General features: G+C 38.3%; 5 protein-coding genes across 5 annotated transcripts in view; 2 read left to right on the plus strand and 3 right to left on the minus strand.

The window, feature by feature from the left end:
• Positions 1-15,919, minus strand: part of pitpnab (phosphatidylinositol transfer protein, alpha b) — a 25,018-nt gene extending 9,099 nt beyond the window's left edge. Inside the window, exons 1-3 of the mRNA XM_084730300.1 lie at positions 15,701-15,919; positions 6,688-6,718; positions 351-496 (exon numbers count right to left, since the gene is read on the minus strand). Coding sequence (XP_084586426.1) covers positions 351-496; positions 6,688-6,718; positions 15,701-15,717 — 194 coding nt within the window. The 5' untranslated portion in view covers positions 15,718-15,919. The remainder of the gene's footprint in view (positions 1-350; positions 497-6,687; positions 6,719-15,700) is intronic.
• A 9,202-nt stretch (positions 15,920-25,121) lies between these two features.
• Positions 25,122-41,441, minus strand: slc43a2b (solute carrier family 43 member 2b). The gene is made up of 14 exons (XM_084731242.1): positions 41,391-41,441; positions 39,245-39,529; positions 34,551-34,845; positions 34,337-34,392; positions 34,171-34,247; positions 31,278-31,370; positions 30,324-30,457; positions 29,517-29,713; positions 29,255-29,398; positions 27,880-28,012; positions 27,569-27,701; positions 26,395-26,468; positions 26,093-26,216; positions 25,122-26,000 (listed from the first exon to the last, which is right to left on the minus strand). The coding sequence occupies exons 2-14, from the start codon at positions 39,405-39,407 to the stop codon at positions 25,839-25,841; spliced, it is 1,785 nt and encodes a 594-aa protein (XP_084587368.1). The 5' UTR covers positions 39,408-39,529; positions 41,391-41,441; the 3' UTR covers positions 25,122-25,838.
• A 3,826-nt stretch (positions 41,442-45,267) lies between these two features.
• On the minus strand, positions 45,268-74,739 carry hephl1b (hephaestin-like 1b). The gene is made up of 19 exons (XM_084731243.1): positions 74,383-74,739; positions 69,719-69,963; positions 66,760-66,972; positions 65,932-66,123; positions 64,830-65,084; positions 63,445-63,613; positions 60,820-60,959; positions 60,552-60,683; positions 59,070-59,275; positions 58,592-58,736; positions 57,021-57,233; positions 54,101-54,320; positions 53,844-53,983; positions 52,989-53,114; positions 52,772-52,878; positions 52,451-52,682; positions 49,832-49,971; positions 49,359-49,524; positions 45,268-45,682 (listed from the first exon to the last, which is right to left on the minus strand). Exons 1-19 carry the CDS (start codon positions 74,553-74,555, stop codon positions 45,597-45,599), a joined length of 3,300 nt encoding a protein of 1,099 aa, XP_084587369.1. The 5' UTR covers positions 74,556-74,739; the 3' UTR covers positions 45,268-45,596.
• Positions 74,740-79,571: 4,832 nt separating this feature from the next.
• On the plus strand, positions 79,572-88,068 carry tmem135 (transmembrane protein 135). The gene is made up of 15 exons (XM_084731244.1): positions 79,572-79,760; positions 81,139-81,266; positions 81,856-81,948; positions 82,143-82,176; positions 82,273-82,338; positions 83,170-83,216; positions 83,353-83,394; positions 83,488-83,664; positions 83,748-83,817; positions 83,925-84,092; positions 85,021-85,084; positions 85,214-85,290; positions 85,609-85,707; positions 85,818-85,885; positions 87,040-88,068. The coding sequence occupies exons 1-15, from the start codon at positions 79,623-79,625 to the stop codon at positions 87,173-87,175; spliced, it is 1,407 nt and encodes a 468-aa protein (XP_084587370.1). The 5' UTR covers positions 79,572-79,622; the 3' UTR covers positions 87,176-88,068.
• Positions 88,069-94,451: 6,383 nt separating this feature from the next.
• On the plus strand, positions 94,452-121,522 carry ltn1 (listerin E3 ubiquitin protein ligase 1). The gene is made up of 32 exons (XM_084731245.1): positions 94,452-94,611; positions 95,081-95,287; positions 97,092-97,190; positions 97,396-97,626; positions 97,707-97,759; positions 97,861-98,041; positions 99,615-99,788; positions 99,959-100,149; positions 101,703-101,853; positions 101,934-102,188; positions 102,363-102,674; positions 103,854-104,069; positions 106,230-106,271; positions 106,381-106,570; positions 106,691-106,930; positions 107,010-107,163; positions 107,305-107,455; positions 107,684-107,885; positions 108,005-108,161; positions 109,608-109,721; positions 109,832-109,959; positions 110,503-110,638; positions 111,915-112,059; positions 112,681-112,894; positions 114,002-114,239; positions 114,358-114,435; positions 114,590-114,776; positions 117,155-117,320; positions 118,360-118,580; positions 119,843-120,037; positions 120,237-120,404; positions 121,195-121,522. The coding sequence occupies exons 1-32, from the start codon at positions 94,570-94,572 to the stop codon at positions 121,255-121,257; spliced, it is 5,301 nt and encodes a 1,766-aa protein (XP_084587371.1). The 5' UTR covers positions 94,452-94,569; the 3' UTR covers positions 121,258-121,522.
• Positions 121,523-128,654: the final 7,132 nt, after the last annotated feature.

Below are 128,654 nucleotides of genomic sequence, written 5' to 3' on the forward strand. Positions count from 1 at the left end.
GCATGGCTTAGTCTTGTTTAAACTTTGGACAGAGGCAGGTTTCTCCCTGCTTCCAGTCTTTAAGCTGAGCTAAGCTAAGCTAGCTGCTGGTGGTAGCTTCATATTTGCTGTAAACATGAGAGTGGCATGGTACGTAAGCAAATAAGCTCATTTTCTAAAATGCTGAACTACTCCTTAAAAAGTTGTTTTCAGCTTACTCGGCTGCACGGGGTGAATCAGGAAGACGAGTTTGAAGTGATGAGATAACAGAGTGAAGCAGAGAAGTAAATGAATGGATGGGAGCCTGGCGATGTGGCCTCGGGGGAGATATGCATGAAAAAGTCTTCCTGAGTGAATGGACAACTGCTTACCTCTGCAAATGGTAAATTTTGTGTGTGTATTGTCCCTTCTCTCCTTCTTTCTCGTAGGGCTCGTTTTTAAGCACCTCCACTCCTTCTCCTCCACCCGTCTCATTCTTACTGGCTTCAGCCACAGAGTACAGCTGGCCCACCTGGTACTGGAAAACAGAGGAGACACAAACAGGTTGGACTAAGGTGGAAAGTGTGTCTAAAGGGAGAAATAAGGAGCAACCTTTATGTCAAAGTCACCATGTAGATTCTTTTGTTTGCATGTGTATTTCATCTGTTCATCTATTTCGGTCTTAAGTGGTGGATTAACTTTTTCATCTGATCCTTCTCCTGATCACTACCTTCTCCTGTCCTCTGGGTTCTTGTAATCTCACCCCTACACTCATATTTGTCTTCTTCTTGTCCCGTCAGCTTTTGTTGTTGCACCCCGTTTGTTTCCTCTTTCACAAACTGTACATTGTTTCATCCCTCTCTTCGTCTCTTTCCCCTGCTGTTGTGATCCTGAGTGTGCATGTGAGTGTTTAAACACAGGACAATGGCTCCTTTCATTTCTTAATCACCTCTAATCCACCATATAACCTCTGCACAAAGCTGCACCACAGCGCAGACACACTTACAACAACATCACGAAGACTGAACAAGTCCGTGTAGACAGAATTATTAGATTAGAGAAATTACAGTTCTTATTTCTATTCTATTATTCATGTAAAACAATATTCTGTGAAATCAAATTGTGAGAATATTAGAGGTTACATGTTTACACACATAACAAAGCAACACCATGTCCTGTGGGCAACCTGTACGCTTCATTTTTTACAAAGAAAGCCCACAATCAAGAACCAGAATGGTTTTGACATTAAAAAGTTTGTATTATTGAAAGTCTTGAAGTTTTACTTATTCATATATATATATATGTTATATATATACATATATATATACATATATATAAAAATCTAACTATTTATCTGTGCTGGTGTTTTCAAGCACAAAAGTACAAATGATGATTGGAACATTTTAAAAACATTACAAGTCGTGTGGATTTAATGATTTATGGACACTTAAAGCTGCTGTCTGTGATGAAATTTTGACTTTGCTTTTTCCTTTATCTTGTACAATGGATTGACAGAGTGTTGATGCAATGAAACAGAAAAGTGTTTTGTCTCTGATAAAAAAAACAACAAAAAAAACCCCTTAACATTAATGTTTTGGATCTCTGAAATGTTTCCTATTTCTGTTTTTTCTATGTCTGTTCTCTTTTCATATCAACAACTTTGCTCCAATCGGGTCCAGTAATGCAACTGAGCCTACTGGGGATTCTTCACCTGAAAATCACATTAACTACATGTAAATAGTAATATTACATTTGTCATTCAGCCAGTTGAAAATGTAGCTGCAGTTTTTTACTTTTTTACAGTCAGAGGTGGGTAATCTGATGATTTTAGATCAAGATTGTGATCTAAGGCTTCTACAATCTATTATTTAGGCAAGTCATAAAGATTGCAGTATTTAATGTCCTGTCACTCCTGTTTCCAAACATCACAGAACTCACTGACTAGTGGATCCAAACACAAACCAATACAGACCCACAGGTGGGTCACAGGGGAATTTATTTGGACAATAAAATAAATTTTTGTACATTTAAGATTTATATCTGCACCAATCTTTTTGTAAGGCATTTAAAATGTGTATGCATTGTGTAATGTGTATGTTACTGATGAGAAGAAAAAACTAGAATGTGTTAATTCTGCCTATGTGCCCTTGTTTTATCTCATATATGAAGCAGGCTAAAATGTCCTTTATGACTTTCCTGATGAGAGGAAATAAAAAGGATGAGATGGCCTCTTAACTCAGTGCAAAGTATTTAATGTGTATGTTTTCAATAACATGTGCAAATAATGATTATTTCCACTGCAGATTAATCTGTAGATTATTCTCTTGATTAACTGATTGAAGTTATTTGTTCTATAAAACGGTGGAAATCGTGACAAATATTGATTAGTGTTTCCCAGAGTCCAAGATAATGTCCTCAAATGTCTTGTTTTGTCCGCAAATCCAAAGATATTCAGTTTACTGTCAAAGCAGAGTAAAGAAACCAGAAAATATTCGCATTTGAGGAGCTGAGATGAGAAAACAGGGACATTTATTCTTAGACTCCATGAAAGTCTCAAAAAGATTAACTTATCTTCAGTAGTTGGTAATTAATGATTAATAGTTAATAGATTAGACAACTAATCGATTAATCAACTTCAAATTAATACCAGATTTTAATCAGCATTTGAATACAAATGGTGCAAACTGAGAAATTCATAGGCTATTATAAACCTGGCTATAGCCTGCAGGGCATTTCAAAATTAAGAAAAAATATTATAACATTTTACTCAATAAAGTTGTGAAAATTATATATATAATATTTTTTGGGCAGATTTCCCACCCGTTAGCAATATAATTTTTTTTTTTTTTTTTTTTATTTAACTGTTAACTAGATTTTAGATTTTCCTCCATGGGGAACCTTAAGTTCCTCCGTTATCAATTAATGTGACTGTCTGGAGGAAACGTTTGAGCACAGATTTCACTGACCAGTAAGAGCCTTTAGGCCAGAACTGATTGGACTTTAGAAGTAATTCCAGATAATTCATATATCATTATGGAAACAACTATGAAATTAACAGGGAGAGTAAATTGAGGCCAAATCCTAGATATATTTGCAACAGGACCACATGATTAAACCTTGATCAGTACTCATAGATCCTTTATTTAATGGCAACCACACACTGTTTTCTGTGCAAAAATGTTAGTCAGTCATCTTAACAACATTTGGATGTTGGGAGGGAGACTAAAAAAATATCATCAGTGAACAGAAAAGTGACTACACAGAGACTGCTCCTTTTATCCATGACCTTTTGACCTTTTGTGTGCATTTTAAAGGTCACTCCTCCACAGCAGCAGCTGTGAGAGACACTGAGACAAAGACAACCCGTGCCAAGCAGATCTAAAGAGACCGTTCACTCAAATCATCTGCAGACGCCACAGCTGCCAACTAAATAAATGGGATGCAGCAACAGCAAAGCCTCCTGGGTAACAGTGTTGGACAAATATAATTCAACCTTACTTTGTAGGGTGAGGCGGGTTATACCAGAACTTCTCTCTCTCACAACAATACAACACTGACAACCCTTTAGGTTCTCCAGAGAAGAAGTTAACAGACATGCAACTCGGTTCATTAAATTCTCCAGATGTTTCAACAGCTGGCACAGTCTCATTCAATTTATACTCTTCAAAACAAAACATCAGTTTCAAAGAGATTAACAAATAGTTGCCGTGGTGAAGAAAGGTCTTTTTGAAACAATCAAACTGTGGGCAAAATGGGAAAAGGATGGAAATAAAATCAAATTGATGATGAAGTGAAAACCTTCATAGCTGCACATATTTGGAGGCAAATAAGTTAAGACTGCTGCTTCAGAGAGTCAGGATGTAGAGAGAGAAAGACAGAGGAGATGAAGCTCTGGAGGGATGTGATTCACTGACATGTAGTTTCAGAGACAGGGGACATTACTCAACTGTATTCAGGCTCTGTGGATCATATTTTAGTCAAATCCGTCACTTTTAGTATTTTTCCAGCGTCTGATCGTGACACAGCATTGCTGACTGCTTCAGAGGAAACCTGCCTCATTATGCAGAGATACAAACACACACAGCTCATGAGAAGCAACATGTTGTGGATCTAAAGCCTCCATAAGCCAGAGAAGACACTCTGAAAAGAAATCAGTGGGATGTGTTGCTCTGTCATCCACTGGCTTATGGCTTTGAGTTGAAATGAAAATGAAAATATACATATAAGTATAAGCACATATTTGAGCAATCAAAAGATATTTTTAAATCTAAGCTTTGGTTTCTGTCCTACACTGTTGCTTGGTCGTGTCTGAATGGGGTTCCATCCATCTGATGACAAGGGGGAGTCTGGGGGCAGTTGTAACATTTACAAGACTATTTACATACCAGTCATCTTTTGATATATTTGATATATTGTCACTAATAAGGACAGTGGGTGCAGTTGTCACAGTGGTTAGAGGCAACTGTAACACTGAAAAGTAAGTCATATGTCACATTTATCCTCAGATAAAATCACAGCTCAAAGTAATCACATTACTGCTATAGTAGAAAGTTTTTTTTTGTATAGGGTGCAATTTCTTTAAATGTCAGACATCAAATGCGTTCAAAGCAAAAGTTTATTCTTGTTTTTTGCAGAAAACTTGACAACTATTCCAGTGGTGTTTTAACTATCTTGATTTAAAAGTAAGTTTATATTTAAATTTAGTGAAATATGTTCATTTCCTAACAGAAAAGTGTATCAGCACAGAGAAACAAGGTGCATTCATAGGAGCATGTGTTAAGGTGGCAATTGCAACACAGTGTAAGCATTGTTACCTGTCTTGCAGCCATGATATGCATGATAGTATAGTCTGTTCATGTCCATCTTTAACCAGTAACACATGCAGAGTAAGTGTCATCACACTAGCTTGTTTCTGATTGGTGAAATGGAGTGTTACAATTGACCCAGTCTCCCCTATTCTATAATGTGGAATGAGTGAATGAATCAATCCTCCACTGACTGGAGCCACAACAACTCAAGACATCCAACGCATGTGAGCAGATGAAGCAAATTTATTTCTTGTCTCTCAAACTTGTTGAATACTAAATACATCATTCAAAATGTTAATAAAAACAACATTTTGCTCCATATTATTCTTCTGTAGAGTTTCTTGGCTGTTGGCATCCATAAGTACTGCTATTACCGCCATCCACTGCACTGCCCCTTGTCCAGTCTATTCTGGCATTGCCATCATGGACATATATACATTAACGCCACAATGACCACTTCAGCCCGTTGCAGCAAGAACTCAACGTCACCACCATATTGCACCGGGCAAGACTAACCTGCAAACGAATACAAAAAAATGGGAGAGCTGCTGTTTTTCTGGATAAAAAGCACTTTAACATTTACATATCTCAACTTGTTTCAATCAGTCATGTTATATTCAAGGACATATGATCTACATGGAAAAGGGAAAAAAAAGCATTATAGTGCTTTTTTATCCAGAACGCAGCTCCCCCATCTACTTGTCTTTGTTCACAGCCCAGTCTTGCCCTGTCCAACATGGCGGCAATATAGACGTATAATCCAAAAGCCAATACAGCATCTATATATAAATGTCTGTGATTGCCATGGCATGTGTGAAAAAGCGCAATATGAAAATGTTTCTAATTGTAGCTACATGTGTGAATAGTGAAAATCACTGGTTGCGCCTGAAAGGTTCTCCCAGTAATTTATTGGGAACTTTGTGTGAATGAGGCTTTGGAGTAACTGATTATCTGTTTGACTTTCTTTAGTAATGCCCGTCACAGCAGAGACACTAATGGTTAAACAGATGATGGATTGTAAGGTTTTTAAAAGAGGCTACAAGTATGAGGAATATGTTGCAATGTTTTCCCGTATACATCTGACAAATACATGAGTATATACAGAATAAATAAAGAGGATGTGTTATTCTAATCTCGTTTGCTAACCGGCCGTCATGTCTTTGAGCCCTCACTGCTGCTTCAAACTCTTTATACTGTGTAAGAGCAGATTAAGTGCTTGTTGGCTACAGTTGTCAACAAATATTTATTTATGAGTCACATGTGTCAACCAAAACTAGATTACTCTCATGTCAGGGCGCATAATGCATAAATATGAGGCTGTCGGTTGATGGAGGGCAGGGTGAGGGGGACTACAGACAGAGGGAGACATGGAAGTAGTTTCAGGTGACTCATTTACAATGCAGGCCTGAATACAGGAGCAAACTGCAATGGAAATGAGGCTAGCAGGGGACAGAGGGACAGAGAGAGGGACACAGAGAAAAGAGGATGAGGATAGTGAAAGACGGCGCTGCTGACGGCGTTGATTCAACGGTCTGATCAGAACCATTTTGGAACGTCAGAGCTCTGACATATCAAGATAACAACAGTTTTATTTTGAGTTTTTTCTCACAAGGTGATCACTGCAGCATATTTTTCCATGCACAGAATGGATATGTGACAAAAAAAATCACAAAAATCAACTCAAATATATACTTGTATGAAAATCCAAGGGTTACCCAAAAAAGAGCTGCTTATAATGATGGCGGGCACTTGTGCTTCACTTTTCCAAGTACAGTGAACCAAAGAATCAGATAACAAAAGCTGAGCCCTGAGCCATTTTAGCACACACACACACACACACACACACACACACACACACACACACACACACACACACACACACACACACACACACACAGAAATATACTGGAATGAAACTTACCTCTTCCACAGAGATAGGAAGAATCACTCGACTGGAAGAGAAGAAAAGAGGAGGGAAGTTACTGAAATTGGAAAGCAACAATCAAACCAAAACTTCTAACCCTACTCCATCTGAACTGTTGTGTTAGTTTGTGCATTGAAGCTATAAAGGCTTGATTTTATAAAGTTAAAGGCTGCTGACACTGGTGGTCTTAAAGCAGGGGTAGGCAAGTTCCATAATAACCTTTAAAGGTGCGATATGCACAATTCAGCCTCACTAGATTTCAGCAAACAGCAAGAAAATGAAGTCACGTTCCCTGTGTAACGTTGTTATCCAAGCTTCTCTGTTTATCCAGGATGTTCGTGCATGAGTCCCTCTCTGTCTTCCCCACATCTATTTCAGCATGGCAGCCTGGTGAGTAACTTCTTCACACCTAAAGAGTATGCTAAAACATGTTTCAACATTGTAATTGATCCATATTTGATCAACAGTGCCTAGTTTGACAGTTTGATCTCAGTTTTGGGAGCATCTGTCGGAAACCAGATCCAAAATGGCAGCCACCCGGTTACAATGTATCTCATATTACAGCGTACTAAAACTTTTCTGAAAACCTTTTAGGTGACAAAATGGGTAATGCAATAACAGAATCTTGATCCATATTTGATCAGCACTGCCTAGTTTGATCTTAGTTTAGGGAGTCTCTGTTGTAAACATGAGCCAAAATGGCATCAGCCTTGGAACAATATATCTTGCATTAAACAGTACACTACAAATATTTCTGACAACATTTTAAGCAAGAAATTATTAATGTAGTAACATAAGCCACGTTGAAAAATGGAACTTGTGAACTCTGAATTATGACACGGAGCATCGTCAACTCGAAAACAGCATCTCATAACCATGGCAAACACAACCCCATTTAAACACACCAATAATCTTGAGCCATCTTTGATCAACACTGCCTAGTTTCACAGTTTTTTCAAGATTATTTTGCCTTTATTTTCCATAATTACAGCTGAAGATATGACAGGAAAGGGGGGTAGAGAGAGAGAGGGGCTGACACGCAGCAAATGGGCCGTAGGCAGGATGCAACATAACTGCCTAGTTTGACAGTTTAATCCGAGTTTTGAGAGTCTCCGTTGGAAACCATAGCTGAACAGCACACAGTTTGATCTGAGTTTTATGAGCAGTGTGTGTGCAGATGGCACTTTCTTTCACAACTTTATTGAGTAAACAAAGCATGCATTTGTCTTGGTCTGAGACGCTGGTGGTCTACTGCAACCTGTAGAGAAAGTAAATGTCGTATAAACTCATTGATTGTTGAGTCTCATTCCCAAAGCTTCTGTAATTTGACAATCCAGTATGTTTCTCCAGCATTGGTTACTGCACCGTTAACATATTGAAAAACAGGTTCATGCATTAACTCATTAAATGGGACATCAAGAGCCTTTTAGAAAAGTTTGCCTTTAGATTGACGCCTATTTTAATCATCTCAAACTCAAAATATCTTTTCTCCCCTGTGAAAAATCATGTTATGTGTTTGTTGCATGGCTGTAAAAATCTACAGGCATTATTGTATGACATTCATCATTCTTTAATGTTACAATAATTAACTTAGTCTGTTAACTGGATTAGCAAAGAGAAATCCTGTGAGTGACGCTGACAACATGAACCGACATCTTAAACCCGTCAACTCAGTACAGATCAGGACACCACGAATTATCTGACAAACACGTGTCTTTCCCATGATGCTGTCTCAGAGGACAGTTTAGCTGAGCTGGAGGACGCCAACGGGGATTTGTAGTGGGGAACTACGTATATGAGCATTACGAGCAGTACATGACAAACAAATAGTTATGGTCCTGACTTCCCTCATCTCTAATCAGTATCCCAGAAGGAATTGCACCTCTTACAAAACAAAGGGTTGACGGCCCTCAGTGTTTTTGCTGTTCTGTGGCATGACACGTCATCTTTTATTAACAGTAATTACAGAATAATATAATCTGACATGGATTCCAAACTGAACAAAAACCAGACTATATTAAGTATGAAATTCACATATTTCACTTTGACACTGTGACACTGTGAGTCATCAGGAGAGAATAAATGATCTATTCTTTGCTGTTCTGAGGAGAAGATGACAGTATGCTTCACTGGAGCAGAAAAACAGCTAGATCAAATGCAAAACTGAGATGTGAAACCTGAGTGGTTCTTCTAAAAAGGTTTATAACAGTTTTCACCAGAAGATACACTTTAAATGAGGAGAACACGCTGATTTTTAATAGGCTATCATTTTCATTATTTTATAGAATCAAGACAAAGACAAAGACATTACATCAAAACATGTTTGCAGCTGCTGCCTTTAGTGAAGATGTATTACAAGATAACTCTAGCATGAGCAAGCTGTGCACTGTCTGTGTGCTGCTCTGTCCTTGCAGTTAAGTTCCACATTTTTGTTCAAGAAAATCAGAAAATCGTTTTTTGATATTTGTGAATTGATGCACAATCTGCATAGTCATGCATCTAAGAACAGATTTTCCCCCTACCTCTTCATTATTCTTATTGATTATCCATCTATTTGGATGTTTCGTAGACATGAAACTGAACCCTGCGCTCATTATATTCTAAATTTTCCTGAAATTTTTCATATTTTATAGTTTTTATAGTTTTATAGTGAACACCAGCACCCTCTAGTGGAAGAAACTAAACACACATGTGACCAACAGGAGTTGTACTAGGCCTAAAATGGTGTTAAGTATGCTGGTTTTGAAAAAGCATATAGACAAAGTCTATTTCTCCTGGCTAAATAAAGCTTAACAAGAGATTATTCATATACAAAAAGCATTTTGTGTCGCATGTGTTCCGACTGTTTTGTCCTTTGCCACATTTTGTTTGTGTCAAACATTTTCCACCACTATGTTTACAAAAGAGCGCTGGGAAATGGAGCCGGCTGACGAATGGCCACACAAGTCGCACACCACCAACAAAGTGATGACATCCATGCCAGCTCTCTTTCAGAATGAGCCAAGAACAAATTTGCTTTTGTGCACAGCGACTGGATGGCAGCCGGCCCAGTGAAACTAAAATAACATACTGCATACAGCATGTTGGACAATGCAAACAATGCAAATACAGGACAGATAAGTGAAAAGTGACTCAGTAATCCATTACCAGTGCAGTTATCAATATAATGCATAGGGAAACAACTCCTACTGATGTTTGATTCTCTTTAAAGGACCAGTGTGTAGGATTTAGTGGCATCTAGCGGTGAACACCTCATCTCACCCTCCCATTTCAAGTGTGTAGGAGGATCTACGGTGGCTGCAAAACTTGTGGAAAAGAGCCTGTGTTTGGTTTGTCCATTCTGGGCTGCAGTAGAAACTAAGGCAGCGACTAGCAGTTATTTTCATGATCAACTAATGTATTGATCATTTTCTCAATTAATAAATTAGTTGTTTGGCCCATAAACTTTCAGGAAATTGTGAACAATTTTGATCATTCTTTTCCAAAGCTGGTGACACTCTCAAATTTCTTGTTTTGTCCGCAACCCAAAGAGGAGTAAAGAAACCAGAAAATATTCACGTTTAAGAAGCTGAAGTCAGAAAATGTTGGCTTAAAAAAATTAATAGTTGGCAACTAATCAATTAATCGACTATTCATAGAAGTTCTTGTAGAAACATGGCATACCAACATGGCAATCTCCATGAGAGAGGACACACTCCCTCTGTAGATATAAGCAGCTCTTTTTAAGGTAGCAATAAGACAACAATTATTATTTTCAGGTGATTATACACTGATAGAAATGCTGAATATTGTACTGCATTTCTGACACATTATGCCAAAATATCCTTGTACACTGGACCTTTAAATTACATGTATGTAAAGACTTTTTGTTGCACTATTTAATAGCCATTATCTGCAGTATTTCACTAAGAAATCTATTAGACATGTTTACCATTATGATCTAATGATCACTGTTTAAAAGGGGTTAATGCGTTGATCCAGTCAGCACTAATATTCCCACTGATACTTGCCTGAGACTCCTGTGAGTGCAGTAATCTAATATGTAATCTAATGTAATGTAATAAACCCTGCCTTGCAGCTTGGTATGAATTACAAGCAGTGAGGAAAATAAAAATAATAAAATTATACACTTCAGCTTGGTAAAATGTAGAATCTAATCACAATTTGACAAATCTAGTTTATGGAAAAAGAACCATTTACAAGATAATGATGTCAGAGAGGACTCTAAATCAGTTAAAAGGACGCAATGGTGCAAATTTATGGGTGCTTTAGAAATTATGTGGTTTTATTGTTTGGTGATGCAGCCTCACTACATTCTACAGATCAGCCAACACACACACACACACACACAGTATTAACATGTAAAGAAAGGCTCATTTTATACTATTTGTGCTCTTTTTTTATGATACAGATGGGAGCAGCAGCCGGCACAGCCCCTTCCTTTCTCTGACACTTGTGCACGTGTACAGTACGCAGCTTTGTTGATTGTTTTGTAACTGTGCGATGTATGCCTAAATTCAGATAATCCTGCATCCCCCTCGCCCGCACTGAATGTAATCTGGGTCTGAGTCCCAGCCAGACAGTGGATAGATGGGAGAGCAGATGCTACAAGGAAGACAGAGAAAGACAGCAAAAAATTATCTGTGACATCAAATGACAAAATTAAAACAAGACTGAACTTACATTATCGTCTAATTTTCTTTACAATGAAGTGTTCCAATTATTTATGTCAGTCAGACAGATAAAATATTTATTTCACACCTTTTTTTATAATGTTTAAATCTTCTAACAGGAGCCTCTTGTGTAGCTTAATATGAGATAAATATAAAAGTAGGGATGTAACAATTCCAAAAACTCAATAATACCATGACAAAAAGTCCACAAAACAATATTTATCATGCTTTCATAAAATGTCCTTTATTAAATGGGGGTGTAAGAAAATAGTGATTACTTGAGAATCACAATATTATGTTTTGTGATGCTGTATCGCTTCTAAAAAACGCTGTATTGAGATATTATGATACATGAAAAGATTCATGATGGTGATTTATTTTGTGTTGTGCTGTTATATATCAGTAATGCTACTGATTGCATACAAAAGTAAACTTTTTACTCATTTTACGCATATGACCGTTTTCCTAAAATTAGATTAGAAAATATTAATATATCACCATGCTTATGGTATTGTACTATATTGAATCATAACCGCTGTATCATGTTATGTATCGTATCACCAGATTATTGCCAGTACACATCCCTGCATTAGAGTGAAGTAACTTTCTGAACTTACCAGACTGTTCTAGCTGTTCTATTAATTGTGATGATGTTATATTGTTGAAAACATTGCACTTAGTCACTGATCCACACGATGTATCTTGTGTTTTCCTGGAAGTTATAGCAAATCGCAACTAGCTAGCAATAGCAGGAAACACAACGTTACCTTGAATAAATTCCAATACAATGCATTTGAGCATTGTTGGAAACATTTGGGATAATGTAAGTACACAACTCAACAAAATACATGACATATGTCCTGTGTTTTCATACATACATACGTTACATTTGATTTATCCAACGTATCCCATATTTTCCTGGAAGTTATAGCAACAGCAAACATACTGTTACCTTGAATACACTATGGATTTCTCTGCATTACACAATTGTTTGGGACATTTGGATAACGCATGTATACAGCTAAACAAAACATATAACATATATCTGGCATTTGAAGAAGTTTAAATGCAGAAATGCTACATATTTGAGCTTTAACTCACTTTACATTGAAGTGTTGCATTTTTTTATGTCTGTCAGATAGATAAAACATTTATTTTTCACCTCTTTTATAATGCTCAAATCTCCCAAAATGAGCTTTTTGTGTAGCTTAATATGACGTAAATGTTAAAAAAGAGCAAAATTTAATACTTGGTGGAATCTGGGCTTTAGTTAAACAAAGATTAAAGTCACCTTAATGCTCTGTGTGTCTCTATGTCTCTGTCTGCAAGTCTCCTTGGTCTAAAGGTCTCCACAGGAAGATCAGGTGTCTCTCTGTTGCTTCAGAAAACAAACACCTCTCTCCTTCCTCTCTTGCATTGCACATCCTTTCTGTCTCCTCATTTTATCCCCTTTTTTTAGTCTATCCCTCTCTGTCATTGCTTCTATTCCAGTCTCCTCACCACACAGTGCATTTTAAGTGGCTCTTGTGCTGCTGTACACCTGCCAAAGCTGGTGGAAGTGGAGAAAAAGTGGACCAGGAGTGATTTAGGTCAGTGGTTCAGGTGAGCAGTACAGGGTCTGTACTACAGCAGGACATGGATCAATTCACCGCCTCTTGACCCCCCATGATGGTATCTTGGTGTATGTGTGTGTGTGTGTGTGTATGCATGTCCAAGCCTCTTGGTGTGTCCGTGTGTTGACAGTGTGTATAAGTGCATTCAGCATTTAATCGTGACCGATTTAATTAATTTCCAGGCAGACTGCTGAGACCCAGACTCTCCCTAATCACTTCAGATCTTTAGCCATGCCATCACTCTCATCCTGGGCTTTTTGTGGCCGACCATTAATTGATTAAATGCATGTGGCAGAGAAATCAAGACAATAACGAATGTTGATAAATGTGTGCCTGTTTAAGCCACACTCATGATCAATATAGATTCTTTCAAGATCATATATCGTTATTTTTAGGCTGAAACTGCAAATAGCTGAAATTTGTGCTAAATTATAGCAGTGTAACCCTGACCTTGCCATTGAGTTGCAATAAAAACAAAGAAAATCATTAAAATCAAACATAATTGTTGAAAAATAGGAAGAAAAGGGTTGCATAATATGGTAAAAAAAATATATATATATCATATTGCAATTATTTTGACAGATATTGTGATATGATTAGTGGGATTTTTGCATCACAATTTTCATTTCACTGAGTAAAAACTATTAAATCATGATGACGTGACATTTGTTGAGTTACCAAACATGTTTTCTTACATCAGAAAAACACCTGCAGCAACACAATACTTATTATAATACTTAATTTATCACACAACCTTTTATCATAAAATTGCAGCTGAGATATTGGATACTGCACTTACTATTTTGATAATATTTCTATTAATTGTGCAGCCCTACTGCAAGTCTAATTTTAGGACTAAGCTGAACTGAGGTTTTGAATGAGCACTTAGTTTTTTCTCTACTTTCAATACTAAAATGAATGGCTATTGTATCATTTTGAACTACAACTAACAATTTTTTTCATTATCAATCAATCTGTTGATTATTTTCTTGATTAATCGATTAGTTGTTTGGTCTATAAGATGTTAGAAAATGGTAAAAATGTTTGCCCAAAGCCCAGGACGACGTCCTCAAACGTCTTGTTGTGTCCAGAACCCTGAGATATTCAGTTTACTGTCAAAGAGTAGTAAAGAAACCAGAAAATATTTGTATCTGAGAAGCTGTAATCAAAAGACTCAAGACTCAAAACAAGTAATTGAGCATCAAAATAATTAGTGATTAACTTAATAGTTGATAACTAGTTGCTTAATTGTTGTGGCTCTGACCCTAACTCTGACCAGTATAGATCTTTCAAGAGCAGATAGTGTTGATTTTAGGCTTTAGGAGGGCAGGGCAAAATGTCTTATAAATATCTTAATATTTTTAGCCTATGCCATGACATATGATATACAGTATATATAAATATACACATTTTCTGTAACATAACATGCTGTAGATCCTCAAACAATATTGATCTTATAGAATGTAATGCATTGATGTAGATTAAACTAGGCTAGTTCTAAACTGAAGCTGCCAATATCTGTGCCAAATTACGATAATGTAGCTCTGACCTTGCCATAAAATTGCAATAAAAGAATGGAAACAGGGAGAAGACAAGACATACTTTAATTATTTCATAGAAGAGATCCGAAACTCCACTGTAACACTAACTAACACAGCGGTGGAAACCAGACTGATGACTTTTTTACAGGTGGGTCAGGAGCTCCTTCAGGCAAAAGGAGTCTGGTGCGCACTGACACCAGTTAAGCACATGAAACCAACCATGACTAATATTTGATTTTTTTTTAATATATATATAATTTGAAGGCCAATACCATCCCAATCCATGTGCAACTCATCCATCGGCTTTATTCTAGCCACCAGCTGACTGTGGGTAGGCCTCAGACACTTGTCCTTACAGCACACTGAGGCCTGCAGAGGCAATGTGTTGAAGCAACGTGTTAAAAACCCTCAAATCTTCCCGTTCTGCACGCACGATGCCACTTCACATGCCATCCCGTCCCTTCGGCCCCAGCTGTCACATCCTCACAAATGTCTGACTGACTGGTGCGTCAAAACCTCGCCATTTGCCTTTTCTGTTTTTTGACCAAAGCCTTGCATTTGCAACCACCTCCCCTACAGCTACACCTGCCCGCTCCCACCACCCCTTCTCCCACCCTTGAGCATCTCTCCTCTCCACCGCTCCTGTCTCCATTCCTCCAGAGGTAAATGCAGGAATGCTCCCATCAGGCGTTTCACCTTCACCGCGCATCAATAACATGGCCACAGCGGCTTTAACAGGGATGGACGCTGCTGGCGCTGCGCGGCCATCTCTCCATCAGCACCACCACCACCACCTCTCCTGTCGAGCATCCGTCATTTTTATCATCAAAGCAAAGGACATTTTATTATCCGCCGCCGATTTCAACTTGAAGGCTTGTGATGCAGAAATGTGAAGGGCACAGCCATGCCTGCGCCGGCTGCTGATGCAACTACAGCTTTATTATGAATCTATCTGTCGGTTTATTTGGTGGATGCGTTAGAGGTGATGGAGTGTTGGAGGCTATGCCTGAAAAATGATGACGGACATGGAGTCAAGCAGATACGGGATGTCGACATCACCCTGGCCGCACTCTTGTAATTCCACTCCCGGGCGAGTGGCCACAATGTCAGCGCTGCAAAACCAGACGGATAAACGCGCACACATCACACACACACATACACACACTCACACGCAGCTACTTACAATTCCTTTATAAGCATTTTTGGCGGTGCAGTATATATCCCAGAGGGGAGCAGCTCAATACAGGTCCAGAAACAGGGTCGATCCCTCCCTCCGATAGTCTCTTCTTCTTTCTCCGCTCGTTTCTCTCCCACCTCTCCCCCTCTATGTCATTCTACCTCCACAGTCGCTTATTTTCTTCAAATTCACTTCCTGATCGGGGCCGCGGCGCGGCGTTGCTGTTGCGCGCAGATACAGTGTGAGGCCTGTGCAGAGAGTACACACTGAAAGGGATGGTTCACCCTGCAGGGGGTGGTCTGTGGTGGTGGGTCCATGCAGTCCAGAAGCCCAGACATAATCACCGACATATATATATATATATATATATATATATATATATATATTTATATTAAACTTTAAACATTTTTTAACATTGAAAATGGGAATGATTAGAGAGCTGTCCAATCCTGCTGATTTTGGAACAGCTCATCCTGAACCTTTCTATCCCACCAAAACGCCAGACCTCAGCAGCAAAAAATAAAATAAAATACAAGTTTTATTTGTCATTCAAAATGAAGACTAATACAGCTAATACTGGAGACGTAACAATATATTGAATATCATGATAAGGCAATTAAAAAAAAATCTTATGTGTCATTTTTCTTTGTTTTTTGATGTTGCAATAATCACTGTATCACAGGCTTTTTACTGTGGTATCATGATACCTTGCGTTTTTGGAATCATGACATCCCTAGTTAATACTAAAGCGTCTGTTGGAATGGGTGAGAGCCTGATATATAGAGAGCCTGTAAGTCACACACTTTCTTTACGTCAATGGGACCTGAATTTGGAAAAAATATGAACAGTATTTTAAGGCGAGAGACAAATTCTTATTTGCCATGAATTACGCATATACTCTCTGTCAATTTAAAACATCATTTTTACAAGTCAAGAAAGTCTGAATTTATCATTGTTTAGTTTTATGCGAAACCACTCAGTGAACTACATCTCTTGTCCTGCACAATGTCAATCTTGCTGACCCTTGTAACGTTATTTTACCTGTAGTGTTGATTCCATCAACTCCTGGTCCTTTTACCAGCCGTGACAAGAAAGGATGCATAAGACCTGCTATTGTGTGACTACAGTGTAAAAATACACAGGTGTCTTAGCTTCAGCAGCTAACGTTAGCTTTTGGAGTGAGAAAGTCATGACATCACAAACACAACTTCTGAGTGTGTCTAATGTAGTCCAATGATGCATCTTCACAGTCTGATACTTCCACAGTTTTATGACAAATGTAGACCTTCTTGACTTGGAAAATTATCTTTTATATTGGCAAACATCGAAAGTGTGATTCATGGCACAATTTAATATACTTCAGATTTCATCAGAAAAGGACTTGGGGCCATATTACAGAAAGTTTCTAATTGCAATCTATTCTGTTTGGTAACTAATTAGCAATGTTCATCTTCTTGTCAATGTAGAAAAGGTGTATTAAACAAATATCTTAACTTCCCAAAATCTTAACTTAACTCTCCTAACTTTAGCATATGGTTTATCTGTCCTAACTTTCACTTTTCCACCTGCAGTTGTTGCTTCTAAGTAGCTACAGGTAGTTTATGTTAACAGTAGCTAACGGTAGTGTTAGCTAAAAGGAGCTAACTGTAGTGTTCACTAACAGTAGCTAGCAATAGTGTTAGCTGTTTAACCCGTATGGCTGCTCTTTTATTGAATTTACAGTGAATCTGTGGCTCTGGCTGAAATTCCATACTAACATCTTATTTAATATGTTAAAAAGTATGTGAGATTTTTTTTAGTATGTCTGAAACCAATTAAATCAATATGAAATCAATAGTATGCAAGAGTCTACACGCTACTCTGGGGAAATATTATAGTATGCAAACATTGGACATTATACTGGCATAAATACCTCATGATGCAATATCAACCAGCAAGGATACGCTCAGGAAGTGACGTTATTGTGCCATTTTTGGTGTGTAGCTAGTGCATATGTGATTTCAGATGCAGCATGTGTCTGCTGTTAACCCACTCCCTTTTATCTCCTGAGTTAGCATTATTGTAAATTTCTTGAGAATATCTTTAAATCTCTTCACAGATTTAACTGTCTTGAATGTCCATTGTTGGTTTGGCTCAATTTTTGTATGTTTCAGTATATTTCAATGTTCAATGTATATTTTATTCAATGTTCAGCTCAGCCAGATGACAAAATTAGTGTTGGTTGCTTGATAGTAGACACATAAGTTGGTAAACCATGTTGGATTGAGTATTTAGGATAACCTAACCTAAGATAAGAAAGGATGCATAAATTACGATCAAGCTAGTTATGATTTTCTTCTGCAATACCAAATTGGGAAAAATCCCTCCTATCTTATTTTAAGACTTTGGATGTGAAGATTCTGCAATATATTCCCTACTGAAAATAAAAGTAGACCACAAAGGACTGGCTAAGACAGCAGATTACAAAATATATGGCAAGGCAGAGTCATAATGAAGCGAATATAATCAATAATCACAAATCACATAGGACCAGGGGAATGTAAAATCAATGTAGACTGATATAACAGCAATAAACATAACATAACAAGGAATAGGCCTATAGATGTATAAAAACTGAATCCCAATAGATTAAAATAGAATTAAAAAACAACACAACATCAGACAAACCACCATAAATAAATGGCCTAAATGCTACAGGCTAAATTATTATTTTTTCTGTACCGTTTTTCTTGAGAGTGTGCTACATCCTTTGCGTCATCGCCGTCACGGTGACGTAGAAGCGTGGTTATTCACCATCAGAGGATATATGGGCATGACACGGGGACCACCACCGCTGGCACAGACGCACGGTGCGTCAGCCCTCTAAGCCTTTTAAACAAAGTCCCCGAATCTAATGTGATTATCTGCCTCCAGAAATTCAAAAAACTCATTCCTGTCCACCACATCTCTGCCCCACTGATGGCTGACATTGGTTTTACATCACAAGCGCGTGTACTTCCGATCACACATGAATTATAGGATGAAATCGTGGCGGTAAACTTGTAGCCACCCAGACAAATCTAGGAATCACAGACTGATCTGTAATTCTGTCCACGGCGGACGGTGCTTTGGTCCACCACCCACGGGTCTATAGGATGGTGTTGACGCCTGATGCGATGACAAGGCATCACAGGTCCCTAATCCAGTCCCACGTCCCGGAGATCGCGGGATGAGAGTGCGTGTGTGAGTCTAAAATTATGTAACAGCGCACTGCTGCTGTATTTATAGCGCATCTGTATCCGTCTGCCAACATCCGCTTATCAGTCCTCTGTCTCCTCATCTGTAGGACCGCTTCCACTTCTGTACTGCAATACAAATATCTATCTATCTATCTATCTATCTATCTATCTATCTATCTATCTATCTATCTATCTATCTAATCCTTTACCTAAATAAAAGTACTCTACTACCATATGGACCTGTGGAGTTTTTATATTTTACTTAGGTATTTATTTTTCTGACATTTCTATTTTTACTTTCCATCCTTGTGTACCACCTTCCCAACTTCTAGAGCAATTTCAGCCCAAATGGATGGGACAATAACACACACGCAGAAAAGATGATTCCTTGGTGTATCCATCAGTGCATATTACGAACGACACACATAATGAGATAAAAACAATGTAAACAACATAACAAGATGAAAAGTTGTAGCAAAACAAAAAAAGACCTAACAGGACAAAAACTACCTAAAAGACATAACAAAACAAAAATGACTTTTTCACTTTTATTTGAGAAAAGAAGTTGAATCAGTACTTCTATTTTCACTAGAGTTTTTTTTTAAACTAGTATCTGTACATCTAAAGAGTGTGTGTACTTTTGCCACTTCGTTAGATTACAGTATTATAATGCATTAATATATGATTTGACTGTTGTAGCTGGTTGAGATGGAACTCATTTCAAACTTTTTTGTATAGGACTGTAGCTAATGGTCACTTTCATTATTGATTAATCAGCTGATTCATATGACATAAGAAAATGATCAAAATAGTTGGCAATACATTTTCTGTCAATCAGTTAAATGACTTATCCTTTTATTTATCCTGTAATTGTACTTGTACTTGCAGATAAGACATTTAGAGGGACTATATAGAATCCCAGTCAAAAGTTTGGACACATCTTCTCATTTAAGTTTTTTTTTCTTTATTTATTTTCATTATTTTTTATTATAGATTAATACAGGAGATATCAAAACTATGAAATATGGAATTGTATAGAATGCAAAAAATGGAAAAACAAAGAAAAATAGGTTTTATATTGTAGATTCTTATAAAGTATGTAAGACTTGCCCTGTCTTCTGCACTTGACATCAAATATTTAATTAAATCGTTTTAAAATTTTTGATTGCAAGTGCAGAAGACAGTGTGCAAGAGTCTTTTTGCTTTTTGCTGTCAACCCTTGGTCTTTTCCTATGCACCTGTCGACCTACGAGTGTGCAAAAGATTTTTGCTCTTTGACATTTTAGATTTGTCCTAGTAGCCACCTTTTGCACACTATTGGTTTAATCTAAAGCATTTCTTATAAAAATAAAGAAAAAACACTGAAGGATAAGTGTGTCCAAACTTTTGACTGGTATTCTACTATGTCAGTATGAAGTTGTCTGGGTATAATTCAATAACTTTTAAAGCATATGAGTATATATACCTGTTAGGACGACCATTAGTGGCTGACGTTTGCGGTAAAGATGACAGAACGGAGGTCAAGGACACCAAGCATCTGGTGTTTATTCACAAAACCAACAGTATCACTAACAGCATAGCAACACAGATAGCTGGGAACTGGCGCCTTATATACTGTGTCCCTGGTAGACCTGATTGGAAGATACCATCAACAGGTACTATCCAAATGTCTTCGCTGTTCAAATGCACCTAAACCATAGTAAACAGTGTCGAAACCAAAATATATACAAAATTCCACTAAATGCTGTTAACCCCATTAATAAACACCCAAGCATAATTAATATCAATAAATATTTACAAATACAATAAACTTCCAAACCCCCCTCCCCTTATCTCCCTACTTGGTTCCCTCCCGGAACGTTTAATATGCCACCTGTAGGCGCGGGGACTCCTTTGGCCGTGCACCCTGGAGCGGACACAAGGAAGACAGGTAAGTAACAAACAATGCAAACAATATTTAAACTTATACACTAGTGCACACACTTGGTCCCAATATTTAGCACAGCTATATTGCTGCACAGAACTCCAAAATATAATTTACATCATTGTTCATCAACCATGAACAAATCGATGCACGATACTGTCGGAGCCAAATATCACTCTGCTCTTTCAGGCAACGCCGCCTATCGATCGCCGCATCTGCCAGAAGACACAGCAATCATTCATGGTTCAAACCGACACCTGCTATCAATAAATAGAGCAATAAATGTGCTACGAAACGTGCAAAATATGCAAAGTGCAAATTATTCTGTGCCAATTCCGCTAATATAGTGCAAATATCGCTGACAAAGTGCCAAGTGCCATTATAACTATGCATAGTTCAATTGTTTGTTAGAAAGTGCAATTAATTCTGACCCACATTGTGCAATATTCCCAAGACCAAAGTCATCCGTCCACAGTCCCTTCGTTACAATACCTATTTCATTCATTGAGTCATGTGATCTCTTTAATATTTAACTTTTATTTTATACTAGGAAATTCCATTTAGATTCCAAATCTCAGTGCAAAAGAGACCTGGCCAAGGTAGCAGCCATGCAAATCACAACATGACAAAATCAAGGACATCTCCATCACCACACTCTTTCTGATGCCCTTGAATTCATCAGTGGACATAAATGTGTCTAATTAGAGATCTTTTTGTAGATTATTCCATGTCCAAGGTGCATAGTTTTCTCCAGATCTGTCGAAACCTGGGGTTCTTTTAAAAGCAGCCACTTGGAGCAGCATAGCTGGTAATTTCCACAGCTGAGGAAAAAAGAAACCCAGATATTTACCCATTTTTATAAATAAAAATATAGCACTGTGCTGCAGTCTGTGAGTGGTCACTGATGTCCAACCCACCAAATAATAAAAATGTTTCTTTTTTAATTTCATTCTTGTGTTAATCGCACATCTGCCAAGCACATACAGCACACCTGTATGTCCTTATGTGTATGTGTTGGGGTCCTTGTATCTTTATTCTGAGCATTTAAAACCATTGTCAAACCCAGGACAGCAGACATTTATATGATCGGATAGAACACTACAGAGAAAATGCACTTTTTGCTCATAATTTACAAGGGAAAAATTTTAATTGTTCATTAGAACCTGATGTGAAAGACCCTCTACCTGCTCTACAGTGACTTTATGAAGCAGTGGTCTCATGTTGCTTCTTTGAACTGTGTGCCTGAACAAACCACGGGGGGGTGGGCCGGCCAACAAACCGCAGCAGCTCCAGGAGCCACTGTCCCTGATGTGAGTGACGTCCTCAGATCTATTCTCAGGTGACGAGAGGGGCTGAGGTGTCAAGTGATAACCATCTGCTGTAGTGTAGTATCAGGTGGCAGAGTGCAGTGCTAACAGACACTCTGCTAAAAGCCAAATATGTAGTGAGAGTGTGCAGAGAACATCTGGTGGAAAACAACTATGTTCAGAATTAGTCTCACAGTAATCTCACTCTGAACAAGCTTCCTGTCGGACATGGAGTCGAGACAGACCCTACTGTTAAACACTGTTGTTAAAGCAGATTGGTATTTTTCACAGGATACTCCAGAAATCAGTCGAGATGGAGATCAGAAAGTGTCTGGTTTAGATTTTCTGTTCTTTGTCAGTGTCTTGCAAATCCTGACGCCTCATTGATAAAAATGCTCTCATGATCATTCCTGACACTGTACTTCTGTTCAATTCAGGAAAGATACTGAGCATAAAAAACACTTTGATTGTGCAGGTTCTAAGAAGCCCATTTGTAACTTATGTACTTGTGATCTATAAATCTCAAATTAACTTAAAATTAAAGACAGCAACCTTACAATCAGTGATTTCCCCTTATGTAATAAAGCACGAATTAGGCTTTGGTCAGGAATAGCCATGGACCAAAAGGGAGAGAGTCACAGAGAATCTGACTCACTGGCCTCCATTATAAAGTTATAAACATGTAAACTATAAAGAAATAGTCAGTCTTCTCTCTGACGGCATTTTAAGTCTGTTTTATAATAGAGGTCCCTAGTGTTTGTGAATCAAAAATTCAGCTAATTTAACTGCAGGTCAGTTGCAGTGAGGACAGAGTTCCCTGTTTCTATATCCAGGTTGTCAATATAGGCTGCTATTGTAACACTGTCCTCTGCTGGTGGGTTGCACAGCAACAACTCCGTCAACTGCAAATTTGTTCCATATATTTTTACACCTTTCCTGATAATGTCCCTAATTTTCTTATAAATATAAACACAAGCTCTAAATACGAGAATGAACTGTAAAATTTAACAATCTCAGAGGGATATTGATTTAATCTCTAAATTTTAAACCAAAAGTAAGTGACAGTGAAACACTTTATCCATCAGCTTACATGTTCATTTTGTGTTTAAAATTTCAAATAAGAGACCATTACAAAAATTGGGGGGGGGGGGGGGGGGGATCTGAAAAACTGCAATAGCAATCACACTGATAGTTCTGCAGAGTAAGAACACTTTCAGTATTCAGTAAAACCCTCATGTATCCATGTTCCTACATATAAACAACAAGCAAGCCAGTATTAAAGGACTGGGTTAAGATCTTCTCTGTTATAAAGCCGCCACAGTCAGAGGTGAGTGTTAAATAGCCGCAGTTTCTGCAACCAGGTAAGAATTACACAGATACAGTTACACAGAGACATATGTCGCCCAGTGAGCAGTGAAAAAACAAACAAACAAACAAGAGTTTAAAGAAATCATCTCATCTTTATTATCCCACACAAATTCTTCTTCCATATCTAAACAGGAATGCCTGCACGACAAAACATCTCTACATTAACTTCAATTACAGAAGAAAGAGAGTTTTCTGTGAACAACAGACACACGAGTAGTTGCCAGCACAGCACGTTTAAATATATCATGAAATTTATGATGCAAAGTGAGTTTACAATAAAATAAATACACATATGAAGGAAGAAGTTCAAAATTAAAGTGGGACTAATTCTCTAGAGAGGGATCGGGAGAGAAGTGCTGAAATGAGCTGGTGTGTGTGAAATTTAAATTGTTTAAACAGGTATAAAGTGCTGAATTTCTCTGGAATACTGACTTTAAGATAAGGCATCTGAATACACTTAATGGGGAATATTAAGTGTATCTAAATGGTTAAAAACAAAAACCTGGATGTATAAATGGTATTACCATGTCTATGGACTTTGAGACTTTAAAGCAATTTAATTTCTAGTACTGTTTTTTTCAGTTAAATTATGTATCTGATTTTTTTGTTTCTGTATTCAAGTCTAGGTTTCAATAACTAACTTTCATTTTTTATTTTTCAGTGTTCACAAAATGCACAACCAAAAGTTCAAATAATATTAAAATTTTGCAAGAGCAAGCTATATTTGTTAGAATTGTGTTAAACTTTAAGTTCTGATTCTGAATTTGTGAACACTGAAAAACAGAAGTGAAAATTAGTTAATTTAAAATTTGAAGAGTTGAATTCAAAGGCAAAAATAAAATAAGTGCTAGAAATTCGATTACTTTTAAATGTCAAAATCTGATGAGACATATTTGTTTCCACACATGTAATGCAGAAAGGAGAAATATGAGATATGTGTGAAAAGTTCAATAGACATGCTGCCTAATAAACACATATTCTCTTTTACATGAAAAGTATATTCAAAAGGCACCTGTGGTAAACTTAAAGTATAAAAAGAAAACTAAAGAAAGAGAGAAATAAAATAAATACTCTCTTAACATACATGAACATTTTGCTTTTAGCAAAACTCACATTTGACGTCCCTCTTGCAGAGTACAGCCCCCCAAAAACCTGATATTCACCCAGTACTATTCAAATATTCACCCAGCATATTCAAAGCTACAGTAGCTTTATACACTTAAAAAAAACGTTGAAAAAACACAATTTCAAGGCAACTGACTTCACTAAACTTTTGAGTTTTGAATCAAACTCAAACACTTAAATTTTGAAATAAACTTTGTAAATCTACAACATTTTTGTTGAGATAATGTCATTTTCTCCCTCTTAGAAAAAACTTTAATCTTTGAGTTTTAGAAATAAAGTGAAAATTTACAATAGTTAATAATAATAAATCAGGTACACAGCTCACTGCGAACAGTTCTTGAAATACCTGGGGGTTTCTGAAACTCAAATGTTCAAGTTTATTTATTAAATTTCCCTCAACAATACATTATTCGTCAGCAACACTCTTTAAAAGTTTACTTCAAAACTCAAGACTTTTAGCCTAACTCAAAACTCAAATTCTGTGAACAGTTACCTTGTCAACATTTTTTACAGTGTACTATAAAAACAAATATTCATCATCAGTAATAAGGCCCTTCTCTCCTCCCTGTCACTCATTAATGCCATTTAGTCCACACTTACCTTACACCACCAAAAAATCCAGCTGATGAGGAGACAGGTAGCACCATGTGATGGGATTTACAATCAGGGTGATTTAAAGTCAACACGTTAAACAAATAAGAAAACTCATAATAGTGGAATCGCTCACTTATAATGGTGAGGTTGGTCGTGAAGGTGTCGTCATGGCACTAAACCAGCTCTCTTTTTCCTTTTTTTCTGCTCACGTAGGTAATATTAAAGCAGTCTTATGAGAGGAGGGAATAAAAAGAGAAGTCAGAGGATTTTGGGGGGAATGCAGAGGACTGACGCCTCTTTCCTTTCACAGTCTTTCCTCTCTCTTGTTCTTCTTCTTCTACCCTCCACATTTCACTTTCCTCCTCAGCGACCATCCAACGGACTCGTTTCCGAAACAATTGCAGCATCACTTCATCTTGGTGGGATTTTGTAAAATGGATGTGGCAGTCTGTTTGTGTTTGTATGGAAACCCATGACAATTATACAGTTTACTGTAAATGTGATACTCTAAATAGTAAAGATTTCAATTGTCCTTTTATGTGTCTGCACGTATAACTGGATTGCCAATGTCTCTCAGTAAAAAATCTCTCTTCTTCGTCTACTTTTCTCTACACGTAGGCCTCAGGGATGTCAGTGCCGTTGATTCGGATGAAGATCTTGGCGTTTTCCTCCTTCTCCTGTTGCTCTCTGTAGAGCGTCCGTCTGTAGTAGATCAGGTACAGAGGCAGCAGGAAACCCAACATACTGAGAGCAAGGAGTCCGATATTGACCTGCAGGACAACACCAGAATTAGCCACGCCCGGAGGATTAATTTTTGCATGTGTGTTTTTAAATGTGTGTGTGTGTGAGTGTGCATTCATACCCAGAATGGATCTCCCCCCAGGGGTCCCATCATCGCCAGAAACAGGGGCTGCTGCAGCAGAGCAAACACAGCGCTGACCAGAGACTGCATGCCTGTTAGACTGCCAAACTGAGAGGACGGATACCTGGAGAGACGGTAGTGGTAAATTTAGTTTCACAGTTTGAAAGTGCATCCATATGCAGAATCTGAAGATGATGATGAGTGTCAGTGTGTGTGTGTGTGTGTGTGTGTGTGTGTGTGTGTGTGTGTGTGTGTGTGTGTCTCTGTGTGTGTGTGTGTGTGTGTGGTGCACTGAGACTTACACAGCAGCGTAGAGGCCACCTACAGCAGAGTGAATGAATCCTCTGACCACAGTGTGTAAGACAAATGACACAATCTGAAAGATGAAAGTAGAACAAATCAATATTAATAGAGTTTGATGAGACGATCGATAGCACTCTCACGTGTGTCTGTTAAATATGAAGCAGCCAATTAGCTTAGCTTAGCATAAAGACTGGAAAAAGCTAGCCTGGCTCTGTCCAAAGGTAACAAAATCCTTCAAGCACCTCTAATGATAACTAATTATCTTACTGACCCTTGCTAAATCCTGCCTCTTTTTGCTCTCTGCTCCAGTTGAGCAAGCTACCTGGTGGAACCTCAGTCAATATTCTCCTTTCCGGTTTCCTGTACTCAGATATGCTGTTTGCTAGGCTCATCTGTGTTCAAAAGAAAACCACTATTTGAAGATGGTTAAAGTTGTTGCTGGGGGACCAGTAAGGCCTGGATGACTGAGAATCTTCACAGACACACAGTCACATCTTTAAGTAGCTAATGTTAGCAAAACATCTGATAGTTTATGTTAGCGAATCTCTGGCAAACTAGCTAGCTAACAATTAATGTAGATTAGTTAGCTAGCTACGGGCAATTTAGAGCCACCAATTAACCTAGCATGCATGTCTTTGGACTGTGGGAGGAAGCCAGAGAGAACCCACACAGAAACGAGGAGAACATGTAACCTCTGCACAAAAAGGCCCTGCCCCAGCCAGCTGGGGGATTTGAACTCAGGACCTTCTTGCTGTGAGGCAGCAGTGCTAACCATTGCACCACTGTGCCGCCCTCAGGTGGTACCAATGATACTAATTAAAGTTGGAGGTAAAGGTCATTTCAGGTCAGGGTGCTGCTGCTGTGCATGTTGGAACTGAACCTCAATTTGAATCTTTGCTGACACCTGTGTTTAACCTACTGTTTCATATCAATATGGCTGTCATGATAAAGGTGTATTGGGTTCTATAATCACACACAGAGATGATATTAACCATGTTGACTTTTACATAACTGTCTCTGCTTTTAACAACCTGTAAAAAAAAAAAAAGCTTATCAGGAACATTTTTAGAGATAAATTCTAAAGGCCATAAAGAGACACTGATAACTTTGCTGTATCCCTGCAGTGCTGTGAAGGCCTGCGTCCGTCTCTGATAACTGAAGTGGTTCACTCACCTGAAGGGGCAGATTGGGGATGAGGCAGGTGATTCCAAATCCCACTAAAAGCACGTTTGTGAGGATGAATGCTCGCAGGGCATTGGTCACCTTCTGGGTCTTTTTGTCTCTACGCTTTTTCTTAATCTCCCCCCTAGTGGTGAAAATCAGACGGAAGAAACGGGTAAGGTTATCAGGAATTGATAACGCAACTCAAAGGTTCATTTCTTTGTTTTATTCATCACACAGGCAAAGAAACATCAGAGTAATGCCTGGGCCTATAAATGGAAAGAGGTTAAAGCAGTCTAAGGAGCAACTCAAACTTGACTCACTTGCTGCAGGGGTCCTTTTCCTCCTCTCCATCGTCACAGTCCTTCAGCTTCCAGTCCATGATCTGACCAATCACAGGCGTGGTCATCAGGCAAAGCAGCTGCAGCATGCCAAAGATGGAGGAGTACAGACTCACTGAGGGATGAAAAGGTTGTTAAAAAAAAGTACAATGAATATTAGAAATTGAGGGAAAAAAAATAAAGAGGAAGTATATGAGTGAGGGATACAAAGATAACAAAATGGAGGGTTCATGACCTTTTTCTATGTGGTTAATGACTATGGTGGTAAAGTTAATTATTAGTCCTGAGCAGCAGAGCCACATTAACTGAGACAACAGAGAAAGCGGCTACTCAAACGTCAATCTGATGCTATTGTTAGGGATTTGGGGTTAGGGGAATGATGGTAAATAACAAGTACGGCATGTGAAACTGCTCATATGAGTAGGTGCTGAGGGGCAAAGTTAGTTAATGAGTACAACAAATGGCACCTGGTGGTTTCAGGTTGAAGCTGAAGGACTGGATTATTGACAACAGCCAAGGTCAAATAATGAAATAACAACACTAGCTACAGCAAAAGCCACAGAGTAGTGGGAGTGGATTTTCTGGAGCCCCATCTCTATCAGTGAAAGAACAGAAAAATCCCCATGGCAAGTCATAATTATGAGATATAACGTCCAGATTATAAGACAAAAATTCTGAGATAAAGTCATAATTATGAGATATTAAATCAGGATTATGAGACAAAAAATGAAATTATGAGATAAAGTCATAATTATGAGATAATAATTGACTTTATTTTTTAAAATCTCAGTATGATTTTACATCTCACGATCATGCCTTTTTTGTCAGAATTTAAACTTTTTGTCTTGTAATTTTGACGGTTTATCTCATAATTTTGACTTTTATCTCATAATTATAACTTTTTAACTCATAACTATGACTTTTTATTTAATAATTATGACTTTTTTTATTTAATAATATGACTTTTTGTCTCATAATTTTGACTTTTCTCATCATTTCATTTTTTTTGTTTCACACTTTTGCCCTTTTTTCTTTAAAATTTCGACTTTTTGTCTCATAATTTTAACTAACTGTAGATTTCTCTTTACTAGTGGACATGGGCTTCCATAAGATCTGCACAGGATTGGGACGGCAAAGTTAAATTCTAATTGTTGCCTAGTGTGTCAGTAATCTACTGATAAAACTATGAGATTCTAGTCTTACCAACTTCCATTTTCTCCACTGAAAATTCAATTAAAAGCAAAGTAAGTCCAGCTGCTTTTAAGTCATGAATCAAAGTTACTGAGCAGAGGAAAAACAGCAAGAAACAACTTGACATACACAAAAATATACTAAAACATAATGTAGAGGGGCCGACCTTTGTCAAGGTCTCCATCACTGAGTGCCTCCAGGACGCTGTTCATGGCCCCCATGTAGAACAAGAGGCGGAGCTGAGTGACAGACATGGTCACCAGACTGAGCAGGAACGTCATTGTAGTGATGGTTTTCAAGAAGGACGGGGCTTCAGAGGAGAAACAGAAACAAAATGGAGGTAAATGACAGGCGTCAAGAGTGAGGACACAGAAATAGGGGGTCAGCTTTTACTGACATCATAACTACTCATTCTGCATTTTTCTTACATTCTTCCTGTGACTTGCAGTCCATTTCCAGGTCCATGGTGGACAGGCAGAGCTTGTGTCCATCCTTGGTGGCCAGCTCCTTCTGCTTCAGGCTGTTGCCCACACTGAGACGACGGCCCACTGTGGTCACTTGGCGGTAAAACTGCTTCCCTGTGATTTTATGGTCAAAGCCCAGCCAGCTGAACTTGATCTTCACACTGAGAAAGAAACAGATACATTTAAAATAATAAAAAGCAAATATCACAACTAGAAAATGGTGACATGTTACATTCATGATGTTACATTTGCCTTTGATGCTAAAAAGAACGCGGCTTCCTGTGGAGGTAAGCCTGGAAGTTCTGCAGGAATCACTCGGTTTTGCTGAACACGCAGGTCAAATGTGTGCTTTTAATGAACACGGATTTGCCACAGGGATGAGTTTAGTTGAGGAGTGTGACGCTCAGCAGATAGACTTTAACCTGGCAGCATTACACTGCACATTATTGCACATATTACATAAGTGTCAGTGGTGATAACTACTCCATATACTCTGTAACATATATGAGACTGCTATTGCTTCATGAGTCTAACTAGTTTTGTTTCTGAAACATTTGAAGGTCAAAAACTTATTTTTAGTATTTTAACTTATCAGAGCAATTCATTCTGTTACATTAGTATGTGTGGGAAAGGCTTCCTGAGATTGAGACAAAATGATAAAATGTTGCATGTCCTCTTGTTGACAAGTGAGCCTATACTGTATTTGTGCGTGCAGGACTTTTACTGTCAGCGGTATCCATGTGCCACTGAGTGTATTTCTGTGGTACTCACGTGTAGTCCATGTCCTCTGGTCCTGGGAACGGTTCCAGTGGCCAGTTGAAGAAGCAGTTTAAGAAGACCAGACCAGCACAGGCAGCCCACACCACCAGAATGGTGATGAAAGGAATGCCGAGGTCATAGATCACCTGTGAAAATCAAAACATGAGAAATAAATTCAAAAAACAAACACCACAGATCAGAACACTATCAAAAGAGTGTATACTTGACTGCATAATCCTCTGGATCCATATCTGCCTTAAAAATACACAGGGGTAGCCTCAATATTTATTTATCTTTATACTAGATGACTTGTGCAAAATTTGAAGTTACTCAGTGATGGCAAATAGGGATGGGTATCGAGAAGTGGTACTAAGGGCAAAATGTTCAAAAGTGTGGTTCAGTTTACTAAATTTGAAAATGCAGCTAAATACAAGAACTTATGGGGACAATTTTACTTGTTATTTCTGCATATAAGTAATAAAATAATTTTAGCACAAACAGTACAATAAGAGTATTGCTAAGTATTGATATTATATGTATGGGGGAAAAGACTACAAAATTTTGCAGGATTGTGAAGCTAAACGTACACAAACTAGTTGTTCATGTTAACTATTTTCTGCTACTTCATGCTTCAACTCCACTACATTTTGCAAGTGGTGTACTTTTGCTCCACTAGGCTACATTTATTTGACAAATTTAATTAGTTACTTTGCAGATTTAGATTATTAAATGAACTATTATAAACAATTGTTATACATTATTATTGATTAAGCGACCCAGCTTCATAAAGTAGCCTAATTTGTCAGAGTGAAGGCGACTTCTCACAGCCAAAATAGTCAATTTTTCAATTAATTTATTTAATCAGCAGTCAGATAAAAAAAATAATTTCAATAATTACAGAAATGCTGAATGTTGAATTCAAATGATCAGTAGATCCTTGGAGTAGAATGATTCTGTATTTGTTACCTTGACACCAGGGAAGGTGACAGCGGAAGAGGCATAGGAGCCGATCATCAGGGCGATGAAGGTGGAGCGGAGGTCTCCAAACATGTTAGGGAGCTTAAGAGAAGGAGACAGAGATGAAAAGAGACAGCCTTCAAATTATCACATCATTAAATTTATATCAAACTCTAACAACCTCTTCCTGTTGTAGTTTTGTGCAAACTTGCAAGTGAAATGAAATGCAGTATCCTATTGTGTATGTAAGGATTAAGGTTAAACCCTCTGCTGCTCAGATCATAGTGATCTCAGCTGCAATGTAGCTGCTCTGAGCTTGAGGCCGGGGACAGATTGGGGACACTGTGAGAATGGTGCCTACTGACACCAGGGTCAGAGTGGACAGTGGGAACCAATTAGCAAGCAGACATGGCCCTACAGAGAGAACATCAGAGAACATAAAACACAGCCGAGTGACACGGAGCACCAGCAGAACAGCATCACGTAACACACACACAGCTGTCCAACACGCGACGCAAACGCGGCACTGCTGACGAATTCTATACAGCTGAAACAATCCGAAGGGGCGACTGAGGTGAGGTGACATTTCTCTGTCTTGACTCCCGTTTGAGGACAGAGAGAAAAAACAGACAAGACAGGAGACAGTGGGCGGCAAAACATGCAAATACAAAGGCATTCACAAGCTGTTCTGTTTTCAAGAGACTGAACAACAACAAGCACATTCAATTACATAAGAGCGGGGAAGCTGAGGAAGTGGTGTGTGTGTAGTGTGTGTGTGTGTGTGTGTACTAAACTGCACAAGCTGCACTACCCAAGTTACAGTGTTTCCCAGTAAAATTATCATGAGGACTTGGAAAAGTGTCTCAACTGGCTTTGACATTGGCAGGGAGACAGAGGTGACCGGAGTATTACCCAATACCCCTCAGCTGAGAATGAATGCCCGCAAGGTCTGAGGTGGAGTTGTGATCACGGAGTCAAGGATCAGCAGAGAGTCTAATGATTAACCCACCACTGAGACTTTCATGTAGTGTATATCAGGCGGTCAGGGAGATGGAGTGGCAGGTGGTGTAAGGGGAAAACATGGTTTTATGCACAGACGCTGGGGCAACCATGACCTGAGGTCTACAGGACAGTAGCAAACAAAACTCTAAATTATATTTTTACTACATCACTGACATTCAGGCCAGTGGTGGAAACTAATGAATGGGATTTAGGTATGTGGTGGTATAGAAAAGAGGCATTTTATTGGGAGATTTACTGGAGCAGAGCCCCTTTCTTGTGAGCCACATCACCATGGTACAGCCCCAGGACTCCTGTGTGAGCCGCCATAGGCTGAACTGATGGTGAGGGGAGGGAAGAGGAGGATGAAGAACAGCAGAGAAAGAATGCAAAGGAATGGAGTTGACCCTGTGAACTCTGTGAAAGAGCACCAGTTGTTTTTCTGTGCCTTAAAGGGAAACCACACTGATTTTACACATTAGAGTCTGTGTAGAGATCCTGGGGAGCAGTACTGCATATATTAAAAAAAAGGTTGTTCAAACGCTTTTGTGGCCGCAAAGGAAGCTGCAGAACGTCTGGAAAATCTCTCATGTATGTTCTAACTGATATCTCTGGTTATGTTGTAAAAAATGTAAAAAGAAAAGTTGAGTGTAAATGTGTTTGTGGCTCCAGAGAAAGCTTCTGGTTGAAAGAAGTTAGCATACCAGACCATTGTAGCCTGCTCATCTCTGCCTGAGGCTAGTGGCTAAAGGCTACATTGGCTGCTACTAGCATTTTTCCCTAAATCTAACTGAAAAGGGCTTTTTGGCAGAAAGCCTTGAAAGATACCTTCTCCGAGCAGCTGACACAGGCACCAGAAAATGGTTTGGGTTGAAATAACATTTTTGCAGAAAGGGCTACCACCAGTAGCCCGGTCATCTCTGCTTGAGGCAAACAGCTCAAGGTTACATTAGCCACTATTAACATAATACGCCTGATTATCTGACTGTATGGTTGGGGCTTGAGTTACATTTTGGGTAATGCAGGGAACATGGAAGAAGTTTCTGGCAGACATTTTGCTATTTTAACTTAAACCATGATTTCTGTTCTGGGACAAGTTTGCCTTCAAGGCTTTCTACTGGGGAGAAAAATCATGGTTTGGGTTAAATAGCAAGATTTCTGCCAGAAAGGGCTCTCTAGCTTAAATGATGAAGGCTAACTTATTCACAAGGAAGAAGAATGTATGGGATAAGAAGGTTGGCAGCTCTGGTTCTGCTTTATCAATTTTGATACTTTACTACATTTGAACTGTTCAAATGTCTGACAAAGTTATAGGAGTGCAAATACTCTTTTAACTTCTCTGTAAACACAAAACGAACCCTAAAGGGATGAGAGTTTGAATCTGATCTCTTTGCTATACAATGTGAAACTGTAAATTAGAGCTGCTGTGCAGCCTCATTATGTCCTTTTGAGAGTCATGTTGCATTGCTAGAATACATCGGCTTCCAAATATTAATTTAAATGATTAGTGTCTTTTGTGCATGTACATTAAATGCACGTTTGTGTAAAAGAGACAGACAGGAAGATGAGCTACTCAAAAGCCCAACAGTTGCTATGATGATCTTGCTGAAGCACAATAATAGATGCAGTGAAAAGTGATAATGAACCATTAGGTTCACCCTCCTTCCTTCTATCAAAAGCTCAGCCTGGTTGTCTGCAGGAACACAGAGTGCAGTGTAAGAAGCCAAAAAAAACCCCAAAACAGATTGCCAGACAAGAGGGGAGGGAGAGGGTGGGCAGGCAGGGAGCCAGCAAACTAATATAAGAGAGCAATAAAAGCAACATAGACAATATACATCTGGACAAATATTATAAATCAAGTGCAAAAGCTCTGGAGCAGGAGGATTACATAGCACACACTTACTGTGAGAGAGGTGAAGGTCATGCACATGCCCCCAAAACCATTGAAAGTGAGGGCAATGAAGATAAGGACAGAGAGTTCTGCAAATGACACAAATGTTAGCTCAAGAACGACACTTCTGTACATTATTTCAAATACAACAGAAACGGACTCGCCGGCAGACCCTTACCATTTGGTTGGTAGGCTCCATAAGCGATCATTAGACAGGACAATCCAAAACATGTGCTGAAAACAGACAATCACATCAAACACTTCTGATGACAATTTAGTTTAGCTCTCTTCTTTAAGGGTTATGCATATTCCAGTGCAGTAGAAGAACTGAAAAATACATTTAATCTTTCTAGAAACAACATCATGGATAATTCCATCTCCTGTTCGCTCACCTGCCCAGCAGTCGCAGCTTGCGAGGCCCATATTTATCCATGACGATCCCCAGTGGCAGCGTAATGGCTGAGAGCAGGAAGGAGCCCACTGTGAACGCCAGGTTCAGCATCTCATCCTGTTCTTTACAGATCAGCCAGCCGTTCATCCTCAGGGGCCCATCCATAGGGACCAGGGGCCTCATCTCCACTCCGTCTCCCAGACCAACCACTGCGCCCTCGTTTTCATAATATTCAACGTACTCATCGGGTGGCGGCGTTGCTAGGGGTTGGGACAGATTGTAGCTGGAGCTGTTACCTGAAGAACATGCAAGTGGAAAGTACACTGTCAGTTGAAATGGAAGTCATAATCTGGTCTTATTGATACAAAATCTAGTCATCCATAAATGTTTGGAGGTACGAATAATCCTACTGGAATCATGATCAGGTTTATTTTATAGGTGTGTTTTTACATATAAGGTATTTGCCTTGGTGCATAACAATAAACATAGTAGAAAATATAAAGAATGATGAAAAGCAAGTACTGCAAGTCAAGAAGCATTAAAATTGACATGGAAACATATTATAAAAATAGATTCAATATGTTTTCTAAATGAAAGAGCTGTACAGATTTTGTGCAGGAATGTGCAAAATATTCACCAGACTGTGACCGACGTGTGAAGTTGAGTTCTGCCTACAGATGGTTTAGTGTATAGTGAGCTGTGGCTTCTTGTCATACAGATGAAATTTCAAGATGGCACTTCTGCTTATTCACAGGATCCTGATACATCCACACATATTGGCCACATGTGCGTTGAGCACGTGCAGAGTCAGGTGTGTGTGTGGAAAAACCCAAACTAGAGAGCCACATATAAAATCATATCTAGGGTTGGGTAGTAACAGATTACATGTAATTGGGTTATACAATCAGATTACAAAAAACAAATAACTAAAATCAGCCCAGATAAATTTCACTGCTGCACGCTGGTCACCCTTTATGCCTGTCTGTGGATTTTTATGAACATTCAACTAATGCAAAGTATTAAAAGAGCTTGAATGAAGCCCCATACATATGGAAAAAGACAGTCTTCAGAGCTTTCTGTCAGACAGCCAACCTTGATCATATCAGGAGCAGGGCGTGTACAGTTTAGAAATATTCAGATCTGCCAATCTGTCTTTACTGAGGCGGTATTATGATTTTATCAGTACGTTAAAATGCCAAGGATAAAAAGTGATAAGCTGACACTGGCAATAAACTTCACATTATCATCAGAACTTGCGAGGAGATAATGTGAGACAGGTGCAGTGCAAAGTCCAAGCGAGGAGGACAGGGTAGCAGCAGTTATTGGTCGTGTATGAGCTGATGTTTTCTGGATCATATTCCCTCACACCTCTATGGTATCAGTCAGCCAACGTCTTTGTAGTCACGTGAGGAAAGTATACAGTATGTGTGGCATCCTTGTGTGAAACACCGTGACGCATTTCATGACAAAGTGCCAAAGTCTTATTCAGGACACCAGATCATGCACTCAGCAGCGAAGCTGAAGGGAGCAGCTGGTTGTCACAGTCTGAGTGTGGCATGTGTTGCAAGATGATTTTATCAGACAGGATGCCGCAAAGTCAACAGCTTGTGAGATTTGGCCTGTTAGATTTATGAAAATTCTGATTAATATATTCCAGCAAGTAAGTGTTTTGTGTCCAAAAATAACTGAAAATCTCACACAAGGAAGGGTGGATATTTCATGCCATGGTTGGTTGGGACATGTCCCCATAAGCATAGAAAAAAGCTAGCAGCTCCTGCCTGAGGAACATGATGCGAGGAGAGATGGAGAGGTGCTGTGCTGCTGCCAGAGGAGTGCTAACTGAGATTATAGCATCATGGGGACAAATTATAAAGTAAGAGATCTGTGTATATTTCTCACTTTCCCCCAATGGTCTGAATAATACACTAGATTTGTTGCTTTATTTATATCAAACATTCTGGCAATAAAAATAGATCTATGGCTATAGATAGGTAGTGGACCAAACCACTGTGAGGCATGATGAGGAGGAGACACAATCTTTGAAAACATAAAAATGCATTGTTCTGTGACAACAATGCATTATTATGATACAAGACTGGATTTCACAACCTAACATAGACACTGACAGAAAACAGTGGTTATATTTTAAAGTTTTGATCAAAATTACTGCATTCAGTAACCACGCCATTCAGTAACCCCGGGATATTGGAAGGGACACTACAGTCCCTGCACAATTTTACATCAGTCCATTATTTTATCGATTAATCAATAATTCGTTTGAGTTATAAAATATCAGAAAATGCTGAAAAATGTTGATCGGTGTCTTCCAACGCCCAAGATCATGTCTTAAAGTGTCTTGTTTTGTCCACAATTCAAGGATATTCAGTTTACAGTCATAGGATCAAACCCATCAATTGATCAATCCAAAATACTGGTGATTAATTCAACAGTTGAACTTAATTGTGCAGTTCTATTTGAAACATATAGCCTGTTAGATGTATGAAAATTCTGATTAATATAAATTCCAGGGAACGTGTGCTTTGTTTAACTGTGTTTAACTAAAAACTCTCACACGTGTAAGAATTCAAAACAAATAATTTGGACTTTGACCAATTTATCTAAACTAATCCAAGGTCTGAAGCAGCATTATGGGAAATCAGGCTAAGACACATGGTTCCCCTTCTATGGTGACTCATATCTGCTGACCTAATCAGATAAAACAGGTTTTGACCATTCCTCCAATGCCTCTGCTGCATGTGCACAAAAGCCTAATCTACACTGCATCATCATCTTTTTTTTAACCACCATTTTGTTTTTACTGTCCGGTTTCTACTGTTCATCACTTTGCTATCAGTCTTCTCTCCCTCCCTGCCCTCTAACAGTGGACTTTAAACTTGCATATTACCAGTAATAAAACCATGGATGTCCCTGTCCTTCTATCACATGTCGTGTCAGGCATGAAAAGAGCTGAGCTGGTGCTGCTGTCCGCTCCCTCTTATGTCATCAGAACAAGATAAGACAGACGTCTGTGGCAGTGCTCCAGGAACAGGCGTGGATGTTCAATTGTCACTTCAGTCAGTTTCACAGCTGAAACAGTTTAAATACTCTTAAGTGGTGTACCTTTGACATTATAAGAATTAGCCTTGCGTAACAGACCTTTTTCATAGCAGCTATATTGATATGAAATAGTAACGTAAACAGGTGTTATCAGTGATACTGATTAAGGTCCTGTTACAGGCGATGTAGCATTAGCCTTTCCAGTAAGACAATGTGCACAGCAGCAGCACCCCAAAACCTTAATTATCATTAGCAACACTTGGGTTCACGCTACTATTTAATGTCAAAATGCAGCTTAATTATCAGAAACTATAGTAATCACCATTTGTTACTAACTATGTAACAGGTGCACACTTGTTTTTGTCATTTATAAGGACATATGTTGACTTAAACCTCCATGGGTGCAGCACAAAAAGCTTAAAGCAATAAAATATCACTTCATGGTTAACATGTTAGCAAATTAGCTAACTGGCTACATGCAGTACACATGGAGATACATTAGCAATAATCTGGAGACCAGACTAACTAATCCACTTAACTTTTAGCTGTTTGTTCTTTAGCTAGCTGTTAATTTTGTTTGTCTGTTGTTTGGTGCTGGGCAGGTAGCATATTGCCAGTGTTTAGAGATAGTTAGCTGAACACAGCTGCCTGAGGAGGCTGGAAAATAAACTGAATGGTGAGAGTGAACCAAATTTGCAAGAATATTCTGTACTCTACTATTTCATGTCAAAATGGCTGCCATGAACAAGGTCTATTACCAGCTTTTATCAGAAACTACAATGGGCCCATTCACCATTGGTTATTGGTTATTGGTTACATGGTTGAATTTTAAATGTTCCTAGTAGAGTTGTTACAATACCAGAATGTAAAGCTTCAGTTTTGTCAATGGTATTAAAATCAATACCCGACACTTCTTTCAATAAAACGGCAAAATGAAACAAAGTATTATAGGCACACAAAATAGAAAAGTTGAGGTCCAAAGGATAAGGCTGGCCTGTATAATCTACATTACTTTTTTGCTTACTACTCTCTGACTGGTCACTGGATTATCAGTCTGCTGTCATGTCATAACTTTAGTTGAAGACACTGGAGCTTTTTACTCTCTAACTTTTGGACAACTTTGCCAAAGTAAAGCAACCTGGTGTCACTTTGACTGATCAGGTTTAATCTCCCGAGTCCCTAACACAGCTCCCAGAAAACACTTATTCTTCCTTGAGAGTGAAAGAGGCAAAAAAAAAAAAGCAGCAGTGTTAAGTTACACTGTGTTAAACTGAATTAAACATTGTTCCCTCCTTCAGCTTCACTCATGGTGACACTAACCCACCCCTCATCCCAGATTACGTCCCAAACTCTACGAGGTATGTGCCATAACCTCCTGAAGGTAGATGCTGTTTGCTATTTGCTTCACCATCAAGCAAAATTGAGTAAACTAACATTACTGTGGAAAACTGAAATAATCCCTTTATCAAAACAGAACCATAAAAAAACTCAAGAGACACTCTCTTTTAAAACAATTAAAATGCTTTTACTGTACTTATGTGTCCCTATCTAAAGAGTACCTCAAACAAACTAATTTTGAGATCAGGAAGTGCTACTATCTAAATATTTTTTGACTGAAATACAACAGTTTTGACTGACCTTCCTCCTCGTTGCAAAGGTACGAGTAGAAGCCCTCTGACTTGAGCATGATGAGGAGCGAGCCCCATCCCAGCAGCACAGCAGAGAACAGCAGATTCTCAATGATGGCAGTCACTGCCATCCACCAGCGCCTGGCAAACGCTGAGGCCAGGGTCGGAGGCATGGTGGAGGGAAATTAGAGGCCGAACCACAGGAGAGAAATATAGACAGTAGAGAGGGGGAGACGACCGGAGAGGACAGAAGCAGAGAGAGACAGCCTCCCTGACTGAAAGAAGGATCACTTATCTGTGAAGAGAAAGAGGCACAAGAGGAGAGAGGGGGAGGTTTTATACTTAGCCGACTGATCACCAACGTCACTGAAGGACAGGGAGGTTCAGCTTTAAATGATCACAAGATAAAACCACTTAACTTTGAACCCAGCTGAAGATAAATGGCTGCACTGCATGAAATTAAGTGAAAATGAAGCTGAGATATCATGCTTTTTGTTTCATAACTTTTTGATTTATTTAAAGTCCCTTGTACTGTGATTAGACACATAGGAGAGGTAATGTCAGCTGCTGTACTCTAAAGAGCTAAACTAACTAACAGACATGTCTGATGGGAACTTATTAACTCTCCTGCTAGTGCAAAGATTGTTACATCTCAATGCAAACAAACTATTTTTACTTTAAAAAGTTTGGTTGGTTTCAAGGATTGATTTCTAATCCTGATTAAAACACAATTTAACTTTAAATTGTGATGCACCACAGTTTTAAACTAGCTTAAAAAACCTTTCTTTAAATTCCAGTTTAGGTTTTACACTAACCCTAGATTGAATATAATGCTGCTCCAAAACTTTAAACTCCAATTTTAAACTTTTAAAACGACTGCCTTTTTGAGATGGATTGAGCAAAATAATCAAATTCCTTTAAGAAAGTTAGGAACAGACTCAAGCCAACTGAGTTTTTGAAGTCTCTTCATTATTTCACACGTGATCATTTTTTTCTCAAAGAAGGGGAAATTAGAGCTTCTCTGCTGAGCTATAATGAGTAGGCTAACTAGATCGACTAACTTTTTAAGCCAACTTTTTAAACCTTTTAGCTAGCTAGCAAACAAAGCAAAAGTTTGGTAACTTTTTAGCTATTTTACTTTTTCATTTTATGTTTTAGCTAGCAAACAAAGCAACTTTTTGCAAACAATCTAATTAAAAAGAAGTTTTTAGCTAGCTAGCAAACAATGTACATTTTATAAAGGAATACAGAGCAGCTGAAAGTTAACAGTTTTTACTCTTTTATATTCGGTAAGTAGGCTCCAGCTGCGCTCAAATTTCTTTCTTTCTTTTTTAAAATTCATTTATCTCAATATTCACTCAACTTTTTAAAATTTTGGTTTAAATCTGTAAACTTGGATTTACTAAACTAAGATTCATTTTAATTGCTGCTGATCATGTTTCTTTAGAAACTTCATTTCATGAGTTGATTGAACTGTAAGCAGTACATTCACTCAACACATCATTTCAAACTGATAAAACTTAGGTTAAGCTAATGAGAAACTATTTGTTAATTCCACTAAATTCTAGCATGACTGTTTTACAGTGCAGTCTTGCATCACATTATGGGCACTAATAACCATGGCTGCATTACAGAGTTTTTGCTGTTTGATGGAGAAGGCAAACTGGTCTAAACTGGATAAAAAATGGGGCTCTCTCATTCTCAACCCCATGGCCCCTCTGTCTCACTGTCTTTCTCTCTCCCCTTCTGTTCAACACAACCCCTAAATGTCCTCTCAGGACCATCCAACCGCGACTGTCCTCTGCAATTACTGTGGTGCATCCAAAACATAAAGGGGCTGCCAGACAAACAATAAACAAATCAGCTCACACAGCCAACCTCTCTCTAATAAACACACACACACACACACACAAACACACTACTGTACATGCACCCACACACAATCTGTTCAACCAATAAGATAAACATGAAATTAGTTTTAAGAGCTGATGGAAATTAAGAAATAAGCAAGTGAACATTATAATCAGGGATAACCTGTTTCTGTGTCTGTTGTCTCATCTGATCGACAGAACTTACAAAAAAACAAATATTTTCCCATTTTTCATTTATCTTTCTATAATGCACAGTAAATCACAGGTATGTGAGCTGTCCATTACCTCTGTAAGCTCTCCAGCAGTATCCAGCCTCAAACTTCTTGCTTTCCTCTGCAGTGACCACTTATCTGTGAAGAGGTTTTTATACTCAGGCAGGCTTCACATGGCGCCCCCTATTGGACATTATCCATCTCATATCTGCTGATCATTGTATACAAACCAAGCACTTTCGGATTTGCCTGACAGTAGAGACTTCTTGCAGCTGTGGAGTCAGTTTGCACGCCTGCAGAGAAATGTTTTTGGCTTGCAGAGAGCATATCTGCTTTAATGGTACTGCTGAAAATTGAATTTAAAAAAAGACTGTATTTAAAAGAAAGAATTAGCTGCCTTTTTAACAGCATTGATGAGTCTGTTTTAAATTAATCTGCGATGCACAACGTGAGCACTTTTACTTACTTCAGTTTCTTTTTTTTTTTAAGCAAAAGTTCTTAGAATTCACAGTTTGGTTTATTTTATTTTATTTTATTTTTATTTATTTATCTTACTGTAGTTAAAATGTGAACAATGTGTATAAATAATAACCGTAATAAATAATAATGTTTTTTTCTTTTAAAGAATGACACATTTTATTTAATCAAAGTCGTTGTGCAATGGGAGGTTTTGAAGCACTTTAACTGGCTGAGTGGAAAGGATTAATCAAGCCAAACAAAGTCTTGTGGAAAACATAATGGACTTGTGCAGATAAGGGTGTTTTTTGTCTGGATCAATAACAGGTATTGATAGAGAGCAGGGGGCTGACTGAGGTGATGACTCCTCCGTTTCAGTTGTTGCATAAACTGTTTATTGTTTACTGACGTTTACTGTGTTACTTTGAATGTTTACCGGTGATGAGGTGGAAGTGTGTACTCACACTGAGGGAAGCAGTTGGGTGATAGAGCTCCTCCAGTCTGGATGTTAAACCAGCTGCGGCCATAAATGCTTGAAGCGGGTAATTAATGGTTATTAATGTGACACGGCATTATTATTTAGTATACGTGATCAATAAAAGAAGCAGTATGCCTGTTTAGTCCCCTATTCTATACTAATCATCAATAATCAATCAGTCACGTTAACCCACTTTCCTCCACAGCATCCATCCCCACAACAATTCCTCTGTTTGTCCTCTTTGTACCTGATCATCAGCACTTCAAAACCAAGAATGTTATAAGGAAAAGAAAAGAAAACCAAGAAGCGCATTAACATGCTTTATATTCCTCATTCATTTACATCACATTTTTTAAAAAGCAATTAAAACATGAAACAAAAAAAGGTTCATGCTGACTGCAGTATTTGGTTTGGTGGATGTGGCCCAAAATAATGCAGAAGTAGGAACTGTTATCTAAGTTCAGTTTATAGTTCTTCTTTTCACCAGCAAACTGACCGTCAAAGCCTGTTTTCCAGCTTGGAGATCACCAGGTTGCCCACTCTTGCAGAGTGCTAAGCTGAAACTGTAGCCTAATCAATATGCAAATCAATCACTGAGTGACCAACAGTGAGCCTATCTAAACAAACACTGATATGGTAATTTGTGCTGTTACTGTGATCAATAGGCCTATCTCAGATTAAAGGTAAAAAAAACAATCAGTTTGAAATTCAGATGTTTTTTTTTTTTAAATCTGGACACATATAAAACCATTCATGTTGATGGGACATTTTGATGTATCGATCCTGTAGGTTAACCAATCAGGATCTTTGAATATCTGCTATTAACTGATCAGTTGATCTCACACTGTCCACACACTATCAAATACAATTAATCACAACTGTAGTGTTTTATTTCCTGTACCTTATCAAAAGCATATTGATCTGATCAGCTACCTTACATCACGTAGGATACCTCCGATTTTCAATACAGGATCCAGATATCTGAGAGGAGTGATGTACAGTGCTGGGAAGCTACTTTGAAAGCATGTCACACTGGAACAAGTTGAACCACAGAAAATGCTAATCTAGTTTCACTTTAAATCTGTTCTTATTGGGGAAGCAGTAAAAAAATCATTCAGAATTACATATTTGTCCTCTCTTTAGCGGCAGAGATAAAGCAAACAAATAAACAAACTAGAAGAGGTCATTCAATATAGTGCAGATCTCCACCAGGCAACCTGAAAAGGATGTAAACTCTTTGTTATAACCAACATTTTAATAAGTAACTGTCATGTAATTAGGTACTTTTTGTTTTGGCATGTTTTGGCCACCAAAATCTAATCATTCATTCTTGAGTCCAAGTGTGCCAAGTTTAAAGAAAATCCCTCAAGATGTTTTTGAGATCACTTTTATAAGAGTGGGATGACACACAGAGGTGGACAAAGTACACAATTTTTTTTTATGAAGCAGAAGTACAGATAAAAGCAGAAGTATTGATTCATTTTTTTTCTTTACCATATATAAGTAAAAAGTTGGCTTTTGTACGAAGCCAACTGAACCTCACCTTCTCTCTCTCTCTGTTTTGTCTTGTTACATCATTTTAGGTCTTGTCATGTCGTTTATGGGATTTTCTGTCTAGCTATGTCTTTTTATGATTTTCATCGTTACATCTTTAACGTAACTTTTGTTTTGTTTGATATTTTTTGTCTTGTTGCGCCTTTTTTGTCTTTTTCTTTTTGTCACATTTGTCATGTCTGATCTGATTTGATGAGTACACCAAGGAATCGTCTCTTTTTGTTTTTTGAATGTGTTATAGTTCCATCCATTAAGGTTGAAATCAGTCGTGATGTTGGGATCACAGCTCTCAACGAGGCAAAAATAAAAATAAGTCCTTCAGCAGACAATTATGAATGTGCACAAAAAAAACGGCTGATTGGTTCATGTGAGATTACCTGTAGACAAGCTTCAGGTCTATTGCTCACCAACACACACATGCTTGCGAACACAAGCGATTGTGCCATGTAAATAACTGTCCCTTCATCCCCAATGAAGGTCACTCAGGCAGCTATTCAGTTTGAGTTGTTGTAATGTAGAAGAGGAGGCCAAATCCTGTAAAGGAGTTTAATTGAGCAAACCATATTCTCTGTAGGCGAGAGAGGTTTACTATTTTTCCAGCCATTGTTTGACAGGTTGGATCTCTGCTTTCTTCCAGAACATTAAAATGAGTTTCTTTTCTATGACAAGTGCACAAGAAAAACACTGATAAAAAACTGCAACATGTTTGTCTGAAATGCAGCTAATTCAGGACGGAGACCTTGGGATAAAAATGAGTTTGGTTAACTAAAGCTACTGGCAAAGAGTAGTTCAAATTACTTATCAATGTACGTTCAATATGTAATTCTAACGAAATCTAATAAAAAAAAAAAGTCACATACCATCAAAAATTCCATTCATTTGAAGTTTATTTTAAATAGCGCCCTTCTGCTCAGAAGTCATACATAAACAAAATCATAAAAAAGAAACCCCATTATTCATGTGAAAGTAAAGGAATGTCATATTTGGTTTTATAGTGTACAGCCTACAAAACCTATTGGTCAGCAGAGAAAAAATAGTAAAATAAAATATACTCTATTTGAAAATTCATCAGTTTCAGTAGTTAACTATGCAAAAATAGCATACAAAACAAAACAAAACAAAACAAAACAAAAAAACCCCTAAAACCTTGAATCACTATGCAAATATGAATGTTGAACTAACAGCAAGTGGCTCATCACATGTAGTTCACTACCACCAACAATGGAAGTTTAATAGAACTACAAAAATACATCACTGTTACTTATTTAACTTTTACACTAAATGTGAATAATGTATAAAATCTACAAAAAGAGCCGAGCAGTGCTGCAGACTTTGCTGAGGGCTTCACACAATAAGAAAAGGGACCGTCATTGACAACTTCTATGTCAACTTCTTGTTCTCAAATTGAATTAATGCCACCTTGTGGTATGAAAGCAACATGACACACTGATAGGAGAAAATGTGCCAACACAGTCGAATAAGTGTCTTTATTGCACATTCACAACTGGAATGAAATATTTGGTTAAGCAGCCAAACAACATGACACACAGTGCAACACGCCAGAAAACGGCAACACAGAAACACCCCACCAATATAAAATGCTTCTTTTAGTTCTAAATAAAGAAATAAAATAATCCTTTATTTTACACGTGATTGTACAACTGTTAGTATATTCTGACTCGCTTTGATTGTTGCTTAATATTTACATACATAACCTCCTTAACAGTGATTTTGTCCCTGGATATATTAAGTGCATTAATGACCAGTGTTGTGGTCATTGGAGTCCCTTCATCAGTGCAGTCCACCCACAGCCACGAGGCCGAGGGTCAGCGAGAGCAGCAGTGTCTGTACGGAGCCCTCGGGTCCCGGCGCTGCATCTGGACGGATGTGAGGTAAGAGAAGAGGAAGTCAGAGACCGGAGGACAGGATAAGTGATAATGCACCACCTGAGTCTAAAACCTAACCAGTGTGTCTTTGCTATATCTTTTTCTGTGACCAATATTTACGTAATGGCCTCTGGTGATTCTGCTTTATCATTGTTTACTGATGCAGCTGACAATTCTAAAGTTAGTACAGTATGGAAGGAAGATATCCACCGATTGATAGAAAGAGTATGTGGGGGGTGTCCACCTTGTGATAAGGATTTTTCTCAGCCGCCGTCAAGACAACAAAAAGAACTCTTTTCTGATACTTCAATAGATAATAAATAGCCTGTCCATACTTTTTCAAATATGCCTTCTATACTGTAGTATTAAACGATATATCCAAGTAATTATGGAGCTTCTTTCTGTCTATATATGAAGTCAGACCATATAGGCTCTGCAAAATCTCAACCACTGGATGTGTTGGCAGAGGATGATGTGTACACATGGAAGATCTAGGTAAATTGTGTGTATATTTTAAATCTTAGGCCAGTATTGTTTATCATATCTGAAAAGTAATGTATCCCTTGGGTTTGCCACTGTGTGAATCAAACTGATTGGTTTCCAGTACATAACAACTTCTTTTGAAATTTTATTTTGGTGTATTATTATGCCCATCCACACTCTTTCTCTATGTGTTTACACACCTTCCCAGAGCTTAACCAAAAAAATGGTCCCAATTTTTGAACACAATCTTTGAGGAGCTTAGCAGAGAACAAATAGATCTCTAAGTTTGCTTGAAAGGTGAGGAAATAATAATGTAACTCAAAATTGGGCACATTAAAGCCTCAACCTTTTTTGTCATACTATCATATTGTGTATCTGATTCTTGGAAAATATGTTTCAAAATTATAGTTTGCAGTCTTTGCTATATCTTTGACTTCACTTTGTATTCAGTGTTAGATTATTACCCCAAAAACTTTCTTGCTCATCTATACTGGCATGGAAGCTCACAATTCAAAAAAAAAAAATCCACAAATTTGTATTTTTTTTTTTTTCTCATTGGGGAAGAATTTCTGCAGTACCACATTTTTAAGAGCGTCACAGCTTTAAAGGCATGTCTGACCCCAATGATATATTCTTTTTCCTATACCCAATACTAACTAAGCAAAGACAGATAACATTCAGCAAAACATTCCCCGTCCATTACATAACAGCACAGACAGAGGAGCAGACAGTCCAGTACCTGCTGTCCCACATTTGACCTGTGTTAACTAGACAAGAGAGATGAATGGTATGCTACGACCGTGACCAGACCAAATTAAACTATTAATAGTTGCAGTCACGGCCACACTTCATGGACTTAAATAAACAGAGCCGTTGTTTAATAGATCCATTGAATTTTTTATTCCTTTCCTGTTTTTCCCCCCGACTGTCGAAGGAGAAAGTTGCCTGGCTGGTTTCCTAACCAATTTTTTATTTCAAAACTTAGATAATTTATTGGATTGTCTCCCAGTATGTCAATGCACATGCTGCTGTGTGTTAGAAATTTACAGAATTCTGTCTACTATTCCAGGCATCATTGTTTTCCATTAATTTCCATATGATATTAAAATCTATTAGCTCATTCTTGAAACATGCAGAGTTGTCGACTACCTGTCACAATCTGTAGTGTTGCTAGTAATCCATCACAGTCTACAATCATTTTGTTAGTATTATATTTGAAAATATTCTGTGCTTAAACTGCATTACAACAAAATAATAATATAAAACTGAGCAAATCTAAAGCATGTGTGATGGTTGACTTACGTTTCAGATTCTGCTGATTAATTTATTCTTAAATATAATTTTAATTCGTACTATATTTAAATGAAAGGTAAGCAATGCCTGTAAGGAAAAATGCATGCAGTTTGAATTTGAGATGTTAGTTATGGGATGAAATTTACAAACACACAGTATGGTCCAAGATTATGTTTCATTACTACAGTTGACAGCTGGACTGTTTAAAATCTAAATATCTGTTTAAAAATCCCTTAATATTGGTAATTAAAGCCACTATTTTAAGAATTCTATGTAAGTAAACCTTTGCCTCTTCACCCTCATTAGTTTCTGTTGCTACGTCTGTCAAGATTTTTATTCTTGCACAGCACAAATGCAGTTTACAGTGATAATAGTGGCTGATTTAATGTGGAAACTGGGAGTAAATGTTCAAGCACTAGATCTCCAAATCCACAGAGAAGTAAACAAAAGCAGTCTTCTCATTTATAGCTGTCAGCTGTGAACCTTCTCAGCTAAAATAATGACTTCTTCATAAGTACAGCGAGCTAATGTAAACTAATGCTAATGCTTTAACTCCTTCAGTCAGCAAAGAAGTCTGTCTCCAGCTGGCTTTTTAATGTTCCCATCCGACACATTTTAAAATGAGGACCCTGTAAAACAGTCTTAAACATGTGAAGTTACATAATGTAACACTAAAAGGCTTCTTCTTTGTTGATCCATGTAAAGGACTTGTAACATTATAAGGAGGCAGCATTGTTTTTGTGTATTTCACTGTTAAAGCTGGTTAAACCCATAGCATGGTATTTACAGTACACAATAAATGTTTGGTAAACAAGTTTCAGCGCTTGCGTTTAAACTGCGACAGAGTGCACACAGCAGTGCAACAGTATGACAGGCCGTAGACTTTACAAACCGAGTCTCTAAATCTACACCCACAAAGCAACCATAGAACTAAAAAGTTTAATCCATTCTACATGATTTTTCTTGTATTTTACGTTTCTGAAAGACTACAAAAAAGACACCATCCCCCAAACTCTTGAGAAAAGAGTATCACTCGTCTTAGAGCCCCATGCACTCCGCTTCAACATGTGGAGGAATACAAAGTTTGACAGGCCCTGTGCCTAATTACAGTCACCAGCGATGATTGGTTGGTTGCTGTTCAGAGAAGGTGTCAGTTGTGCATCTTTCAAAATGACTCTAATTTTTTACATTTCAGATTAGGTGGCAGGTGGGGTACAGTGTTAGATCAAAAACTGCACAAAATTAAATTGGTTTTATGAATAATTTAGATTTAATATTACGCAATGTTAAGGTTCTGTGATGGAAAATGACCTGTGAATAACCTGTAAACTCTGTATGACCTTTTGCATACTTTACGATGACTGTTGCACCAAGAAACCAGTCTCGACTAGCTCTCTGTTTTATCTTATTTTTGTCTTTGATCTGAGACGAACTGACGAACTGAACGTTCTTTAATCGCAGAACATCTTGCCTACATGTCAAGCTGTGCTTAAATACACTGGCAAAATAATGTTCATCATCAGTCTCTCATTGTCATTCTTTAGACATAGACATCTTTGATTTGGTTGTGTGCCTCTGTGAGCTGATCCCTTTGCAAAGACTTAAAGAAACACAAAGACAAAGTCGTTGTTCAATCTCCTTATTTCAGATCTCCCACGACGGTGCTTAAAAGTGATGCACGTAATATTAACACTGAAATATTTTGTGATCCAGGCTGTGTGCACTGTGACGTGTTGCAATAATACCTACCAGGTTTGGAGTTTTCTGGAATCGAAGAAGATAAAAAAGAGAGATGTTAGACACAAATCCTGGTCAATAGATGTCACACACACTGAATATGCACATGCAAACACACACACACACACGCGTGCGCACACACATGCACACACACCTTTTGACACACTTTCAATGGTGAAAGTGGTCTCCATGCCAGCGTGAATGTGGTCAGTAACGTGACAGTGGAGCAACCAAGTTCCTGGGTTCCCAGCCACCATCTCGACCGTTTGGAAAGTCCCAGGAAAGAGGTCAAAAACGTCTGCACGGTGCACGCCGTCCATCTGCCACATACACACACACATACACACAGCAGAAACAGTACAACACAGGGGAACAAAGAAGAGGAAATAATCAGGGAGTACAGAAACCGTGCCAGAGAAACTTCCTGTGTATGCTACAAAGATGTGTACATGCCAAAAGATCCACACCCAATATCAGAATTTCATTATTTTGATTTACAGTAATTCAAACATGGAAGGATGGACAATTTTCTGTGTCTATGACTTGTATTTTTTGTATATAAATCATTTTACTGGTACTTTTTAATCATGAATAATAATGAGCTTTAATTGTGCTGGTGAATGTTACCTTGTAGGTAAAAGTTTCAGCGTGGAAGTGAACAGTGTGCATGTCCACTTCGTTACCCATTCCCAGCAGATACCAGGCGACGTTTTGGCCCTGCATCATCACCAGTCCATGGAGGTTACCATACAGCTTACCATTGATCCCTTCAATACACACATTTACACAGAGAGATTACCACATACTCACACTATCACACACAGGTTCCAACCTAGACATGCAAACAACAGGAAAAAACACAACATTTATGACAACATAAAAACAGTAAAACTCTTTTTGCAACTGTCACAGATGAGAAGAAACTGCAATGAATGCAATGTAAATGTTGGTTGCTACGTTTTTACAAAGTTGCAACCTCAAAACCTGCATGCTGAATTAAGTGGGTGTTAAACAACTCTGCCAAACAGGCTGAAACCCAAGTATGATTGCCTACCTGTCCAGCAATGAACATTGTTTTATTTGCCGTCTACCTTTTATATGTTTCTTTAACTCAGGTACACATGGTTGTATAATGATATGTTAGTTGTAGTATTTATGCCACTCACAAAAACATACACTATATATAGCAAATGGGTGAGTAAATAATAATAATAATAATAAAAAACTATTTTTCATGGTGGAATTCTGAGGATAGATGTAGAATGCAAGTACAATTTATTTTTGTGGACTTTGAATATGGAAGCTTCTGAGGTGTCACACTGCTGTATTGTGACTGGTTAAAGAATTTATCTTAAAACAAATAAAATAAATACATGAATATTAGAAGCTGTAAGATTTTTAATGCAAGTAATTAAAATAGAGAAGAAGCTGAAATGAATACTAATCTCCTGCATGCGCATGTGTGCACATATGCCACCCCTGCATGAGTCAGTCTCCCCTGTCAAAAAAGTCTGGAAATGCGCCTGCATGTTATGTTTTTTTTTTAGATTCAGATTGAGATGACTTTATTGTCCAGCAAATTCCCCATCCTGTGGTGGCTTCAATATCTGGCATAGAGGTTGTGGTCATGAGTCACAGGACAGCTAATTAACTGTTCATGAAAATTCATGTAACCTGACCAAACTTACACACAACTGCAATTCTCTATCTATGAGATTGAAATTTGACATTTGTAATTGCATATTTGCATATATGTAAACATGGAAATATATGGAAATATGAAAATAAGTACCTATATAATACATATATAGGTATAAAAATGTGTAGCCTATACTCAGCACTTTTGCTGGTGGCTAGTCTTGAGTCATTCTTGGGTAGCTATGGATGCCAAATCTGAAAAAGGGAAAGTCTCAGAGGAATAGAGAGAAATTAATAATTGCAGCTCCAGATGGATTATCATTATTTATTTTAGATGGGACTAAAATGTCTCTTTTGATAATAAAGGTTGCTGATCACTGCACACAGTGCAGACATTTGCAGCTTAAACATACAGCAGTTAAAAAAACACATCTCTCTGCAGCTCTTTAAACATATCTTGCCTGAGAGGGTTGAACTTCCAGTTCTTGGTGACATCTAGCACTTGTTCCCATTTACTCTGAATGCACATTTGCTTTGGACAAAAACATCATCATTAATGCAATGTAATATACTGTAATGATGTTTTGACCTGCAAATGCAAAAGTGTGGACTGTCACTGACTCCTCTTGTGGCTAGAAAATCAGTCAGAAAGTCTGTGTTGTTGCACTAATTTGTGGTTTGCACTGTTTCCAATGTCTGTGTGCTGAGTAAACTTAAAACATGTAGCCTGCATATTATTACACCATTGTTGTGCATTGCTTCAGTGCATTTAGAAAGTGTTTTGTGCTATCTGAGGAATTTTACAGGGACTGTTCATCTCCAAATTGAAAATACACATAGCTGGAAGTGTTACTTATCCATCTAGATTTTTTTGGTGTGAGTTGCAGAAATTTGGAGATATTGGCTATAGAGATGTCTTCTCTCCAGTATGATGGGACTAAATGGCACTCGGATTGTGGTGCACCAAAAATATACATGTACCTTGTTGTGAGCAGGTTCAGGTTGGCACTATTTTTCTTTTTGCAGAAGAGTCTGCCAGAACTATCTCAACTATTACAAAGAAAGTAGTCCCTCAGTGAAAATGGGTGGGAATGGGAAAGAGACATTGGTTTTGATTTTTTCAAATGTATATTTTTGGTGCTTTGAGTTCCACAAGCTGATATCTCCAGAACTCTGCAACTCACACCAAAATAACCTTGATGGATAAATAGCACTACAGGCCAGAGCAAAATGTGTATTCCTGATTTTGGGGTGAGCTGTCCCTTTATGTGGAGGTCAAGCATTTGTGAGGTTATATGTGTGTGAATGCATGAACGCAATACACATACATGCTTGGGGCAATTGTAAATTCTCAGTTGTTATTATATATTTTATGTATTTTATTATGCTTACAATATATTTTATTTGTGTAGCCCTTTAAAAGGTACACAAGGCACTTTACACAGTAGAAAGACAACAGACAAAAATATAACATTACAACATAATAACTTATGTTAGAGTCTGAGTGTGTCCTATAGTTTCTCCAAGCTGCAAAATGAATTCCCCCTTGTGGTTAATACAGTTAAAGTATAAATTACAGTAGTTTTATTGCTAATTCTTATCTCTTACCATGCATCATGTTACTCTCCTCAAACTCTTCGTCCGGCTCGTAGATATCAGCATCGACACCGAGGTATTTTTCAATGTTTTCGTCTAAGTACCAGGACTGGTTTTCATCATGCACCATGAAGAGCAGAGCAAACTCCTTCTCCACGTCGCCCCTCTGTCTGCTGGGACCCTCACCCCTCAGAGTACCAGGCCTACATATCACCAGAGGCCCCAGGAGACCACTGTACAGATCCTGAGCATAAACAAATGAAGCCATTCTTATAACAACACCATGAATCATGTTCTTCAGTGTGACTGTTACTGTGTACAGGGAATGTTTACCTGAATGAAATCAGCACTGGAGTAGTAGGCGTAAGATATGCAGTTTGGATCTGAGACCCCTGGACCGGAGCTTTTAGGAACATCCCACGTCAATTCAATAATGCGGCCTGAGGACAAGAGAGCATAAAGCAAACAAATATCAGTCCCAAAAGGCCTTCTGTTTGAGAACGCAAGCAACGGCAGGGATTATATTTATTTTTTTAAGTTTGATTCTTACCAGGTTGGACAGGAATGTGTGCCCCACTGGCCTTAACACCATGTGCAGTGATGGAGTATGGCCGGCTAGCTTTGTTCTTGAATGTGATCACGATCAGCTCGCCTACCTCTGCTCTGATTATTGGACCTACGGGGTGAAAGGAAACCCATGTCATCCTGTCTTTTCTTGGCAAAAGCTAGGATTTCTGCCTCACGGTTGTATGTCTACGCCATATAAGTCAAGTTGCAGTTTACATCCATGTCTGTCCAGACTGTGGTGATCTCAGTGAACAGTTTCCAACGAGAAACATGCTGTCTTCACTTAAGACCCTTTTTTTTTAATAGGTCAGAGGACAGAGGACTAAACATTATGATGTTCTAGTGAAGTTGACGTTTTGGATACATAATGTCCTCACTTCATCATTTTATTCTATTAGACAAAGTGCAGAGCAATATATCAGTATTATATTAATATTGTGATAACAGACTAGATATCATCTACGTCATATATTGCAGAAAAATATCAGAATATGATTTATAAGCCATATCGCCCTGCCCTAATTAGACATTGTGAAAATTTGTCATAATTTGTGTATAAATTCTTGAGTTATGGCTACAAACAAGTTTTGTGCTGTCACAGTGACCTTTGATGTCCAAATTATCATTGGTTCGTCCTTGAGTCCAAGCGGACATTCGTGCCGCTTTGACTTCTGACCACCAAATTTCAATCAGTTCATCCCTAAGTCCAAGTGGATGTTCGTGCCAAATTTGAAGAAATCTGTCAAAGAGTTCTTGAGATATCATGTTCACATGAATGCTCCTCCACTCCTTTTGGTGTGGAGGCATAAAAAACAGCATGAAGAGCAGATTAACTTACCAAGGATTCCCAAATGCTGTTGGTTGGCCTGGCGTTTCTTCTGAACTTCGAAGGAGTCGTCGGTGTATTCTCTGTACACCACCTTCTTATAGCGTGAACCGATCTTGTTTTCCCCTTTCCCCACGAAAATATTGCCTGGACTGGGGGACAGGTACCAAAATGTTTCCATTAACAAACAGTAATAAGTTGCACCACTAATCACAGGCTCCAGTCACAACTCTAAAATGCATCATACTGCAATTATCTCACTCACACACCTGTCTTCTGATGTGGTGTGGTGTTTCTCCAGCTCCCAGTCTCTCTTTGGTGAGTAGTCCCACTCTACTTCTTCAGCACTGATAAAATACTGAACAATCTTGGTCGGCTCCGTGCGCGTGTGCGTGTTCACTTTGTGTCGCGGGCACAGGTTCACTCTGTACCGGTGCCTCATGCCAGCTGAGTAGTGGTCTGTTACTCTGCAGCTTACCTCATACACACCTGTGGGAAAAATGAAAAGAAGTCAAGGATTTCTATTTCTAAATTCATTTAAAATATATATATTTTTTTTTATTAAAGGGTAGTAGAGTTCATTTTACAAAAGTTAGGCTTAGTAGGTGGTTTCAGGGGACTAGTGATACCTGTGACAGACTTGGGTTGTCACCAAAATTAGTTGAGTTTTGATCTTCTTTCTTTAATATATTAAGCAAAGCCCTCAAAATTACATTAAAGCACTGCCCCTTGATATCCATCTTTGGTGTACGACTTGAACCAGCCATTCTCACGAAGAAAGACTGATGTTGTTGCTTTTACTTCACTCTGCTTTGCTCATTCAAAGCCCAAATCCACAACCTATCACATCATTGCATGTCTTTTTTGCCATTAGAAAAGGTGAAGTATACCTTAAAAGGTTCACCTGGCATGTTTCACCAAAGGATGGCAACCTTTTATCTCATATGTAAATATTCTTATTTCTCTGGAAAACAACTGACTCTTAAATTATTCCTTACTTGAAGTAAGCACTTTGAACGTCCCTTCCCTATTTTATTAACTTTCTCTGTGCATGATAGAGGAAGGTGTTTACAATTTTAGAGCACATTTGTATAATGCTGGTTTTCAGTAAAATTTATAAAAAGAATGGATTGTGAGATGTGAATGCATGTGTTTGTGGCTTTAGTCTGTGTGTGGACATCTGCAGCTGAAACACACAAAAAAACATTTAGTACTTCAGTGGTTTATCTCAACTGCCACTGACTCCTGTTCTAGCAATAAAGTGAACCAGTATTATAGTCTTCTTATCTTGTGGTTTGCAGTGTGTTGCAAATATCTGCATGTTGGGCAAGCTTGAAACACTAAACTGGATTTTATCACACCATTTCTGCATTCTATGCATTTACAGTGTGGTATCTGAGCAATTTTCCCCTTCGCTCAAAAACATGTTTTGTTCAAGGCTACTTCACTTGGATATTTGAGCTTCACTGTGCAGAACGAGTTTTAAATGTAAAATATTTTAATATACTTTTTCACAGAGGGAAGTGTAAATGTAATTTAAAATACTGTTAACTAGTATATCGAACATTTCTGTTGGAAAAACAAATCAGCCACAAACTGTTACTGAAAGCAGAATATATTTTAAAGAAGACACACACACACACAGGCCTGAAAATACACACACACATGGACAAAGAGGACCCAGACATGCATTAATGGAGAGATGTCAGAGTGAGAGAGTTGCCACATGCATGCAGTCAGGCTGAGTTGTGTACCTACATTATCCCAAATGTTTCCACTTTCCATGTTTAAATGGAAAAAGAAATCTGCAATTTCTTCAAAGTAACTATGCTAGTTGCTGTAAGTTCAGAGAAAACACAGGATACACTGAATGTATTAGAGAATGACGAAGTAAGTCTGCAAACGTGACTAAAGGTAACTTGAATGAAACTTTAATATGACCTTGTCCATGAACATGAGTTCTGCCTGAGTCACATCAGATAGAGTTTCAGTGGAAATAAAAATTGAAATGGTGGTTGTTTAACAACGAGGAAAACAATTCCCACGATCCCCCACTACTTCAGATGTCATCAAAACCAGAACTTACATATTGTGTATTTAAAACAAAATTAGAGGCAGGACTCCCCAGAGGGGCTCCAAACCTTTTTAGGAGACATTTGGTGAATGGAAATAAAATTGTATTACATTAGTTATCAGAAGAAGATTACAAAGAAAAAGCCTAAATGTGTGTGATTTGAAGAAAGAGATACACATTCAGAGATACAAGAGTTTTGGACAATTTTACTGGATTTCCCAGAGTAAGAGACTAATAAATACTTTTGGACAGACCTTTTTTTATGGATTTAGTGTAGTCTGAAGTTATGTAAAACAGCAGGTGTTCATGGGATCAAATAACATAATCATAATCACACAGAAATCTAGGAGTGAAACTCAGCAAGTAAACTATAGGAGGGGGCGCCTTTATCCAAGATTTGTCTGAGGGGAGGCTTTGAAAATCCTTGTTTTAAAGCATGTCTGGAGGGGATTTTTAAAGATTACTTTAACATGCAATATGGTTTACCACTTTTCCCTTGTTGATCTTTGGACTTTAGAGAAACCACACTCACTGTTTTTACAGTGGAAATAACCGTACAGAAACTTAACGACACAGGGGATATCTGTATTTGAGGCTCTATACCACATCCACTGTTATATAAATTCTTTTAAACTGTATTTACAATATTTTGTTTTGATGCTTACCTTGACTTCCTCTAAAATCTGACCTCAGTGATTTTGTAAAACAGGATTTTACTTAAATCCTGTTTTGCTTTACTTACTTTGAAAAGAAAAGACATATACCAAAGTACATTTACTTTGGCGGTAGTCTAGATTTCCAAATGTCAGCAATATTTATTGTGGTTTTCCTTTAACTGGGTCAAACGAAACTATCTCAGGATACAGTAAGTAATACAAATACTGCAGATATTTTTGACAGTTCCTGTTTGAATTGTGGCGAATTGTGAATTGTGTATTGATGTTTCCTGTGTACATGTCACAGGAAAACACTCATACAAGGTTATCTAAGTGTATTTGTAAAGAATCTGCCTGTGAAACAAGATCTGAACTATGGGTGAACTCTGACAATGTGTGTGAGAGAAAGGGATGTGTTTCGAGTGGCAGCACTCTGCGTGTGTGTGCAACATGACTGACCAGGAGTGTTTGGCTGCATGGCGACAGAAGCAGTGGTGTGAGGGAACAGGCTGACAGTGTCTCGTGTTGTGCTCTGTTTCTTGAAGGTGTTCCCTTCAAAATAAACACCGTGGATGTCCACCTGTGCACCAAGCCCAAACATGTACCAGGTAACACTGTCCCCGGCACACATCTCCAGTCCGGGAAGGTTCCCATACATCCGTCCATTTACAGCTGAAATGAAAGGGAGGCTTTAAACCGAAAAATACAGAAACAAGCACAATACACAGAAGAATATGACAGTTTTAGGGCCACATTAATAGGAAAAAATGGGGATGTTTTTATTTCTAATTTCAGGAATTAAGTCAAAATATCAAGAATAAAGTGAAACTTTCAGTATTAGTGCTAATCAGAAGTGGAATATTTTTTTCATGTTGCTTTATGAGAATAAAGTCGAAATGTTGAGAATAAAGTTGAAATACAAGGACGACAACAGTGTGTTAAATGGTATTTTTCTGTAAAATTAAAAAAAAAAATCTTACCCCTATTGTTTATTTTTTCTTATGCCTTCAACTTAATTCTCGACATTTCAACTTTATTCTCAAAATGCAAAATAAGAAAAAGTCTTCCTCCTCTTAGTTTTTCCCTTATACCTGGCCCTAATACTCTAACGTAGAGGAAACACCAGATATGGTACTCAAAATATGGTATGTGAGCTACAATCAGTATCAATGAAAGAATATTTAAAGGTGCAATAGGTAAGAGCTGGCCACCTCAAATTCATACTCCGAACAAACAGGGGGCAGCATATCACCAGAGTAACCTCTAACTGCTGCTAACTGTAGACGCTGTTACAAAGTCTGGACTGGGAGGAGGAGGACGTTTTTAGACCCGGGGCAGGGGAGATCCAGCGGTGGACTGCTGGTGGGGAGTGATGCAGGAATGGGCAACAGAACCAGAGGTGGGAGAGCAGGCAAATTAACTGGTCTTTATTGTTTTCCGATGCATGCAGCTGAAACAGGACCGACCACAGCCTCCAAGGAGGTGATTTAGAGTAGCTCCAAACTCTGACATCACCGACAACAAAGACATGACAGGCAGCTGGGCATCAGCAGCGTGGAAAAAACAGCACGTGGAGCCAGAATATTTTCACATCTGACTCTGTGAATTAAGATGTTATTTTGATGAAATTTTGGTGATTGTTGGAACAGTGGAAAGACCAACAAAGACAATTAAAAGTTTCTGTAATGTTTCAGTGAAATGTGTTTACAAAGCAATTAAGCTCGTCTTTGTTCGGTTAGAAAGAGAAACTTGATTTTAGGTGTACAGTTGTATTTTTCTGTTTAATAAGGAAAATAGGTGAGGAATATTTCTCTTTGTGACATTTTGTGAGCTTGTTCTGTGGTATAGTTAAACATGACTGGCTGGGGCTAGCTGGTTAGCGTGCTAATTTCAGTAGACACCTCTGCGACACAACACCAAACACATTCTATGGATAACCTTAGTTATTCTTTTTATGTTTTAAACTAGAATTCTTACAAATTGCACCTTTAAATGAAACAAACAACGAAGTAGAACCACACACTGATTACCATGCATCTTATTGCTCTCCTCGAATTCCTCGTCAAATTGATTTGTGTTGTTTCTGACAAACTTCTTGATATTCTCATCCAAATACCAGCTCATGTTTTCATCCATGACAGAAAACAGAAGGAAGAACTCCTTATCGACACCTTTCTGTTGAACAATGTGCAGACAGTAACAGTAAGGACACGCAGGGGATGTAGAATGTACATAAAAGCACACAAACAAACAAAAGTAAATGTACATTATCCTAAAACATGCACCTTTGAACATAAAAATGTAATGATATTTGACTAACTACCAAAGATGTAAACTGGTAAATGCTATGCTGTTCCCAACAAGCAAAAACAAACAAAAAGTTATCAATAACAATCATTTAATGAAGCAGTTTACTAAGGTAAAAAACAAACATTTACTGATTAAAACTTCTTAAATGTGTGAAATCCCTGCATTTCTGGATTTGTGAATGGATAATAAAAGCTGCACCTGGGTTCCACTCTTCCCCAGCGCTCCTTTCTTGCACACGAGCAGAGGTCCCACTAATCCAGAGTTGGTGTCTATTGCAGCATCAGTGGCAGAGTAGTAGAGGTAGGGGATGCAGGGAGAATCAGATGAGGATGGGCCTTCTACCACCTGCCAAACGTAGGTGAAGCTCTCCCCTGGACCAACGTGGGAACCTGGCTTGTCAACACCTGCACACGAGGAACTAAAACAATCAGATTTGCTATCACCTCAATCATCTGCACAGACAACAATCAGATGGATTGTGTTATTCTCTCATTGGTTTACTTGGTTTGGTTGAAGACAATGTGTGCGCATTTCCCTACTGCTTCAGTTCATTTAAGGTGATGAACGTGGTTACATGACAAATCAAGAAATTATACAACTTGCACTTGAACCTCTGCGTGTTGGTGCTATTAAAAAAAAAAGTTTAAATCAAGTTGCTTGACTCTGTAAGTGCTACATATATGCACATTTATTTTAATTACCTATTAACAATAGCAGTAAGTGAAGAGTTAAGTTAATAATAGCTAAGCTAGTTAAATTCACGGTGTTCTAGTCACAGCTTCCACGTCATAATTATGTGTTCATGAGCTCCAAACTCCAATGCAGCAATTACTGCAAAATAATTTTAATGATAATCTAATTTATTTAGCAATAATGATGTACTCACTGTCCCGCTTATTCTGCTTATTACATGGTTACTTACCAAAATAATTAAAAATTTGATACAAAATATGACGTAAAAAATTAATTTACAGATTTAAAAATGATTTTATCGCTCCTCCAGTGTCTATGATCACAACAGTGTCCATAAGAAAAGTCTGTTCTTCATAGCAACGGCCATTTAAATAGACTGATGCTATGGATATAATTCTAACCATAGATTCTGGAGAAGCAATACAATTATTTTTAAATCAATAAAATAGTTTCATATTCTCTGTCAAAATTATGATTTTGTAAAATACGAAATAGGTGGGATAATGAGCAATGAATGGGTTGTTATTGTGAAATAAACTCCTTCAGGATGATTCAAGATGACCTTATTGAGGTCATTTTGCAACAACTTGCTCACAGTAATTTATCCCTTACATACCTGAAACGTTTCATGTTTTAACAAGATAAATAGTACATTGCTATAAGAAGGAAAGTTTCTTGTTATAACAACATTATTAGCAATGTGATACAATAATAATGTGATACTGATCTGTTTTTTTTTTCCTGGCTTGACAGCAGTATGCTGCTGCACAATTCAGTTCATGCATGCATTTCTTTTGACTTGTACTTTTGTGAATGTGCACATATATTTTCATCCCTTTAAACTAAAACTTTCAGCATGAATTCATACAGAATAGAAAATGTCTTTCAGTGGCCTTGGTTTTTGTTAATTCATTAGTGCATTAGTGAAATCGAATAATTGAAGTATATCATAGGCATCATGCAAGTTTGTCTTGGCTGCTTTCTCACCGTCCTCATAGCTGCTTCCCTGGAAATGTTTGCTGTAGTGCAGACCATGAGGCTGGATGCTGTAGCTTCTATCAGCTCTGTTCATGAACGTCACTCGGAGAGTATCTCCTTCCTCTGCCCTCAGAACTGGACCTGGGCAGATTGTAACCAGACAAGAGGTGTTGAGAGAACTTGGGTGAAAGACAACGAGGAGCCACAGTTCCAGTAAATATGACACAAAAGAGGAAATATGAGAATTTCTGGCAGGAAATCAGGAACCAGACCTTACCGAGGAGTCCTAAGTGTTGAGAATCGGGGGTTGGTGGTTTTGTAGTGGTGAAGGTATTGTCTGTGTACTCTCTATATATCACTTTCAGGTAGCTGCCTCCTATCTTTCCACCGTCTGTGCCAAAAAACACGTCTGATGCACTGTGAGAGGGAGGGGTGGGAAGTGAGGGACACTGACACTCATCTTGCAGAGATAAACAACTTTATGATTGTTTCTTTTTAAAACATTCTGAAACATATATTGAAAGTTACCAAAGCCGTCTTGGGCTTTGGGAAACACTGATCGACATTTTTCACCATTTTCTGAGGTTTTGTAGAGCAAAACACAAATCACTTAATCAAGAAAAATTAATCGATAATGAAAATAATTTTTGCAGCCCTAATCATTAGCTGTTGTTAGTGAATACTAAAATTAGCTACTCTTTAGCTACCATTAGTGGCTATTAGTGACCACTACTGTTAGCTAATATTACCATTAGTGACTGTTGACCAGTTAGTACATTAGCTACTACAACAGGTGGAAAAGTGAAAGCTAGGGCAGCTTAACAGTTATCCTATAGTTAGTAGAGTTTATTTAAGATTTTGGGAAGTTAAGATTCTTGTGTCACACACTTTTCCTGTTTTAAGTTAGGATAGGAACATTGACTAGGAACTCATCATCTATAATGGCGATTTTCCAAATCAGGTCCTAACCATAATTACCATGGTTACAGTTAACAGTTAAGATAGGATCCTCAGGTTTGTAAGTTTCTGCTACATCCACTGGCCTGGATGAAGCTGCAGTGTGAAATTTCTTACTACAGAAAAAAATGAAGAGAGCAAATAGCTGGGCAGTCAGAGAGGTGTCACTGTGTCAGGTCAGGGAACAATAACAAAGATACAATAACAACTGAGTCACCGCTTCACTCTCTTCACTGTTTACTCTAGACACCACAAAACTGCCTCACCACAGGAATGAAAAGCTCATACGCAACCAGCCCGCTCCGGAGGCCAGACACACAGACAGGCTACTTTGTTCAAGTTTTAAAGAGATTGTTTAGCCCTAAATGAAAGTGTGATTGCCTATTAAGTAAGATAAATCTATAAATAAACAAAAGTTTCTAAATGCAAAAAATGTCCATCTGACTCACTTTTGGATTCATGATGCAGCTGCCTGGCAATAAAACACCCAGATATTATCTAAGATCTGAAATATCTGATGTATATCAAATACTTCAATTACAGCTGTAGAGATTAGTTCCAGTTGTGTCATTTAACCATTACACAAATAAATTCATTTGTTAAAAAGATTCAAATTTCAGGTGTTTAACATGACAACAGGACGGCCTTTGTCTGGGTCCTGAGTGGTGAATCCACACCACCAAGTTGACTGATTCAACGAGCTGACAATTCTGTCTGATACCAAGAGAGGATACATTCATATTGTAAACATAAGCCTCTGTAAAATGGAACATTTGGCAACAATTATGTGGAGAACTAGAATTACTGCCTGTTTGTGTGCCTCTGACAACCAGTCAAGATACAGTTTACATCCATGTCTGATGTCATTCATGTCATGATGAGTGTAGTGAGGACTTTGAAGGAATTTGCTTAGTTAAAAGTTATTAAATGTGTTTTTCGGTAAATGGAAGTTCTCACTACATATGTATGACTCCAGTGAATACTTTCTAGTGAGATAAATACTGTCTTCACTTAGAGACTATTGTTACAGAGGACTGACAGAGAGCTGAACATTATGATGTCACAGTGCAGTTGACCTTTGATGTTTTGGATATAAAATGTCATCACCTCAGCATTTTATCCTATTAACTATTAGGGTGAAATGTTGTCATGATTTACATACGACTTAACCCTGTAAAGCTGAACACATCAAATAATTGCCAGAAAATTCAAATACAAAAATAATTCCATACAATTTACATATATGATATTTTGTTTGTATCATATTTGACACATTAGCCATTGATCACAGTAATTTTCTTTTAGAAACAAAAACTAATTTTGTCAATTACTTTTGAAACATGTTGCACATTTCAATTGGTTTCTTTTCTTCTTTTTTTTGCAAACAGAACCCTTTTTTATTTACTTATTTGATACAAATAAGTACAGTATGATACAAAAGGTGTTACAGGGGTTGGTCACAGTGACTTTGTACCGTCAAATTCTAATCACTTTATTCTTCAGTCAAAGTGGACGTTTGTTCCAGGTGTCAAGAAATTCTCTCCAGGCATTATTGAGATATCAGGTTCACAAGAATGGGACAGACATAGGGACAGATGAAGAACCTAGCAAACATAGCAAAAAATATGTCTTCTTTGGCTACATTTGGAGAAGAACAGATGGGACATAAGCAGGCATATTTTAAACATGTCTTTTTTGGCAGACTGACAGACTAGATTCGGCTATGAAATAAGATAAATCAACATCACCCTTGATGATCTACATAGTCGGAAACAAGCTGGCATTAAACCATGTGGGCCAAGCTCACTGTATGTTTAATACAAACTTAAGTAGACAGATACAGTCTTTAGTGATTGAACTTTTATTTGCAGAGACTTTCTATTTTACCATTGATTAGGCTGGATCCAGCTGTGTGTCACTCATTTGATAAGGTGTCTATACCCACCTGTCAAACTTGGTAAGGGATACGTTGTTAATCAGATCCTTTCCAGAGGGAGCGTAATTCCACAGGACTTTTTCTGCTGCCAGGTAGTAATTCCTCACAACCCCGCCTGTCACTGTGGGGCTGGCCTCATCGCCGCATGAGCGCACTTCATATAACGCCTGCATCCCGTCTGAGACAGAGCAAAGATACAAGCATTACATTTACATTACACAGTACAAAGTAAAGTGGTGAAACTGGACCTTCAGAGCCTTTCAGAAAAACTTAATGGATGAAAATCTATCTGACAAGTTTAAAGAGTCATATTTATAGGAGAAATCTGTTACTGTAACAAAGCATAAAGTGACCACAATGTGTCATCAGAGGTTAAAGAAACTTGCTAGAAACACATTTTCTGACAACAAAACTACAGCTCTGGTGTCCTCTTATTTCTATTCATAACTTTTATTATCATTTGCCTGTTTCACATTAATGAAAGTTCAAATGAATTCAAAATGTTAACCGAATTAGCCAAGCCTGAAATTGTAATCAACTGTAAGTCATAATATATCATCTTTCAGAACAAGTAGATGTTTATAACAGTTAAACTGGGCAATATGTTAATAGAGTCTGGCAGGCAAAAAAGGCAGGCAGTCACTGAACTCCAGCTCCAGCGTGTGTAATTTCAGTTTCTGTTTTCAGGATAACGGACTTAGTTTTACATTGACAGAAAAACTGACAGTCATAAAAAGCTGATCAACTCACAGCGGAGGACTTGTTGTTGCTTGTTATTAACAGTTTACAATATTGCGCTCGTCTTGGGCTCCTGCAGCATTCCTGCAGCTTGCCTGAGCTTCCTTGGGAGGAGGAGCCAAGGGGGAACAACTCGCTTCAATCACAGACCATACATTAAATAGGACGTCAACCCATTTAATATATAGTCTAAGGCTCCGACTTGCTATTTGAACTGCAGTATTCACTTCTGGATGTGCTGTTGTTACATATTACTTTAACAATAGTCTATCAAATAATAAATATTGGAGAATTCACTTTCAACTTCCTCTTATTTTCCCTTTGCATGACAATTCACTTCCAGAGCCTAATATATTTGTATATCTTTCTTTCAAGCCACAGAGATATGAGCGATAAGTGTAAGCAGTATTTATAGTATGTTGAGCAAGTATGACTCCTTCAGGTCTATGTTCCCTGGACTTTGTACAGCTTTAAATTACAAGTCCTGGCATGTAAAGAGCAGAAGCACAACCTCTGATAGCATCTTGCATAGACAAAATAGCAGAGGTGTAACTCACAAAAATGAATTCCCCCTTGTCAGCAACTCTGCACAAACAGTAAAGTCCCAGAGCAGAGAGATCAAAGGTCAAACAGAGTTCAAAGGTCAGGTGCCCTACCCTGCAAGTGCTCATTAACCTGGCAGGTCAGCGGCCACTTTCCTTCCGCTCTTGGGACCATCTGAGCTGTAGCGAACGTGGCAGGGAACAGGCTGAGGACGTCGGTGCGGTGGCCACGGTCCAGCAGTGGATTCCCATGGAAAAAGGCAGTGTGAATGTCCACCTCGTTACCCATGCCAAACAAATGCCAGGCTACTGCACGGTGCTGGCATAACTTGATTCCGGGCAGGTTACCAAACGTGTACCCATTAATAGCTGTCACACAGAGAAACACACACACAGACACAGAGGTTAGAGGAGAGAACAAAGACAAAAATGTAGCCTCTAAACCTTCTTTTAGACACTCTGTTTAAGGAATTAGTCATCTGAAGAGACTAGTAACTTATAAAACATAAGGAACTGAAGAATTTAAGGGCAGTAGGAAGCATTTTACAATAAATAGTGTTCATGTCAACAAACTTAAAGTGATAGTTCAGATTATTTGAAGTGGTGTTGTTTGAAGTACTTATTGATGGTTAGTGTATTAGCTACACTGGATGGCAGTCTGCATGCCCCCAGTTTGAAGAAGCAGAGAGGAGCATCAAAAAACATAAGGCCTCTGAATCCGAACTAACCCTGTAAAACAACAAGGTCACACAATAACAACAACAACAAACTAACTAACTAATCAGGTTAGCAGTATGCAGACAGCCCCTCTGTTCTACAAGGTAAAATTACTGATTTTTTTCAATTGTGCCTGATTGCTTTGGAGAGAGTAATATTGGCGGTAATAATGGTGGTTTCCCATCAAAAAAGGCTGCCTGACGGCAAGGTAAAGTGGTGCAAATGTTTTAAATGTAGCATACGCTTGAACTGATATTGATTTTTTGGTGGCTAAAATACATTTTGCTGCTGATCCTGTCCACAGCAGTACATTGCTTAACTTCTGACACCAGGACTCCTGCTGCTTCTCTACATTACAATACCATCTATTATAGGTAATCAACTGACTATTAAAAAGCGCCTCATACAAACCCACTTTAAATAATCCTAACTATCCCTTGAATGTGTTTTTTTGTTTCTTTTAGTATCAAATAATCTGAGAAAGATACTAATTTCTCACCATACATCAGGTTCGACAACTCAAATTCTGGGTCTTCTTGGTCGACTCCACCTGGATCAGATAAGCTCTGGATGTTGTCCTCAAAGTACCAGCTCAGGTTTTCGTCCACCACGTTGAACATCAGGAAGACATCCTGGTCTACATCATTTCTGGCGGACTCTGTCAGACCCTGGATGGTCTCCTTCAATATTCCTGCGCTCAATGAGAAAGATGAGACATAGAGAAACATGCAGGATGGGGTTGAAAGACCTTTTATAACCATTATGAATGAAATTGAAGAACTATATCATGTCCTAACTGACAAAAAAGAAATACTTAGGATATAAGAGATAGTCAGACTCCATGTCGGATTCATTTTGTTGTTGTTACAACTTATTCCCACTTTTTTCCCCCACTTTTAAAAGTGAAACTTAAAATATTTTAATGGATGTTAGAATTTTTAAGGAGCTGCAAAATCCCTGATTCATGTAGGAAAGTACAGATCAAGGAAAATGTATCCACCATCTTAGCATCCTATCATGGGCTGCATAGTGGAGTGAATCCCACTATGTTTGTTTTTCTTATGAAGCTTTCATTGGCAGTTTTTCATTGTAGTCATTAAGGGCTTAAGGCGAGGGAGTGCTAGTGTAATCTACATTCTTAACCTGGGTGTGGAAAGCCTTTGGTGACTATCACTACTATTAAGGGACCTGCTAATAAATCTTATTTGACTTGATTTGATGTACAAATAGGCAACCCAACAGGCAATACACAGACACATTATGAGCAACACTTCTTCTGATGTAAAATCAGCAAGTTTAAATAACATATAGTCACATTTCTTCATACCTTTCTTGCAGGTGAGCAGAGCCCCGATAAGTCCTGAGGCAATCTCCCTGGGGGCGTCCACGTGGGAGTGGTAGACCCAGGTCAGGCAGCTGGCATCATCATCTGTGGGGGCGAATTCCTTTTTGACCTCCCAGCGGTAGGTGTAGCTGCCTCCCGGAGGAACAGAGTCGTCCTTTTTCAACCTGTTTGATGTCCCATCTGGATAGAGTGCCCCTGGTAGACAAATAAAAGATGTTGTTGGGATAACCCTGTTTCCTCTGAAGCTTAGAGCAGTTGAGCCTGTGTGCTTTCACTTTGTCTCAGTAGAAAACACTGATAGGGTCTGAACAAGCATAATTTAGCCTGAAAGGGAAAGTGGGGTTGTATGAGGTTCTTCTCCGTAGTCAGTGTATTACCTACACTAGGTGGCGGTTGCCACGCTTCCAGTTTGGAGTACCAGTGCAGAAGCTAAGTAATGTACTACTGTGGACAGCGTCAGCTGCAAAATGTATTTTAGCCACTTTAAAAGCCTTAGACAGCTTTTTCCAACAGGAAACTGATGACAAACAAGCCATTTCCTCACTCCAAAGTAAACAGACTCCTTAAGCGAAAACAGTCATTTTATCTTGTGGAACACAAGAGTTTCTGGTCTATCACTGCCTCACTCGGTTAGTTTATTTGTGTTATCCTGTGACTTCTGTGTTTTGAAAGGTTTGGAACAAACAAACTTGCTCAATGCAGCTGTTGATCAGCAACTCCCATGTTCTATAAGGTATAATTACTGATTTTGCCAATGGAGTCTGGTTGGGTTTGAGAGAATAATACTTAGCCTTTATAAGTGTGATTTTCAGTTGGAAGAAAAGCTGTCTGGGTGGTGAAAATATTCTACATATAGCATACACTTAAACTGATATTGAACCCTGTCCAATCCATCGCTTCTCCAAACTGGAGGCCTGCTGAGCACCAACTACTTAAGGTAATACACTGACTAGTTTTAAACTAGTTGGTCATAAGTACCTAATATAACCCTATTTTAAATATTCTGAAGTATCCCCTTAAATGTGCTGTAGAATGATGCAGAAATATTGTGCATGAAAAAAGAAGAGTCATCAACTGCAAAAGGTTGTAATAATCACATTATTCACTGGAGTTTTGCCAAATCAAGGTCATATCCATTTCCTCTGTGGGTCTTATCTCTGTTAAGCTTTCAGGCTCCACGTGTGTGATCTATAAACACATAAATGACCTCAGTCTTAGAGACAGATATCATCTGTATCCTGACCTCTGTACCAGTTTGTGCTTGTCACGTGACATGACAGAACACAGAATTAGCTGATTTGATCAGTTTTATGTGTTGATGTTTTGTCCCCATTCTCCTTTGTCTTCCACTCCTTCCTCCTCCTTTATCCCCACATCTATTTCCTTCAAAAAGCTATTTCCCTCAAAAACTAGTTGGTCACCTTTACAGAAATGATCTCTATGACTCACAGACATATTCACCCAAATCCTTTAATAAAGCATGACATCAACCACAAATCTGTTTAAAGAGGGAAAACTAGAGTTTAGTTTCAGTTTCAGTTCCCGTATTTGTTGCATAACAAAGAACTGGGAGACACATGTCTGACAGGAGGGTCTGAAATTGTGCTGTGTCACTTTTGGCACTGTCACCCTGGCCTAATTGAACTCTACTGAACTGAACATTAGTCCATATCACATTTGCCTGCGCCTTTTCTTTCCTGCCTGCTGTTATCAGAGGCTGTCTGGCACTGAAGCAGAGGAGAAAAACATGCCAAATGACATACTTGAAGAACAACACATTGCACAAAGCAACACCTTTTAGCGTAAAAACAATCAGATATCCAATGGCTGAATAATGTGTCTGAATACGCAGACAATGTTGGACACTGAGCCTGTGGAGTCAGTGTCCCACTGCTCTGAAGCAATGCCAGAACTTTGAAGACTGTCCAGTGAGGCAATTTCTCAATAATGGATCCTGTATTATATTATAAAACAACAATATTCTTTTATCCAAGAAAAATAAGTCATGGCCTGAATAAACTACTCACTTCACAGAATTTGTATGACCAGAACAGTGTAACGTGTTGTATGAATCAACTCTTTTGTGAACAAACAAGACATCTGATATCTCCATTGCTCCTGAAACCTAATATGCTGTTTCTGTAACATATTATGGTGCAAACTGCTTTTCACTTTGGAAGAAAATCCATTTAATATATCAGGCAACATCATTTCCATTCAGAATATTTGTAATCCATTTGGCACTTTTCCGTCTGAGGAATTACTAATTATCAGATGTGTCATGTAGAGATGCTGATTAACCAGTGTGATTATTCCACAGGTGTAGCATCCCGTGCCTGTCCGAAGAAAAAACACACAACAGTGACATAGTGTAGTTTAGTGGCTGTCAGGTCACACATGATACCACCACTTCTTAAAGAAGAAGCTGAAAATGTAAATGATAATTGCCTGGGCATAAAATCAATGATCTAGTGAAATTGTTTAAATCAAAATAATTATCGAATTGTGACCTTAAAATCGAAAGTCAACTTGGAGGGAAATAAACCTTTTGTAGGCAGAAGTGAAAGATCTTTTACTCCAGCTCATGAAAAATTTGAGCACACAAAAGTGTTGCGTTTATGTTTTTGTTGAGTGTATTATTATTATTATTACAGGCAGGAGTGTGGCGGCAAATACATAGGTGGGTAAAATGCCTATGTAAAAGTTTATCCACCTGGTTTCCCCTCATTGACTGATACAGTTGATCTGAAAACAGACGAGTAAACTCTCAGCCTCATTTCAAAGACATGGATGAACTGAGTTTAGTTGGGTTTACTATTCACTACGAATCAAGTATCATTCGAACAGGTGTCCCTTCTCTCTCAGGCATATCTAATTAATTTTTGTGCATGTCTTGTGTGTTTTTATGTGCATATACAATATGTATTGTATAAAACTATACCCTCTGCATCCTTCTCATAGAAGACTCCATGGGGATGCATGGAGTAGTTCCTGCTTGCAAAGTTCTTCAGGTGGACCACAATAACATCATCAACCTCTGCTCGCAGGATGGGCCCCAGGAAGCCCAACCAGGCAGGCCGAGGGGCCTGGCGGCTGTACGTATCATCTGTGTACTGTCGGAACATGGCCTTCTTATAAACCCTGCCAATACGGTGGAGTCCTCTTTCCAGGAATACAGATGCATGCCTGAGACAGAAGTGGAAAGGAGACATAAAAGATGATGGATACAGACAGAGTAATGGAGGAGGAGGGAGAGGAGAAAGAAACAGCTTCTTCCTGTTTTGTTAGGCATTTCTTAAGGTCAAGGTTAAGTTACTGTCGCATTACACAAGACAGGATTGCACAATGACATGCAGTTTTTCCTCCTGGCATATTTTTTGCAAAAACAAGCATAATTATGTGTAAGGAATGTTAAAGCACAAATATGACAAGTAAGCAGGATGAAAAAATCACAGCAACAGAATAAAGATACTTGTGAGCTAGTTCACACTGTGAAAAATCATACAGGAATTTAGTGGAATCAACTTATCTTTTCTCATTAACTTAAAAATAAATATGCAAGTTTTATTTATCAGGTTAATTAAACCTAAAAGAAATCTTGTATTTATTTTCAGAACACTTCAGAACTTATAAACACGAGTTCTTACAACTTGAAGTCTTTTGACAATGAAATGACGAGTTGACTGAATGTCAGTCAAGAGTTCAATCAACTCATTAAATTAAGTCTCTGAAGAAAAATAATCAATATATATGAGCAGACTTCCCAGCATGCATTGTGTGAGACTTAAAACTCTCCTGAGAACCCTCTAATACAGTTTAAGACAAGCCATGGTCGTTTGTTTTCAGCAGCTCCAACAGCAGCACCTGGAAGTTCTTTTAGTGAAATGAATAACTGACTTTTCAAGCTAATTTTTTTTTTTTAAAGGAAATCTAGTTTCTTGGTAAGGTTTGTCAGTACAATTGAAGAGTGGTTGGTTCAACATCATATCTTAAGCTTATTGAGCGTTCTGTCTCAAGTACAACTGAATTAACATCAAATTTATTTGACTAGAAAAGGTTATTTGTTTTGAATCATTACAAAATTACCTCAACTTGTCTTTTAAAATTCAGTCAACATAAAATTTAAGGGCAGTCTGGACACTAACTTTTTAAAGTTAAAACAAATAGTTGATTTTTACAGTGCATAAATACAAGTGTGAGAAACAGCATCCACGATATGACACCACCATGATAACAGTGCAGCTGCCTAATTATTGTCAAGATACAGACTGTATGATTGCAACCAAGTCTGCAACTAACTGTATGTAATTAATACAATCAAACAGCAGAGATATTACCAGTGTAAAATGTAGCAAAGTGCAGAAAATGCAAAAAGTGTGACACCATTAAAACACAAAGGCTCTGATTTATCTTTGAGATTATTTAACTTGAACTGTAGGTGTGATGCCACATAACAAATTGTATGTAGTTGCAGTTCTCTAACAATTAGACTTGTTATTATTGTGATTACACGTTTCTGTGGGCTAATAACCTGTTACTGGAGCTGGGGCAAACACAGTTTTGCTACTGTATATCCAGCTCAGAGGTAAAAGGGAGGAGTGTACTAGAGTGTACTAGATTCACCACTGGGACATACTGATAATAACTGTGCTGACAGTCTGATAAAGGGGATATCAATGAGCACCTGGGCAAAGCAATTCAGTGCCAATGAGTGACCTCATTCAACCCTGTTAAAAACAGGGCTGCATGTATGAAACTACACTACACAAGCATTTTTTCAGTGATTATGTAGGTGTGCTTATTTCAGTATAAATGAGACTTGATCAACTCCGTGTTGCAATCTACAAACTTATATAAATTAGTTATTGAAATGTCATGCAACTGCATCTCAGTTCTTCTATTTAAACTCAGAAATACATTGAGGTAGAGACCTCATTTAATATGTAGCCAATTAAAAATAAATTAGAAAAGTGGCGATAAAAAAGCAAAAACAGTGAAAAGTGAATGATCAATTAAAGCAAGATCATCTGGAGGTGAGATGTGACACAGTTAAACTTTAGACTGTTCTGCGTTTAATTCCTGGTTGCAGGTGCACAATGAGAAAAAAAGGATTTTCCAACTTGCACATGCAGCATAGCCCAGTCACTACAGCATGTTTGATGTGAGCCCGCATCAAGCTAATGTAAGGGGGTAAACACCAATAAATAAATAAAACCCACTATCTATCACACCTTACAGAGACTTACAGGCATATTAAAACAATCAAGAACCACCAAATGAAGAAAATATCATGAGTAGAAATGATCTACCTATGTATTCAATAATCAATAAAATGGAAAGCATAAATAGATTACATGATATCTGGAGAGAGTAAGAAGTATTGTTCAATGTATGCTAAAAGAGCTTGGTCTGAGTGTAGCCAGTGTTGTGTAAACATGGCTGTCACTTGTGTGTATCTAATAATGGTCAGTGAGTGTTGGGTCAGCTCAGGAAAGTCCAGCATTATGCAAAGATGCAACAGTTGTGTTATGCTTCAAAGTTAGTCAGCTCTCTTACAGGAAGAGCTAAACAGTGGCACAATCATAGCCCACCACTTTTGGAAAAGACATTATATCATATTTATATCCTTCATGTGCCTTCATGTAATGATGGACTTTTATTTCAACTTATGCTTTCTTTAATAATAAGTCCATCAGTTTATCATCATTGTCTTTATTACTATTAGGGATGTGTAAACTTTGCAAACCCTGATCTTTACAGGATAATTTTTCTGACTGATTCTGTTTGGTACTTTTAATAGCTGGTTAATTAAAGAAATGGATTGTCTGATTTTTCATTAAACTAAAAGTAAATAACGGTCAATAATCTAATATTTTCAACTGCAAACACTTCTTTCTCAAGCACCCAAACAACGACTACTTCAGAATTTTTGAAATATGGATTTTTTTGTGATTTCTAAAGATTCCATATTTTGTCTATGGAGGAAAGGTAAATTATCTCAATAAAAGACAGTACGTTCAGTAGCAGCAGCTGAAACATCACTATGAACACAAGCATAGTCAGATCAAAGTTTTCAGGTACGCCAGTAATTGATCAATCACCCTTAATCAGCTATCTGAACACAAACCACAAATAAGAACTCGCTATATGTGATACAGGTCATAGCGTCCAGTTAACGGTATTATTTGTAGAGTCAACTATCCATCTAAAACTTCACTGCAAAAATACATTAAACAGTCACAAGTGGGATACATTCAGGAAATTCCAGACTTGGACTTGTATATTCCCATTGCACCCTGTTGCATATTTCTGTTAACACCTATTCTTTTAAATGGCTGAATGCACACCAAAAACATTATGAGGTAAGTCGGCCATTTATTCACATCTATGTAATATCACAGAATCAGTGTTATGATGAAAACTCCTATCTCATTTACACGAGGGGCAGCTGTCTGTGTTTCCTCTTTCATTTTGGTACACTAACATTGTACAGAGGAAGCCTGCGTGAAAGAAGTCACAGTTAGTCACTCAAGTACTGTCATCTTTCCTGTGTAGATCTGCCAGACTGCCAGTAAAGTACACAACAATGCCTTCAGAGGTCTAGACACTATCACACTGACAAGATGACTTAACTTACAACTTGTGACCAACTTGTGAACTTTTTTGGCTGGGGTGAACCAACAAGTTACTGTGGACAAAGTTCTGACCATAGACTGCAGGAACAATAAAGTAATTGTAAACTCACTAAAATCATTTTAAAATTATTAGTTTGTTAAATTACTGATTGTTACGGTACATAACCACGTAATAAGCAGGATAATGTAAAGTGAGCAGGTCACTATTGCAAAAGAAAGCCATAAAATCATTTTAAAATCAATATTTTGTGTCACATAAAGCTGTGCCAAATATTTTTCTTTTTTTTTTGTTAAGTAACCATGTTATAAGTGGAATAATGTACAGTGAGCAGGTCATTATTGTGAGTAAAAGCCCGACAGGAGGACGATGCAGGACCCCAACGTGAAGTGGAGAAGTGAATCACCTTAAGCATGATTAGTTAACTTAACTAGCCAGCTAGTTAACAATATAACATTTAGTTAACTTTTAGTTTGCTAGCACACTCTATAATATTTAATTATCTTTTTTTTTACTATCTATTAACAATGTATCATTTCGTAATTTTTTACTTTTTAGCTATCTTGAAAACAATTTCTTAAAGAATACAGAGCAGTTGAAAGTTAACGGTTTTACTCGCTCTTTTATACTTCCTGGGTCCCGACAGCACTCATTTTTTTTATGTAGCACCTCCATATTGATTTAACCCTAGGTTTGCATCACTAAACTTGGATTTGGTTCTGTTTGGCTTAATTTTAAATCTAGATGTGCTTATCTTAATCCCAGTTTTACTAAACTTTGATTGGAATTAACCCCGTCTTTTTTTTTTTAAACTAATTGGATTGAGGACAGAACTAAATCACTTTACATTAATCTCAACACTCCATGTGAGTGGATGTGATGTGACGCGAAGTAAGTATGGCGCTAATTTGACAGCTCTCCCTCTCCGTACCTACATAATCTCCAAAATAACTTGACTGTGTGACAACTCACTCATCGTCCTCGATGTTTTCCCCGTTTATCAGGTTTTTTCCGCTGGGCGCGTAATCCCACGAGTCCTCAATGATCCCCACATAGTAAACTCTCTCCCTGCTGCGCTGCCCCACCGCACCGGACCCGAGGAGAAACAACAAACAGCTCGCAAACAGCCACAAAGTCCGTGCCATGTTCAGACGGTCACTCCGTTAGACGCGGGGCAGAGTGTCCGGCGGGGTTTTGTTCAGGAGCAACAAGTGGGAAAAGCTCCGTGAGCTCTTCCATACAAGCAGCGTATCGACAGTGTGCGCAGCACTTATGAAACTGCGAAGTGAAAACAGTCAGACTATTCAGCCGGAGACCAACGATGGTGTGACCGCCTCCTGTGGTATCAGACGTACAGGGATAATAACCACCGCTCTGTGCTCTCGCGCTAATTATTGTAAGATCTTATTGAAATTGCCTACTGGGAAATTAAAGTCAATTGATCTACTTATGTTAAAATGAAGACTCAGGCGCCAGGGGTCGTCTCAATTGGATGTCAATTTTCCAGAGGTGATGAATAAGCACGTAGTCAGCTGCTGTCTGTGGGTGTACAGTTTGGGAAACACTTTGGAAAACAAACGACCGTATACAAGTATTAAATAGACAGTTAGAGACCCAAATAGCACTACAGGCCAGGGGAAAATAAGTGTTTTTAATTTGAGGGTGAACTGTCCCACGTTTTCAGACCTACAATAAGCTATTTACATTCTGACAATGAAATGAATTACTGATAAATCATGTTTTCGACATTTAGTCACCATTTTCTGATTAAAAAAAAAAAGTTGTACTTGGTAGCTTTATTAGTTGTTAATAATTTACTCATGGTTTATAGATCAGGTATGCCATTAATAACAGCCATTTGGATTTCAAGGATGTGAAAAATCCCTCTGTCTGATCCTTTTATCATCTCTACTTGATAACAGGCCTTGAATAATAATTGTTGATAGTCAGGCTTTGGGAGTAATGGATTACATATAACAGGATTATGTAATTAGGATACAAAAAATGTAATAGCATCAAAATCACCACAGGTTCTGCCTTCAGCTGTGGAAATAGTGTCACTGAAGAACTCAACATCTAATTTAAAGAATCATTTTACAGGTAAGACTAACTGCTAACAGACCAACCACTTAAGTTGGCTACAGAGACCAACTGCTAAGGTTAACCTCAGACCAACCACTAACATTATCTACACAGAAGTACAGTTACCTAGTTAACCTGCCAATACCACTATTACCGCTGAAAATTATTTTGGGCTTGTAGGTGGTGACCAAAAATACAAGAACTAGAATAAATTTATGTCAGTTTACTTGAAGTCTGAGTGTGAGGTGTGAATAGCACAATGTTACTTAACAAAGTATATTTAAATGTGCATAATTACCACTATTAATCTAAACAAGCTTTTTACAGTGGGACAAACAATTAATAAGCCTAACAATGAAAATAAAGCATTGCTTTATTTAAATACTGTCACCATAAAGTGAAAAAGTGTAAAAAGTAACAGAAAGTAATCAAGTTACATTACCTTAATATTGCCATTGAATACATTTTTTGAAAGTCAACCTCCAGTCATGTTTTAAACATTAAATGCTCTGCAAGAAGTAATAAAATTGTGTCTAAATGTTTAATTTTGCAAAATAAGTTTAAATACCTTTTTAAATTGGCTTACATATAGCGGCCCTTAGGAATTATTGTGTGGACCCCGAACATGATATTCACCGAATGCACTTTGTTTTTATCTGCAGTCCACTTCAAGACTTTCACTTTTAGCAGCCTACATTTAATGCACTACTCAGCTACTGCATCAAACTGTGCCCCCTATCAATCTCTGTCAGGTTAGGAATGACAGCTTGGAGAAAGCTACAGGTTGCATGGCAAAATGGGTCAACTTTCACTTCATCAGACCTTGGGAAACACATAAAGTGATCAACCTTATCTGCAAACAGGTGAAATTGGGGCTCATGGAATTTTTAATGTTAAAGACCATCATGAAACCAAACACAAATCCCGCAACAAGTTCATGGGTTTTCCTGTGTGGCCCTCAGACTGTTTGAGGGGCAGAGGCGGGGTGGAAAAGGGCACCAGCTGTATGTGATGTGCTGAAAATTGTGATGCATTTATAGTGAAACACTCCAGTCTCTGGTTTAGATTCAAATTGTTTTATTAGGTGACTTAAATTAGAACAACTACTCCCCTCCTGGTTCTCAAATAGGGGTCTGTGGACCGTCAGGGGTCTGCGAAAATAAGATTAATTAAAACCACAGCCTGTGGAGCGGTGAAGTCGAGTGTGGTGTATGTGACGGAGTTCAGCATGCCAAGATTGTACAAAAACAAAAGAAAATGTATTGAATAAAGGACCCTGTTGGTACTGGTATCAGTTTGAGGGCACTGGTATTGGTACTGATATTGTAATTTTGTAAACGATACCCAGCCCTAGCCTTTATAAGTGGTGATCTTGTCTGGTTAATCTTATTGTAAAAAAGAACTCTCTGAAACAAAAACGAGAATCCTAACAGAGCCAAATTTTAAAACTGCTGTGACGTGCAATCACAACAAATTGCTAAGAGATGTCAGCAGATTAAATTAAGCTGAGATGTTCTTCAGGGGTTTTCTTAGTTGCAGCAATTACTGTGTAACCACTGCAATTCAACAAGTGGAAATTTTTAAAGCCAACTCATCCTAATAATGCTTATCTCCTCAACTCAGCACCTACATCACTGCATCTTTCAACCTTATGCTTTGTGTCTGTACATCATAGAGGTGAGGCTGACACCTGCTGACCAACTCTGAGCAGTACAGCTGTAAAGACCAAGGTGGGTAAACAAATGTCTCAGCCTTTACAAAATGCAAGAGGCCTTGGTAATACACAAACTAGATCATTAAATTCTATCCTCTCTGTTCTTGTCCCTCTCATTTGATTAGTTGAATGTGATTCTTAGGCCTCCTATTTCTGATAATCCCTACAAATCTCTCAGTACAATCTGCACCCTAAGCACTGTAATGTGGTGTTATGGGTGGTGGTTCTACCGGCAAATAAGGTCAAATAAGGTAAAACAGCAAGACTGAACAGAGTGCCTCTTAGTCTTATATTGTTATTATTCTGTTATGTGCTTGTAGGTTACCATCACTGTAAAAAAAAAAAAAAAAAGATATTTATGTAATGGAATCAACTACCATTTTGAAAAATGTACTTATTATCAAGTTTTTTTTTAACTTGAGGTCTTGAGTAATGAGTTGAATGAATGTGCTGTATGGAGTTAAATCAACTCATTGAATTAAGTTTTTAAAGAAACATTATCAGCATATCAGACTTCCCAGCGTGCACCATTTGAGAGGGAAACTCTCCTAAACACTGTAATGTTCATCAGTGCGACTGAAGAGTTGTTGGTTCGACTTAATGTCATTTATTATGTTTTGTCCAGTACAAGTGTCTTAATAACATTTGACAAGCAACATTTATTTGTTCTAAATCATTACAAAATTATTTTCAAATTCATTTAAATTCAAATTTTAAGGCAGCCCACTAACTAACACTAACTGTTTTTTTTTTTTTTTTAATTAAAAGAAATAGTTTATTTTTACACTGAGGGTCAAGTTCAGCTCAGGAGTTGAGTTTGCTCTTTTATCTTGTAGCATCATTGTGTCCCCTGAAATCCAAGCCAATAGAAGAAACACATTGTTTCACCTGATCACCTGCGCTTTGATTTATTCTAAGTCAGGCCCTAGCCCAGCACTTTACTGGATGGATACCCCTGAAAATTCAACATGATGCCTGCTTGCTGATGTCTAAGCATTAGAACAATGATTTGCACCTCAACTTAATCTAAACTGAATTTAAACTGTCAGGCCTGCCGTCATGCTGTTCTCAGGTTCGTGGCACTGTAATGTTACTGTTACACTGTACTTTAAGTCTAAAGAGACAAATTTTGTGTGTAATTAACTCCACTCCTGAACAAATTTATGAAAGAAACACTGGAAAAATCATGCTACTGTGTACATTTACATGCCTGTACTTGAGTGCCAACTGGACCTAGCACACTTTTCACAGTGATGGTTACCATTTTGAGTCAGATTAAGCCTAATCTGATTCCAGATTTAGGCATTTAGTTGAAGAATTAGACAGATTTAGTTTGATCCACAGTGAGCAGGTGGGGAATTGATGTTTGTTGTATTGTGGCAAAGGACCTCTTAGATCTTGTTACACAGTTATGCATTTCTTTTACTTATCTTGGTAATTCTGTTTTTAATTAATAATAATGGACTTTTCTCCACATATGATTAGATCAGAGGTTCTCTTTTTTTTCCCTCAATCAAGAGCCCCTTATAGGATAGAAAATATACTGTAGATCGCCTCATCTATGTCCCTTGGAATAATTTTACAAAGCCTATTTTTTTAACTTCTATTTATTTATGTAGAAGAACAACACAAGAGAAATGTCTTGAATGATATTAGACATATAGAATATTTTAGATTTAAAATCAAAACATTATTTGTTGAACAATGCAAAATAAATAAATAAATAATTGTCTCTATCATGGTATATCTTGGTAATTTAAATTAATGAAAGTGAAAACCCCTCTGGCACCTGTGGGTGGGTACCTGGATCCCAATGTGAGAAAGTACTTGATTATATTATCAAGTAACCTGAATTGATATTTAAATCTGTGTTGATTCACACAAGAAGCATATCTGTAATGTGGCGCAAGGACTTTTACTGATCAGTAGCAGGATTATTTTAGTTTAGTATTTTTTTCATCAGTTTATTTTCATTTCGTTTTCAATTCATTTTCGTTTTAGTTAGTTTCCAGGGCCTGATTGCTTGTTACAGTTCAGTTTTTATTGTTTACCACATCCCTAAGACATTTTGTGTATATAATAGTATATCATATTATTTTTCTTTTATTTATTTAGTACGCAATATCATTTGAGTTTGTTTTCGTTGTTTTTTGAAAAAGTCTTGTTTTTATCTTTATTTCAGTTAACTAACACGGTTTTTCTCACCTAGTTTTTAGTTTTTAGTTTAGCTACCCACAATAACCTTTTCCTTAATTTACTGTTATTTATTCCTCAGTAAAATGGTCCAATCTCGACAGCGACGTGCACGTTCACAGTTCTTTTGCGTGACCGCCCTCCCCTCACGGTGAACGCGCACGGCAGCGCGTCGTCGTTGATTCTCTTCCTGCTGCTGGTTGTTAGTAATGAGGGTACAGACATGGCTGCTCTTAGTAAAATACCATACAACTGCTATGAGATCGGTCACACCTGGAACCCGTCGTGTGTGCAGTCTGCTGTGGATGTCACACGGGGAGCTCTGGAGGTCTCCTTCAAAATATACGCCCCACTGTACCTGGTAAGTTCTGCCGTTAGCCCTGCAGTATTATTAGACTTGTACACTCAGAAGCTAAAGTTGGCTAACGTTAGCTAACCAAGTCAGGCTAGTTAGTTCTGAGAAACATTGTAAACATTATCTGACATGACGTACTCTCAGGGCTAAGTTCAAGTTCATGCACGTTTACTAACTCTGTGAAAGAGGCGAAAACGCATACATGCTGCATTTACCTTGAAAAACACTCCGTAGTGAACTAAGACCATCATCTGGAAAGTTATGCATAGCGATGAATTCCAGAGTTAACTGGTTTTACCAGTTAGCCTCGATACCTTCGCAGTTTTGGCTGCAGTGTGAGCTTTTTTTGCAGTTTCTCTCCATCGCTGTGGTGCTTTCAGAACTAGTTGTTCAACTCCACATCATTTAGTGGCTTGTGCACATCTAGAGCTGCAACTGTTAACCTAGTCAATAAATAGATTGGCTGTGAACTATGAAGGTAATTAACAACTGTTCTGATTCTAATAGTCGTTTTTAGTGTTTAAAAGAATTCTATGATCGTAGCTTCTCAGTTGTGAATAATTTCCGGTTTCTTTACACCACCTTGGTAAAAAGTGATCACCAGATTTTCACAATTTTTTTTAACATTTTACTGACTAAACAAGGAGAGCTGCAACAATTAATCAATTATTAATGGATTATATTTTTTGTTATTTTATTTTGTTTTTTGGGTTTAAAGAAAAAAACGTCTAAATTTGATTAATGTGATTATCAGTTATTGTCACAATTTGCAGATTATTTTCATGAATAATAGTTCAAGACTATAAAATATCATTTATCAATTTGTGCTATGAGGTGCTGTAAAACAGCATTTTTCTTTTCTGTATTGCAATGACATGATCTCTTAACAAACAGTAAAGGCATAAATATGAAAAACTCTTGCACTTCTCTCTCTCCCACATACAGTCATGTGTAACTTCATACTGTTGAAATTGATGTATGCCATACAAAATATGTGTATTTTCAATCATGTCACCAAAACCTTATACTAACAAAGCACATTGTTATATTGACAACATGGCTATGCATTTCACTATGCTGTTTGTAAACAGTGACACACTGACTTGTCATTCTGGAGGCACTGACATGTTCACTGACATAAAAATGTACTTTTGAGAGATAAAGGACTTTGAGCCACTCACAGGCACCAGACTTACTGTTTTGCAAATATAAGGGATGTTTCAAGAAATGTACCATAGTGACTGAAAAGAAAAACCCCAATACTGTTCAAACCATCAGTTCTAAGTGCAAAGTTGAATATCACTGATAAACATTTTTTTAATGATCTTGCAACCAAATGTGAACAGCTACAGCAGTGACTCCCACACAACTCTTTGTACTGCAGATAGCAGCCATTCTAAGGAGAAGGAAGAAGGATTACTATTTAAAAAGGCTTCTCCCTGAGATCCTGTGGTCTACCTCTTTCCTCACTGCCAATGGAGGTCTCTACATTGTTTTCTTCTGCATTCTCAGGTCAGTTGGTCCGACAAATGTCACACGTACGCACTGTCAATCACACAGCTTAGTTGAAATAAAGATAATTAGTTGCCAGTTTTCACATACTTAATTTCTTTTCTTGTCAACAAACATTAGGGGTGCCTGAGTAGCTCAGCTGGTAGAGTGTGCACCCCACGTATAGAAGCTGTCAGTCCTCTGTGTGTCTTTCCCCGTTCATTTGTGAGAATGCCATCCTCAACAGTGATATAACACTATCTACTAGGAAAAGACATCTCACTCTTGGATTTGTTGAAACACTCAGTTAATATTTGGATTTTACAGTTGTGTAACAGTATGGAGGTTCTACGAGGTTCTTTGACAGGTACTGACAGTGGTGTGCTCATACTTGTTCAAAGGCAAGTGTCTGCAAAAAATTATCTCAGTATTAAATATTTCTAACATGCATCTTAGACAACAGTTCCCCTTTTATTAAAATAGGAGAAGTAAAGGGCTGTCCAAAAATTAGTTCTTTAAAGAAAGCTGATGCTAACGGTTTGCTTGAATATACAACTTTCCAGTTGAACCAAAAAAATGAGGAAATAACGCTGTATATTTCTAACTTAAGGAAACTGTTGGGAGGGTTCTACTCCTGGTCTGCCGGATTTGGCTCGGCACTGCCTGCCTCATATATTGCCATCCTCCTGGAACGCAAGAGCAGGTGAGATTATGTTTATGCTGTTTTTACTTTATGAAAGTCTTTATATGTTTCAGCTAAATCACATTTGCAAAATACAACACAGCACAAAACTTGTACTTTTTGGGACTTAAAGAAATTGTTAGACAGATATCAAGATTCAAGCAAGGCCATAGTGATTCAGTGTTTACTGACGATATGTATGTTTCTCTCGCCAGGAGAGGACTTCTGACAATATACATGACAAATCTTGTAAGAGCTACTCTGTTCATTTAACCATTATTTCATATATGCAAAGAGAGCTATGTACTTTTGCCATGAAATGTGACAGTGTAATCTTGTTGTCAGGCCACTGAGACTTTGTTCCGAATGGCAGTGACACGAGGCATAGTCAAACCCATCAAACACGGCGAGGTAAGATGAAAGAGGGGTTTAGGTGAACTGAAAAGGGAACAGGGGACCTGAATGATACAGTACAGAGGTTTTCATAGTCTGACACTGTTGGCCTTCCCTCAGACAAAGTTTGAGAAAATGCGACCCCTTAGAGTTTACTTTCTTGGCTTGATCAGTTCTTGGATGGGATCAGGATTATGTTATTCGATCCCACATACTCAACAATTGAGCCTAACATTGCTGTTTGACATAATTTCAGATTACACCAAATACATAAAAACATTTTGGCCAAAGACATTTATTTGTTTGTGGCTCAGGGAAAGTAGAAAAAACAGAAAAAAAAATCACGAATACAGTACCACTGATATTTTTAACAAAATCACACACATTTAAGATATTCTATGTGATCTCCTTTTGATAACGAATGTAATATTTTTCCACTTCAATTCACTGAGCCTCCTCTGAAACTGTTTGCCACCTTCTGCTTTGAAAGCCACGGATATAGCACATACCTAGGGCTGCAATGCATGATTAATCGGTTAATCATTTTGTTTATAGAATGTATAAAGTGACGTCTTTGAATTGCTTCTTTTTTTCAATCAACAGTCTCATAGCTCAAGATAATGCAAAACATCCCTGACCTCACTTAAAAAAATCTTTGGGATTATTGCTTTCAAACCACACTAGAAGCTGCCTATTTACACTGTCCTTACATACACAACACTGTATGCAAATATACACCAAATGTTCAGCAGCTCCTACTTTATTGCATACTGTAAACATCCATGGCAGATGCTTGTGTTTCACATGTCATCCTGATGCCCTTCTTCTGTCTTTCTTTTTTCCTGTTAGGTGCTCCTGTTCTGCATAACTGCATCGCTCTACATGTTCTTCTTCAGGTCAGAGCAGCACAGTGGTCAGACTCTTACAGTAAAATGTGAAACTTGGGCCAATTGGTTGTTATGATTGGCCATCAAATATTAAAAACGAGCAGATGTTTAGAGTTTGAGTTAAGGTTTGTGTTTTATACTGCAGGAGTAAAGATGGTCTCAAAGGTTTTGCATTCTCTGCATTAAAGTAAGTGGTCTCTCTTCCCACTGTTGCCTTGATTTAGATTGCTGACACTGTTTTGCTAAAGCTGACAGACATGGTGTGAACTTCCGGTTGCAGGTTCATCATTGGGAAAGAAGAGATTCCCAATCACTCTATCACAGCAGAACACACCTGTACCAGGCCCCTTGAGAGGGCAGCTGCTATAGAGACGAAGGACTCACAAGCGTCAACAGAAAGGCCCAGCTCTAGGAAGAAAACTTTGGTAGCCTACACCAGGGAACTGCTCGAATCAATGTGAGAGAATACACAACTTCACACAGGCTCGTATGGGTTTGTATAGAGTGTCCAGTATTGACTTTGTCTTTTTAATAATCCAGATGTAAAAAGGGTCCAAGACACAGATGTTGTAAACATTACCAAGACAACTGCATTTCCTACTGCATTAAAGTAAGACACACTTGTTATGATGATAGATTTATAATGACTGAAATTCAGTATTATTAAACAAAAATACTTTATTCAGTTATGTTTTTCTCTTCTTTCATTCTTTTTAGGGTTTTGTCAGGATGTTCAGTGTTGGATACCTGATTCAGTGTTGTCTGAAAGTGCCCTCAGCATTCAGGCAGATGTTCTCGAAACCCTCACGGCTTCCCTCTCTCTTCTACAACAAAGAGAACTTCCAGCTAGGGGCCTTCCTAGGATCTTTCGTCAGTATCTACAAGGTACATTTAATGCATACAACATGCATACATTATTGTTTGTTTTTAATTGCTGTAGTATTTTCTTATTACTTACTTGCTTCCATTCTTACTTTAGGCTGTTTTTTGTATTTTACAAGCAGTTGCCTCAAAGTATTAGAATCCTTCAACTGTAAAATATGTATTTCTGTCTCATCTCCTTAGAGCCACATTTGATTTATAATCCCTTTACTATGTATCTGGTGTCTATTTGGTAATATGATCACTGCCACTGCCTGGAGCGTATTTTCACTCCTGTCCCATCCTGCTCCCCCAAAATTCTCCTGTCCCATCCCAATTATGGAAGAATGACTCGTGCCCCATACTGTTCCCATCAGTCCACAGTACACACACGTCATGCACTGGTCTGGTGGCTGTAACCAGGCACCAGAGCGGACAGGAGAGAAGAAAAAATAATCCAAAAACACATCAGAATGACTAGCATTGTGTTCAAAATAAAGAAAATTGTATTATTTATATTAGAATAGCATATTTATATATAAAGAACTGATCTATTGTTATTTTGATTTCCGTCTTGCCTGCTCCTGTTGACTTTTGGTCATGTCTAGTAGTGAACCCAAGATTTTCACATGTTGTTTCCTTATTTTTCTGCACATTGTACAATCTAATCGTGTTTTATAATGAGACAATGCTGCATTTGAAGTGTGGTTAAGGCTTAGGGGCAACAAAACACTTGATATAAGGGTTGAGGAAAGATCATGTTTTGGGTTAAAATTATCACTCTCACAAGATCTTTTGCAGGTCTGGGTTTCCGTTCTAGATGTGACCAAAAATGTCAGCTTCTATCTAACATTTCTCATCTACGCCATAGTATCTCTTGTGTTGTCATGTACTATATTGTTTTGTTATTGTTTTCTTTCTTTTTTTTTAAATGTGTATCTCTTTTACTCAGGGAACAAGCTGCTTTCTACGCTGGGTGCGTAACATTGATGATGAACTCCATGCACTGATTGCTGGTAAGACAGTATTGCGTGAACTGATAAATAAAATCCCTGTAGAGCAATCCTCCTCTGGATTTTGTCACGTCACAGCTGATTTAGTCTTTTTGATAGCTGTCTCTCTGCCTTTCTCCCCTGTTGTTCAAGGCTTCCTGGCTGGCATGTCAATGTTCTTCTATAAAAGCACGACAATATCCATGTATCTCTTCACAAAGCTGGTGGAGGTAAAAGAAAATTTCTCCAAACAAGAAGCAGATTCATACATTTCATCAAAGAAACTGTATTACTGATGCCAATAAATAGAAAATTAAGTTGTTAAGAGAATATGCAAACCAAAATTAATCTTTCATCTCATTCACCTTTTAAATAATGGATAAATGTAATTAATGTTTAAAGTAATTTATTTATAAGCACCACATTTTCATTAAAACAAACCAACAGATAACAGAAAACTGACTTGCAGCATAGTGTTATTATACATGTTTGCTGTATTGGGACAGTTCATCATTAACAGCACGTGTAATATGTGTCTCTGTCGTCAGACAATGTACTTCAAGGGCATTGAGGCTGGACGGTTCCCTTACTTTCCTCATGCAGACAAGGTCCTTTATGCCATCTCCACTGCCATCTGCTTCCAAGCTGTAAGTAACACAAACAAACATGCATACCTACTCACATAAATATGCTTCACATGCATTTAAATTTTTTTGCTGAGTAAGAATATAATGTATGACTCATTATTGTTCCACAGGCCGTGATGGAAGTACAGAACCTCAGGCCTACATACTGGAAGTTCCTGCTGCGTTTAACGAAGGGCAGGTATGTCAAACTATGTTTTGCTTGAGAATCTGTCATAATTAGAACATTAACTAAATTGTTTTATTTTAAAATTGACCTGAAGCCTGCAAGAAGTAAGCTACAGTACAAAGTAGGGCTGGGTATCAGGTCTCAATACCTTTAAGGTATCGATTGAAATAACCCAGGACCAAGTAGTATCGAATTTTCTCAAGTCAAACGATACCTGCATTCAATCCTTTTGATACTCAGATCTAGAAAAAAATCACTATTGATATCGTTTTGCTCACAGCCATTCACTGCAAGTGTTCACTATAAAGAAGAACCTTTTTAAAAAGGTATGAATTAAGTACACTATAGGTATTGTTATCGCTTTAAGGGTACTGGTATTGGTACTGGTATTAGGCCTGTGCGGTATACTGGTTTGTACCAAAAATGTGATAGGAAAATTTTGTCATACCGCCCACACCAATATGACGAAATTTTCATAGCACGTTTTTTTCATATCCGTTTCATGGTATTTGACGTTTTTTTTTTTTTTTTTTTGTAATCAAGAGTGTTTACATGTTGATGTTTACATCAGCAGAGTCGGACAGATGAATGTCGACTGTGACTAAATAAGCTGATATATATTCACTCGACTGAAGAAACGTGCCCACATTAAGCACATTCACTGACATAAACCTGCAAGCGGAGCTGCTGCTGCTGCTAGCACTGCTAACGTTAGCCACACTGTATGTCAGGCTGGCAGCTAACGTGACTTTACATGATAAAATCACAACATTTTTCTTTACAGGGGATTGGTTTACACCTTTTTCACCTCATTTAAGAGACCCATCTTATTTTCTCTTTTGTATACTACCATTGCTCTTAAATAAAGCTAAAGTAATTCAATGGAAAAAATTGCAAAGCATGCAATATTTCTCATCTGATTAATCGCCAGAATAATCAATAGATTACTCGATTGCTAAAAGAATCAATAGCTGCAGCCCTAATAAATTGCACCACAGTGCACTACTGTTTCCCCCTGAAGGTCTGTAAAGTATTTCTGATTCTGATACGGGCCACTGGAAAAGTATGTATTTTTGGATTTTGGGGTGTCCCTTTAAGGTAACCTGTTAGTGAGAGTTGTATTTTTAAACAATGATACAGAGATTTTTTTCTGCCTCCTCTCCTAGGTTTGCTCTGATGAACAGACAGTTGCTCGACGTTTTTGAGACTCAGGCCTCCAGGGACTTTAAAGGCTTCGTACCCAAACTGGACCCTCGTTTCACCACGATGCTTCCACCAGGAGCCGACATCCAACTCGGATGACTTGGGGTGAGGCTCTGGGAGGTGCGTTAGGGTTACCTCATCAGGAAGTGGACAGTGCTGGCTGTTGTTTAAGGAATTTCAAAAACAGCTTAGAAGTGGGGACATTTGTGTTATGAGATGGGATGTGCTTCAGAGGATGTAAAAGTCCAAGATCTGTCCAAAGCAGGGTGTTGTGAGTGTCAAGTGTGGTGTTGAACAAGTACATATTTTGGCTGGGGTGTGGATACAGGTAACTGGTAAAATAAATAAAACACATCATTTTGTTACAATTCAATAAACCCAAAACTTGGTTTATTACAAAATAATAATGCTACAACATTCCTTTCATCCTTTGTTTGTAATGTTTCTTCATTTTGCGAGTTACCTGTAGGTTTGTACTGACTGAACTCGGTTTGGTTAATAGAATGGTCTGTCAGAGAGTGAAACTCACTAACTCATCTTTTTGGAATAGACACAGTGGTACCTTGACTGATTTAAGAGGAGAAGGACCTTGAGATTACTCCCCGATTATTTCTGAATGTGTACTCAACTTTCAAGATGATGGATGCAATTTATGATATATATGTAATTATGTAGCCTTATCAAATATTTTATTCTGTATTAGACAATGGGAGATGTATTTAGATTGTGTTCTATGATGTAAAATATGATGTAAAACGCAGAGGTGGAAAGTCACAATTTTTAACCAGCTACAAGATGATTTTGTTCAGCACTTAATTGATTTCTAAGTGCAATTGAATTACTTTTTAGCCCCTAATCTCTACCTTATATGAATCTGCTATACACGCTAGAGTGTTTTTTTTAAACTACACTTGACAGAAATGATTGCACCTGAGTGAGTCACCTATGTAGATACTTAATGGGGTAAAATACAGCATCAAGGACCATGCTAAATTTGAATGTTTGTGATTTTTGTGGGGAATATGGTGAAACCTGAATCAGTTGGGTTTAGTAATATCAGTTTACAGGACTCCCAAGAATTTACTATTTTTACAACTTGTTAAATGGGTGAAAAACACCAATAATTTCACCTTGAAGACACATAAGCTGACAATAAATGCTAAGGAAATTTAATAAATCAATTGTTTGTTTACTAGTGAACCGTGTGAGGCTACTAATATTTACTCAGTAAAAAGGTTATTGGGTGAAGTCATGTTAAACCACAGCACTAACCTGATTAATTTAAAATTAACATTTACAGTTTGCAGATTGTCAGTAATTACATCTATCCTATACTGTGTTTTTAAAAAGAAAACAAACAGACAAACAAACAAAAACAGTTGAGCCTGAAGAAATTATTTGGGCAGAAGTTGGTGTCATGACAACATTGGAGAGAAGTTTTTACTACTACATACTATTACTTGGTGTTTCTTCCAACACTGGTTTACAGTAAAATACATAAAGTGTGTATCTTCCGCTCAATGTACAAACTGTTTAAATGTCATAGGAAAATCAGAGAATAGTTTGATTAGTTTAGAAACAGCCTTTAACTTACAAGTAGTGAGTTAATCACTGTATAACACTAAGGAGCCAAGACTTTTTACAACCCTGAGTCCTAAAAAAGTTAGTGAGCTCTTTAAAATGTAAACAAAAATAGAATGTAATGATTTGCAGATCCTTTTTGACCTATATGCAATTGAATACAATAAAAAGACAAGCTATTAAATGTTCAAACTGATAAACTTCAATGTTTTTTGTAAATATACCATCATGCTGAATTTGATGGCTGCAGAATGTATCAAAAAAAGGTTAGGACAGGGGCATGTTTACCACTGTCTTACAACATGTTTTTAAACAACACTCAATCAGCATTTGGGAACTGTGAACACATGTTCACATGAGATAATGGAGACAGGTCTGGACCGCAGACTCCAGTCAAGTACCCTGAACTTGCTGAAATCGGCAGGGACATCTCTGAAAAAGACGTTGTCTGGATGGCAGCATATGTTGCTCTAAAACCTGTATGTACCTTTCAGTAGCATCAGCGTGGCCTTCACAGATGTGACAGTTAACCATGATGCCATGGGCACTAATGCACCCCCATACCATCACATATGTTGACTTTTGAACTTTGCACTGGTAACAATCTGGATGGTCCCTTTTCTCTTTAGCCCAACGTCCATGATTTCCAAAAGAAATGTGAAATATGGACTCATCAGACCACAGGACACTTCTCCACTTTCTCTCAGTCCATCTCAAATGAGCTCGGGGCCCAGAGAAGTCATTCGTTCATCCTCATTTATTCATAACATAAAATATATTGTCTTTGTACTGTATTAAATTATATATTGGTTTAAAATAATTAGCAAATCATTGCATTCTGTTTCTATTTATGTTTTACAGCGTTCCAGCTTTTGGAATCAGGGTTGTAAATGTGATGCACAGGATGAATTGCTCAAATGGCAATGCAAGGGATTTCATTCTCTGAAGATGTTCAGGTTAGAATGACTTCAGCAATAAATATTAACTAATATAGGCCAAGCCCATACACAAACACAGTTTGATATGATTGTTTCACGTTCCTTCAAAAAATTTTAATTAGTGCTTATTGTCCGTTGCAAGGTGAACCCTGCTGCTTAAAATCCACATTGAAACATTGTTTACTGAAGAATTTGATGTCATATCAAAGTGTTTTCCCCAGGTATCTGTGAATAAAATACATACAGCTCATTCTGCTTTTGTTTTTAATTTTTGTTGCCGAGAGATGAGGATGTCACTGCCAAAAAGATGTTTTGAGTTTTAAATATTAATGCTAGCTGAAAAGTATGAATTACAACTGTCAGTAAATGATATATAGTCATAGTGACTCTGTGGATCATACAATAATGGAGACAGAGCGTACCTCTGTGGTTCCTGTATATTTATTTTTTTTTCCATTTCTAAAAATTCTTAATTTTAAGAGCAACCATCTATGTTGACAACACAACACAGAGGCCTTTCTAACTGACCTATGAGCCACAAACCATTTACCATTACCCCACGGTCACACCTGACAGTAAACATCTATGTTTATTGAAAAGACTATTTTGTATAGAAACTCAAGATAACTGAATATCAACATTGACAAACTTAAGAAATTTTAGAATATATAAAATGTAGAAAATACTAAAATATGACACTGAGCTTTGGCTCTGCTCCATGGTAATTAGTCAGTTAATTGATTTTAAATTCAATATTTAATCAATCATCAGTCAATGTCAGTCCATCAGTCTCCATCTTGCATTAGTACATAGTTGTGATCAGTAGTGGACTGTAACTAAGTACATTTACATCAAGTTCTGTACTCATTTGAGGTACTTGTACTTTACTTGTTTATTTCCATTTTATCTGAACTTCATTTATTCCACTACTCTGCCAAATACTGCACTTATTAATGCACTAAACTGAAAAAAGGTTGTTTCTGACTGTTTTTTTCTTTTTTAGAGATTTGTGGTTCTCACAGGACAGCCACACTACAAACATGATGATCTTATAGAACATGACACACCACTGTAGATTAAACTAGCCAACAGTGGCCTCTAAAGTAGTTAAAATGAGCTCAACGTTAGACATCTACAGCACTAAACAGAAATAATATCCAAATACATCAGATATGATAACCCTGACAGGGAACATTTTACAGGAACATGATAACTTTTACTTAAAGTAGATTTAACTAATAATACTTTAATATTTAAGTAATGTTTTATGAACGCAAGTCTTAAACTTGTCGTTAAGTATTTTTATAGGGTGGTATTAGTACTTTAATCTTAAGGATCATCATCAGTTTCTCCCACCTCTGCTTGTGCCACTTTCACACATCTGTGGTCTTCTCTGCCTGCGGCGTCACAAACAGCTGTTATCTCATTGGTTGCGCTTTGAAAGGTTGGCGGCAAACGAGGACAAAATTCAAGTAACTTGAAGCGGCAGATCCGAGTGGTGCGCCACCCGCTCTATTCATAGGAAAACAATGGGACACCCAGCACAAAGCGTTTTTACCCCTCATCATGTGTTTTTTTTTTTTTTTTTTTTTTTTTTCCTTAACATTATAATTTTTATTATACATTGTTGCAAACATCGCGCAACATTAGTTATGACGTCATTACGTCCTGCAATTACATCGGCTGATGACGTCATGAAGTGTCTGCCTTATGTGGTGTCAAAGTGCCAAAGATGAAAGAACCCACATTTCTTCTGACTGCATCTCTCTGTGGCTTTTTAAAACCTATAGTGAAAAGGAGGCTTTGACTTTATTGCAGGTGAAAAGGATTATTGAGGATTTCTACGAGTCTTGTGGACAGGTAACCACAGCTAATTTACTACTTTAAAAAAAAAGAATTCAGCGGAATTTGTTGGCTAATAAGATTATCTTTCGTTAGTCCCACAGCGGGAAAATTTGCACTTAATTCCTAAATATGTCTCAAAATTATTTAATGGAATCGCATTGCGCGTCTTTGTCCGAGGTGGCAGATACGCCAGAGCCGGGTGAGATTTTAGAAAAAGTTTATGAGCTAGAGATGAAGTACAAAAACTGTCAGGAGGAAACCTTTGTGCTACAATCCGAGATAAGGGCGCTTCAGTCGGAGTTACAAGATGTGAGGGACAGGGAGACCTACCTTAGACAAAGAATGCTAACTCAGCAGGAGGAGACATTGTGGAAGGAGTTATATGACGAAATGAAGGTTAAGTCACTGGAAATAGCTACTCTGTTGGATGAGAAATGTGAGCAGTATGAGGCACTACAACAGGAACTTAAAGCACTTCAAAACGAGTTAAATCATGTGAAGGCTGAGAAAATCAGACAGCAGGAGGCGCTCGAGTTGGAGTTTAAAAATATGATGGCTGAAAAAGACAAGCAAGAGCAGTCGCTCCTGTCTGACTTAAGGGAACTTGAGTTGGACTTAAAATATATGATGGCTGAAAAAAACAGTCAGGAGGAGTGGCATCAGTCTGAGGTTGAAGTGCTTGAGTCTGAGGTACAAACGGTGACAGCTGAAAAAGTCAAGCAACAGGAGTCGCTCCAATCTGAGATTGTGATGCTTCAAACAGAGTTAGAGCAGTTGAACGCTGCAAAAACAGAGCAACAGGAGTCGCTCCAATCTGAGATTGTGATGCTTCAAACAGAGTTAGAGCAGTTGAACGCTGCAAAAACAGAGCAACAGGAGTCGCTCCAATCTGAGATTGTGATGCTTCAAACAGAGTTAGAGCAGTTGAACGCTGCAAAAACAGAGCAACAGGAGTCGCTCCAATCTGAGATTATGATGCTTCAAACAGAGTTAGAGCAGTTGAACGCTGCAAAAACAGAGCAACAGGAGTCGCTCCAATCTGAGATTATGATGCTTCAAACAGAGTTAGAGCAGTTGAACGCTGCAAAAACAGAGCAACAGGAGTCGCTCCAATCTGAGATTATGATGCTTCAAACAGAGTTAGAGCAGTTGAACGCTGAAAAAACAGAGCAACAGGAGTCGCTCCAATCTGAGATTATGATGCCTCAAACAGAGTTAGAGCAGTTGAGCGCTGCAAAAACAGAGCAACAGGAGTCGCTCCAATCTGAGATTATGATGCTTCAAACAGAGTTAGAGCAGTTTAACGCTGCAAAAACAGAGCAACAGGAGTCGCTCCAATCCGAGATTATGATGCTTCAAACAGAGTTAGAGCAGTTGAACGCTGCAAAAACAGAGAAACAGGAGTCGCTCCAATCCGAGATTATGATGCTTCAAACAGAGTTAGAGCAGTTGAACGCTGCAAAAACAGAGCAACAGGAGTCACTCCAATCCGAGATTATGATGCCTCAAACAGAGTTAGAGCAGTTGAACGCTGCAAAAACAGAGCAACAGGAGTCGCTCCAATCTGAGATTATGATGCTTCAAACAGAGTTAGAGCAGTTGAACGCTGAAAAAACAGAGCAACAGGAGTCGCTCCAATCTGAGATTATGATGCTTCAAACGGATTTTGAACAACTGAACGCTGAAAAAATTGAGCAACAGGACTTGCTCCAGTCTGAGGTAAAGATGCTTAAAACAGAGTTAGAACATTTGAACACTGAAAAAATTGAGCAGCAGGAGTCACTCCAATTGGAGATAAGGGCATATAAATTAGAGTTAAAAAATGTGGAGTCGGAAACCAAAGAGATTAGGGAAAAACTGTCCCGGTTATTCAACGATCTGTGCTCAGGCGAAGACTGGGCAAACAAGGACACTTCCATTAAAAATCTGCAAGAAGAGAAATTGGCTTTGAGTGAAGAGAATCAAACTTTGACAGCTGAGCTGGTCCAGTTCAAATCTCTGAGTGAAAAGAAAGACACAGAGATTGAACGTTTAAGGGCAGCACTGCAGAGACTTGAAGACAATGAGAAGATTCTGAATGAGCAGAAGGAGACTCTCACTGCTGAGTTGGCCCAACATGAATATCTGAATAAGACAAAGCAAGCAGAGATCGAACAGTTGCAGGCCGATGCTCAGCATGACCACAGCGATAAAAGTGAACAGACATTGGAGATGGAGAATGAAAACCTGTGGGCTGCGGTGCATGATCTTCAGAAAAAGGAGGGCTCTCTAAAAAAGCAGACGGAGAGCATGGCTGATGAGCTGGCTCAAATTAGGCTTCTGGAAGAAAAACAAAAAGAACATGAGAGAACTCCTGACAGGCAGAGTGATGACACCGTCCCAGAGATGACCACAGAGGAGAGGAGTGATGACACCATCCTGGAAATAACCCCTGAGGGTGACGAGACTATCCTGGAGACGACCCCTCACGAGCAGAGTGATGAGACCGTCCTGGAGACGACCCCTGACGAGCAGAGTGATGAGAGTGCCCTGGGAGCTACACCTAAGGAGCAGCAACTGGAGAATCCAGCCAGTGAGGTTCAGACCAGACATTTGTGGCGTAGCTGTGCCAGAGTTCTTCAGAAAGTTGGTTTGTGTGTTGGCATCACTGCTGTAGGTGTAGGTGTTCCCACAACTATCCTGGCCACCACACTAACTATGAACCCTTCTTACTTGGACCATATCTCCTCCTTTCTAGACCCCAACTCCAACTGCTGCTTCTAAGACATAGGTCCTTGTCCCATCTAAACAAACAAGACAAATTCAACAATCCAGTCAATTTTCAAACCATGACAGTCATATAAGTATTTATACACCCAGATAAGAGAAATTCATCTTGGACTTTTCAAAAGAGCAGAGGTGGAAAGGCCTCACACATGTACAATCGCAGTACAATTACATCCAAATCCATACACAACAAGAAACCAAACGTCATGAGGATGACGTTTTATTTTGAAAGAGTCAGACAGGAAGTAAATGTTCAGTTCTCTTACAGCAGCACCGCCGGTGGTGTTCGCCCTGTGTACAGTCAGCGCTTCTAACTTGTTGGCTACTAAAGGAAATTGATACTTTTAAGATAAATGCGTATCCATGGGGGGCAAGAATAAACAGCGAACTAAAGGAAATGTTCGGGTAAGCGCCGTTTTCTGCTAACGTGCAATGTGAGAGGAACATTGCTAGTTAGCAACAAAACCAAGCACAAGGTAGGGGCAGTGTGTTGAAGGGAACCCTTGATTTGCAAAACTCTCGCGAGGTCTGTTCGCATTGTCTCTTTGCTGTCCTTTTTGCACAAATTAGTTACGTGCCATCGTTCAATGGCGTTGTGTGTAAAATCTGGGCATGTTGGGATCTTTTCGCGACAAAAAAGGACTTGGCTAGAGTTAAGGAAAGATCATTGTGTAGGCTAAAATGATCATTCTCGCGTGATCTTTCGCGGGTCTGGGGTTCCCTTCTTCACACGGCGCAAGCTAGGTTAATGCAAACTTCATGGTATTAGCTAATGCTACGTACGACTGTGTTGTCCCAGCTGTTTTACAACCACAGCGTTCTGTTTGGCTACTTTTATGAGATATTTTCCAATACGTTTCTGTCCCGCTACTAGCCGTCTAATAGTGGCCGAGCTGCCGAGGTATTGACCCGGGTAGGTGGTGTCATCCCCGGGTTTGTGGGCTTCGACTCAACGGTCACTTCGGAGCTGAGTTATGTCCCCGCTGTCCACGGCGCAGAGGAGATAGACAACCTGGTAGATGCTGATTTCCGGCTGGTGCTCAGAAGACTCTCGAAGAGGGATGTTGTCACCAGACTGAAAGTAAGATTCAACTTAAACTAACTTACTAACCACATATTTTTTAGAAAGGTATGGGCGGCACGGTTGCGCAGTGGTTAGCACTGTAGCATGACAGTAAGAATGTTCAGGGTTTGAACCCGGCAGCTTTCTGTGTGGAGACTGCATGTTCTCCCCGTGTCTGCGTGGGTTCTCTCTTGGTGCTCCAGCTTCCTCCCACATGCCAAATACATGCAGGTTAATTGTTGACTCTGAAGTGAACATAAGTATGAATGGTTATGTTTCTCAATCAGAGATGTTCATGGTGAGTCACTAATCAATTTATAAAGGTGTTAAAAAGGTGTGCATATATGCACAAGGGCGGCACGGTTGCGCAGTGGTTAGCACTGTTGCATCACAGTAAGAACGTTCAGGGTTTGAACCCGGCAGCTTTCTGTGTGGAGACTGCATGTTCTCCCGGTGTCTGCGTGGGTTCTCTCTTGGTGCTCCAGCTTCCTCCCACATGCCAAATACATGCAGGTTAATTGCTGACTCTGAAGTGAACAGAAGTGTGAACATAAGTATGAATGGTTATGTTTCTCAATCAGAGATGTTCATGACGAGTCACTAATCAATATATCACCATTAATTGATTTTTATATTATTATTTTTGTTATTATTGTTGCTGTGTATTGGGCGGCAGGAGCTCAGTCTGTAAGAACTTGGCTTGGGAACATAGGGTCACTGGTTCAAGTCCAGCATGGGCCAAAGTATGGAGCATGGACTAGTAGCTGGAGAGGTGCCAGTTCACTTCCAGTTCACCACCTCTGTCCTTAACTGCTAACGCCTAACTACTTGGAGTGCCTGACAATATATACATATATGTACACAGCCCCCTCAATCTGGCATCTCTCTGTTGCAACTCTGTAGGCCTTGTTTATGGGCCTGTGGGTGTATTTGAGGGAAACCCTACTTAGGATTACCTTGCAACCCTAGTAGTGATTTGTGCTGATAGTTTGACATGATGTCAGTTACTTTGGAGATGAGTAAATATTCAGTAAATAGCCTATATTACTCAAAATTAAAACAACATCATGTCTGCGTAATTCCTTCCACCCCTGAAAATAATGGAATAAAAAGAACTTTTAACTACCAATGAGAATTTGGTCAGACAAGAACATATTAATCAACAGTACAGTGGACATGAAACCAGGGCATATGCCAGCTTTTTGTCAGTATCATGTATACTTGTCCTGTAGAAGAAAATATTGGAATGGGAATTATAACAAATAGACCATACTGTCTGGCCAAGTGGTGCTATCCACAGTACTGAAAGGCATTTATTATTACAGTGTATACAGTGTATATTCTGGCATGTTAAATCAGCCTTTGACCTTATATTTTGCGATATATGATCATATCTCTTATGTGTCTGGATGAGGAAAGAAATTAACTTGACATAATAGGTGCAGTGCTGCCATTGAACACCAGGATGACACTCTGCCACTTTCTTTTCTTCAAGAGAGGAAATACTGTATACACAAGTCGCATAATCCCATTTTTGATCCTTGAAGATGGAGTCATCACTAAAATACATGGCTCCAATCAGGCAGAAAAGTTTTTGCAGTGAGTCATCTTTTTCCAGTTGTTTTTTGCAGATTTGAAGTTGCAGCATAGAGAGAATGCTCATGCAAACTGACTGCTGTGAAATATTCTCAAAATGATGAAACTATTCATAAAACCAATCTAACATTTGTTTGTGTGTACAGTGTAGTTGGCTAATGTATGAAATCACCCTCAGGTGTTTGTTGGTCCAGGTGTGTGTCTCAATGCTGTGTGCTCTTCTCAGGCCGTGCAGGACTTTGGGTCTATGTGTCAGGAACGGGATGCTGAAGAGGTTAAAGGGGTCCTGCCATACTGGCCCAGGATTTACTGCAAAATATCAGTGGTGAGCTGGTCATTTTCCACATACCCCTGAAATTCCTTTTTTAATCAATGTCATTAATTTTAACATTTTAGAAATCAGTCCCTTCCTACGTAACAAATTCAATATCCAATTTCAACAGAAAATGTATTACATTAATGGGACTTTAATGAGTGTTTTAGATTTGTCCACATCAGGTGAATTTTGTCTTCATCATTATGTCTACCAGGACCATGATCGCCGTATCAGGGAGGCTACGCAGCAGGCCTTTGAACAGCTGGTGCTGAAAGTGCGTCGCAGCTTGGCCCCCTATCTGAAGAGCTTGATGGGCCACTGGATTCTGTCCCAGTGTGACACTTACACACCGGCAGCCTCTGCAGCATGTCAGGCCTTCCAGGCTGCTTTCTCACCTGCCAAACAGCCCGAGGCTCTCAGCTTTTGCAAGGATGAGATCCTCAATGTGAGTAGTAATGATGGCTTCAGTGTGGACAAGATGTAATGAGGGAAATTTATCATTTAATTGTTATTTTCATATTGCAGGTATTGCAAGATATTTTGTTGAAGGAAACAGCAGACACTCTGAGTGATCCACAGTAAGTTAAGAATTAAATTCATTATAGCATCCATTCCTTTCACTGTGTAGGCACAATGAAAATCAGTACTGTCAGAGTCATTAGTTCCCTCTGTTCTCTAGAAGCGTGACAGAGGAGGAGAGAGAAGCCAAATATGTGCGCATGCTGACCAGTTCTATGTTGGGAGTGAAGAGACTGCTGTCCCTGCTGCTGCAGAATGACAGGACGGCCATGGAGCAAAGACTAGCACAACTAATTAGCTCTGGAAAGTTTTGGAAGTACAGCAAACACAAGACGCCACAGGTACTGTACTTGAAAAGGACTTGCCAAATATCAGACAGAATTATCTTCAGTCTGACATTGCTTCTACTCAAATCAATTTCCATGAGTGAAGGGGATTCAATTTTCCCTAAGCAATCACTAGAGACTAGGGCTGGGAAATACTTCAACATTAAATCTGTGTTGTGATATGTGATTTGTTGTGATATCTCTCAAATTTTGGATATCATTATATCATGATATGGCATAAGTTCTGTCTTTTTCTAGTTTTAAAGGCCGCATTACTGTAAAGTAATGTGATTTTCTTGACTTACCAGACTGTTTTAGCTGGTCTATTATTTGCCTGTACCCATTTAATCATTATATCCACATTACTGGTGATCATTTATCAAAAATTTTGTGTTAATATTTTGTGAAAGCACCAATAATCATCCTTACAATATTGTTGCAATATTGGTATAGATGTATTTGGTCAAAAATGTTGTTGTATTTGCTTTTGTCCATATCGCCCAGCCCTAGGGAGAATTCACAACATGTTATTTTAGAGAAAAATCTCTATATTGAGATATATGTGTACATTTATCACAGCATAGCCTAAAAATATCAAGATAATATTTATTAGCCATATCACCCAGCCCTACAAGAGACCAATGTATCTCTATTAGCTTATTATTGCTGAGTTCAAGATGTTTCTGGGAATCAGCCTTTGGGCAGTGGTGTGTAAACCCAAACCAACAATAACACTCAGGTTGTGAGTAGAGTTGTTCCAATAACAATATTGGAAAATGCCTCCAATACTGCCTAAAATGCTGGTATCAGTATTGGCAAGTATGCAATCAATGCACTCATCCGATATCACGTTATTTATTAATCCCTGAAAAGGGGGGGGGTCCCATTGGATCAATTGCTTTTCTACGGAGAAAACTGTTTCATGTCACGATGCCAGACCAGAGAGTCAGTCATTTGGTGGAGTGGCGGATTAAAAGGTCTGGACCCGGGCAAGAATAGGACCGCTCTGCTTATAAGAGACATTGGAATTTGTATTGTACTTAAGTAATTCATTAACTGTTTCAACTGGTATATCCACATAATAAAATTTCACTCAACTAAAATAAGCACTAAATGTTTATTATTCCATCTGAGTTTCATATATTCATCAGAAAATTGTTTATTTTAATAAAATGTTGTCGTTTGCATAGATTGTGAGGGACAATGTATGATATCCCAATCTCTATATGCATTGCATAACCTGACTTTTAAGAAGAAGTCAGGTTCCATATTTTTCCAAATACCCCAAGTCACTTTTTGAGTAAAGTTTGATGAAGTATCTTAGTAAAGTATCTCTTTAATTCAGGTGGTCTTGTCAATGACATGTAAAGGCAAAGTATCAAGGAGAAAACTATGTAGACATGTTTTATTCCACAAAGTTACTTCATTTGTGTTTTATAAATCTGTCCCACACTGGAGTTGATAATAACATAACATGCTAGAACTATGTGAGAAGCTAAACTGTATCTGTTTGTGCTGGCAAATATACAATAAATAATCTGTGGTAAAGAAGATATTTCCCTAATCACTGCTATGTGTCGCTCCACAGGTGCGAGGAGCATTTTTTGAGATGGTGTGTGCTCTTTGTGAGTTCACTCCAGCACTGGTCCAGGCTGAAGCGGTGCGACTCTGCCCTGCTGTTCTCCTTAGCATTGACGACACAGATCCTGTAGTGCTGCCTCCTGTGTGGGAGGCTGTTCTTCACGTTGTGTCTACAATCCCTGTAAGATTGTGTTTAAAGGATAAACCCACATATACAATGCCACTATATTGTCATGTGCAGATCGTCAAGTAGATGTTAATATGTAAAGCTGCTACAGGCCTTTCATATTGTTCTAATTTTGGAGGCCTCAAAGTTGCATCTAATCTAATATTTTCCTGTTCCTATTTCAGGATTGTTGGACACACGTGAATGCCAGGAAGGGCTTCTTACCAAAACTTTGGGCTCTACTGAAAGAGGGTGGCAAAGGCATGGCTAAAGCACTCCACCCTAATCTAATGCCGTTCCTCAGCAAAGTGCCCCGAGAGGTCACGGATCCGACCTTGGACTTCTACACCACCTTCTTCGCTTCACTCATACAAGGGTGATTTGCTTGTGCTTGATTTGCTTGCTTGAAGAGACTGATGTGTGTGTTGATGTGTTTGGAGACTCTTGACATGAAAGCACGTATTATTCTACAAAATAAACCAGCTGCTTACTCATTTAAGTCAGCTCCCTCAGTTGCTGAACCTGCCATAGAAAGCCTTGACCAAAATGAAGATGACCTACTCTTTCTGTGAGCCAGCACAGCATGTGTGTGTGGAGGGGGGTCTGAAAAAAACAAACAAACAGTGAACCTGGATTAGGGCCAGACTAGTTACCATCATTTCCTCACATTGCCACTAACAGTTTTTTTTTCTGTTTTCTCTTTTTGGTCCATTCAGATTGTTAATGTTGTGTAGTTAAAAAAAAGTTAAAAATGTTATAGTTATGGCAAAAAAATTAAAATCATATTTTACTGTGACTTGTTGTAGGCTCCTAAGTGGAGCATAAGGTTAGAAACTAAACCAAACTTAAGTAAACTAAACAAACAAACAAAAAACCTGAGTAACTCTGCCAAAGTGTCTCTTTTGGGTCATTTTGCCGGTCCCAAGCCCGGATAAAGGAGGAGGGTTGGACATAGAGCTAGCTAGTGAGCAATTCTACCCCACATAACAGTCTTTTGATTAAATTTGATATTCTAACATTTAACAATACAGGACAAAATCAATTTCTGTCATGTGGGTCTAGACAAAGCATTTAAGTCATGAAGTTATTTCAATGCCAAAATAAAAAAAAAACAACAAGAATCAACAGAAGAAAGTTCATTGGTAGTTCTAAATATGTTTAGGGTGTTTTTTACCCACTTTTTGTCTCTCCCACGATGTTATTCCTCTCTCCTACAGTGTCCATTACAATTCCATGCAAATTGTCAATTGTGCAAATTAGGCGATGACATCATTTAGCGACTTTTAGGACAGCCAGTAGCTACTTTCCTTACTGAGGAGTTGGCAACACTGAAAACTGGGCTGGAGATGATAATTCAACATCACCAATTACTTAGACAAGTACCAGTTGAACTGAACTGCTGTGTGCAGTGTCGGCAACAAAATGTATTTTAGCCACTTAAAAAAGATCAATCTAAAAAGAGTTCAGTTGAATTGTATGCTATACTTAGAATATTTTCACCACTTTGCTATCTGACAGTCTTTTCTGATAGAAAACCACTGTTATACAAACCAAATATCCCTCCTTCCAAACAAATCAACTCCACGAGCGAAATCAATAATTTAAAGTTGTATAACATTGCTGGTCTGCCACTGGCTTGGTCTGTGAGTTTGTTTGTGCTATTGTGTGAATTTGATGTTTTGAAGGGTTAGTTTGGAATCACTCAAATCATACAGTTAAACAGAGTAACACTAAGAGATCACAGCAGCAGTAGACCAGGATCTCCTGTGATCTGCAGTATTATATTGCTTATTTTGCTTATGGATTTTGGTTGATTTGGAGAGAGTGATGTGCTGATATAAAATGATACACATTGCTCTTGTTAGAAGTTGTAAATTATACTTCCTGTATTACACTGTAACTTTTCGTGTTTGCATGTGTTTTTGTCAGTCTGTCTAGTGAGCGTGCAGCAACAAGCTCATCGGAAAGTGCAGTTATTGTGACGTCTGTTGTTGAGTGCTTGAGGTACTGCATACTGCACAACACAGGAGAGGAGGACGATGATCAGAAAAGAATACGGACCACGCTCATTTCACAGCAGGTAGGATCACACAGTCACTATCCTGTCAAATTTACTTAAATCTCTACCTTTCTAACATTGTTTTGTTTGTCTTTTTGTAGCTCCTACCACTCCTCGAAAAGGCCCTGGGAAATTCTTCCCTTCAGAATGGTCCTCTTTTCCTTCTGGTCACTGAAATGCTTGTTTCCTGGGAGAAGAAGGCAAACTTACATGGCGAAGATGAAGCAAATGACAAAGATGTCTTTCAAGGGCTTCTGGCAGACTTCTGGGAAGAGCTTGGCCTTTTGTTTGTTTGTTATGTCGACAACGAGGAAGCAGATCCACAGGCTTTGGAAGGGGTAGCCAACCTGCTGCAGGTGGGTTTGGTTTTGGGGGAGCTCTGTTTCAGATCTAATCTCCACTGAAATCTCAATGTTGACACGAAGGATACAGCAGATCAATACAGCTGTCGAAGCCATTCATGTCTGAAAAAGTGTCCAAAGTGAAACAGAAAACATTTGAATAAATCTCACTTTCCCTTATGTCCCCAGGTAATGCGTTACCCCGAGAGAGTAAAAAGGAAGCACGTCCAGAAGAAGAAATCTGTCAAGATCTGTTTCTCTAAGCCCGATGACAGCGAGAAAACTGGAGTAGAGGGTGGTGGTGTTGAGAAGCCTGTGCAGACAGTGTCGGAGCTTGTGAATGAGAAGGCATTTGGGTCCCCACAGACGCAGCATTTTGAGGATGTAGTGTGCCAGCTGGCACAACTGTGCCTGGTGCATGTGAATGAGAAAAAATCTGAGAAACATCTTGTTTTCCTCTCCCTTCTCCTGCGGTCTTTCCACACACCCAGGGTCTTCAAGGTAAGTCAGATTTGATCATTAGAGATAAGCGTATTTTTAACTTTGTAAGGTGTTCTGGTCAACTTGTCTGCAGGATTTTTACAAACTCATGAATTTGTCTTTGGAATGTCCAAATCTTGGGCTGCACAATTCATTGAAATATTATTGAGATTGCATTACAGCGAAGTGTAATACCTAAATCTCAGAAGCTGCAGTTGTTTGATAAAACAATGTTGTTTGGTCTATAAAACATCAGAAAATTATAAAAAATATTCATCAATGTTTCCCAAAGCCAGAGGTGACGTCCTCAAATGTCTTGTTTTGCCCACAACCCAAAGATATTCAGTTTACTCAGAAAGGAGTAAAGAATCCCGAAAACATTCACATTTAGTTGGAGAATTTATACTTTTTTTTTTCTTTAAAAATGACTCAAACTGATAAATAGTTTGATGAGTTGACAATTAATTTAACAATCAATTCATAATTGATTAATTGTTGCAGCTCTAATTGAAAGTAGGGCTCAAGTATTTTGAAAAATATATCTAATTGTAATTGTTTTGATTGATTTGCAATTAAGATTTTCAATATTTGAGGGAATTTTAACTTGTTTTGTTACTCCAATTTTCATTGAAAAATATGAAAATTATTATTTTATGATTAAAATTTAACGTAAATGGTATTTTAACACCAATTTTGCATACATTTATCAAATATTGGACCTCTTTTGTTTTGAAAATTGCGCTAGGTCATATTGTGATTTTGATGAATTGTTCACTCATAATTGTAAGGAATCATATGAGGTTTAAAAACGTGTACACTCTGGGGCGCCCCTATAGCTCATTTGGTAGGGCATGCGCACCATGTGTTGAGGCCTCGGTCCTCTGCAGCGGCTGCCGGTTTGATTCCCGTCGGTAGCACATTTGCTGTGTGTGATCCCCTCTCTCTCCCCCTTTCCTGTCATATCTTCAGCTGTCCTATCTGAATGGAGGCAAAAAGCCCCAAAAAATAATCTTAAAAAAAAAACAACAACAAAAAAAAACAAAAACTTGTACACTCTGAGAAATTGTTGGCAGTAAAGTTGAGTATTTGCAAACACGGGTATGGCTCTTTTCCATTAAATAATGTTAAGTATTAAGCTTTTAACAGCTCTTACAAATCCTTGATGCAACTGACTGTTTTCCTTAATTGTGCTCATCTTAGATGTTGGTCGAGCTGGATGATAAAATAGTGGACGGTGAGCAGCGGGATGAGGGGAATATGAGAAATCCAGCAACGCAGTTCCTGCTGGAGCAGGTGGTGGTGTGGCTGGCTGAGAAGGGGCGCAGAGACACTGAGCACCTGGTGGAGATGGTTTTCAGCTCAATCTACTGCTGCAGCCGCCAGGAGACCACCCGCATCCTCAACCACGTCACCACGGTAACACAAGACCCAGATGTCATAACAAATTACATAATGTTGATTAGGGATGAAACAATGACTGTTTTTATGATAAACCTTGGTAAAATCCCAACTATTAGTATTACCATTTCAGATTTTAATTAGCACTTGTGGTTCCTGTTTGGAGCAGCTTCTTTGGACCACCTTACTTGGATAAAGACAGATTCCTGTCTTCCTGTATAGTTAGGTGATACTGCCACAGTGATGGCAGATGGCCAGATGGCACCAATGTTCACTCAGACCTATCTACACATACCTGTGAAATGTGGTTGCAATAGCATAGTATGACATTTTTTGTAATTTGAATCCATCCCGCAGAATTTAAGCAAACTGAGGTCGAGCAGTAGCAAAACTATGGAATATCAAAAATCGGAAAAAGTAACTTTTTATGGTCCAGAGCTGGTCTGTACCAAATTTGGTGACGATTGCTCAAAATTTGTAGTTGGAGTAGATAGTATTTACAGGCCAAAATATAAAATTCAATGTTGTCGCGCTATCATGTGAAGCACCAATACCACTTTTTTTCAGAGTACAAGTACTTACATTTGGGTACTTGCCGATACCAAGTACCGATACAAGTAGTTAATAATGCCATTAAAGTTCTTACAGTAACTTTTGAAACATATTTTATTTTCATTAGATGGTCACTTTCTAAATGTAACAAATCATTGTTGCTGTTTCCTGCTACAAGTGTAACCATGGTTACTGTACACATTACATTTTTAGGTTATTTGTAGTAAGTTACTTTACTGATTTTGTGGTTCTTATTAAGCTGTGCAGTTTACTGTGTATATGATACATTTCAGTATAATAATTTCACAACATTATTGTGGACTTGCATAATTAAGTTTACTATTATAGATAGTGTATATATGATTATTATTTCATTATCATTTACAGCATTTTAAATAGTATTTTAATTATACATTTACATATGTAGTATTTAAGTTTCTTCTTCTTGTGTCTCTTGTCTAAGAGCTAATTAGTTCCTACCTGTCATTGTTTATGGGGGACAGGTATGAGTGTGGTGCCATGTGTGCAACAGTTTTGTTTACCCTGCTGTGAACACCTAAAGGCCCCAACACATGATCAGCGGTAAAAACGCTTTGTGCTGGTTGTCCCATTGTTTTCCTATGGAGAGAGCGGTGTCACCTGAACAAGCGGCGCTGCTACCCTTGGTGTAACACACCGCTCGGATCTGCCGCTGACCGCTGCGCTCAAAGTTAAAAATATTTGAACCTTGACCTAGTTTGCCACTGACTTTTCAAAGCACAACCAATGAGATAAACAGCTGAATGTGACAACGCAGGCAGAAGAGTCCGCAGATGTGTCGAAGTGACACGAGTAGACGGTGACTGATGGTCGAGTCTTGAAGGGAACCTCAGAACCGCAGAAGAGCTCGCCAGAGTGATCATTTTAACGTTACAATGAAGGGACGACAGAAAAATCTTGCTTTGCAAATTAAGGGTTCCCTTCCAGACACGACCAAATAAAAGGGTTTCAGGATTCCCCAAACTCTGTAACACAACATTAAAAACAATTTGCCGAGGCATTCAAGTAGTTTACACTCGCCAGGACTGATTGGATAGCAGCTGCACTCTGTGCATTTATTTCAGTTTTACATGGACTTGCATGGGATTTTACGGACAGCTTCCAAAGTCGCTGCGGTCATTACTGGATGATGCTTGTATCGGTGCATCTCTACATGTGGCCTAATGACACCAAAATCAACATTGCACTCCCTTGGGTCCTTAGCAGTACACCCATCAAATGCGAAGTCGACGGGATTCTCGACATGCGTGACGGATGTACAGACAGACAGTTTTATTAACATGCTTTGAGCAAATACTGTCTAATTTAAGTTTGGTAGAGCACCAACAGTGATTTTATTTCAAGTCACTGAGAGTTTTTCAATATAAAACCTTTTGAACATTCAGCCCATTTTAGCAACACTACGATAATACTAATAAGGTGATAATTCTGAACACTAAATCATGATATGAAATTTTCATACTGTTTCATCCCTAATGTGGATTCATGTCTTATGTGCTGTGTAGTGATCCTTCTTTTGTTGTACATTCAACCTTATTATGCAGTTGTTTCTTTGCTGACATTTATGCTCTTCATTCTGCTTTCTAGTTGGATTTACAGTGGGGAATTATCCTGCAAATTATACAGAGGGTATGTATAATTTTGTTTATGCAGGATTTTTAGTGTGTTATGTATGTATACTGTCTTAACATTTACACTTGTATAAACATCTGTGCTGCCCTGTTATCTGTCCTGTCAGGCATGTGCAGATCCTGAGACTCTTCAGAGCTGTCATGATTGGCTGAAAGGTTCAGTTCTGGGTGAACAGCTCCTGGGATTGACAGAAGAGCTCTGCAAGGTTGGACACAGCTCTCCCAGTTCCACTTCCTCTTCAAGCAACCACAGCTGGACACTCATCAGCCTTGTCCTCTCTCAGCACCACAACAATGGTGAAAACGAACACACACACCTGCTAATACATATTTCTGTCTAGAAAATTAGCTGTTTGGGGATTTTCTTACCATCTTTTTTATTTTGTAACAATTTTTTATCTACTTTGACTTGCACAGAGCCTCTGATTGGGGGGGTGTACCTGGAGAAGATCTTAGAGAAGCTCCACGCCACTCTGTCTGAGACCAAGAGTCTGACAGATGCAGGCAACATGGAGCCGCTCATCTCCTTCATCTGTGATGTGGCCTCCACATTCTTCTCTTCTGTACAAGACTGTCTTCTACTACTCTCTGCTGAGGAACTCCTCTTCACTGTCTTCCAGCTCATTGCCCAAGATCAAACACATACTCACCTGTCTGGTAGGTACTCACACAGTCCACAAGCATATATACTTGTCAGGTAAGCTAAATGACTAATGCTTGTTTATCACTTTGAAAGACTCACTTTTAGGTAAGCTGAGGAAGGTTTGTGTTGTTGGAGTCCAGTCATTAGTCCAACACTCTGAGTCTAAGTTCAATGAAGGTGGTTTCCTGCACAGTGCAGCCATTTGGGTGACAAACCAACTACTCACTGCCTCTCTGGACATTAAAAGGTAACAGAACACCTTCCTCTGACATCAGAATTCAATTTTTTGCCTGTTCAGCGTGTCTGAGTCAGTGCAAACATATCTTAAGAATCCATCCCGTGGCTTTGATGCAGTTTTCTCCTAATTTTTCTTGGTGTTATATTTTAGTTTACAGGTTCTAGTTCTGGCCGTACAGAACTTAGTGGAGACAATCATCTCTGTCTGCGATCAAGACTCCCCTCTCCTCGTTCAGTTCTTCACCCAACTGACGCCCAGCCAGACAGAATGGACAAGAATCAGACAAGCCTTACCTCCTCAGGTGAGTACACACACACATACAGACTTTTTTTTTTAAATGCACCTTATTTAAGATGGCAAAAATATGTTTTGTTGCTGACCCTGTCCACAGCAGTACATTGCTAAATTTCTTACACTGGTACTACAACTAATACACTGACTATGGATAAGTACTTCATACAACCCTACTAATGAAATCTTTCACACTTGAACCACCTGAGATCTTTCCCTTTTTTTCTGTCCTCTGCAGTGGGTCAAAAACCCTTTACTCTCCCGTTGTCACAGAGGAGTTTGTGAAAAATCCTCCATGGATATCTGGAGGTTTAAGTTGTCAACCAGGCTGCCAGCCCACCTGTGTGCCTGTGCCCTGCTAGGTAGGGTGGCCCTGTCTGTTGCTTGTGACCAAAAGGAGGCAGAACATCCGTCATACCTGCCAAATCTCAAGAACACAGGTACACAAACACACAGGACCTTTCTTTGAACTTTGAGGTTTTTTTTTTCTTTTTTACACATTTTTTCATGTGTAAGTTGATCTATAATATGTTTGTATATGAATGCTTTACTTTGGCAGTTTCAGAGCTGTTGTATGCACTGCAGTGGTGTAAAGAAGTTGAGTACAGCCCTGCTATTGTGTCTGCTTATCACCGCCTGCTGACTGACTGGGGGCTGTCGGAAGGACTCCACAGCCAGGTCCCAATGAAGGACCTGCTGGAGACACTCTACTCAAGGTGAGCTCATGGATTTTTGATGAATGAGGAATTAATTTAACACTTGACAGAGTAAGTAGAAACAAGCCCACAAAGAGTAACGCATAATAACTTTTCACATAAACACGTTAAGCACGTTAAATGAGAAATAAGTGTTCAGCTGTCATTGTTTATATTATTTTTCATCAGGACAATGCAGGATGTTTTAGCTTTCTTCATAAACAAGACAGAATAAGTGCATTTCGGTGAAATTACCAGTCTCTTGTTTTTTCATTTCAATCAATAAAACAATGTGCACATTTTAAATGCTTTATGAAAGGTGTACTAAAGATATGAAGCTTTAATTTATATCCACTTGTGAGTGACGAAACAAGATGACAAAAGTCATCAGCAGTGATTGTTATGCACATTAGGGATGCCCAGATGAATCGAATGCTGTTCTTGGCTGATATTCAGGAGATCGGGATTAATGCTTTCTAGTTGGCAATCTTTAGCCAATTCTCAGATGAGTTAGTGTCATCATGACATGGTTTATAATCAAAAGGAGCACTTCATCCCAAACATGATTTGTGTAACAAAAATTTACCCGATGCCTTGTGTTGCCTCCATTTGAACATAAAATGAATCCAAAACATGCAATCAAGACTTGCTGAAGTTGATGGTGCTCCTGTTTTTAAAATAACTATAGTAAAACATCTGTTGAAAAACTCTGTACACACACGCGCGCGCAATGAAATCTTTTCAGCAGGAAAGCCCTGAAGGCAAACTATTACTACACCTGCACAATCTCATGCATGTCGCTGAGGGCAACAGCCATGTGCGTGTGTGGAGGTGTGAGGTGGTGGAGTCGAGCAGTGTCTTCATGCTAAGTTGCTAACTAGTTAGTGTTGGTGGAAAGTTAATTAACACTCACCTCTTCATTTTTGGTTTTCAATACAACTCTAATAAACGCTGCTGATGTCCCTGATAACTGTCACATCACTCATGCTCATCACGTTTGCTGTTAGCTAGGTAATTGACTAACTACAGTTTGACAGTAGCAAACATACTAAGCCTTGTTTTGATCCACTCCTGTTTGCCCTGTTAAAGTCACTGTGTTATGCTGCCAGTAATAACTCAACACTTCCTGTGAGTGTTTCACTGAACGAAAATCTGTAATTTCTTTACAAAACTTGTATTTGTAAGATTGCAAGAACGTGACTTGGACTTCCACTCTCATTCATGGACTCTGTTCCACTCAGGAGCAGCTGAGAAACCAGTGGCATCTAGTGGTAAAACTCTGTATTACTGGTTCAGTTTGGCTTAAAATCACTGCTTACAATACCTGCTCTACTAGCTGTGATATCAAAACAAAAAACTACTGGCGGGATTGGTGGGAAAAAAGCATGGCCTCTCTAATGCACATGTTTATTATTTGAAACACTGTCTACTTAATGTACTGACTGTGATTGTATTGTTGCCCTGCAGGTCAGTGCAGGATGGAGGCCTATGGGCTCTGACTCTGGAGACCTACATCAACACCAGTGATTTAGGAACCACTCACAGTGCAGCTGTGAGGAAGCTTTACCACAGCACAGACAGGTTAGTACTTTGTTTATGTAATTTTAAATGCTTTTAGTGTCACATTCAAAGCTATTAAATGGCCCCTGTTCACACTGTGTTACATATTGAAATTGTCTGTACTTGGCCAGTTTGTTCCCAGTGTCTCAAAGCAAACTGAGCACGCTCCAGGTGCTCTGCCCCACCATGACCAAAGAAGACAGAGAGACTCTCATTGCTCTCGCTACTGCTGGAATAATCAACTGGCAAGAGAATGACAGTAAGAATACACACATGAACACACATACACCCACTCACAAAAATGCATACATGGACATTTTTGATTTTAAAACAACCAAAACCTACCTCTTCAGCCTGGCTTTTGATTTGATAGACATTTTTAACTGTTATTTTATTTATGTTGTATAAATTATTTCTATTTCTATTTTATTTATTATTATCATTTCTTTTCAGCATTGTTTTGTTTTTTTTCCCTTATTATCTATTTTATTTGTTTTTATTTTGTTTTGTCTTTTTAATCTATCATATAGATCTTAGTCTAGGTTTTATCTAATTACTTTCTTTTAATCATTGCTTTTAAACATATTTTGTTGTATGTCATCATTTTTATTCTTCTGTTGTTTTTACTCTGTTTTAAGTATAGATTTTATTTCACTCTTTTGCTGCCTACACTTCAGCTTGCTTTGTCTTATTATCGATTTGTCAGTCAGCTGTTAGGCATTGAATTGCACAAATCTATATGAAAGGCGCCATACAAATAAATTTTGATTGATTGAAAATAATTTTGGACTGTGTGTTACAGATGTGTATGGGTGTCTGGCAGTGCTGCTTTGCTGTCTAAAAGCCAAAACACAAGTTGAGGACGAGGTCTTGCAGGCTATCCTGGCCACCATGATGGAGTGGAGGAACAGCAAGGAGGTCTGGTTCCTCTTTGGCAGGTAATATAATCACACAAAAAATTACAGACAGTATCACAGAGTGTACAGAATCTTTGATATTTTTAGATAAAGCATGTTTACATGCATAGAAAGAAAAAGATATTTAAAAGCTGACGATCTTGTGAGCCATAGCTCAGTCCCGAGAAAAAAAATGAATTTATTTTCTTTAAATCTTTGAAGAATGGGACTTCGGTTTAAATTTTTTCTTAAATTATTCCACTTCACCGTCTTCCACTATAGAGGGTATAGAATTTAGTCACTTTCTGGTGATTTTTTTACTTGCTGCCACAAGAGTCTGCAGCAGTTTTGCATCTGTCCTGTATTTCAAAAATGTGGCTTAAATAAAGAGTCTCTGAGTTCAGGGATAATGAGTCTTAAATAACATACTCAATCTTCTGTGAATATCTTTTCAATATAAACTCAGTTTGGGACAGTCCCACTATATATGGAAGTGATTTGCCTTCATTGAGCCACATTGTCTCCAGCACATCAAACTTGGTTTGAGGTCTTAAGATATCTTAAAATATTTTTCCAGCTCTCTTCTCTCCATTGCATGAAATTAGTTGAGGACCAGAAAGCTGCAAATTTTCCATCCAAGCCTCTTCAAAAATCCCTATTCCTGCTTCTTGCCACTTTTCTTTAATGTACGAGGTGTTTTTTCATTTTTAGCATGAAAGAGAGCATCATACCCCCTAGAGACTGACTTATTTGATATTGCTGAGGGCAGATTTCAGGTGTTTATGGAACTCATATTGTGCAATTGATAAATCTGTATGTCTGCACTGTTCAAGTTTGGATATTTTCTGCTAGGCCTGGGCGATATAGCCAAAAAACCTATCACAATAGTGACGTTTCATATCGGTCAATATCGATAATTATTGATCATGTAAGTTGTGACTGATATGTCGTGTACTACAAAGGGTGGAATAAGTTTGTTGCATTATATTGCAACAATATTACAGGGATGACTATTGGTGCTTTCACAAAATGTGAGATTATTTTATAAATAATCATCAATAATATGGATATAATGTTTAAGCGAGTAAAAGCAAATAATAGATCAGCTGGAACAGTCTGGTAAATTCTCAAAATGACATCACTTAACTGTAATGCAGCCTTTAAAACCAGGAAAAGACAACACTTCTGACATATCATGATATAACGATATCCAAAATCTATGACGATATCTAGTGTCATATCACAATACAATACAATATCATTATATTGCCCAGCCCTATTTTCTGCTCATATATCTACATTTGTCTCTGTATCTCAGTGACCTATCTAAAGCAACTGCAGAGCAGTTGAACCTGACTGTGGAGATGATGCGTTTCCTGTCCTGGCTGGTGACTCATCGTGCGACGGTTCTTGGGGGCAGCCAGTGGGACTTCTTGCTCTGCAGTATGTTAGCTTGGCTGCAGGTGAGACCGAGATCACATGCATTCTCTTGTTTTGTGGCTGTGAGTTTTGCGGCCAGGGTCAGCTTACAAATAACGTCACATAAGGACGACTAGATAGAATACCAGTATTAGAGTGAGACCAGGGAGACCCCCACCCCCTATATCCTTCTTTATTAGTATTATCATTTCTAATTTTGAAAATGTCTATAATGTCTCCCTTTTATTATTGTTTGTCCTTTTTCTTTCCCTCTTACGACTACTTCATTTATCCTGAATCTTTGCTTTTTTTCCTACATACTCCCTTTGTACCCCTTTATTTGACGCTTAGATGGACAACAATCCTTGTGGAGATGTGGACTAAAGGGTTTAAGTGGGGGTTCTTTAATTACTTGAATAACACAGCTGTTCTATGTTTGTACACTCTTTGATTTCTAATATATGCTGCCAACAAATGTATGGTAGTTTAATTAAAAATTAATAAAGTTGTTTAAAAAAATATATATTTTGGTTAAAATATGACTTTTTCTACGGATTTTTTTGTTTATATTGTACCAACTATAGTTTAGGCTGTAGTTTTTAATTATGGCTTGCATCTGCTGCCCCTCACTATCTTTGACCTCATTTGCTTGCTTTCAATCTCAGGTTGCCACTGAGAATGTGAGCAGTCTGTGGAACCCATGGGTGCAGCTGTTTGTTTGCGAGAACACTACATTGGTAGTGGGGGTGAACCAGTTCTTCACATCATCTCCGCCTGATGTGCTGGAGAAGCTGCCTTCAGAACTGGCTGGTGAATGGACAGACTTCTTTGTAGAAGGAATCTACAACCTGCTGTTGCCTCTGCCCATCAGTATCACAGGTGTGTGTATAATTTATTTCAGGAGGTTATGACACAATCTCTGGGAAACAAGTCTTGTCTGAAAAGTCAAGCACCAAAACTTGCCCAATACTTGCTTCTTATTTATCCACTGGTGGAAGAAATATTCAGCAGTGTTGTGCAAAGTCGTACTGGCTCAAAATTCAGTTTACAAAGATAAAAATGAAATATTTCACCTTCATGGGTAACAATTTTGAATTAAGTTCACTGGTCCAAATCTGAAATCGTGTTCATTTCTTCCATTTTTTAAAATTCAATTTTTAATAGAACCTCCTTGAGTCAATGCAGTGATGTCACTAAATGGTTAATGTTTTTTTTATTAATAATTTGAATGGAGAGGATAACTTATATCTTTATGAAGTGGGACAAGAGACGAACGCTCATGCACAACACTAATATTCAGATCCTTTACTTCAGTAAAAGTATTATTACCACACTGTGAAAATACTTAATAACAAGTAAAAGTTTCACCATTCAAAACCTTAATTACTTTTGTACCTTACATAAGTGTAAGTTTGTTAATGTTAATGGTTGAGCTCATTTTAACTGCTTTATATACTGTTAGCTAGTTTAATCTACAGCAATGCTTAATATTTTATAAGATCGTCATATGGTTGTGGCATCACCTTATGTCATGTGACCTATCTCAAAAAAGTTAACTTTTCATGAGCTCAGAAAAACAGGAGGCTCAATATTTGTTCAAGGCAAAACGCCATTTTAAATTAAATATTGTTGTGCTGCAGAGATGTCTAGACCGACACATTATCAGACAAATGTAATGGAGTAAAAAGTACAATATTTGCAGAATTTTAGATGAAGTTTAGTTGAATAAAGATATGGACATGAAGCAAAGCACAAGTACTGCCCATTTGTTGTTAAGTGTAGTGCTTTAGTAAATGGACTTAGTTACTTGCCACCACTGCATTAAGCATATCACTGATAAATGAAAATCATTTACAAGTCTGACTATGTCCCAAAAGCCTGTCATTGTGATATAACAGCAGTTAAGGCAAATGTATCTAAACACTGTATGTAACAGTCCTGATTTCATATGTCACATTCCTTCTGCCTGTTGCTGTCTCAACGCAGATGCCTTCACTGAACCAGACGACCCTGTGTTCCCTTTGGTGGTACTGCAGTCAGTCGGCGTGGCTCTGACATATGTGCCTGTGCAGCAGCTGAAACAGAACTCGCTGCCATCACGGTTCATAGCGGATCAGAGTACAAACCTGCCAGAGCCCCTCCAGACTCTCCTCAACACTTTGTGCCCTCTGCTCCTGTTTAAGGCCAGACCTCTGCAGATCACTGTCTACCACTTGCTAGAAAAGTAAGGATTTCATTTGAGAGGGTGGGGAATATTTCCTTAAATTAACAGTACTGTGTTATGATTTAAGTCTTGAATATTTAACCAGAAAAATTAACATACTGGCTTATTGTCAATACAGGGTCATGCCTCAGCTGCCTGAGTGTGACGGAGAAGGAGACACCAGCAAGTCTGATGATGATAGAGATGAGCCATGTCTGTAAGTCAATGGGGGAGACAATCTTAATGTGCGGTTTACACATATGTAATAATTACTGTATTCTAGCTGTTGTCACGAGGTTTTTAAGTAGCAGACAAAAATCAGTATGGGTAATGTTTTTAAATGATTCTTAGAGTTATTATCTTGTGTTCAGTTCTCCTCCAGCAGCTCTGATGGCCATCCTGTCAACCTGTGAGGAGCTGTGTGACAGCATCGTGGCAGGACTTCAAGTAGGAGAGTTTGCAGTAGTCCAGCCTCTCAGTGTGGAGTACTCCTGCATCCTGGGGTACCTGCTGGCCTGGAAACTGCTCCTCACTTTCTTCAAATCCTCACCCTCCCATGTGAGTCATCATACGTGCTGGCCTCAATATTATCAGATGTTTAGTACAATATGTTTGCTTTTTTACTGGGGTGTATTTCAGAAAGCAGGTTTAGTGAAAACTCTGAGTTTGTTAACCCTGAGATGAGGGGAAACTCTGGGTTTTCAGTTCCAGAAAGAGAGTAAACTTAAGGCCAAAATGCACTAAAGCCAGGACTAAATGTCCCTCTTTTTAAAGTACACCCATTGTTCTAAATGACAGAACACGCACTGAAAGCTTTTTGACACGCGTCAAACTGCCTTGACGCTCCCACTCTGAACTTCTTTCGATTTTGTTAAATGGGGACTAGGGTTTTTTCTGCAGCCGCAGTATGTGTTTGGGGAGAGCTAAATGGGATTTTTAAAAAAGCACGATTGTGAGTAGTGAGAGAAGATTGAGCTGCAGCTCCACTTGAAACCAGGTAAAAGGAATAAAAGCCAACCCGCAGCAGAGAGAGAGAGAAAGAGAGAGGGTGAGACCGTGTGAATATGGACAGATGTGTGTGACTTAATATAAAAACTTTTTCTGATCATTAATCATAATATTACCACACACTTATGTGGTGCAATATTTTTTACTCCAAGTCTGATTTATGTACTTTTAAAATACTTAATTACTCCATGCCGATCAATCATAACTACGTGGGGAAGACACAGGCGGCGGAGAGGAGGGAGGGGAGCGAGTGTGTTAAGTGTCCACTGATATAAAAGTTTTTGATGATAAATCCTGATGTTACTGTACAGTTTTGTGGTTTATTCACTGCAGACAGAAAATCTGTCTCTGCAACAAACAGACACTCGTCTCGTCCATGGAACATCTGTCACTGCACTGCACTATTGTAAATCATGATGAAGTGTCCAGACACTGTCTCTCCTCTTCATCTCCTCAGTGTGTGTTGGTGTGAAGTTTGCTGTTGTCTAAAACATCCTCACTGATGTAAACTGTCAGAGTGACACTGATGTAAATGATTAGTCTGCCTCAATACAAAAACATGAATATCGAGCACCGTTTAGTCATTATATAGACTGACGAGTTGACGAGTTTTCTCCTCAGACAACAAGAAATAAACAATTACTAACAATAATAACACTAAAGAAATAAATCGATGCATATTAATAGCCTTTTCCTAAAATACTGTTGGTTTTTTGGTGTTGGAATTTTAAATCTGAAGCCTGCAATACGCTATAATAGATTCAATTGAATTAGTTAAAGCTTAAAGTACATTTTGGCCTTTAAACTCTGCGTCAATTACCATGGTAACTGACTCTGTGAACCTAAACTGCTCTGTGAACCTAACCTGCTCACTGGCAGATTTTCTCCAATAAACTTAACAGAGCCAGACATGCTGTTTAACTTCTTCATTGATTCAGTCCACCTGAATGCAGAATTAATCAGAAAACTTAGTTCCTGACTGGGGACATTCATGTGATTGCCCCCTCAAGTTCGAACAACAACTCTGTGAATTTTCTTAACTTAAAAACTCAGTATTTAGACATGTAGGATCAATGAATAATTATCTCAGTCATCAGTCATGATCTGATTTGTCACACTGATGGAACATAATCCCTTTTATATTGTTGATCATATATTAATAATTTCTGAGTGAGCAGGTTTGTGGTGCACGCCTGTGGTTTGAAACTAATATATTTTTTTTAAATATTGTGTATACAGTCTGAATATGTTCCGTCAGCATTTCAGTGACAGTGTTTAAATTTATTAACTTTTGTTGAAGGAGCTGAAAATAAGTCACTGAATGCTGCTGAATAGATCTGTAATCTTTTTATTATTATAACCTCAAGCTGAACAGTGGAATTTTATACCACTGGAAACCATTTACAAACCCGCAAATCACCAAACACATTATTACCGTATCAGACAGTGAGCTTACAGTCCTTGATCAATATAATTTTTAATTTTTCAACTATATTTTTCAATATCAGTTTGAAGCTGAGCCAATATATTTAAAAATGTAAAATGACAAATTTATGGACACCATTGAATAAAACTTTGTGTTGACTAATTGACACTTTCCCTGCTCTGACTCTTTGTTTAAAGACAAATGCATTCATAACTCTAAATCTGCTTATTAAAATTGAGGGTCTGCGTTTTATTTACCCATTGCTATTGAGAATCATAGTATCAGAGCTCCATTAACTTAAGAGTGAACATACTCAGTGTTGATTTAACTGATCAGCTGTTCTGAAACTGAAGACTGTGGTTTTCATCTCAGGGTTCATCAGCTCAGAGTTCAGGGTCACAGTCAGAGTAGCTTTGACTTGAAGTTTGAGCAAATACAGATTCAATGATATTGATATCTAAGTATTGTCAAAGTATTGACTGCTCCTCTCATTTCTCTCTAGCTGCGTGCCCATTATGCCCAGTATCTTAAGAGAAGCTGCTCCCTTAACAAGCTCCTCCTTCACCTCTTCAAACTGATGCCTGAGAACCCTGTCTACCCAGGCCAGGCAGCAGAGACAAAGGAGACGAAAACCTTCTTTACAGAGAGCCTGTCTCTGGCTGTTGACAGTAAGTAGAACACACACACCTCTACATGACTTGAAACATGAAATGTAAACAACGGAGTTCACACGTGTCCTGGAAAACATTCCAGTCATGGAAGAAAAACACATGGAAAATGTTAAATGTCCAGAAAAATAATTTTTATGTTGTGAGAATGAGGTGAACACACTTCCAAGACATGTCACATGGTGGTAATTTCAAATTGTATGATATTACAATTTAAATCAACAAAACTCTGCATAATCTAAGTTACATTAGTCTTCAACTGTAAATATTAGTCACTGCTAGTAACTGTTATAGTTTTTATTATGTTTATAGATTAATGTTTAAAATGTCTGACAATGAATTGTGACTCAAACATGGTGTTTTAGTTTGTCTCTTCAAACACAATGCTGTATTTTTTAGGTAAAATAGAACATAACATGACAAGAAACGTAGTGGTAGCTCATGGTGAGTGTGATAAGCCTTGTTTAAGACTCCACTTAATATTACGGAATAAAATTTGGTGTAATAATAATAATAATAATAACTTTATTTATATAGCACCTTTCATACATAGCATGCAACTCAAAGTGCTTTACAATGTGGCATTAAAAAATGACAACATAGGTAAAAACACACAAGACAGAAATACATAAAATCACAATAACAAAATCAGAGTAAAAAATTACAAACAGCAGTATGGCATTAAAAAGACGTATAATATATATTAATTAAATTATATATAATTTAAGTATAATTAAAACATAGCATTAAAACAAGACAAGAAATGTAAAAATAATACAGTAAGCAGAGATAGTAGTAAAAGTAGTGACATTAAAACATCTGTTTATGCCTGTATGCTGAAATGACACTAAATGACTATAACACTTCTCTAGTTACAGGAGTGAATGACAGAAAAGTCCAGAAGACAGTGCAAGTTTAAGTTTAGATCAGACTCTCACAGAGAGGAACATTTGTGACAGTGCCCTGGAAGGTGATGCCTGGAATGCAGTGGGAATTGGACACAAGCTCAGTTTTTGCCCCCTGTGCTTCTTGTCTGCAGAAAGTGAGAGTGTTGAGTGGGAGCTCCCTCATCTGGCCTGCAGCGTGTACTACAGCACCGTGCAGGACCTACCTGCCATGGTGCGGCTGTGGTGGAACAGCCAGGACAAGAGAGTGAGTGCAGCGGTGGAGAAGTTCACTATTAAATACGTCAGTCCTGTTCTTTCAGCCCAGGAGATCTCCTCTGTCCACTCCAGCACTCAGATGTTTGACAGTATGACGGTAAGTTTGCAAATTCGCTCTGTTTGTGTATCTGTGAAGCTGTTCATACCTGGTATGAACGTGCAGCTTGGGTGGACAGCTCTGAGTATGGGAGTTCTCATCTTATTTTAATTACAGTATAATGCATCTTGAGTGACCACTTAAGTAAAAACAAGGGCTAGTTTGCTGTCTATTTGGCTGTTCAATATGGAAATGTAACTTATTAGTTCTTTTGTTTTAGTTCAGAGCCACACTAAACCCCTGTATCAACCTACAGGAGTCTGAGTTTTTACCTGATGTTCCATATTGCACTGGGATTTTACACCTGAACTGTGCGCGGGATGCACACTTCTGGTTTTTCCTGATGTTCATGTGTGATGTGAAAACAGATTTCCACACAAAGAAAGGCAGTAATGACAGAGTCAGATAAAGTTAAAGTGTGCATCCCAGTGCAGCATGGAGCATCTCTCTTCACAACAACGTTTTTCTAAGAAAAAACAATTTGATAAATTGCATTCAATGCCAAATGTACAAGAAAGCACAAATGATTAAGAATTTGATGTAGCTGCTCTATATGCAAAAAATGTGTTTGTTTTTAACTGGTGGCTCAACAGTAGTAGTATGTACCAGGAACCTTCATTCTAGGAATTATTCCTACTGAAATATATTATGTACATGGTAAACTGCTCAGTTTAATAAGTAACCGTGGTTACACTATCAGTGGGGAACAGCAACAACAATTTGAAACATCTGATGAAAATAAGACATGTTTTTAAAGTAGCTGTAAGAATTGTAAAGGCTTTATTTAGTACTTGTATCGGTATCATGCTCAGGATCGGCAAGTACACAAATCTAAGTACTTGTAGTATTTGTACTCTGTCTACAAAAAAGTGGCATCAGTGCATTCCTAACTTAAGCAAACAGAGCTGCATTGAACAACCTATTGTGTTCATAAGTGCACTGCACCATAACTCCCTGTTACTTGGCTGGTGTTTACATACATGTTGCTGCTGATTGGGTAACACCTGTGACCACCCCACCAAACAAGACCACCTGAGTGCCCTAGACCACCTCCACATGTGGTCTAAGCAGTCGTATCTCAAATGCATCCTGGGTGCATTCACACCTGTACTTAGAGCTGTCCACCTGTGATCAGATCAGTAGAAGATGCGGTAACAACAGGCAGACAGTTTAGACTGTAGAGCAGATGTGTGATTATCTGACTGAAAAACCCCGATGGCAAAGGCAAACAGTTTATTTACTTATTCATCTTGTTGCCCCAGGTGAAGGCCCGCTCAGCAGCGCGGGAGGTGATCGCTACCTATTCTGTGGATGATCTCTTCATCGAGTTGGTGATTCAGCTCCCACAGAACTACCCTCTAGGCTCCATCACTGTAGAGAGTGGAAGGCGTGTGGGCGTCGCTGTGCAGCAGTGGAGGAACTGGATGCTGCAGCTGAGCACCTACCTCACACATCAGGTAGAAACCAACACACAGTGGATACAAACTTAAGAGGCTGACGTTGTTAAGCCTGTTCTTCAATCCAAAGACCTGTAGCCAAATTAAATTCCTACCAGTGAAGTTTTCTTGAGAAATGCAAGCAAAGAGGGCAGTGAAGGTACTTTCTTTTGAGTTTGAAATGTATCAGAAAAATGTAAATGTGTGTTTGTTTGTTCAGAATGGCAGCATAATGGAGGGCCTGGCTCTGTGGAAGAACAATGTGGATAAGCGTTTTGAGGGACTAGAGGATTGTATGATCTGCTTCTCTGTCATCCATGGCTCCAACTACTCCCTGCCCAAGAAGGCGTGCCGCACCTGCAAAAAGAAATTCCACTCAGCATGTTTGGTGAGTTTTATATGTCACGATCATATTATATCCAGCGGAGGGCTGTCAGGATCTTTGCAGATGTTTAAAACAACAATTAACCTTGATAGATGTGTAGCTACAACATAATCCTTTTGTCACTGACTATTATTCAGAGTGTCCAACAACATTATGGACAGGATCGCTACAAAGACAAAGCTTTTTTTTTTAAGTGTAAGATATGTTTTTGTTTAACCATAAACAGCTGTTTTATTACCCTCGCAAAACTAACCAGACTCCCTTTACAAAACTATTATTATGACATTGTCAGTTTTATTGAAATTCAACAGAAACACTTCTCCCACTGCTTCTATGATATCTGACCTTCCTCTCACTCCTCTCCCAATATTTTCACATCTAATGCTGTGAATTAAGGGTTTATGGGTTGAGTTGATTTCGACTAAACTGAGCTGATGATTGTTGGAATAGTTAAAAGACAAGCCAAGACGCTTTTGTGAGTTTAATGTTGTCAGTCACTTAGAAAAATAATTTCAGCTTGTCCGTGAAAGAAACGAGCAGTACTTGGATGATCCACAGTTCCTCGGAGGGATTACACTTAGTTAACCTTTTCTGCTGCAGGTCTCTTCCTTAATATCGTCCCCATTAGTCACTTAGACACAAAATAATGTGAAAATAGAGCTAAACAATGATAATTAGTTAGTGTTTGTGAGTCATAAGAAATCCTTAATGACAAGATATAGTTTAAAGTGAACATGCTTTTTGAGTTTGGTTTGCTGCTTACATATATTTTTTTTATCTCATCTCTCTACAGTATAAATGGTTCACTTCCAGCAACAAGTCCACATGTCCACTGTGCAGAGAAACCTTCTTCTAACACACAGTCTGTTGATCGTGGCTCAAAGGTCGACAGTTCTCCGGTCAGTCAGGACAGGATCAGTTGTGATTATATGAACGTTATTAGGAAAATCATCTACATTAAGGACTAATTCATTAGATCACAATATGGATTGAAATTCTTAAGATTCTCAGAGGATTTCTCTGAAATATCAGACATTATTTGATTCAGAAAATCATGTTTCATGTGTTGTTTGAAAGTCTGAAATAAAAAACAGTAAAATCTAAATGAAGACTTTCATGCCCATATTCAGTAGTGTGGGTTGATGAGCTCTCAAGTTTGTTTTTACCAGTGCTTTCCTGTACTGTATACTTGCAGCATCAGTAGCTCCCTGCTGTTGTTTTTATGTTGTTAATGAGGTTTTTATCTTTTTCGTGGACTTAATTTTTTTTTTTTTTAAGCTTTTTAATCTGCAGGTGTGTAGAAGAGGCCGAATCATAAAGTTAGGAAAAACCAAAGGTGTCCAGGTGCTTCATTTAAACACCTGTTTTGTCGAGTCATTTTACAAACTTAAAGAAAGAGATGGTCTAAGCATTGTAATGCCCAGGAGAGGTTTCATAAATATTTCCTAATATTTAGGAGTGTAAAGTGATGTCAGATTAGTGGCATGCCTTATATCATTAAGACATGAGATCACACATGAAAAGCAGGGAAGAGAACCTCTTTAGGTTTTATGTTTTTAATTTTTAATTGCCACTGCTCACAAATATCAAAATCTAACGATGTGTCTTCCCCTGTGCCTGCACACAGCTGTAAATGATGCTGTAAAGACAATAAAATACAACTAGATGAATGTTATTATCGGATGCGTGTTGTCTTTTATTCAACACAGAACAGGGGCCACCCAAAACATACACACAGAAACTGTGTGCCATTGGAATGTGTAGTAAAACCTTCATGTATAATTCACAGATCTTTTTGATTGCTGACCTGCAGTGGAAGAAGTATGTAGATCCTTAGTAAAAGTACTAATACCACAATGTGAAAATACTCAAAAGTCAAGGACCTGCATTCAAAACCTTATTTAAGTTAAAGTATGTAAGTATAATCAGCAAAATGTACTTAAAGTTTGAAAACGTAAGACTTTGCAGTAATATTGTCAGTATTTAAGTATTATATATAATTTCTTTGGATGCTGAGCTGATGAGCTGAACTCTCTATGGGCCGGTTTCACAGACAGGGTTTAGATTAAGCCAAGACTAGCACAGCTCAAGAATAAGGATTGCCTGCTTGCCAGGTGCAAGTAAAAATGACATGTTGGCAACTCACTTGAGAGATACCACTTTTCATTGTTTATCATATTCAACAAAATATATGTGGGCTTTGGACTGACAAAAGACAACATTGTGGAAGATAGTGAAAAATGTCAGTTCCAGTTTTCAGACATTTAGATATTGAATCCCTAGATTAAATAAGACATTTAAGTCTTTGTTATGTAATAACTGCTAATAAAACAATTTAGACAGGGCAAAGTACATGTTTACTTTGGGCAAGTAGATTTGTGACCCACTTTGACTGACTGGCAATTGAAAACTTTAACATTGATTAAGGCCGATTTGTGTCTTAATCTGAACCCTGTCTGTGAAACGGGCCTATAGTGTGCTCATTAAATTGGGACATTTAAATGGCTTCCTTGAATGTGTTTAAAATTTGATTCAGTTAGGCAGAAGAGTACTGGAGTAAGGTAAGTAAGCCTAAATGAGAACACCTAGGCTTAAGCCTCATTAGATCAGACATGAGCACATGCTGTTGGTCTACTGGTCCTCATAAAACCCTTGACTGGGATAGGAAAAAGTACTGGTGTCAATCTGGTGTCAAAACATTGGCAATGCATCATATTCTGTAAGATCATCATATCTTTGTAGTGTCACTGTCTTGAGAAAATCTTTGAAATGTCATTTTTTTGATGGAAAAAAAACAAAAACAGCTCTGTTTTCAGTTTTATGATGATGCTTTTGACAGGTGATGCAAGAAACTTTTTAAACAGGGTATTTACCTCAACCCATAAAGTGGCACTGACACAGGAAGTGCAATTGCAGCAATTAAAGCAAATTCAACCAATCCCTGTGAACTCTGCTGGACCTAGCAATTTTGTCCAATCAACACAATTCTTCCGCAAATTTGACCAGTCATCGTAGTTTCTTGTGTTTCCCCAAACATAGCAATCCTCCGCGCAGACATCATTCATTTGTCTCAATGCAAAACTCAAAAATTCTTTATTTTCTATTTTTTCTGTTTCTTTATTTTTACTTTCTGATGGATGCTGAAGGTTTTTCAGTGTTATTGACATTTATCTATGCTCTGTGCACTTTTATATTTTAAAATTTTGTGTTTGCCATTTGAGCTCCAGAAATGTGTTGCTTCTTTGTGGAATACTCCCACTTCTTTATCTACAAATAAAGTACGTTTTGGTAGAATTTTTTAGAATCCTGAGCCTTTTTGGTAAGGTTACTAAGAACACTCAGAACAGAGTGCAGTTTTATTCTCACCTGAAAGAGCTTTATTTTTAATGAATTATACAATTTCTGTTTGTGCATTTTTCTCTTGCTCTCAATATCACTGCAAAAAAATGCCTAAAATCACTGCAACATGCATCATAATTTTTATCTTAGAAAAGTTGCCATGAAATAAAGCATTTAGAACACAACAATCCCAAACAATCCCCCACCAAAAAAACTGCAAAATCCTGGAGCGACTGCTTAATTCTTCGGTTTAGTAGAGAATTCACATTCAAAATGAATGCACAAATGATGTGAAAAAATGCAGAGGAGTACCATAGTTGCCTCTGAGATGTACAGTTGTAGAAAGAGAACTGCATAAAATGGAAGTACTGAAGTACAAAAACTCAAATCAATTTGTACTTAAAGTGCAGTACTTGAGTAAATGTACTTATTTATATTCCACCACAGTGACCAGGGTGAGCAATGCCAAAGCTACTAAACCACCAACCACCAAAGATACTGGCCTGTCCAGCTATATTAGTATCAGGGTATATCAGCTCGTAAGTATCAGCTATACTAACATCTGAAGTTTGATGTTTTTCAATGGAAAAACTAACTGGACATTTGAGGAGGCAGAACTGTTCTTTGTTTTTGTTGTCATAGTGACATCAGTTGAATATTTCAGTATTTCATAGGTCTGACTGAACCGAATCTATCTTTGCTCACTACATCTGAGATTTTCTTACAGGTTAAATCAACATTATTTTGAAAATCCAAAATGTTAAATCAGTTATCTTATTAGTATAGGCCATGAGAGGCAGGTAGTTAGCAGTTATCAGTAACGGCTGAGAACAATTCATATCGTGCATCCCTGATCGATCTGTATATTACCATCGATTATTATACTAGATTGTATTGACTTTGTATAGCAACACTAAAGGCTGATCTGGCCGCCTTACAGGAAGTTAGAGTTACCAGAGTACAGACTGAGTACAGTGTGTACTGTTTCCCAAAGACAGAGTCATAGAACAATGCATATGCAGAAATATATAAATATCTGGCACAAAAACTGCTCATGCATATTTTTACTTTGTGCACACACAGACTTTTACTCTTGGACCCACAAAGTTTTATACATCTGGTCCCAGGTGTATAGTTACGCTTGTGATCCATTAAATCCCTTTGCCAAAAGCTAGCCTCACTTTTACACGTTAATGACAATCATTATCTAGAATATTGCTGTTTTGAGGGCTTAACTGTTCAAGTATAAAGGCTTAATGACCAAAAAAGAAACAAACTCAAGAAATGTACACATAGCTTAAAGGATAAACCTACTGGGACTTGAGAGGGATTTAGATTCCAGCTGGGAGCAGCTCTGCCTCTCTGCTCATAATGAACAAGTGTCTATATAAAGGCATGTAGGTCAACAAACATGACATTTATCATATGCCCTCACTTAGTCTTAGATAACTTTAGTCAAAGTCAACTGTAATGAAGCCCGAGTGCTCGCATGAACTGTTATGTTAACCTGAGCCTCCAATTACAGTTCTATGGTATTTCTATATAACTATTACTGTAAGTTAACCTGTGACAGTTTCCAAGAAAAGACTGTAATTAGCCTCAGCCTGTGACTGCTGGCACCAGTCTCCCACGCTCATTTATCTTGGGTGCACCTCCTCCTCATGTTGAATAATTTATCTGTTTAATGGAGGCGTGCTCTCATCACAGTTGTTCCTATGGAATTAATTATGACAGATTAAGCATGATCAATGAATTAATCCCTATCATTTGGTCTCCTGTCTGAGTGTGTGTGCGCGTCTGCATTTGTAATTCATTATTGCAGTCAGACTTTATCAATACATGCAGCCGGCATCCATCATCATCTGCCCTTGACCTTTTTAATAGCCATTGATCTGTTTGCCAGGCATAAATATTTATACTGAAATCCCCTTCTCTCACGAGTTTTGACACACACACCCACACGGACGGCCTCAAATCTTATTGCTCATTATCTGCTTGATTAAGCAGTGGTGCAAATGTTATGAACTACAGTACAGTCTTGTGTGCAGACTGTTCTTTTCATGATGGAAGTGAGTCCTCACCAGGAGATGGCAGCATAAGCCCAGGACACGGCTGTGAGGAGTAAAACTGCTATTTGAGGAGATGTGTGCACACATATTAACCTGAGAGAAAAGTGATTTCTGATCTGAACTATCTGGGGAGGTTAAATTACCTACAAAGATCACATTTTTATTGTTACATTTTCTGTCTCGTTTGGCTTCCCAGACAAATAAATTTGCAGTTCATCCAAATAATTAATGGGGAATTTTAAAAGGGAATTAATAAGGGATCCCACCGGGATTATTAATGTGCCATCTTTAATTACTCAAATGGATTTGATGAATAAATTCAGTCACAATGCTGGAACCTAGTGGATACGACAGTTGGAGACCCAGATTAAATGTTGCTAAAATACTTGGCTGTGAGGATAATAGTAGTTTGAGGGATGGGTGCCAGTCAACATGGAAATTAGTGACTTTAACCTCTAAATATAGCTGAAAACAAATAATTAATATTGAAAATGTAATAAATTTTGAGTGTCCTTAAACCACCTTTTCCTAATATAAGAAACTGAGTGTTAATAATTGAATATAATCAAAGGATCAGATATCAAGTAGTGATTAATAATAATGATTTATGTGCTTTACAGATTTGGCATTTAGGAGGTAACAAAGATTTAATTATTCTTTGTGAAAACGACAAAATCAGAAATACTTTACTGATCCTCAGGGGGAAATTGGCCACATTTCTGCACCTTTCATGTGGATGTCCAATCAGTGTTGATTGTAAATGTGGTCAACTGCAGCAATTAGTTCCTCAGAGTGTTATATTCACTATGAAAAGTGTGCCTTTGTGTCGCAGGATGCATTGCAAGTGAGCTTTGGTTACCCATGTTACCACCACCCTAGTGTATAGCTGTTTCTTTGTTGACCAAAACATAGCATTAGATAACAAAAACTCTAATGTAGCTTGCCCCTGGCTACCCAGAGGAGACTAGAGACTAGAGACTAGAATTTTCTGAATGCACCATATGATTTGACTTTCAATTTCAATAAATTTTGATTTAAATGTATATATTTTTTAAATCTTCCTCTGTTCAACTTTGCAAGGCTCGTCCGTGTTGAAAAGAAAACCAACCACCTTTTAAAGATTAAAAGACTAAAAGATGTTTATGGGGGGGGGGGGGGTTGATTGGCTACTATAACTGTCCTGCGATTGGCTAGTACTTGTTGCCTGGCCAACAGTGCTTGTGACTGACAGAAAACTGTTTCTAATATTGTGAAAGGTTCTAATTTCATAATTTCAATTTCATCATAAACCCCGATCTTTTTCTACAGCTACCCAAGTAGTTTTGTGCCTAAACCTAACCAAACTGAAAACTGAAAATATTAAGTCAACTGTGTCTAAAAAGAAAAAGTTGACAGTAACATTCAGCTTCACATGGGACACAAAAAGTCCAGTGTTTGACCCATTCATCCACCACGACCTCCTCACTAAGTTTCTCCCACCTGCGACTGTCTACACGTACACTCACAACCAATCGGAGCACAGTTATTGCAACCAATCGCAGCACAGTAGGGTGAGACCAGGTGGAGCAGTCTTGGGGGAAAAAATAACACTGGCTAAAGCTAACTAGCTAGCTAATCTTTATAAATTGTTAGCTTGCTAGTTAGCCAATGTTTTGCTGAGATTAGGTAACTTGAGATGTATAAGTCACTTTTACATGTCCCCAAGCGACATCTTTTAACCATTTTCAGAATTTGGTTTTCTATTAAACAAATCGAGCATATCGAAGTACAGGAAACAGACAGAGCACAGAATAGTAAGGGGTGCAGCTTAGGTTAGGTCAGCTGTCCTTTACATTAGATTTTTTTAAAATAATGATAAAAAAGTGAGCTGTAGGCTACCAGTAAGCTACGCTGTGTCATCAAGGTTTTATTCCTTCATATATGCACCACACACAGGCAAGAAGGTGAAGGTGGAGAGAAAAAGACACACTATGAGAATAGCTGATGCTGTTTTTGGTTTTGATTCATTTTCAGTTTAGCTCGTTTTGATCTGTTTAGAATTGAAGTTGTGACAACGCTATCAGAAATCAAAGTTGAAATAGTCTGTTGTTCTTCCTTAAAACAAACTACATCACCATGACATCACCCGATGCTGGAAGCACGACAAATTTCACAACAGGAGAACTCAGCTTTCTCTGTCAACATTGCACACACTGAGGAATTTATTGCTCTAATTGTCAATATTTACCATCAACACCGACTGGACGTCGACATGAAACGTGCCAAATTCTCCCTGTAATACATAAAGTGTTTGAGAGGACATCCACCCATCAGTCATCCAACACTGACCCACTTGCATCAAACTGCTGTATGGTACAAACTAATTAGCAGCCAACCTGTCAAACAACCAGTCAGTTCACTGGCCTTCCAACCTGATTGGTGGAGGCTTGCTTACTTCATAATTAGCCAGGCCTACATAGCTCTCGTCTCATTTAGCTCTCTCTGACCCATTTGTGAGCATATTAGCATTCCAAGCCATTTGTAGGAGGCTGGTCCCATCCCAGTCACGCCACTCTTCAACACTGCAGGCAACTGCTCAGCTCTGGAAATGGCTTTGAATTAGTCTGTGTGTGCGCGCGCATGTGTGTGTGTGTTTTGTGCGTGTACACGTGCATGTGCCTATCAGTATGACTCTGCTGATATTAGTTCTATTGAAATGAATCCCACACAGTCATTTTATTTGCCTCTGTGTAGCCAGTCTCCCTCACTTCCTCCATCTTTCTCTCTTTCTCTCTGCCATGTCCCCCATCATATAGCTCACACTGTATGAAATTACACACAGCATGCATGCAATCAATATCTGAAT

Source organism: Lutjanus erythropterus, chromosome 11, assembly GCF_056507025.1.
Source record: "Lutjanus erythropterus isolate fLutEry1 chromosome 11, fLutEry1.hap2, whole genome shotgun sequence".
Classification (NCBI taxonomy): domain Eukaryota; kingdom Metazoa; phylum Chordata; class Actinopteri; order Lutjaniformes; family Lutjanidae; genus Lutjanus; species Lutjanus erythropterus.

Excerpts from the sequence above, each read along its gene's own strand:
- hephl1b (XM_084731243.1), bottom strand. The coding sequence starts at position 74,555 with ATGGCACGGACTTTGTGGCTGTTTGCGAGCTGTTTGTTGTTTCTCCTC. Across the intron at positions 53,115-53,843 it reads ACAGCATTTGGGAATCCTTG|GTCCAATAATCAGAGCAGAG; the intron begins GTAAGTTAATCT and ends TTCACCCCGTAG. Across the intron at positions 52,683-52,771 it reads CCAGTGCTGATTTCATTCAG|GATCTGTACAGTGGTCTCCT; the intron begins GTAAACATTCCC and ends GTTTATGCTCAG.
- slc43a2b (XM_084731242.1), bottom strand. The coding sequence starts at position 39,407 with ATGCCTCCGACCCTGGCCTCAGCGTTTGCCAGGCGCTGGTGGATGGCA. Across the intron at positions 34,393-34,550 it reads AAGCTGCGACTGCTGGGCAG|CACATGTTTTGGATTGTCCT; the intron begins GTGAGCGAACAG and ends GTCTGTTTTCAG. Across the intron at positions 34,248-34,336 it reads TGGAGCCTACCAACCAAATG|AACTCTCTGTCCTTATCTTC; the intron begins GTAAGGGTCTGC and ends TGTCATTTGCAG.
- tmem135 (XM_084731244.1), top strand. The coding sequence starts at position 79,623 with ATGGCTGCTCTTAGTAAAATACCATACAACTGCTATGAGATCGGTCAC. Across the intron at positions 81,949-82,142 it reads CTCCTGGAACGCAAGAGCAG|GAGAGGACTTCTGACAATAT; the intron begins GTGAGATTATGT and ends TTCTCTCGCCAG. Across the intron at positions 85,886-87,039 it reads CTGCGTTTAACGAAGGGCAG|GTTTGCTCTGATGAACAGAC; the intron begins GTATGTCAAACT and ends CTCCTCTCCTAG.
- ltn1 (XM_084731245.1), top strand. The coding sequence starts at position 94,570 with ATGGGGGGCAAGAATAAACAGCGAACTAAAGGAAATGTTCGG. Across the intron at positions 106,571-106,690 it reads CTCTCAGCACCACAACAATG|AGCCTCTGATTGGGGGGGTG; the intron begins GTGAAAACGAAC and ends TGACTTGCACAG. Across the intron at positions 114,240-114,357 it reads GTCTACCACTTGCTAGAAAA|GGTCATGCCTCAGCTGCCTG; the intron begins GTAAGGATTTCA and ends TTGTCAATACAG.